At 40.7% G+C, this 144,179-nt stretch overlaps 1 protein-coding gene across 2 annotated transcripts; it reads left to right on the top strand.

Annotated features, from left to right (window-relative positions):
* The first annotated feature begins 40,948 nt into the window (after nucleotides 1-40,948).
* Nucleotides 40,949-82,400, top strand: LOC122795839 (cryptic protein-like). Of its 2 annotated transcripts, XM_044064214.1 has the most exons (6): nucleotides 40,949-41,313; nucleotides 41,585-41,634; nucleotides 41,727-41,903; nucleotides 42,990-43,104; nucleotides 51,294-51,403; nucleotides 80,661-82,400. In XM_044064214.1, exons 1-6 carry the CDS (start codon nucleotides 41,288-41,290, stop codon nucleotides 80,795-80,797), a joined length of 615 nt encoding a protein of 204 aa, XP_043920149.1. In that variant the 5' UTR covers nucleotides 40,949-41,287; the 3' UTR covers nucleotides 80,798-82,400. The 2 variants fall into 2 exon arrangements, with proteins under 2 accessions (XP_043920149.1, XP_043920148.1); XM_044064213.1 differs by lacking the exon at nucleotides 40,949-41,313 and having other exon boundaries at nucleotides 41,464-41,634.
* Nucleotides 82,401-144,179: the final 61,779 nt, after the last annotated feature.

The raw sequence follows: 144,179 nt of genomic DNA, 5'->3' as shown, positions 1-144,179 counted from the left end.
CAAATGAAATCCAGCAGCAGAGAGACAAACGTTATTCTCTAAAAACATGCTTGGCTTGATCATTATTGCATATCAGACATAAGCAGCCCAAGTCAGGCACCCAGCAGGGGTCAGGGCAGTCTCAGCATTATCTGCACAAAGGGCTGAGGAAGCTATACCACTTAGGTAATACTACTGTACTATTACTGCTATAACTATGACCACTGACTAATAACACTATTGAAGTTAAACAGACTAAAATAAACTGAAAATTATTACATATTCTCATGAAAATATGCATTTGACTAAACAGACATTATCTGGCCACTTGTGTATCAGACATAGGGAACCCTAAATCTCAGAACTGTCCAAAGGTCAGATCACAGTCATCATCACTTATACAGAGAGTGTGTGTGTGTGTGTGTGTGTGTGTGTGTGTGTGTGTGTGTGTGTGTGTGTGTGTGTGTGTGTGTGTGTATTGGGGGGAAGCCTAACGCAAAAAGTGTGTTGTGGGAGATGAGGTCAGAGCAGGTATGCACTGTCAGGAACAGTATCCCCAGATGTGAAGAAGTCAGTTTTGAAGAATATAATGATCGTGTGTGAGGTGTCATGGTCAATGTGAATTGTACTGTGTGTGTGTGGGTCTACAGGAACATGGCCACAGCACTTATGCTAGCACTATGCCTTGGCATGTTGGACAGGTGTAAGTCATGCCTGGCAGAGGAACAAGTTCATCACTGATGCCTCTGACTATGTGAACTACCTCTGCCAGGAGTTGTACTTCTAGTTCCATGACCTTAGCTAGACATCAGGGTGCTACTGAACATTAATGATGTCTGCTAGATGAGTTGTCATCGTGACTATGTTCATGACCATGACCACATGGCTGACCACAAATGGGTGTGGACACATCCATCACTGACAGATCAGTGAAAGTAGTACCACTATGTGAGTGGGATCTGGTAAATTCATAGCCACATCAACTAACATCTGATGATGTATCAGCTATTGGGCCTTGTGGATGCTGCTCCTCCCCCAGCAGATGTTCCATAACAGACACTGCATGATCTGGTGTGTAATTCATCTGGTTCAAGAAGTCACACACACACACACACACACACACACACACACACACACACACACACACACACACACACACACACACACACACACACATGCACACACACAGTTCATTTAGTCTCATACATCAGAATGTACATATGTTGGGTGGCAGATACTGACTCACCAACATCAGAGGCAGGGCGGTAAGCTTGCCTCCTCTAAGCACCTCTAGCAACACCCCATGTGTGGTACTTCACCCTCACAGATGATAGGGGGAGATTTTTGCCATGTCTGCATCTGGCATAACCACTTTACCATGATCAACAATGTCCCCATCAACCTGTCCACTCTCAGATGGTTTTATGTCATGGGTATGTGTAGGCATAATGACTGTCTCCAGACTGTGGGGAGGGGGTGTTGGAGCCATACCATCCATGTCTGCAACTTCAGACTGTACCTGTTCATTACTGCCATCTTCGTCAGTGGCTATTGAACTCCAAAATCATGCAGATGGAACCCCACAATGCTGGTACCAGCCTCACCTGTGACTATAACAAGATTATAGAAAAACAGAAGAAATTAAAAAAAAATGATTACAGTATACTACCCACATCTAAATAAAGTGACAACACATGCAAATGCAAACAATCTTTATAGTAATACATATATGTACTAAAGATAAAAAAGAAACTTATGCTCAAGTCATGTACAGGTGGTAATTGTACCTCAATGCCAGATGCCCCTAGAGACACAATGCAAGCTGATAGAGGTTTTATCATCATAAAACGTAAGACAACTTAAGAGAAACCTTAAACTTAAGTATTTTAAATATATTTGAATAGCATACCTGGAGCATCACTAGTTGAAATCTTCTGGTTGTCCTTCACGTCTTCCCCAGCATTCCTAACAGCACTATGAACCTCTTCTGAGCTGCCCAGATCCCTTACAGTCAGTCATCAGAAACACCTCTGTCTCAATGAGTGGTGGTTCAGTAAAAGACTCACGCCCAGTAACTTTTGTTCCTGTGCCACAGCCTTGGCTATTGCATTGGCTTTCATGATCATATCACTTGTAGTCATGTCCCTGGCCACCCACAGCATTCACATCATTGACCACCTACTGCCAGACACTGCTATAGAAGGGCTTGTCAGCTAAATGAGGATCTAGGAGCCATGGCCATTGAGACAGAGGGCCTGAACTATGACCTCATTCTCAACATAACACAAGAATGGAGGTTTCTGTGCGACTTAACCTTTTTTATTTTAGTGACATATCCCTGTTTTGATGGGAAAAAACAAAGTATGTCAGACCCAACCAACATAACAAGGGGTGGGAGGTTACAGGCTGATCTAATTCCAGGAAGAAAATTACTCAATATACATGCATCACCATTTAAAATGTAAAAATGAATTTCTAAAGTATATTAGTTCAAGTCCTGTAAAATCCCAGTATGCCCTCCCCAAAAAAATCAATAAAACATATGACTACAGAAATGAACAAAAACTGATGTTATGGATATAGAAGAATAGTCAAATATACAACTACTAAGCAGATAGAACAGAATGAGCAGAGAACAGTTTATTTATTTATTTATTTGCAGTTTGTTTTCCAGAATAGTCCATTGGGCTACAAGGAGCCCATTTTCAATGGAGTCCTGGGGAGAAAAGCTCCAGAAAAATACAAATACATAGTACAGAAAAAGCACAAATCCATAGTATACATTTCAAATAAATGTTATATACGTAGTTCAGAAAGTACAAATCCATATCACACATTTCAAATAAATGTTACATAATACAGAAAAAAAAACAGATTTTCATTTGCAAAATCACATCAGGTTAATTCAGTAAATAGTAATGTTTTTTTTTTAGGCAATTACAATGATGTAACTTTTTAGTCGTTGGTCAAATACATCACAAGGGATATAGAACTTTAGGAGGCAGTGATAGGCAACAAATTAGTTTGGAAAGTTAGGAAGAAAGTGTGGTCAGAATTAGGTTGGATGGGAGCAAGAGCATTTCCATTGAAAAGTAAGGTGTGAGTGCAGTGAGGTTTAAACAAGGAGAGTTTCTTAATGTAACAGTAATCCCACCTAAGCTGCTACAAGTTAGACATATGTTCATAGGTGTGCACTAGGCTAATGGCCCTGGTGCCTTTTACAAGCCTAGCCCATAGGATTACCCTGGCATCGTGCCATCCGGCTTTAGTTCCTAGTGCCTCTGTTGAGTAGAGCCACTGGAGTGATCACCAGGGTGAATTTTCTATTTCCCATCCACTCATCAAGATTTCTATTGAAGAGGGCCAGTGAGGTGCTCTGTTTGACATGTATGGGAAGTCTATTCCATAGCATGGCAGTCTCTGGGTTATGAACCTGTCCCTCTAGCATGTTCTGTTGATTGTGGTAATGAGGTTGAGGTCTCTGGAGCGTGTGATGCGGAGGGATTGGGATTTCTTTTGTAGAATATGAACGGCCAAAGCATGTGTTTAAGGAAATTGAGTACGTGACAATCTGCTTGCATTAAAATGGACTTTGTACTGTGAACTCTGAGTAAACTGTGAATAGTGGAAAAGGACTTAAAAACAAGAGCCTGCTTGAAAGCAGGAAATGTGCCTTATATGGAAGTGCATCCGATTTTCCTTTTCTGTCTAGAGATGTAGTAATGTGAACTGATTTAAGACTAGGGGTAAACCACTGATTGGTTAATTGTCTTTTGTACTGATCTAATTGGTCCAGTCTATATTTTTGTATTAATAAAAATAGAGACAATATAGTGGAAACCAGGTGGTAAGTGCCATGTCCACCCAGATAACCACAAAAAATATAAATGTAACAATAAAAATAAAGACAAAATAGTGGAAACCAGGTCCGTTGCTAGTGTTCATTTTCTTGGTATATTTTTGTATTGTCAACAAGTATTACCAGTATATAAGCTTATGCATTCCTTTGTTCTGGGAGTCTCCCTGGTACTTTCCATGAGGCTCCCACACGTGTGTAACAAATACCACTGAAAGAGAGGAAAATCTGTCTTATCTTTATTTAAGGTAAAAGTTAACACAACACTTTAGATGTAGCATTTCTAGTAGAGCTGGGTCAGACACGGCTTTGTAAGTCAAGCAGAGATTGCCTCTAAGTAGGTGATATGCGACTGAGAACAGTTGGAGTTTTTTTTAGTCTGTCCGTATAGAACAAATATTTAAGGCCTAGGATCCTCTATGTGAGGTACTTTTGCGGCCTCTCCAGTTGTTGCATGTGTCTAGTGAGGTACATGCCAAATGGGAATTGTACTCAATGATTGGCCTAATAAGGGAAGAATAGAGGGAGACAATGACCTCTTTCTTCCTGGATGCAAAACCCTTAGTAATGAGATGTGACACACAAAAGGACTTTCTGACCACAGTGTCAATGTGGTGGTCAAAAGAGAGGTTGCTGTCAACCTGTGTTCCTAAATCTCTTATAATGCCTTCTGTGTTCAGTGGATTACCATCGATGTGGTAATTCAAGGGAACCGGGTTTTTCCCAAGGGTGATGACAACACATTTTTTGGCATTGAGCTTAAGGCCATGGTTCTGACACCAGTCGTTGGTCTCATTGAGGCCTTTTTATAGGATGTCAACATCACTTGGGGAGTTAATAATAGCTCCCAACTTGCAATCGTCTGCAAACTTTGTCAGCCAGACTCCCTTCGTGTTGGCCAGTACTTCAGAGGAGTAGATACCAAATGGGAGAGAACCCAGGATTGAACTCTGTGGGACTCCACTCATGACTGGTCGACAGTCTGACTTGGAGTCACCTACTTTCACACTGTGGGTTCTATCTGTGAGCCAGTTTGCAACCCACCTAATGATATAGGGGTTGATGCCTAGCTTAGTGAGTTTTTCTATTATTCTTGAGTAGGGAATGGTATCAAAGGCCTTAGCCAGATCAAGATAGGCTGTATTAACCACCTTGCCTTCATCCACAGCTCTGGTGATTGACTCAGAGAAGTCAACCAAGTTGAGCAGGCATGCTCTACCCTTCACAAAACCAAATTGTGTAGGATCCAGAGTTTGGATATTCCCTATATCCTTGTTTATTAGGTCCATGATGATGCATTCCATAGCTTTGCATATCAGACTCGTCAGGCTAATGGGGCGATAGTTCCAGGAGTCTGTAGTCACTCCTCCCTTGTGAAGAGGGATGACTGTAGCAGTGTGCCATTCAGTAGGGACAAAGCCTGAGGTGAGGCTGTGATTGAACAGGGTACAGAGGTGAGGTGCCAGTTAACTCTGTAGATCATGTAGAACACAGTCGGGGATATTGTCAGGTCCCATAGAAGCTGTATTCTTGGCCCTGGACAGTGCTGTTTTAACCTGTGCAGCAGTAATACCGGGTGCCTGGCAATCTACTGGTATTGTGATTGATCCTTTCGAGGGGGGAGTAAAGTTGGTATTGAATCTGTCAGCCAGTAAATTGGCAATATCTGTTGGCTCGGTATAGGAGGTACCATTGTGCAGTAGCTCACAGCAAATTTGGGTATTGCCGTGGAGATTCTTTACATAACTATAGAAGGCCTTGTGGTTGTCTTTACTATCTGCTGCAATTCTGTTTTCATAGCTTGCTTTAGAGGATTTGATGAGGGATCTCAACCTTTTGTTGAAGCTGATAAGGGAGTTTTTCCAGTCTTGGGACTTCACCTTATTCCCCATCAGTTTCTTTCTCCTGTTGTAGAGTTTGTTTATGGCAGGGGACCACCAGATTGGCTTCCTTTTTTTTGAGGAGAGCATCTTGGTTCTATTGGGTATGGCGAGATCCATGCATTTGTGTACGTGCTCGTACAGTGCATTGGTGTATGATTCGGCGGTCATGTAGCTATTCTCCATTTGCATGGGTGCCGTGAAGTTAGCCACCTCTGTTTTTAGGAGCTCAAAGTTAGCTTTGGAGAAGTTTTTCATGGTGGTTACCTTTGTGTGGGGTGTGGGAGGGATGTGGATTTCCAAGGTGATTAGTTTATGGTCGGATCTAACAAGGGAGGAGTTGACTATTGGTGTAGAGCAATGGTCACCCATGTTAGTAATTACCAGGTCAAGGATGTTGCTACCTCTAGTGGGGGTAAGAATGACCTGGTCCAGGGTATTGGAATTAATGAATTCCAGAAAGCATCAGGCAAGTGTATTGGTACATGAGTAGTTTTCCCAGTTAATGGAGGGGTAGTTGAAGTCACCCAGTATGAGAGTGTTAGGTTGGACCCTAATATTCTCCAGGGTGCTTAGGCATGTGGAGTGTAAGCCTTGGGACATGGTTGGGGACCTATAGCAGGCTATGACCCGAATCACTGTCTTACCCAATGTTAGCTGCACCTGAAGTATCTCAGATGCGTTATGTTGGGCTACCAGTCTGGAGGTGTGCACATCCTTTATGAATATGGAAACACCACCACCTTTGGAGCTTTGGTCCAAGTTCTGGGGCCAAAAGGTGTGGAATGAGTTATAGCCTGGTAGTGCAGGGGTGCTTTCTGCTGCCTTGAACCAGGTCTCTGTTACAGCACAAATGTTGATGTTCTCCATTTTAAGGAGTGCTTTGAGCAAGTTCATTTTGAGATTTAGACTTCTAGCGTTGAGCAGCATGACCCTCAGATTGCATTTGTTTGCAACTATTATGGTGGTAATTTGGTCTTTGGAACACCACCTAATAAAGGCACTATAGGGGTGGGAAAAGCCTTGGCCAGTATCTGGAAGCCCAGGGGTGACAGATGCAGGCCATCTCTGGCAAAGCATCAAGGTCTGTCAATCATGTCATCCCAGCAGACAGATACTGGATCCCCTTAGAATGACACCAGAAACTTAGCCAATTATTGAAATAAATCATTATTTTCTGCTTGTACTGTGGTATCATTCTGGGTGATGGTAGGATGCTGCTCAGGGCTAGGGTCATAACCACCTGGGCTACATAATCCAAGAGCTCCTCCATGTCTCTTTTCATGTAGTCCAGGGAGGTATGTCTTAGGTCATTCACACACACATGTACAATGACAAAGTCATATTTGTACCTGTTGTTGAGGGACCTGAGTGCATGCATTATGTGGTGGATCCTGGCGCCCGACAGGCAGATTACTGTTACTTTCTCCTTATTCAACCTAGTGAGTGGGACATCAGTGTGCCTCACTATCAAGTCACCTATGACATTGGGCATGCTGTTTTGCCTTAGGGGCTTTGGTTGAGTGGCACACTGTTTAGGAGAGTTAGTGTCTCGTGATTAGTGTTGTGTTGTGGTGGTCGAGTGCATTTCTACCTTGGAGATTTCTGCTGTTTAGCTAGATTTTTACTGAGTGTCAGCGAAGGTGGGTGTGTGGTTTGTGTTTTTATGTGAAGACAGCGCTGGTGTGTGTTCTGGAAGGCTATGTGTTTCAAATGATGTGGTGCAAGTGTTGACCTTCTCCTTTTGACCAGTTACTCCAGTCTTGGCTGGAGACTGTGTGGCTTCCAATTTGGACATATAAGTGCATCTCTCACAAGTCTGAGTGTTGGGAGGTAAGAGGAGAGGGTTGTCAGTGTACATGAGACAGTAGCTACATTGCCGCAGGATGCCTAAGTTCACCAGGTTAATAGGAGACAGTACAGGGAACTGATCTTTAGACATGCCTGGAGGGGTGGGCATTAATAATAAGTACTGGAGCTGTTTCCTTGTAGAACATTTAGTGCTGGTAGCACTTTTTTCTGCTAAAATAATTGCTACGAGAAGTCTGGTAGAGTGTTAAACTAATAAGCTAGTAAAAGTGTAGAAGAGGAGGGAACTAGCAGATCTAAGGGAAAAATTGAAGAGCAGACTTTGGCACCACTCAGAAGCTTACAAACAGTCCTGGATACAGCAAATCTGTATCTGGACTAGACTAGTCACAGGAAAGGTGGGAAAAGCGCAAACGTGGGCTTTTAAACCAGAAAGTTGCCCAAACTGCCAATAAACTACAATTTCTGGGCCAAACACCACTCCTCTTGTGGTAGATAGGCTATCTAGTGCTTACCACTCACACTGACAAGCTAGAAGGCTTCCCTCCAACACAGAAAAGCTTGGGGGGGGGGCTCAGAAGCTTACAAACAGTCCTGGATACAGCAAATCTGTATCTGGACTAGACAAGTTGCAGGAAATGTGGGAAACAAGCGCAAATGTGGGCTTTTACATCAGAAAGTTGAAAGAGATAGAAAAACTGCCCAAACAGCCAATAAACTACACTTTCTGGGCCAGAAACCACTCCTCTTGTGGTAGATAGGCTACCTAGTACTTGCCACTCCCACTGATAAGCTAGAAGGCTTCCCTCCAACACAGAAAGGCTTGGGGGGGGGGCTCTGAAGCTTACAAACAGTCCTGGATACAGCAAATCTGTATCTGGACTAGACTAGTTACAGAAAAGGTGGGAAACAAGCACAAATATGTCTGAACAGCCTCAGAATACTGCCAGGAACCCATGAAATAGAAGTAAAGGATAACTGCAATTAACAATGGTTGATATGTTCACTAAAAACCACAACTTTAAAAAGTTAGACATCAGTCACAGCAACTAAAAGGATTCAAGAAAGTAAACTTGTAAGCAGTACTTGTAAATGACATTACATACAGTTCTCCAAAACGTATTGCAAATCCCAAGAGTTTTGTAGTCAGCAACAGTTTTGTCTGGCAGCACTTGGGAAACCAAGCAGTCTTTCCTAGCACAATGAAAGTTCCATAACCATAGGTTCTGCTTCTGCCATGCAGATTAAACCATCCAGGCATTTTGAATGTCTTAATTAGTTCGTTATCATTCTTGAATCACTCCATATGCTCAATATACTGGGCAGGTGTTAGTACCTACACAATGAAGTGAACACACCTGGGCAGTATAAGAGTGAGTATTAAGACCCTGGGCTAGCTATTGCCTTGCAAGTGTGACTTGTTAGCAGTTCTGCATATCCAGCTACTTGCTTAGCACTCCTGCTAATAAGAAGTTCACTTATAGAGGATGTGTCATAAAGAAAAGCCTTACTGAGAAGGTTTCAGTTAAATTTACTGATTTAGGACTGAATCATGATACATGCTCTAGTTAAAATTTTATAAGAAGATTGTGTGCATATAATGAGATGTCTGTTACTCATAAAATAAATACAACATATAAATAAAAAAATCATACTCATGACAAAATGTAATATACTCACGTTGCAAAGGGATAACAATGAAGTAATGCACACAAAAAGAAATCAGAACACTCTTCACCTGCAGACATCTGTTTGTAACCCCCACAGGACAAATGACAACTGTGTGATAACTTGACTATATGGCAGTCTAAATTAAAATGTTAGATTGATCAGAAACAAATTGTGCCTTACATTTAAGTCACTAACTAATGATGTCTTGAGGAATGACACTGGTTTGACTTAGGTCACTAATTTCCCAATGTTAAGAGAGAGGGCTCTGAATTATATAGTAAACAAAAAAGAGATAGATATATTTGTGACACAAATGTTGCCATGATTGTGGAAAAAATTCCAGTAGAGGCTACAAAATCTAGTTCATTAGGAGTTTTCAGAAAAAGGCTAGATGAGTATATAGGTGATGGCAAATATAAATCTGAACTATCAGAGACTGCAAAATTAAAGGTCAATGGTATACAGCATATAGTTATGTTACTAAACTATGAAAATAAGGCACAGCTAGGATAGACTAGGCTAGGGCCACACAAGCATATAACATAGACAAGACTGTGAACTGAGGTAGTGACACAATCAAGGATGTGGAAGGCAATGGAGAAGAGGGCATCACACATACAGAGGAAAGACAGTGGTATTGCCGGAGGTGAGTGCATCAGCTAGGGACATCACTGGCTATAATACTGCTGGCAGTGATACACTAGCAACTGATGGTACTGCAGCAGGCCTGGATGGCAACAGGGATCTGGTCTGAATGTGTTTCATATAGATATCAAATAACGAAAGAGAAGAAATGTAAATATGTGGCTGGGAGAGATAAAAGTAGAAATGTTATTAACCAAATGCAGGTACAACATCTGAAAAGTCTAACCATTTTACATAAACTATAATGCAGTTGTCAGGAAACAACCACCATGCTTAAACAATGACATGTCTATATGCAATCTCAATGGGACTTGAACCCACAACCTTCATCACTTATATTGTGCAAAGCACTGCATTTACCAACTGACATACAGCAGTAGTAAGGTAAAAACATTCTTCAGGGAAACACATAGTAATTGTGGGTGATAGACTTGTAGAATAAAAAAAAAAAAGAGACAAAAGCATACACTCCTGAGGGAACTTGAGCCCACAGCCTTTATCACTACATAAATAAATATCAATACATAGTGCATGACAGTGGTTGGATGTATGACAAACAGCAGACTAGCTCCTTGCTCTATGGTGAGCAGTGCCAGTGCTCAAGAGTTGTACACGGGCACTGATGTTGCTCTTTGCAAACCACTGCACACAGTATGAACACAAAAAATAACTGATCTAGAAGTCCTGCATGGGTATGTGTGAGGGGAGTTTTTCTATTTTTTGACTAGATCAAAGGGTGGAAATGGAAGTATAGGAAAGAGACAAAAACTCTAATATCCCACTCAAATATCACCCACCCCATCCAACCACTACCTTTCTTTCCACCCCACTAACTACCTTCATTATAGCAAGCTCAGATGCTCATAAGCCTAATACTTATTATACAGCAGGAACTTCTTATTGTAACATTGGTTAATGTCTGTTATGTACTTCGCAGATAAAGATACTAGTTGTCTACTGATGTACTATGTTCTTCATCTGTAAAATATGTTTGTAATTAATTATGTTAAATTGCTAATCATTATGTAATCCAATGTAACTACAGTCTGCTTATTTTAACTGTGGAGCATTTCTCCCCAGGTCTCCGCTGAAAATGGACCTACGTCCAGTCGGACACTCCCGGTCAACAAATGTAAGTAAGTAAATAAATAAATAAAAAGAAGAAGCAAGCAGAGCATAGAACAGAATTTAAGCAACTAAGAAATTAGCAGGATGGAGTTGGGGAAAGTAGGGTAATTTTTTTTTTTTTTGTGGGATAAGTGCCCATTTTTCATACATAAAAAGAGTTAAGTTAGGGAAGTAAGGAAAGTCAAAGGAAGGGATGATGGTTAGGTTAGGTAACAACAGGGAAACAGATACAGTTGAAGATTTGTGGTAACACAATGAGGGAGGGAGAACACAACTGTGAAAGAGACATCAGACAAGCAAAGAGAAAACAATGGTTAAGCAAGGATAAAACAACAAATGGGGGGGCACTGACACAAAATGGAGATGAATACTAGGATAGAGACAGGATGTGGTGTCCAAAGCTGCAGTCCCGACCAGCTGCAACCCATTGGGAGATTACTAGCTACCCTAGGCACTGTCAGCACTGGGTTCTGTCTCAGATGGTGGAGGCAATGTTGGACAGGCATGCAACTCATTGAGTTGCCAGAGAAGGTTCTCAATCTGGCTGATTTGAGCATCCAACCTCCTGTCAATAATCTCTCCCTGCAATGTCTGTCAACAACAGTGCCAATGAGTGACAAAGATGGCAATTCCATTGGCACTGTTACTGGTGGATACAACAGTCCCAGCATCTGGTGCAGGGCTACACGTAGCAGGATGGTGTAAGTAGGACATGATGTGTGGAGGTGACTGTGGCAGGCTGGGACCCAGATGTGCTGGGTGCTTCTGCTGGTGCTGGTGGTGCTGCTGTTGCCATCTGTGTGTGTGTGTTGGGGGGGGGGGGGGTTGACAGGCCCTGCCAGAGAGATGGGTGCAGATCTTGATGCTGCTGCAGTTAATATTAATATAAATGGAGAGAAAAAATTAAACAAAACAAATGCCTGTAATAGAAAGGATAGTGACAAAGAGGGCGGGAAAAGAGAAATACAATGAAAACATACAGCTGATATGTACTTGTCATATGATTAAGCTACACCTAATATACATGTCTGTTAGAATTCCTGCATAGACAGTAATTGCAGTCAGGGATACTCTCATTCATTGATATCCTATTACTGCCTATTTAAGTGGTAGATTTTGGAATATTTTCTGCTAAAACCCTAAGCTTTGGCCAGCTAAGATATAGCTGTATTCTACTGGACGTATAACAGAAATTTAAGTACCTGTTATCTGCACTTTTTTAAATAATACAGCATTTTAATGGATTTATTTGTGTTGCATTGAATGCTAACTGAACTGAAAGTTTTGTCTCTGTTTTTTCATTTAGTTCCCCATCCACCCTTCCTGGTTTTGTTTTGGTGTTAATCTTGGTGGCTTTGAAACTGTCTGCCCCTCTTGTAAATTTGTGCTTTGATACTTCTTCTGGGCCCATCTCATTTGCTCACTCAACTGAGTGCAGTGAGATCATATTCTGAATTCAGGCACTCCGACTGTATACAAAGAGAGCATCTGGGAAAGAAAAAAATAAATAAACTTGTTTCCTGTCTTTCCTGTAAGTGGTCTAGACTGCTTGTAGGCTTCTGAGTTCCCAAGCCTTTCTGTGTTGGAGGGAAGCCTTCTAGCTTAATTTTGTTTCTTAGAGCTAGTCAGTTTTCTAGTTTCAGCACTCAAATCTGTTTCTTTGAACTCAGCACTTGTTCAGAACTCATATTGTAAGCACTACATAAGCTGCAAATTACTACAACACTCAACTTTCCTCACTTGTCTAGAGGAAAGCAGTTTTTAGTACTTAATAAATAAGCACCTATCCAGGCATGTCTAAGGGTCAGCTCCCAGTGATTTCTCCTGTCTACCTGATGAATCTGGGCATCTTGGGGCAATGCAGCAATTGCCTCATGTACACAGACAACCCTCTCCTCCTACCACCCAACACTACAACCTGTGAGAGATGCACTTATATAGCCAAACTGGAAGCAAAGCTCTCTTCACCCAAGACTGGACTAGACAATCAAGAGGAGAAGGTAAACACTTGCACCACACCACACTCATCACATAGTCCCTCAAAACCTACACAACCAAAACACACACATAGAAACACAAAACGCCCACCTAGATTCACAGAGGTTCTCAATAAAAACCTGCCCAAGCATCAGGGACCTCCAAAGCAGAAACGCAAGCAAACTCCACCCCCTCAACACAACCAAATGACACATAGCCCACAAACTCAGTGTGCAACTCAACCACAGCCCATAAGGCATAACGTACCCAAAACTAGTCATAGGTGACTCTATAGTCAGGCACACTGATGTTCCACTCACCAGGCTAAACAAGGAGAAAGTTACTGTCAGCTGCCTGTCAGGTGCCAGGATCCACCACATAACGCATGCACTCAGGTCATTCCACAACAAGTACAAATATGACACTGTCATTGTCCATGTTGGTGTGAATGACCTGAGACGTACCTCCCTGGACTACATGAAAAGAGACATGGAGGAGCTCTCCAATCTTGTAGCCCAAGCAGGTATGACCCTAGCCCTGAGTAGCATCCTGCCATCACCCAGAATGATACCACAGTACAAGGACAAAATGACTGACTTCAACAATTGGCTAAGCTTCTGGTGTAATTCTAAGGGGGTCCAGTATTTGTCTGCTTGGGACAACATGATCGACAGACCATGATGCTTTGCCAGAGATGGCTTGCACCTGTCGCCCCTGGGATTCTGGATACTGGCTAAGGCTCTTGCCTCCCCTATAGTGCCTTTTTTAGGCAAGGTTCAAATGACAAATTCACCACTGTAACAGGTACAAGCAATCAAAATCTGAGGATAATGCTACTCAATGCTAGAAGTCTAAACCTCAAAATGCACTCACTCGAGGCACTCCTTAAAATGGAGAACATCGACATCTGTGCAGTGACAGAGACGTGGTTCAAAGCTCCAGAGAGCACCCCTGCATTACCAGACTATAATTCATACCACACCTTTCGGCCACCTAACCCAGAACGAAGCATTAAAGGTGGAGGCGTGTCCATATTCATTAAGGATATCCACACCTCCTGGCTAGTTGCACAACATAATGCATCCGAGATTATCCAAGTGCAGCTAACTCTGGCCAAGACCACAATCCAAATTGTAGCTTGCTACAGACCCCCCACCAAGCCCCAGGATTTCCACTCCTCATTTCTTGATACACAGGAAAGTATTAGGGTACAACCCAACACCCTAATAATGGGCAATTTCAACTACCCCACCATTAACTGGGAAAACTACTCGTACCATCTCTTTTGCTCAACGTTTTCTGGAATTCCTAAATTCCAATGCCTTGGATCAACTTATTCACACCCCCATCAGAGGCAGCAATATCCTAGACCTGGTCATTACCAACATGGGCAACAGGTGTTCCACACCAGAGGTCAATTCCTCGTTGGTCAGATCCGACCACAAGCTAATCAGCCTAGACATCCACATCACGCCCCCACCCCCAATTAGGGAAACCACCGTAAAAAACTTCTCCAAAGCCAACTTCACACTTCTTAAAACAGAAGTGGCAAACTTCATGGCAGCCATGCAGATGGACAATAGAGGTACGACTGCTGAATCCTACATAAATGCACTTTATAAGCACTTACACGAGTGCATGGATCATGCTATCCCTAATAAAACCAAGATGCTATCCTCCAAAAAAGTAAGCCAATCTGGTGGTCCTCTGCCATAAACAAACTCTACAACAGAAGAAAGAAACTGTTGCAAAAAAAGAGTAAAATCCCATGACTGGAGCAACTCCCTGGTCAACATCAGTAAGAAGCTGAGATCCCTCATAAAATCCTCCAAAGCTAGTTACGAAAACAAAATTGCCACTGACTCTAAAGACAACCACAAAGCATTCTATAGCTATGTCAAGAATCTCAATGGAAACACTCAGATCTGCTCTGACTTACAGCACAATGGCACTAAATATACAGAAGCAACTGATATTGCCAACATCCTGGCAGACAGGTTCAGTGCTAACTTTACCCCCCCCTTACCCCCTAAAGGGCCCATCTCTATACCGGAAGAATGCAAAGTTCCTGTAGTCATGGCTGCACAGGTAAAAAACACACTCTCCAAAGCCAAGAACACAGCATCCATGGGATCTGACAATATCCCAGGCTGCGTTCTACACAAACTACAGAATGAACTGGCACCCTACCTAAGTACCATGTTCAGTCATAGCCTCACCTCAGGCTTTGTGCCCACTGAATGGCATACCACGACAGTTATCCCACTCGACAAAGGAGGAGCCATGACAGACCCCAGGAACTACCGCCCCATTAGCCTGACAAGCCTGGTGTGCAAGGCCATGGAACGTATCATCATGGAACTCATAAACAAAGACATTAGTAATCTCCAAACTCTGGACCCTACCCAGTTTGGGTTTGTAAAAGGCAGATAATGTCTCCTAAACCTGACTGACTTCTTTGAAGCAGTCACCAAAGCCACAGATGAGGGTAAGGTGGTTCACACAGCTTATCTAGATCTCACCACGGCTTTCTACACCATCCCCCACTCCGGAATTATAGATAAGCTCACTAAACTAGGTATAAATCCCTATGTCACAAGATGGATTGCCAACTGGCTCACAGACAGAACCGACACTGTGAAAGTAGCAGACTCCAAATCCTACTTCAGACCAGTGACAAGTGGTGTACCACAGGGTTCAGTCCTGGGTCCTCGCCTGTTTGGTATCTACCTCTCTGAAGTACAGGCTAACACAGAAGGTCTTTGGCTAACAAAGTTTACAGATGACTGCAAACTAGGAGCCATAATTAAAACTCCTAATGATGTGGACATACTACAAAAGGGCCTCACTGAGACAGATGCCTGGTGTCAAAGCCATGGCCTCAAGCTCAATGCCAAAAAGTGTATTGTCATCTCCTTTAGTAAAAACTCTGTACCCATGAATTACCACATAAGTGGTAGTCTACTTAACACTGAAAGTGTGATAAAGAGACCTTGGGACACAGGTGGACAGTAGTCTTTCCTTTGATAATCACATTGCCACAGTAGTCAGGAAAACCTTCTACATGACTCACCTCATCACAAAAGGTTTCTCATCCAGAAAAAAGAGGTCATTGTTCCTCTCTACTCATCACTCATTAGACCCCATTATAGAGCACAATGCCCCTTTTGGTATGTACCTCTCAAGACATCTACAACAACTGAAAAGGCCACAGAAATACTTCACAAAGAGGATTACTGGCCTCAAACAGATGCACTATGCAGACCGTCTCAAAATACTCCAGCTTTACTCCATCGCATATCGCCTACTCAGAGGCGATCTCTGCCTAACATACAAAGCTATGTCAAACCCAGAGCTGTTGGACATTATCCACTTAAAGAAATCCCAATCTCTCCGAGCTACACGCTTTAAGGACCTAAACCTTGTCACCACAATAAACAGAACATGCTGGAGGGATAGATTCCTGTCCCAGAGACTTCCCATATTCTGGAACAGACTACCTATCTATGTCAAACAGAGCTCCTCATTAGCACTCTTCAAGAAAAATCTTGATGATTGGATGGGAAATAGGAAATTCACCCCAGGGATCACTTCTGTGGCTCTGCTCGACAGGGGCACAGGAAAATAATTGTCTTGGGTGGCGAAAGCCAGGGTACCTTTTTGGCTAGGCTTATATAGGCTTTAGGGCTGATAGCCTAGTACTACCTATGAACCTAAGAACAACAAGCATACCTCTCAAATAATCAGTGCTGTTGTCATACAGAAGTGAGATAGTGATCTGATCCCACCTCCCAAGTGAACAATGCTGTTTACCATACACAGGTGAGAGGAGGACCTGAACTCACAGCCATCTTCATCTGCATTTCAAAAGGCAAATGATTAGTGAGATGGGCTACCTGGACTAAGTAATGGGGTCTGTAGTCCAAGATGCAGTAACAGGATATCTGAGACATTTCTATATATACAATGAAAAATTGATAATCAGACATACCTTTCACAAACAGGTTATAAGCAAAGGAATCAAATATGTTGACAAATATTGTCTGTAATACAGATGTCTATCCACCCAGAAATGTTGCTCATACATATTTCCCCATGCCTATTTTGTTGTTACTATAATGAGACAGAAACCTCAATTGAAATACTATGATAACACAAATTGGGGACTTGAACTCATAGGCAGCCTGGGAGAGATTCTGACATCTGTCTTCTAGGAGTCAGCACACATCCCTAATTGATTGTGTCCCCACTAATCTGTTCTCCCTGTGAGGTGTAGGTAGCCTCAATATCCACAGACATAGAGGCTGTGTTCATGGTCTGTGCTGGGGATGCAGAGGTTACATTTCCTGTGTCCAACATATATGCTGTACTTCCTGACTGAGCCAGCTCATCCCCGTTATGATTATCAGAGGCGGCAGATCTTCCAACATCAGGCCAGAGTGCTGGTACCTAATAAAGAATCACTTGTGCATACATCATCACAGGAAATATCCTCTGTAAATATGACCCAGCAGCAGAAGTATGGATGCAACTGAGTTTTACAAATAGCAACATAACAATAAATACCTTAATTGCATACCTTGTGCAAATGGTTGTGGAGAGTGAACCCTGATGTACCTGTATACCATAAATCAGACATTGTGAATTATTTGGACAGTGACTAACGGGTGCAGAAGATTTATAAGTATTCTTACACAGAAATAGGTCTGCATGCCTATGGATTCTCCAGTCAATGGTCTTTATGGCTGGGTCAGCTCTGACCCAACATCCAGCACCTCACTAACTGTGTTGAGGTGTCACTGTCTTGTCTCTAACACATGCCAGGAACTCCTCGATCTCCATGACAGGTAGTACAATCAATGGCCCCTCACCCAATGACATAACTTCCCATGCCAGAATTTTAGCTTTTTTTGATGGGCATCATGTGTGATGTCACTGGCTCTGTGGCACACCATAACTGTTTTTGTGGCTACTGACCACATTGATGTCTGCTACATCATCTTTCCAGGCATGGTCCATGTAAGCCTGGTCAGCTGCATGCAAACATGCAGCCAGGTATGCTCTTTGTACTCTATAGAGTACAATTGTTTTTCTGAGCATCAGAAACACTGGGGCTTTGTTGAGCCATATTATGTATATAATCATTTAAATGAATGCCTCGAACAACATGCATATAGGTTGTTTGCAGAAAGGATTGCAAATTAAAACAATATCTCTTAATAGTTTTGACTGAACAGCAAAAAATGTTATATACACTAAGTGTGGGGGCAGCAACAGCTTGAGAGATGTGCCCAATTTTTAAATACTAGGTGGGTTGGGAGCACCAATAAGAGTGTGCATGTACAAAATGGAATTCGCTGACTATGATCCTGGCCGTATGCAGGCCCAAGAGCAGTCATCCATAGAGACAGGGCCCTGGAGTGGGACCTCATTCTCTGCATTGGGAACTTAGTGTAACAGGTGGATTTCTTGGCAGACGTCCCAGAGTCAGCAGGGTACTTTTGTTTTCCCTGTTTTTTAAGCATTGCTGTGTAGGTATGGAAAACAGTAGAATTATCACCCTTATTCCTGGGTGTCCTTGCAAAATTATTTTATGAGTAGTCTCTTCTGCAATTATATAGTATGTTGTAGTTTGCCTGTCAGCTGTATATCTGCACCCACACTCTTTAATTAAAGTCAGACACATAACTTACTGAGCATAAGTCCATCACAAAATATTACCCATAGTATTGTAACTGACCACAGTGACATTTCTGTTTTTCTCAGGGATAAAAATAGGTTTGCAAATAACATATGTGCATTGTGTTCCACAGTCATATTTGTTTACTGAAAATGATTATGATGATTTGAGGTATTGCCAGCTATGCCAGGAGAAGTAAGGCAGTGGATGTGTAGCATATGCCAGCATAGTTAGCTGGAGTATTGTAAAGTATTATATGGCATTTGTATGTCAAACTGATTTGTACAGATGCTTGTGTTGAAAAATGTATTTGTAAAGCTGCTTGTGTTAAAAATGTACCAACAGTAGGTCCTGCAGGACAGAAAAGAAATTCACCTGTATGTCAGACTGTACTGTAACTGTTGAAATGAATATATTGTAACAGAGGATACTAGAAGAGAAGATGTTAGTCTCAGTTCAGCTAACTTGAAAAATAGTCTGAAATAAAATTACCTGGTTTAAGCCATAAAGATTGCATATTACAGTTCTGACTGCAGCCAGAGATAACATGTCTGTGAAAACCAGGGCTAGGAATCCTACTGTATTATCCTTAGGGATGAACTAATTGCTACCCTGGAAGGGTGGAAGTTTTTGAAATGGTTGTATAGCTTCCAGATGCTATAACACATCTTAGCAAAGCTCTATGTGTGTATTATGACACATATGTGCTAGATTAAGGTTCAGTTTCTAGTAAGGGGGGTTGTGTGGCAACCAGAGTCAAATGACCAGATGTATGTGATGTCACTCTGTAATCCAGCACTGAAATGATATTTTAATACTAAATGAGACAAATGTCTTGGGGCAGTCTGTTTGTGAAACCTGACAAAGAAGGACCGCTCACCCACTTCATCTTGCCTTGTTCTAGTAAGCAAACTATGGGACAGTAATTCTTTAGATCAGTCAGGAAAATATAGTGAGATTAGAGAGATTAGTTAAGTATTGTTTTTGCATCTGTGTGAACCTTTCCATCTGTGTTATTTTTAATATTTCCTGTGATTGAAACTCTGGTGTTTATTGTAAATAGACACTTAGTATTTTTATATTCTTTTATTATTTATTATTAAATATATTTAAACTTTTCATTGTGGCTGTTTTTTTAGAGACTATTTTAACCTTTGAGAGAACTTATATTTTTTTGGCGACACTGTGGCCGCTCCTGAAAGCCTTGCTGCATTAGTCAAACACTACCATTTGTAGTAGTATTACTTTTACTAAGTATAATTGGATACCTTCGTAAGAGCCTTAGGGTAGCTGGCTTTGGAGTGTTCTGGTGGCAGTATCTACCTTATAGTCAGGTGTGTGTGTGTGTGTGTGTGTGTTTCTGTGTGAAAATCAAATCTCAAAGAATCAGCTACTTGGAACAGGACACAGAGCACTGGCCACACTGAGAGGGTGGTGGAGGACTTGGCTTGGAACATTTGGCTGAGGACTCACATCTACAGCTGTGTTAGTGGGGAGTCTTATTTGGGGCCTGGAGAGAGAGGGAAACCCGATGCTAGGACGAAGTGTGTGCTTTATGTGCTCTTAAGGGAAATTGTGCTTGGTGCAGAGAGCTGCATCTGGCGATACTGTATCCATCTTTGTTTCAAGTGAACATCCCTCATTGGTGTCAGTGCTGAGGATTGAGGCTGCTTGATTACTGACTCAGAGCAGGGACATCACAGAGGTATTAGAAGCCCAGTAAGACTTTGTTGAACTGTTCTCTGAGTATGTGTTGATAGGTGTGTCTTCCATTCTGTTTAACAATCTTTCATCTTAATAAGAGCTTTATCTTTGCAATAGCGCTCTAAGTACAGCTTCCAGTACAGTTAGAGGTACCGACAAATCTATTTCTTACTATCTCAACAGGATCAATTGCAGTAAGAAAGCATCCATGCTTGAAAAGATGGACTTATAAAATGTAGCACTTACATTATAGGTTTGCTTGACTACTACTTCTGTATCTCATCAGGTATTTTGTACTTTTCAAACCTAGCTGTTCGACAGGTCCTTCCTTAGCTTGAAGAGGCTCTGTTCCTCCTGTCATGTTTATATTGTGCAGATTCATCTTGCTGTGTATTGTGATTAAATATGCTAATAAGGGTTTAAATCAGTATTGTTTTTAAATCACTCAATCTGCATTATGAGCACACCTGCTCACCATCACACAGAAGTCTCCTCAATGCTGTGCACATGCCTGGGTCACTGCGTGCAGCATTGCTCATGCATGGTCCATGCCATGCCTAAAGGGGGGATCTGTAATTCCATATCTAACCATTGTAAATAGAGACATCGTAGTGCCTGATTTCTTAGCAACATACACAGGGATACATGATTTCCATTCACACCTTAAAGTGCCATTGTGAACCCTAATAATACAGTACATTTATTATCTGAGTTCAGTGTGCATCACGTAAATAAGGTAAATAAGTGTGCGGCAGATGGGACACATGAGATCCTCTTTGGGTGCCAATTTTCTGCCTATTTTCACTCAGATTATTTCAAGGTGAGACACTATGGGTGAAGAAGGAGAAGGCAGTGCTACTTTTTGAAGATAGAGGTAGTGAGTGGAACAGTAAAAAATATTTCTCAACCTCTTCCATAAGGATTACAGCCAGAGAGCTATCAAGGGACTCAGTATAAATCCGAAGACTGGAATAGCTTAGCCCAGTCACTCATGCCACTGGCATCCCATGCATGGGGAAACAGTGCCATCACCATTACAGTGACATTAGGTGTTGTAATCCTGACCTAGACTAATGGGATGATGAAGTAAAAGGCACCGTCTATGTACTGTAAGCAGAACTTATTTTATTTACACATAACACATATAACCTGTGACTGTGTTTCATTCACAGATATTACACAGTGCTTTTTTTCTCTCCAGAGCCCCTGAAAACATTGAAGTGAATAGGCAGCTGGTTAGAAGGAGACTGGAGCACCTAAGAGAGCACCATGGTGAATATACTTGCTTCAGAATGTAAAGTTTTTTAATGCTAACAGCACAGAGGTTAATTCCCAAACAGTACAGCTTTCATACACCACTGCTAGTTATGTGATAACTGCCATAGGTCAAAAGTAGCAGTATGACTGTTGAATGTTATTAGTGTGAATATATGCATGCATCCTGTCATATACTTGGAAAAGAGGGTCTGGCTGTTGTGCTGGGGACTTCTGCTTCTGAAAGTGCCCACCCCAATGTATATGCTTCTCAGGTATTGTATTGTATAACACTGCACACACTGACACTGTTTTTGCACATGTTCCAGGGTCATACTTTAGGACACTACTTGGTAAATTCAGACAGTGAAAGCATGCCTTTAGCATCCCGCATGCTCAATGATGTTTCTTTTTTGCCATTGGGCATCATTGCAATCATGGTCTGTTTGATTTTGAAGATTTCCTATGGGTGTCATGAGCCAGGTTTTCACAGCATACCTAGCATCACCAACAAGATGACATGGAGGAGGTCACCTCTCGGACACTGTTGGCACAGGTCATGGGAGTGCCATTTGTGAAACCTGCCTGGGAGGTCTGCACATACATAGTAGATGATACTCTGTGCATTAAAGACCATCCTACAGTTGATGGAATGATATTTTTGCAGTTAACGTGCCTCTTTCCCAGTTCATCAGGTAAGCCTTTTTTCAATGTGGATATAATGTATGTCCCCCAGTATCATAGGAAAATAGGCCATGTTGTAGAAATTCTGCATGACATTAGCTCTTTCCTCTGGGGTACATGAGAACAACACATGCTGAAGCATGGCACTGAGAAATTGTTACAGTATTCTCGAGAAAGATGCTAGAGATACCACCACCATGTCCCCATTAGCTCACTGAGAGGGCCCCTGTAACTAATATATGTAAAGTCACGCATATCTTTGTATCCATTGGAGCAGGTACTCCAAGACACTCATGGAGCTACAGAAGAGGTTGACACATGTCCACAGTTTCTTAGATGGTGTCCCTGTCTAAATAGTATCAGTTTGCAATGTCTTCATTATGGAGTCCATGAAATGTTGTACTCGGTCGGATAACCTGGTGCCTCTGGGGAGGATGTTGCACACAGGTGGGTACAGCAGCGGCAATAAGAGCCTCTTGTAGATGCACATTTACTAATGTGTCGGCAAACCCTAATATTCTTTAGCAATTTCCTTAATCTGAACACAAGCATTCATTTGAGTTTCTGGTTTTGTTAAAAAGCATATTCCTAGAGGACAGTTTATAAGAGCTTCTAGGATGATTACTAGGACCTTGATTTTAAAAGAGAAGTGGAATTTATTATTTCTATATTTGCTCAAAGAGGTTATAATAGACAATATTTATGAATATTGCAGAAAAAGTAAATTCTAAAAGGAACACATGTTTTGTTCTTATTTTGATAAAGGCTTTGAAAAAGGGCAATAGTACTAGGCAGTACACAAATAACATGCCAGTTTGTTCCTAAGATATGTCTATAGACAATATTCACATAACTAAGGTAATTTACATCAACCGGAATATTATTCAGGAGAACAGTGAGTTATTTAATGTTGTTGGCGAGTGGCTATTATTTGTATGGAAACAAAAAGTTTTAAATTTTTATTACAAAATGATGATACCAAAATAGTACTTTATTTACTAATAAAATTAAGGGAGGTTACAAGTGTGGAGGATATGCAGTTAGTAGATTAATTTATGAAGGACTATGTATTATTTTAGAAAATTTAGACCAAACTATTGGTATTAATGGGCAGCTGACATGTAATACAAAAAAGGGGTTGGCTATATTAGCATGTGTTCTGGATGTCAAGCTTTTTATATAAAAAAAATACCAGAATGCTAAAAAAAGGATAAATGAATACTTCTATTAAATTAAAACCAAAGAAACAAATAATGCAATGTTCGTACTAAATACAAAAAATATACATATTTTTTGTATTTGAACGGTTTTCTGAAGATTTAAGAGGAGAAAGTTACAAAAATAGATTAAAGATGAAATGAACAGAATGGCAGTTAAATTTTAGAGCAGATTATAAACAATATTATAAACATTAAATGTTTTTAAAAGCTATGAGGTTAAAAGTTAATAAATTATGTTTAAATGCATTTATTGTTTGTAGATACTGTGTTTTTAAGATCAATTAGTTTTAAATTAGTTAATTAGGCAATTTATATTTTAAAATGTGATTGGTGGAGTTGTGTATAATTAGTTTGATTTTCAAACAGAAGTTGTGTTTTTGATGATCTGTTCCAGACAAAAGTGGTAAATAAAACTTTTGCATGCTATGACAGTTGATTTGACCCTCTGCACTTTTCTTGTAGTTATTAGTGTTTAGTGTTTTCGATTTATCACAGTTTGAAACCTTCTTCTCAATTGGTGAGTTCAAATATGCCATGAGCACAGATGTGTTTTATGGCATTTATACATTTATGAGTTGTTCCACCATTTTTTGTGCAATTTGCGTACATAAAAAAGCTCATTTTAATAATGTCACTGATTACTATGTCATTATATGGCCATTAGCTTATACGGCACCCAGCTGTGCTCCCTGGCCTGCCCACATCACAGAACCTGTTTTTCTAATTCACACACATTGTGCACATAGGATCATAAGAGGTTAATAAGCTAACAGTCCCCAGGGCCCTTACAAGCCTGGCTAAGTTCAACCCATGTCCCCAAGGGTGTCTAGTTCAAGCAGACACTAAAATTAGCACCTATTGACCCTGTTCAAGGGGGACACAGGTGGAACCCCTAGGGTGAATTTCGGGTTATCCATCCAACCGTCCAAATTACGCTTAAATAGGGCCAATGAGGGGCTTTGTTTAACATGAATAAGAAGCTTGTTCCAAAGGTGGGGCAACCTCTGTGAGAAAAATCTGTCTCTCCAGCAAGTTCTTTTGATGTCACATATCAGGTTAAGGTCCTATGAGCAAGTGACCTGTGTGCCATCTGACTTGCGAATGTGCAGCATTTCCATTAAAGCTGGGTTAGAGATTGCTCTATATGCATGGCACAGGTCACCTCTGAGCAGTCTGTGTGACACAGATTAAAGTGACATTGATTTCAGTCTGTCCACATAAGACAGATCTTGAAGACCTTGAATTTTCTCTGTAAGGGACTTTTGTGGTCTCTCCATTGCTAGAGGTCTTTGGAAAGGAACATACCAAAGGGAGCATTGTACTCTATTATTGGCCTAATGAGGGAAGAGCACAGGGGGGTTATAACCTTTTTTTTTCTGGAGGCAATACCCTTACGTATGAGATGAGCAATATAAAATGCCCTTCTTACCACTGTGGAAATATGGTGACCGAAGTTAAGGTTGCTGTCAACCTGTGTTCTCAGATCTCTCACCACTGACTGTGTGTAGAGCATTGCTATTGATGTGGTAGTTTGCAGGAACATCACCCTTGTCGAAGGAGATAATAATGCATTTTTTTACATTACATTATATTTAAGACCATGACTTTGGTACCAGTCATCAGTCTGTGTAAGACCTTCTTGCAGGATGTTGATATTCCTAGCGGTTTCAATGATCACTCTCAGTTTGCAGTCATCAGCAAACTTTGTCAGTCACAGTCCTTTAATTTTAGCCTGTAGTTTGGAGAAGTAGATTCTGAACAGTAGGGGTCCGAGAACCAATCTATGTGGAACAGCACTGGGTACAGGTCTGCTGGAGGAGGTGGAGTCCCCTATTTTGACCATATGAGTTCTATCACTGAGCCAGTTTGCAACCCACCTGACAATATATGGGTTGATAGCCAGCTTGGTGAGTTCATCAATGATGCCTGAGTGAGGGATTATGTCAAAGGCCTTGGCTAAGTGTAGGTAGGCTGTATGCACAGATTTGCACTTGTCTAGGGCTTTGGTGACTGTCTCGAAGAGGTCCACCAAGTTTAACAGGCATGATCTGCCCTTGACATAGCCAAACTTGGCGGGGTCGAGCATTTGGAGATTTCCTATATCTTTGTTAATAGGGTCCATGAGGATTCATTCCATGGCCTTACAGATAAGGCTGGTCAGGCTAATGGGTCTATAGTCCCAGGGGTCTGTGGATGTACCCCCTTTGTGCAAAGGGATAATGGTAGCTGTTTTCCATTTTGCTGTGATGAAGCCAGTGCTTAGGCTATGATTGAAAAGCATGCTCAATGCTGACACTAATTCCTGTTTTAACCCATGTAGAACACAGCCCGGGATGTTGTCTGTTCACATAGAGGCTGTGTTTATGGCCTTGGAGAGGGCATTTACGACCTGCTCCTCAAAGATACTAGGTGGGGGACAGGTATTAGGGATTGTTTGGGGTATATGTGGCGGGAATAGGGAAGTGAAGTTTTCACTGAACCTGTCAGCCAGCAGGTTTGCTATATCCACAGGTTCTGTATATGTAGTACCATTAATTACGGGTTCAGTGCAAATCTGCACCTTACTTTTGAGGTTACGGATGTAACTAAAGAACACCTTGTGGTTATCCTTAGTTAGGGAAGCTAATTTGTATTCGTAGTTAGCTTTGGAGGACTTGACTAGGAGTCTTATTTGCTGCTCATTGTGTAACTTCATATATTATGCTGCAGCAAAGATTTCAAACCCAGCCTTACATCTTCTATTAAAACAGAAACTTACCAATGGCAGAAATTCATGGTTTAACAATAACACTTACTATGAATTAAACAGACTAATATACTAATATATAAAATACTTTACTTGTTTAAACAGTATTGAGAATGCACATTCTCAATACTATTTAAACAAGTAAAGTATTTTAATTTAATGTATCGCTCTGAAGAAGTTTGTAGTAATAAAACCGAATGAAAGCACTCAGCAATCAGCTCCTGTCTCCAGTGTTTGTTTCCTGTAGCACCCCCCTTGGGGATGATTTTATTTTTGAAGTTTTTTCTGCATTTTAATAGTGTTTCTTTGAGTTTCTACTAGTCGGTTTTGTCGTATTAGTTTGGATCCTCCGACACTATGGGAGACGCACAAGACATGGAGCAAGGCATCAACAGCCAACAACTTTCGAGTAACAGAATGCACACTCCAGACTACGAAGTCTTGATCCAAGAGTATCACGCAACTATGGCAAAGGCTCAATCGATACTTGACAGATGCGGCAGTCAACTACCCGACTCAAGGGGTTTCTCCTTTTTCCACACAAGATATGGATAGCTCCACAAATGGCCAGCAAAATAACAATGCCTACAGCAACCTGGACAACATCCCTGCTAACAACGCCACCCGCCGAGCAGGAGAATTCCCGGCTACTAACCATAATGGTTACCCCAGCCAACCGCAACTGCCATTACAGAATGCAGGAACTATCCTACAACTCATTACAGGATTAAGGGAATGAAACCCTTTCCTATACAACGAAGGCAACGCAACAGCACAACAGGATGCCAATGAAGGTAACGCACCATTTCAGAGGTATGACCATTGTAAAACATTGATCCACAACCTAGAAAGGAAAATGGTATTGTACAAAAATATCAAATACGACATTTACTACCTGCGCTCCTGTGTACACCACAAGATTGTGCCACAAGGCCTCAGGTTCTACAAGTTTCCCAACAGAATAACCAGTGACTCCAAAATCTTCAACGACCTGGTGAAACTCTACAATGAAGCAGGATTAGTATCACTCAACCTGCTTATAGAATTCAACCTTGAGAGGCTAAACATCGTCAAGAATGAGATCCTCGACTTACAAAATCTCATCCTCCAACAGCAAGACTTTAGCCTCTGGAAACACCTACACGACGGTGTCTCCCCAAGAATCTCCAGACACGAGGCCACTCTTACGGCCAAGAAACAAAGGAAACTTAATCGGGATCTCAAACAATATAGGGACAACGACACAATTTGAATTGTGTGTATTCTCAATACTATTTAAACAAGTAAAGTATTTTAATTTAATGTATCGCTCTGAAGAAGTTTGTAGTAATAAAACCGAACAAAAGCGCTTAGCAATCAGCTCCTGTCTCCAGTGTTTGTTTCCTGTAGCACCCCCCTTGGAAATGATTTTGTTTTTGAAGTTTTTTCTGCATATACATAGATATATATATATATATATATATAGATATATATATATATATATATATGTGTGTGTGTGTGGGTGTATGTGTATATCAAACAGCACAATACTAACATACCTACACCTAGTGAAATAACTATATGCAATTCAAAAACAATTCTAAGAGTTCAAGCAAAAATGCAATCACTGTATGATTCACTTGAACACATCATGGGCACAAATATGCAGATATAACTTAAATAACTGCATACTTGAAAGAAAAAGAATAAAACATGGGAATGGGATATAATACAATGCTATCCCTCCATTCATTGTCCCAGTTTGGATTAAATTACATCACAACAAAACATATATTTATTTAAAATTTTGATTTGTGACCGAGCAACAATGATTCCTTTTCTTTCTGAACTAGTAGCTCCAAAGGGAAGAATAGATTTAATCTTTGAACAGGACACTAACACAGCTACTACTGCAATGTACTGTGATGGCACCTTTCACTTAAGGAGATATTTATTGATTGATTGATTGATTTTTATTTGTTTTCCGGTGTAGAGGAGTGATCTCCATGTACCTTTTTCACACTCAGCCTAGGAGTGGTATCTGGTTAAGTGACTTGCTCAGAGTCACTCAAAAAAATGCATTACCTCATGGTGAGGTTATACACTTATTTCTTTGTGTGTCAGATGTTGTCAGGGTACATGGCATTACTGGATCACTATCAGATTATGTATTTATTTTAGCCTCACGTATTTCTTTGTGTGCAAAATGTTGTCAGAGGAAATTAAACTATTTCACCATTGTGAGGTTGTTGTGTCTTTCGGCTTTTCCCGGTTAGGGGTCGCCACAGTGGAACTCCGGTCCGCTAATGATTGGTAGTTGATTTTTACGTGCCGAGTTACCAGCCCTGATGCACAACCTTCAACGAAGGTACGCCCATTCACGCATGTCTCCACACAGAAGACGCTGTAGCTGTAATCCAATTTTTTTTTTTTTTTTATGTATAGCATGCTCTCAGGCTAAGTGGTAGCATTACCTGTGTTTGTATTCTGCCAAATATTAATTCTACCTCCTGACCACAATAAGCATCAACATGGGAACCGGGTCTCTCTGCTTTTGTGAATCTGTTATGTGGGGGGCAGGGTCTTCATCCATTTAAAAGCAAGAAAGTACTGCAAATTACCCTACTGAACTATTTACTATTTAATAATCTGCAAATAAACCATGTAGCACGGGAAAAAACTTTAAATTATATACCAGATCTAAAATGCGTCATATTAAAGACTGCATTAAGAATGTTAGTAAGGAGCTAAAAGCTGATGGGGCTAGTAAATTAAATCTTCAACTTAAATTAGCTTCTGCAGTCAAGGATAACAACACCTTCTTTAGTTATATTAGGAAACTAAGAAATAACACCTGACAGTGTTCTGAAATTATCCAAAATGGCACTATCCACTCAAGAACAGTAGACATAGTGAATATATTTGTAAACAAATTTAATGCAAACTTTACCCTGAATTAAACATCTTGATTCCCTAAATTTCCAGATCCTTACTCCTCCTAATATCACAAAGGAACACATACTGAAGGTGCTATCTAAAACTAAAAATACTGCTTCCATAGGGCCTGATAATTTACCTGGATACCTAATAAATAGCATCAAAGATGCGATTGTTGAGCCCCTCCTTTAATTGTTTAACCTGAGCTTAGCTATAGGATTTGTTCCAGAAATACCCAAACACACTTAGATTGGGGATTGGTATAATGATTATGGTGTTTACCTCACAGACGAAGGGTACAGGACTTAATTCTCACCAAGAGAACATGGCTAGGCTTAAAATGGACCATAAGGGCAGCTTAAGCTACTACCTACCTATGAATCTAAGTATGCTGAACTGCAGTGATGATGCCCCTAAACAAGGGTGGACCTACCACTGATCCAAAATTATAGACCCATTAGCCGTGGAACGCATTATATCTGACCTCATAAACAAGATATTAAAACCCTAATCAGTCTAGACCAACATCAGTTAGACTTTGCTGAGGGAGACCCTGCCTACTAAATTTAGTTAACTTATTCAGAAAGGTTGCACAGACTGCTGACAGTGTTCATTATGTTCACACAGCTTATTTTGATCTGGCCAAAGCATTTGACACTCTGCTACATGCTGGCATTGTACATACGCTAAGTATCTTAAAAGATCCACACATGGTGAAGTGGATAGCCAACTAATTGAAATATGGAACCCATATAGTTAAAGTGACACGTATCCCTTCAGAAAGTATGATGGGATCAGTACTGGGACCGCTCCTTATTGGCATCTACTTCATTGACCTCTAGACCAGGAATCAGGGCTTTTAGTTAACTAAGTTTGGAGATAACTACAAACTGGGCATTATTGTCATATCACCCTCTGATACCCATTAATTACAGCAGGAATGAACCATCATAAACTAGCATGCATGGAAAAAAGAGCTAAAATTAAATGCAAAAAAGTGTAGCATTATCATAAATGGCATGCAACTCTCTGTAACAACACGGAGTATAGCTAATACCACAATCCAGCATGATACTGCAGTCAGAGATCTTAAAACATGGGTTGAAAATTCCCTCGCCGTCAGCCACCCTGTATCAGCAGTAGTCAGAAAATCCTTCTATTTAGCACACCTAATACATAAAGACATCTCATTCAAGTCAAAAAATGGTATCATCCCTTTTTATGCATCCTTAATTTAACCAATTACTGAGTATGGTGTCTTCTTCAGGATGTACCTTTCTAGATATATTAAGTAACTAGAAAGGACCCAGAGGTTGCAAACCAAGAAGATTGTTTACCTAAAGTCCCAGTGCTACCAAGAAAGGCTTGAACTGCTGTCTCTTTACTTGGTTTCTTACAGGCTGTTTGGTGATCCATGTTTTGCTTTCTGTACTATTATGAACCCCATTCTCTTTGATCCCCTGTATCTTGCAAGTCAAATAGCTTGACTAATTGTCTGACCTAGGGACTTAAATCCTCACCAGCACATACAGGAAACATGCTGGAGAGACAGATTTATTACCCAGTGGCTAACCCCATCTCTGGAACAATCTTCCTTTGCAAGTTAAACAGAACAACACCATAGAGCCTTCAAACTAAATCTAGAAGACTGGACAGGTGCCTATAAAGTTATTCTATGGTGGTGCTTTACCTTTTTTGAGAAGAGGGATACTGCATTAGGGTGGGTACTGGGAAGCTTTAAGTGGTCTTGGGACTCAGTTACCTTGTACTTCATATGACCTAGAGTATTTTATTATTTATTTATTTTAAAGAACATTATTTCAGACATTACTTCAAAACACACTACCACCCTACTCCATTAATAGACAACTTAGATCCAACAACAAATCCCTCTTACTCATTACTAAATCAAAAAATAAGACAAGTGACTCCTTCTACCTTCTGTTTAAACTATGTTGGTAAACTCTGGGACTCCATTCCTTTCAACATCTATTCCTGGTTAGGTCCAGCCAATTTCTTTGTCCCTCCTTTCGTATATCATTCCATTTCTCATTTCTCCCCTATCAATCATTTCCTTCTCACTACTCATGTCTCCTGATCTACCATTTTTTCTATTTTCACCCTTTATTTATCCTCTCCCCTACTATTATCTCTTTCTCTGTCTCTCTCCTACCCTACTTTTTCTCCTCACTTATTAGCAGCTCATTGGGCTCACTGCCTGTTCAAAACTAATATCTCCATACTTAAATATATTCTTCTCCTCGCAATGCTGTAAAGCACAACATTATATGCTACTGTAAGACAAATGCTAAACTAAACAGAAAATGCTCATATTTCTAGCCTACAACTAATGTGAAAAGTTAAGAAAGTTAATTTTTTGGTAATTTATTGTCTTTTTTCACATTAATCCCATGCATAATTTTGGGCGGCCATGGTGGTGCAGCGGTTAGTGTTGCCACCTCACAGCAAGAGGTTCTCTGGTTCGATCCTCGGCTGGGGTGCCTTCTGTGCGGAGTCTGCATGTCCTCCCTGTGGTCGTGTGGGTTTCCTCCGGGTGCTCCGGTTTCATCCCACATCCCAAAGACATGCTGTAGGTGGATTGGACACTCTAAATTGGCCCTAGACATGAGTGTGTGCATGTGTGTGCCTTCTGTGGAAGGTTGGGCACTGGGCTGGCAACTCGACACCATAAAACTCCACTGCCAATCATGAGCGGACAGGTGATCCACTGTGGTGACCCCTAACCGGGAAAAGCCGAAAGAAGAAGAAGAATCCCATGAATAATGTTATGCATTAAGCACTGTTTTGCCAGATTGCCTACAATCAAAAATGTCTTTGAATGCAATATAAAAACCTACCTTTTGCTGTATTTTTTCTGTATGTAAAACTATAAATGGAACTTTACTGGAGCTTTTCTTCCTGGGCCTCCACTGAAGATGGGCTCTTGCCCAGTTGGACTTCCCAGGTAATCAAAGACAAATAAATAAATTATTACAAAACAGAAACCAAGAAATAAAATGCAATAAATAAATATGTAAATAAACAAACAAAGCAAAAACCATGGTATAACCATAGAATAATACTAACAATATAGTGTGTTTGGATACATATTATTTTCAGATTTACTAATTCGTGGCTTTGAAGTAGATTTCTCCTTGCAATCAAATTATTTCAGGTGCAATTATATACCAGCATGATCCACATCCAAACAAGGTATAACATTACATTACTGATGGTTGTTTTTATAACTGCAGCAGATCACAGCACTAAACAGAGTTTGTAAAGTTGTAGTACATCCCCCCAGACCTGAAGATCATTGTCTTGCACTATGGAAGATGAACGTGCTACCATCTCCATGGTGTAGAGGAATAATGCCTTGATGATGGCCCAAGTGACCCATATGTCTGAGGTGCTGGTGTAGGAAGATGGGCACATCCATCCTGAATGGTGCTTGCTGATGCACACTTCATGTTAAATTTTCTTCAGGGATGGAGATTGGGATGTGCAGGGGGTGTATTCTGAAGAAGGAAAGGGCATTGGCTGAGTCACCATAGAGGAGGGCAATATACCAGTGCCATCCCCCAATAGATGTCCTTCTAGGACATCGTAGAGTGTGAAGATATCAGCAGTATGATGTTGCACCAGAATCCTCAAACTCCTTACTGGACCCAGCAGTGCATGATGGTTAGCTCAGCAGAGGCTAAGGCGGGTCCAGCAACCAACCTAAGTAAATGAGGACCTTGGGGCAAAGCTGATGATGTTCAACTGTGACAGCCAAAACGTATGGCATAGCAAAAAAAGTCCAACATACTACCAGCTGGTAGTTTTCTACCCCTGTTCTGTAAAATGCTTAATCTCAAACACTGTTCCACCCTCAGCTCCCTGTTAAAATTAATTACACATTGCATGTAAAACAGTCCTTCAGCCTTCACAGGCAGACACACCCAAATGGGGTTGTGAAAGTCAAGCCCTCAGGCTAAAGAGAGTTTTTAAGGTGATAAACTACACACACACACACACACACATATATATATATATATATATATATATATATATATATATACATCTGTGTGTGTGTGTGTGTGTGTGTGTGTGTGTGTATTTATTTCTCCCTTACCTTTTTTGACTGGGTAGAGCACTGATCTTTCTGGATCATTTTCAGGCTTGACACAAGGATACAAGAGAAAAAAAATAATTATGCTAACAAAAAAAAAAAAAAAAACCCTCAGATTAGCAGGCAGCTGAAAAGTTTTGAGTAAATTCAAGGGAAAAATCTTTAGTTCCAGATGAAATCAACCTGTATACTAAAGAATAAAAGATGTGAGAAACAAACATACAAATGAATAAAAAATAATGACTGATACAGCAGTGGCACAAACTACAAACCCATTCCCTCCTCGAGTACATAAAACTAAGCTCATTCTCGCTATATAGAGAGGATGTCTCTGCTTTCTGATATGTAAGGAGACATCAGTCAAATGAAACGAGGACTACTGTACAATGGACTTATTTAATAAAGGCAAGAAGTATACATTTTTTTTCTCATTGTTCTGATATATGATACTAATTATCATTGTCCACCTATAGCTGAAGTAGGATTTACCCACTCATAGGTTCATAGGTAGGTACTAGGCTATCGGCCCGAGGGCCTACGTAAGCATAGCCAACAAGGTTCCATGGCTTACGCCACCCAAGGAAGTTATTTTCCACTGCCACTGTCGAACAGAGACACAGAAGTGATCCCCGGGGTGTATTTCCTATTTCCCATCCACTCATCAAGATTTTTCTAGAAGAGTGCTAATGAAGAACTTGGCTTGACATAGATGGGTAGCCTGTTCCAGAGTACGGGAAGTCTCTGGGACAGGAATCTATCCCTCCAGCATGTCCTGTTTATTGTGGTGACAAGGTTTAGGTCCCTAGAGCGTGTAGCTCGGAGGGATTGGGATTTCTTTAGGTGTAGCATGTCCAACAGCTCTGGGTTTGACATTGCTTTATATGTTAGGCAGAGATCACCTCAGAGTAGATGATATGCTATGGAGTAAAGCTGGAGTTTTTTGAGATGGTCAGTGTAGGGCATCTGTTTGAGGCCAGTAATCCTCTTTGTGAGGTACTTCTATGGCCTTTCCAGCTGCTGCAGATGTCTTGTGAGGTACAGCCCAAAAGGGGCATTGTACTCTATAATGGGTCTAATGAGTGTCGAGTAGAGGGGAACAATGACCTCTTTTTTCCTGGATGAGAACCCTTTTATGATGAGGTGTGCCACGTAGAAGGACTTCCTGACTACTGTGGTGATGTGACTATCAAAGAACAGATTACTGTCCACCTGGGTCCCAAGGTCTCTTATCACACATTCAGTGTTAAGTAGACTGCTGTCTATGTAGTAGTTCATGGGTACAGAGTTTTTACCAAAGGGGATGACAATGCACTTTTTGGCACTGAGCTTGAGGCCATGGCTTCTGTAGGATTTCCACATCATTTGGGGACTCGACTATGGCTCCTAGTTTGCAGTCATCTGCGAACTTCATTAGCCAGAGGCCTTCTGTGTTAGCCTGTACTTCAGAGAAGTAGATACCAAACAGGAGAGGTCCCAGGACGGAACCCTGTGGTACTCCACTTGTCACTGGTTTGAGGTCAGATTTGGAGTGTGCAACTTTTACAGTGTGGGTTCTGTCAGTGAGCCAGTTGGCAACCCATCTTGTGACATATGGATTTATACCTAGTTTAGTGAGTTTAGCTATAATTCCAGAATGGGGGATGGTGTCAAAAGCCTTGACGAGGTCAAGATAGGCTGTGTGAACCACCTTACCCTCATCTACGGCTTTGGTGACTGCCTCAAAGAAGTCAATCAGGTTCAGGAGGCATGATCTACCTTTCACAAACCCGAACTGGGTGGGATCCAAAGTTTGGAGGTTACCAATGTCTTTGTTTATGAGTTCCATGATGATACGTTCCATGGCCTTGCAGACCAGGCTCGTCGGGCTAATACGGCTATAGTTCCCAGGATCAGTGGTGGCTCCCCCTTTGTGGAGTGGGATAACTGCTGCTGTACACCATTCAGTGGGCACAAAGCCTGATGTGAGATTATGATTGAACATGGTGCTTAGGTGTGGAGCCAGTTCGTTCTGAAGTTTGTGTATAATGCAGCCTGGTATGTTGTCCAGTCCCATGGATGCTGTGTTTTTGGCTTTAGAGAGTGCAGCTTTTACAAGCGTAGTTGTGATTACAGGGACTCTGCATTCTTCCTGTATAGATATGTGCCCTTTAGGGGGTGGGGTAAATTAGCACTGAACCTATCTGCCAGGATGTTGGCAATATCAGTTGGTTCTGTAATTTTTGTGCCATTGTGCCGTAACTCAGAGCAGATCTGGGTGTTGCCATTGAGATTCTTGACATAGCTATATAATACTTTGTGGTTGTCCTTAGAATCAGTGGCGATTTTGTTTTCATAGCTAGCTTTGGAGGATCTTATAAGGGAATCTCAGTTTCTTACTAAGGCTGACAAGGGAGATCCTCCACTCATGGGATTTTACTCTCTTTTGCAACAATTTCTTTCTTCTGTTGTACAGTTTGTTTATGGCAGGGGACCACCAGAGGTTAACAGTTCTTCATTATCCTTTAAAGGAAATGATTAGTAGTCTGTTGTACAGTTTGTTTATGGCAGGGGACCACCAGATTGGCTTCCTTTTTTTGGAGGATAGCGTCTTGGTTATGTTTGGGATAGCATGATCCATGCACTAGTGCATTTGTGTAGGATTCAGCAGTCGTAACTGTATTGTCCATCTGCATGGGTATCGTGAAGTTCACCACTTCTGTCTTAAGAAGCATGAACTTGGCTTTGGAGAAATTTTTTACCGTGGTTTCCTTAATGGGTGGTGGGGGCGGAATGTGGATATCAAGGGTGATTAGCTTATAGTCGGTTCGGACCAATGAGGAGCTGACTTCAGGTGTGGAACACCGGTCACTCATGCTGGTAATGACTAGGTCTAGTATATTGTTGCCCCTGGTGGGGGTGTGGATAAGTTGATCCAGGGCATTGGAGTTTATAAATTCCAGAAAGCATTGCATGAAGGAGTTGGTACACGAGTAGTTTTCCCAGTTAATGGTGGGGTAGTTGAAATCGCCCATTATTAGGGTGTTTGGTTGAACCCTAATATTTTCCAGTACATCAAGAAAAGAGGAGTGGGAATCCTGGGGCATGGTGGGGGATCTGTAGCAAGCTACAATTTGGATTGCAGTTTTGCCCAGAGTTAGTTGCACTTCGATAACCTCGGATGCATTATGCTGAGCAACTAGCCTGGAGGTGTGGATATCCTTAATGAATATGGACACACATCCGCCTTTGGTGTTCCAGTCCAGGTTACATGGCCAAAAAGTATGGTAAGAGTTATAGCCTGCTAGTGCAGGGGTGCTCTCTGGAGCTTTGAACCAGGTCTCAGTCACTGCACAGATATCGATGTTCTCCATTTTAAGGAGTGCTTCGAGTGAGTACATTGAGGTTTAGACTTCTAGCATTGAGTAGCATTACCCAAAGTTTTTGTTTGCCTGCTCCTGTTACGGTGGTGAATGTAATTTGAACCTTGCCTAAAAAAGGCACTATAGGGACGGCATGAGCCTTAGCCAGTATCTGGAATCCCAAGGGTGACAGGTGCAGGCCATCTCTGGCAAAGCATCGTGGTCTGTCGACCATGTCATACCAAGCAGACAGATACTGGATCCCCTTAGAATGACACCAGAAGCTTAGCCAATTGTTGAAGTCAATCATTTTGTTCTTGTACTGCAGTATCATTCTGGGTGATGGCAGAATGCTACTCAGGGCTAGGGTCATACCTCCCTGGGCTACAAGATTAGAGAGCTCTTCCATGTCTCTTTTCATGTAGTCCAGGGAAGTACATCTCAGGTCGTTCACACCAACATGGACAATGACAGAGCCATATTTGTACTTGTTGTGGAGTGACCTGAGTGCGTGGGTTAGGTGGCAGATCCTGGCACCTGACAGGCAGCTGACAGTAACCTTCTCCTTGTTTAGTTTGGTGAATGGGACATCAGTGTGCCTGACTATAGAGTCACCTATGACTAGTGTGTTGGATACATTGTTTTGCCTTATTGGCTGTGGTTGAGTGACACACTGAGTCTGTGGGTTATGTGTCATTTGGGTTGTGTTGGGGGGTGTAAGTTGCTTGCGTTTATGCTTTGGAGGTCTCTGTTGCTTGGGCAGATTATTATTGAGAGCCTCAGCGAATGTTTTTGTGTTTCTGTGTGGATTTTGGTGGTGTAGATTTAGTGAGACTATGTGATAAGTGCGGTGTGGTGCAAGTGTTTACCTTCTCCTCTTGACTGTCAAGTTCAGTCTTTGTTGGAGAGAGCTTTACCTCCAGTTTGGCTAGATAAGTGCATCTCTCACAGGTTGTAGTGTTGGCTGGTAGAAGGAGAGGGTTGTCTGTGTACAAGGCAATTTCTACATTGCTCCAAGATGCCCAGATTCATCAGATAGACAGGAGAGAACACTGAGAGCTTACCCTTGGACATGCCTGAATAAAAAACTATTTTTCTCTAGATAAGTGAGGAAAGTGAGTACAAGAGTTGGTTTTCTCTAAGCAAGTGAGGAAAGTAAGTGCAAAAACTGTTTTCCTCCAGGTAATGAGGAAGGTTGAGTGCTATAGTAATTTCTAGCTTATTTAGTGCTTCCAACAAGTTCTGAACAAGTGCTGAGCATGAATAAGCAAATTCTAGTGCTAAAACTAAGAATCTGTATCTGCACTAGACTAGTTACAGGAAAGAGACAAGTGCAAATGCTTTTTCCAATCAGAAAGTTGAGAGATATGGAAAAAGTTTGCCCAGATGGCCAATAACTACAATTTCTGGGCCAGAACCACTCCTTATGTGGTAGACAGGTTACCTAGTGCTTACCACTCCCACTGAGAAGCTAGAAGGCTTCACTCCAACACCGAAAGGCTTGGGGGGGCTCAGAAGCTTACATACAGTCCTGGATACAGCAAATCTGTATCTAGACTATACTAGTTACAGGAAAGGTAGGAAACAGGCTTACAGTTTTTTTTACAGAAAAGTAGCTAAAACAGGAGTAAGAACAATTCAAATGCAGTGCAAGCTAGCACACTTGAGTATGTAGCAATATTAGACCACACACAGTTTAAAAAATGCAATTAAATTACAAATTACTAAAAACAAGTGCAGAAGGAGTGTATTAGGTAGAATGTGGTAAAGAGATGGGACTGGGGGGAGTGTCCCAGATCAAATCTACAGTGGGGCAGGCAACTGCAAAAGCCACCAATTAAGCAATAACCCACACCTGGGTGTGGATAATGCTAGATTTACCCACGGTTGGCGTGGTTTGGTCACGACGGCGAAGCCCGAGTGGCCAAACAAAGACAACCGTGGGTAAATCCAGCACTACCCACACCCAGAAGTGGATTATTGTTATTATACAATGACATTATTTAAGAAAAAAATACTTAGTTTTCTTAAATAATGGCATTGTATAATGCCTCCTTGCTGCCCTTCCACAGTTGTCCGGTATTCTGCGGCAGTTCTGATGTACTGCGCATGCTTACGCAGTACATCAGAGCTGTAGGTGGAAGTAACGGAGAAAGCAAGATCTCCGTTGCTTTAAACTCCTTTAACATAGCAAGACACTTTCTAAAAAGCAACAGAGATCTTGCTTTCTCAGTTGCTTTAGAAAGTGTCTCGCTATGTTAAAGGAGTTTAACATAGCGAGACAGCTTTAAAAAAAGCAACGGAGATCTTCCTTTCTCCATTGCTTTTTTTAAAGATGTCTTGCTATGTTAAACTCCTTTAACATAGCGAGACACTTTCTAAAAAGCAACGGAGATCTTGCTTTCTCCATTGCTGTAAGAAAAAAAAAAAGACTTATATTAATGGAAAAAGTCCGGGCGACCGGACCTTTTCCCATTAGTTGTTTGTCTTTTCAGCTTTTCCCGGTTAGGGGTCGCCACAGTGGAACTCCGGTCCGCTAATGATTGGCAGTAGATTTTTTATGGTGCCGAGTTGCCAGCCTGACGCCCAACCTTCAGCGAAGGCGCGCCCATTCCCACATGTCTTTCGGAGGCCACTCGACCGTGGGGAGGACATGCAAACACCACACAGAAGGCACTCCAGCCATGAATCAAACAGGAGAACCTCTTGCTGTCAGGCAACAACGCTACCGCTGTACCACCGCGGCTTTCAGGACCTTTGTAAATCACACTTATACTAATGGGACCTTTTCCCATTAGTATAAGTCTGATTTACAACGTGCACGCTGACCAATCAGTGTGCACGTTTTGTTGTTGTATAAATTTAAACAACAAACCAGAAATACGGAGGGTGGGTGGGACAAAACACTTTGAGCAGAGATCTGAAAAGCTATACAGTGAATCAAAAATAACAGGGCACATCTCTGAATAAAATTAGTCCAGCAACAATTTACAGTACACAGTTCTGAAGAACCAAAAAATATACTTAGCTCTGTATATTTCCAGATAGTTTGAAAAGAGCTCTGTTAGACACAGGTTCCAGCAATGATATGCAGGCTAACACTCCCGGTTACATTTATCCACTTGGGCTTCATCCTTATTGCTAATGGTCATTTGGTTATAGGTAAATGCTGCCTGATCCAGGGCCCGACATTACCAGTTACCTATCACTTGCAATCTACATAAATCTGTGCGTCTATCTCATTTCCACATTATTCATTATTAGAATGTTTTACTAGGGTCTTCTCATTGGGGGCACCTAAAATCTGGAACACAGTATGATTTGTAATGAAAAACTCGCCACTTATCTCTCTCTTCACAATTAACATCATCAACTATTCCCCCTTTTTTCTTCCTTCCTTTTCTTAAAACGCTGTCCGGTTCGATTCTCAGTTAGAGCGTCTTCTGCGTCGAGACATGAATGGACGTACCTTCGTTGAAGGTTGTGCGTCAGGGCTGGTAACTCGGCACGTAAAAATCAACTATCAATCATTGGTGGACCAGAGTTCCGCTGTGGTGACCATGACCACTAACCGGGAAAAGCCGAAAGACACAACAACAACAACCAAGTAAGCCAAGTGAACACAAGTGTCCCTTTTCAGGGGTGATCTGGGAGTGTTGCCTAGTTTAGTGACTTGCTGAAGAGTCACAGAGTAGGCAAACCCAGAGTACAGGAAGCAACAGCTGAACAAACTCACATATTTAATCCCCTGTGCTAACTGCCAGGCAACTGAGTCTAAGGTACAACTGCTTTAGTAATATCTATGTGTTAAAAGAGCAGTCGTGTAGTAAAATGTCTAGGCTTACATTATTTGGCTGGTTATGCAGGTAACTGACCGCTATACCATAATGTAGAGCAATGTCTGTTTTCTACATGTCACTGATAGTATAACAGGCCACAGCTGAAAAAGGGGCTCCTGAATCCAGTCTACTTGCTTTCAATAAATAAACAAGTGAATGAATAACTACCTTAATGAATAAACGACCTTAGTATGTGAGTGGCCCTAAATAAAATGCAGGAGAGATACGGCTGTTTATTGTGTGCTTCACAACCTCAAGCATAAACAAATGCGTTCTCAAGGAAAGAAGAAAATTCACCCAAAAGTATCAGGCACTATTTTCCCCAAATAACTTGCTATTAGATTTATCTCCCTACCTACCACAACTTGTGAAAATGTTTAGTTTTATAAAAAACATAACAAATAGGTCCAAGCTTTGGCACCGATGGCATATTTCACTTCCACCCAGTAGATGGATTATTTCCAGACGCATTCCTAAAATAAAGAGAATGGATTAACTCCTGCTGGTGACGTGTGAAATGTCTTATTTTGTTATGGGGGTGGTGCAGCGAAGGTGATAATAGAGTGTAAAGAAGCCGTCTTTTGCTTGGTGTGTGGGAAGACTCTGGAGTAGATGGAAAATGAGTCAGCAGCTGAAGGCAAAAAGTGAAACTGTAAATTTATTTTACAGGAAGAGAACATAGGTTATCAGACAACATATAGTGACATAGTAGCGGGATTTTTTTAGCCCGGGGTGACTGCAGCCCTAGGCATCAGAAAGTGTATAAGAAAAAGTCGTAAAGTCCCGGCACGTGCGGAGAAAGTGCCCAGCTCGTTCGCTACCCCCCCCCCCCCTACTTTGGGACAACATGGGACAAGTTCGGGGGTTATCTAGGTGAGTTGATTGTGAGATTGGCTACGGTAATGTGTTTTTACATTAAAGTGAAGCTGTCGGGTGAAACAAGCAAATACGTAGGTAATGATGTGCCCTGCACAGGTGTGTTTTATAATTGGGGTCCGCTACTGGGGTCTTTTAATTGGTTGAGTTTTTTTTTCTTTCTATGCATGAGTTCAGTTTACTTTAACAACTGCTGGGGTTGTTAGTAATATTCGTAAATGTGTGATCTATGTATATTTATTATTTTGCGCTGTTCTTTCCATACCAGATTTCTCCTTGTAAGTGTGGCGGTACTACGGATGGTCTATCTTGGAATTGGTAAGTACTATTTCTTTTGAGTTGTATCTTTTCTTGTGGGTACAAATGCCCTGTTTTGTTGCCGATGAAGTAATCTTGTCTTTTCTATGTAGCATGTGAAGGGGAAGGTTGTGAGGATGAGTACCGTTTCTTACCGACAGAAGGTCGAAGACCGAAAAGTAACCACAGCAGTTCCTTGAAGCAGTTCACAGATATGAACAATCGTTCTGAGAGCCGAAGATACCGGGATTCGCCTGGTGCCCACATACCTTTTATTGGCCTTACACACAGTAAGACAAATTAATATGTTGTGGATGTAATTGGAGAACATAAATGTGTACTTTGGACGTGTGTTGAGAGACGTTGTCACTTACTCTTTACATTGCTCTTGATTTAAGAAGAGTGTTTACTGTACCTGTGAACATATGACTTAAGTTAACACTGGGGTGCCTCTGGTGTACCCTTTGTGTACCGAAACTTCCGTGATAACTTTTGACCTTATGGCGCTCTGTTGGCAACCTGGTTTGTGCTTCTATATTTTAATTCGCCTCTTGCTCTCAAATGTGACTGCGTGTGTAACTTGTTGCAGATGGCCTTAAACTGTATCCTCGGCTATACCCGCAGGGTTATTTTCTGTAACCCACACGACCATCATTCTTGTAGTACCCACTCAATATGAGATGTACGCTCACCTCCCTCCCAGCATAACCCAAAGTTGTGAAAACAACCATAAGGGCCACGGTGCAAACTCGCAACCGACCCTGATGTGCCTGCCTGATATTTTGCCATGTTTCGCCATTAACCTGTATTTTTTTTTTTTGTTCTAATAAATGTGAAGTCTGGTCACTTATTACAGACTTTAGTTTAATGGAAATGCATGATTCAAAGCCTGTTAGATTTTTAAGCGTACTCAAGGTGTTGAGTCGGACCATTGTGCCCCCCAAGAAGTTTTGAGTATAAGTGCATTAAGTCTGATAAGAGATACATGACTATACATACGAAGTATAGCTAATGTTGCCAAAAAATGTTTGGTGAAGATTTTCTCAAGTGTTTCTGCATTTGTTTGTCAGGGGGTAACTAATGGTGAATCTTTTTATGAAGTTGGTCCTCACATAGAACAGAGGTTATAAACTTGACCCCAAAAGTCATTTTATTTTAAATTACTTCTAAGGTCACAGTGTGACAAAGATAAAAGTGACTGCTCATTTGCTTGTAATCCTTATCAAAACAAACATGGCTTAGCTGTGTAAACACTTCAGGCAGCTGAATTTATTATCCTCCTTTCAAGATCTTGCTTCCATGTTGAGGGTGGCCAAGTTTTTTAGGGATAGTCTAAATATTGTAGCACTAAATTATATTGTTGTTTTCCCCCACAGGTAGTAAACTGAACAGGAATTGTTGTAAAAATGGAGGTACCTGTATCCTGGGAAGTTTTTGTGCATGTCCAAAATACTTCACTGGAAGATACTGCGAGTATGATGAACGTCTTCGGTAAGTTGCATGATATTGTGCCATGAGCAGATTTATGGCAGAAAGGGAAAAATGTGTCTCTGCTTGTTGCTAAGCTTTCAGCTGTCCATTTATCTTGAAATCTTGTGTAAGCAGCAACTTAAGTCTTTCCTTCACTGGGTGTAAATATTTCCTTAGTTTTCTTGTAAGTGTAATATCTTCAGCATTTTTGAGGAAAATCGTTGGTGTTGATATTTTTTCCTTGACTGCAACTTGCGCTAATGTCGTAAGTGTGCAAAATGTGTGCTTGACTTTATTCATTTGTTCATTCCTGTGGTGTATTTTTGGAGAGTAATACTTGTGCATTGCAGAAGTAGAAAATGCTTATGGCATAAAAATGCTTATGGTATAGTACTGCTGTTCCACCACAATGCCTTGTGGACAAGAGACAGTGCAACAAGGGATGCACTACAGTGTAGAAGTTTATTTTGAGATGTTCTCAGAAAGGTCTGGCAAATTCAGAAAAAATATTAATAAACTGTGGAGAGAGAGGGGCACAATTCTCCACTAGAGTACATAAAATGTTGAAGCTGTGTGCTGCTTGCTTGACTAAATCATGATGTAGCACGTTAGTTGTAGACTCGTCTGAGGGCTGTATGTACCCACCTATAGCTTAAGGGTTTTATAGGTTTATAGGAGAGTAGTAGGTGGCCTTGGTGGTGCAGCTGTTAGTCTTGCCTTACAGCAAGAGGTTCTCTGGTTTGATTCTTGGCTGGGGTGACTTCTGTGCGGAGTCTGCATGTCCTCCCTGCAGTCACATGGTTTCTTCCCATATTCCGAAGATGTGCAGTAGGTGGATTGGACACTTGTTAATTGCTCTTTGTAGTATGAGTGCATGCAAGTGAGTGGTGCGAATGAACTGCGGCAGGGCTGGCCATCCAGCAGTGTAAATCTTTGCTTGAGATTGGCACTGTGGAAGTGACACCCAGACCCCATGTGCAAAATGGGAAAAGGGGTTGTGGATGGAGGAGAGTACTAGGTTAACAATGTAAGGGCCCTTACAAGCCTAGCCACTATAACCTGATTTTACTCATATATGTCCCCCAGGCAAGATGCTGGCATGGATTTCAGTGTGCATAAGGCACACTGGTACTACCCGTGATGGTGAAGTTGTGATTTCCCCATCCATTGATCCAAATTGCATTTGAAGAGTGTCAAGGAAGGGCTCTGCTTAATGTGAATATGTGCTGTTTACCATCCATGGCCTTGGTGACTTAAATCATCCAGTTTCAGTAGCCTTGACCTGCCCCTGACAAAGCCAAATTGGGTTGGGTTCGGTGTTTAGAGATTTCCTTTGTCATTATTTATAAGGTCTGATTATTCTTTCCATGATCATGTATGTGCCTAGTCAAATTTATGGGTCTCTAATTTCTTGGGTAAGTGGTCCCTTTTATGCAGAGGAATGACTTGCTGTCCCCACTTTGTCAGGACAAAGCCAGTCTGGAGGCTGGGGTTAGATATCCTAATGGGCCTAAAGTCCTGATTTTAAGCTGTTTGTTGGAGGAAACTTGATGTATTCGGCTGTTTGAAGCGGTGTTTTTAGGTTTAGAGGGTGCAGCAGCAACCAGTTTGGTGGTGGTTGGAAGGGGTGGATGTCATTTCTTGGGGGGGGGATTGGGGATGATGGTGGAATTTGAGCTGAATTTGTCGACCAGCAAATTTGCTATATCTTCCAGTTCGAATGTAGGTGATGCCTTCTGTAACTCATTCTGCACATTGTTAGGTGTTGCTTTTAAGATTGTCTTTGCAGGCAATTTTTCTCAAGTCTGCTTTCAGGGACATATTTCCCTGATTTGCTTGTTTAGAGTGAGGGACTTTCTGTGGGCATTCTCTCTTGACAAATGTGTTTTTTTTTACCCAGTAATATCAAGAGTCCACAAAGGTGGCATGTCTTGTGGTTTGACCTGGGTTTTTCTGTCTGGTATCATTTCTGTACAGTTGTATATATGGTCAAAACTGCTTTTGCGTACATCTCTGCATAGGTTTGTGCATTCTGGGTTTGGGAGAGCTTGGAAACTTGCTATGATGTCCCTTTAATAGGGGGGTAACTTACATTAGATAGGTTCTTGTTTTTGGAGTTGGGTAGGGGGAGTAGTTAACCTTCTATTTCAAGGGAGACCACTTTGTGATTGAGGACATTGCATGGGGGGGGGGGTTGCAGCACATTCCTATATTTCTGAAAACCAGAGATAGGACATTACCCTAGTGGGGGTGCAGATTAGGTAGCAAAAAAATGATAATGGATTTTTCTCATAGTTCATGGAGTAACTCAAGCATGTCTGTTTGACCAGCATTGAGGTGTGTTTATCCTTTGAGATACCTCCACTTTTTGCTCTCCATGGTTTGAATGTATGTGAAAGGTATTGTAGCCATGCACTGCTGGAGTGCTTTCTGTAGCTTTGAACCATATTTCATTAACTGCTGGACATCCACATTCCTTAGAGTGAGGGGGGCTTCTAGGGTGTGCAGCCCCCCCACCCCCCAAGAATATTAGCAAGTGAGCAGGAATACCTTTAGCTTGTCCTGAGTAGCTGGAAGGTTTGTTTGACAGTGCTTGAAAAAGGCAGTAAAGGGGTGGATAATGTTTTTGCCAATTATCCAAAAGCTTAGAGTCGACAGTAAGACAGTCCCTGGTAAAGCAAAGTGGTCAGTTGGCCACGTTCTCACAGGCCATCAAATATTGTACCCTGTGGATTGGCATCGGAAGTTAGGCCTAACATTTTCTATTGGTAATGTGGCATCTTACTTGGAGATGGTAGTATGCTGTTCAGTGCTGGCCTCATACCTGCCTGTGACGCATTTGAGAGCTCAGTCGTGTTTCATCATATAGTCCAAGGAGGTATGTCTCTGGTCATTTGTGCCAACATGCAGTATAACTGAGTTGTAGTGATAACTTAGGAGTAAGTGACCTGAATGCTTGTGTGATCTGGTGAATTCTGACCCCCTGACGGGCAACTAACTAACCTTCCCCTTAACCAGCCTGGTAAGCAGGACATTGGTGTGCGTCTCAAAGGAGTTTCTATTACCAGAATATTGGGTTGTGGAGTGTTTTGCCTTATGGGCTTGGTAGTTTTAGGCACACGTAGCTTTGTACTGTGATCGGAATTGTCTTGTTGGTGTGCATGTGGAGTTTGAGGACTGTGCTTTAGAGGTCTTTTTATGTTTTGAGTAAGTTGCGTGTGTGTACCTCTGCATGTGGGTGGTTCTTTGCCAGTGCGGTGAGTGATGGTCCTTGTGATCTGCAACTAATCTAACCAGTGATGCTGTCCAGCACCAAATCAGATGTGTGTGCATTGTATTTAGGTCAACCTATAACACACGAGTGAGTAATGTAACATTACTCTTTGACTTGTGCAGCAAGACTTGTTTCTCTACCTGTTTTTTGCTGGGGGGTGGCTAAATCATTTGGGATATTTAGTCTCTGCTCCTAGCTTGCAGCAATCTGCAAACCTAGTCAGCCAGAGCCCTTTGTTATTGACTTTACTTCAAATTAGATGCCCAGTGAGATTCCAGTATGGAACTCTGGGGGGCTCCACTGATGGGACTGTTCTCTTTGTGGCGGGCTTCAAAAAGTCCTCCAGGTTGGATAAGCTTTACCTACCCATGACAAATCTATATTGAGACTGGTCCAGGACCAATGTCCTTAACCGATTAGTTCCATGGCAAGGGGTTTTCCATGGGTTTTGCACATGAGGCTGGTCAGACTTGGTCTCTGGGAGGTCCTCCCTTCAGGGGATCTCAGCTGTTTTCCATTTACTTAGTTCAAAACCTGTAATGGAGGTTGAAATTTAATACTGCAGTTGTGGGGGTGGTTAACATATGCTTCATGTTGGATACACCCAGGGATTTTGCCAAGGACCATTGATGCAGTTATGTTTAGTTTTTGATGGTGCTTTTAGGGCTTGTGTGGTAGGTGGCACTGATATTTCAGATATGGGGCAGACTGAGGGGGGAATTTATTGGCTGTATCTTCAGCTTCATTGTAAGTGACATCAAAATTAGCTCAGTGCATTTCTGTGTTATGCTTTTGAGGTTACAAACAACTGAAAAGGTTGTATGTTTTTGGATTGGGTAACTGTGTTAACCTCAAACTTGGATTTGATGGATTTAAGCTTTGTTTTTTTCCTCCATGATGAGGGTCTTTGGCATTTTGGAAATTGCTCTTCCTTTGGGTCAGTTCTCTTCCTTTTTGTTGTAAAGCTGCTTGTAGTTCTATGTGGGCCTGATTCCGGGGTTGCCCTGCATTTGTTCTACAGGATACAGCTGCATCTGTGCAGCTGTTTGCATGCAGTTGTAGTATTGTAGTTGACTGAGAGAGCATGAGTTCAAGGAATTACTAAGGACTCTATTATCTGACCATTAACTCCCCATTTTCTCCTCTTCCTGATGGGACAGAGTATGGTGGCTTGGGCACGTGCAGAAAAGCAGAAGACAATCTGGTGAACATTGAGGGCAGAGGTAGGCAAGAGGAAATGAGGGCATCCAGCAAAGAGATGAACGGATTATTTGAGATCTATAACTGGCATGACTGCCCGACCTCCTGTAGAAAATGCAGGGGTAAAGGGGTTTTGTTAATTGAGTCAGATTAGTATGACATGCTAATGGGAGTCGGTTTGCATGTAAAAGATTTCAGTAAAAGATTTCACTTATTCAGTTTGTCCTGTCTCTATGTAACAGTAAATTGAAAATGACCTTAGCTGGACTTGGCTGTGGGGCTAATTCCAGCTCTTAACTTGAATGATTGGACTCTGTTGTCCTGGGAAGTTAGTTGTCCTGGGAAGTTAGTACTTGATAGCATAACCTTTCTATGTCCAAACTGTGACTGGATTAATAAGGTAGTGTACAAACAAGACAAGGGAGTCCACTGATGGTCTCAAAATGGATTAACTGATTACTTGACATAAGCTTATTGCAAACAGTTAAGGTTTACTGTGATCTGCTAAATGTTTCAACTTTATTCCTGTCTTTCATTCTGGCTGTCTCAATTTTCATTCTGTTAGTAGTAGCCAGTTGCACTTGGCCCAATGAATTCTCCCAGTAAAATTTCCTGTGATGCAGTTTGGAGATGTATCCCTAAATACAACATGCATTGAGTTAAGTGGAGGGTGGTAAAGTTGAAGGCTTTCGGTAGAATGAATGGCCTTTGATCCATTTCAAATTGTAGTTTCTCTGGAATAACTCCCAGACAAAGTGTGAAGGGGGTTTATAAGTTGTCGATTTTAAGACTGCCTGTAGCAAGTCGTCTTTTGTCCCATTTTTCTGTGGTATTAATTTTAAGGATATTTAAAATGGCAAGATTGAACCAGTAGGTAATTTAGCCATGATCTTATTACTTTAGCAAAAATGGGCAATGAGAAATTGAATAATGAAGGTTTAACTTGATTTGTGGAAGTTACTCCAAACTGGGTCCACAGTGCAAGAGAGCACTTAAGCAGTCCAAAGACTCTCGGTAGAGAATGCAGTTTGCTTCATTAGATCATTGCTTCATTAGATCATTGGCTGCCAGTAGAAATTTTGAATATGAAGTGGGAGCCAGTGGACGGGCAGTGGTCATGAGGTATTGGAAACTTTTGATGGATAGTAGCTCGGAAAAGATGTGCTGTTTTACATGACAACTGCATCATGAATCTACAATTTGATTTTGTTCTTCCCATAGCCAACGGCTAACATCAGTTCCACTCATTCACTAATTTTTTTGTTCCCATAGTCAACAGCTGGCATCAGTTCCACTCCTCATGGTCTAATCTGCTTTAAAATGTCCTATGATTAATTGCAAACCAGACGTATTCCATAAGGTATGTTATGAAGGTGAAATGACTGAGGTGAAAATTCTACAGTATAAAATGCAAAATGGAATGGAGAGGAATCCTGAAAGCATTTGGGCCAAGAATGGAAACCTGATCACAAAAATTGGTTCCTATGAGAATGCAGGTTCACTAGCACTCTCAAGGCTGCTGTACTGATACAGTTGATGACATTGTGCAGAATGGCAAGTTGTATTTTGCAAACCAGTGCTTATGTGACCAAGGTATACCAACCTGACGAGAGAGTAAGCAGGAATGGATAAAGGATATCAAAGGCTTTTATGAGGTTTGGAGCAAGCCCGTTTGACAGTTTTTTTTTTTTTTTTTTACAGTTCAGTTTCTGAAAGTGCAACTTGGAGGGTGGAGTAGGTAAATAGTCTGCACAAGTTGAATTGCTATGGGAATATCTGTTGGGACTAGAAAAGCAATTGTAGCGAGAAAGGCTTTTTATCTTGTCCCAGTAAATTTGTCTTTAGGTGCCGCAGGAGTTCATGGACTGTCAAATTATATGCTTCTAAGTAGATTTTGGATTGTTTTCCTGATATTTATATAATTGTGTTAGGAAAGAATGGCAGACTCTAGACAGAAGTCCACCTTTACTCTGTTCCAACAAGGTGTTGGTTTATCGTTTATACATCTGGCAAGTCTAGCATTATGTACTTCCATCATAATTGTCAAAAAAATTCCTAGAATTTTAAGTTTGGCAGAGCTGGTCCTTCATTGCTATTGCTGATTTATGCCGTTTGTTTCACAGTAAATACAGTACTTTAGTCACCACTGTTAAATGTTAGAAAATTGCTATACATATGCATATATTTGAGCTGTCTGCTGTTTTTCTCTGTATGCAAGGCTTGTTTTGAATCTTTTATATATAAAGATTAACCTTTGAAAGTAGAGGTAACGTCTGGCTATAATTACTGGGAGTTGATAAACTGTGTCGTCTAGAATAGTCAGTTTTGAAGTCTGTGTAGTTGCAAGTTTTTTAGTTTGGGAAATACCTTGGAAGAAAATCTCAATTTAAGCTGCAGCTGTTTACCTTGGAAAGTAAGGATCACTGGGTGGTCAGGGGTATAGCAAATGATTTATCTGTGGGATACAAAAATACTTGATTCATATTTGAGGATGACCTTATTAAAATGCTATGTAATGGTGGAGGGAGTTAATCCTATGGTGAGAGGTGGTTGTAAAACAATGGTGGTTAGGCCACATGTTGAGGCATCCAGATAGTTCTCCCCCATTATCAATGATTTAATGTTGGTCTGAAATCCATAACAGCATTTTAGCAAGCTGTATTTTTGCATTGTGCTCATAATTTCTTTGGTAACCTTGGTCATGTTCCATAAAATTCCTGAACATAGCACTTTAACTCAGAGCACCAGTATTCCCTTGTGCGTTATTTTCATTGGTATGGTGCTTCAGGCCAGGATAACTGTATACATGCCTTTATTTCAGCCAGTTCACATGAACGTGAAAGGTCTCGGGCATGGGTTATATTTGGCTATAGGCCAAAATGTGTTTTACATTAAATGGTTTATTTTATTGGATATGTGTGCATATATCTTGTCTGTGTAAATGCATAACCTTCAATTTTGGATAAACTATGGAAGAGTGTGTAGTGTTTAATGGGGTGTTTTGTGCAAACGCTTCTTAAAATGGCTTTGAAGACCACTTGATGGAACAAAAGCATTGACTGGTTGATTTAATGGTTGCTGTACAATAAATGTTATACCTGTTCATTCAGAAGGCAGAGTAAACCTACACTTGGACAAGTGGGTCCATTTGCAGCAAGGGTCTGTTTAATAGCTTTACAATTTGTGAATTAATGCATGCGTTTTGTCTATGTAACTAGGCAAGTCCTTCAGCTAACATTGCAGTGGTGGCATCATGTCAGGTTTATCTTTGTCTGGGTTTTGGTACAAGAAAATTAATCCTGAGCTGTGTAAACACACTTCTGTGGTTTAGAGTATGCTTTCATCATTTTCCATTTTTGTATTGAGTGACTCTGAGCAGGCCATTTAATCAGACTGCTCAGGTGTGCATGCATAGTAACCACCTATGATTCTGTTTGTATTATGCATTTGTATGTCCACTAAAATGTGTTTGATCATGTTTTAAAGAATCCTTAATATTACCCAGCTGACAACTTGGAGGCCATCCAGGTCACGAGGCAAGCTTTCCATAGAAAAGTTTTTAGGTAACTTTTTACCATGTGACTGGATTGTGAATGAGAAATTGCTTAATTTGACTTTAGATGGAATGGTACTTATTGAGCAGGGTATTTGGTAGGAAAAAAATAACCATATTTACTTTTTGAAATGTACGAGGTCACAAGTAAATAGAAACAATGCCCTGCTTTTTTTCTTCTAGGTATTGCGGCATTATTCCTCATGGAGAGTGGGTGAGGAGAGGTTGCTCCTTGTGTAGATGTGGTTATGGGATGCTTCACTGCTTTCCGAAGGTGTTTCTTGAAAACTGTGGTAAGAACCATTTGCCTTTTCCAAAAATTTTTCTCACTGTTGCAGTACCTGTGCAGATGTTTCATGCTTAGTGCAGTTTAAATGAGTAACATGCTTTTCATGATCCAAGTTAACTGGCATATTTAATAAAGCCAGGATTCCATGTCAGAAGGAAGTTGTGCAAATTTTTTACATTCTTGACACTATTTTTGATTTGCTGCCTATTAACTGTCTCTTCTGTTGGGGAAAAATCTGGTTAGAGTTTGGTGAGGGTGAAATGTGGGCTTCTGGACTAGCTTCATTAAGGTGGTGGAGGGTCTTTGCTGTGGGTGTCATATTTACAAGTATGACCTTTGTAAATGGAAGCAAAAGCGACTGTGCATTGAATTTAGTTTTAGCTTTGGCAAACTGGTTGACTTTGTATAGGGTGCTGTATATCCCAGTCCTAGCACTTTTTTTGAAATGTAAAATGAGTTTTAGCATTACATGGAAACGCAAGTAACTGTTCTTGTAAAGCAAAACGTCACTACAAATTCTGTAATTGCTAGTATTTTGTTTTTTAACAGGCACCTTTAATCCTGCAGTAATTCAAATTTGGACTCTTTGTGATTTTACACGAATAGTTGAACACATCTCCTACCTTATGTAGGTTACATAATAAAACCTAAAGAGTTAGTAAAAGCTTTAGATGACTTTGCACAGTTGTAATTTTCACTTTTATAATGCGAGTTGACTCTAGATTTAAAGCTGGTAAAACTCGTAAGCAAACCCAGCCAAAAATCTGAAGAGCTAGTTGGCATAAAGTGGGAATACCAAATAGCACAACTTCCTGCTTCCGGTAGGAATGTGGGATGCTACGTTGACAAAAGTGTGACGATGGAAAAAAGTGTAAGCACATTACAGGCAGTGAATTATGTTGCAAGATTCTTACACGTAAGAATTTAATTTTGCTTCTGAAAAACAAAACTCGCAAGATGTTATTTTGTTTTGAAGACTGGTAGTATATTAACATACATATCATGAGTGACGTTTAAAGACATGTAGGTGGGTGAATGGGTGTGCCACCTTTGAAGGTTGGGCATCAGGCTGGCACATTGGCACCATAAAAATCCACTGCCAATCAGCGGATCTGAGTTCCGCTCTGGCAACCCCTAACCGGGAAAAGCTGAAAGACATTACTTTTACATGTGATGAGGGGGGGTTCAGAAAATTGAGAAACTGGTTCTGAGTCATTGACACTGCAAGCTACTTTTTAAACTGGTACAACCCCCCTTTTTTTTACAGCCTCACTAAATCTGATTGTGGCATGTATCCACAGCTAGACATAACTTTTGCGCCATTTTTTAATGCACATTTTAGTTTAGACGTTTTCTTCACATGTACAAGTGATTTTACATAGCAATGGAAGCACCTTTTGAATTTAATTGTGCCTGTGTGTGCAATGCATGTGAACTGACCATGCAAATGTATAGGGAAGGTGATGGCATCCTCAAATTGTTTTGAAAAATGCTTGTAAGGAGGCCAATAAATAAGGTTCTGTTTTGTCCTGTTCTAATAATGCATGTGGTTGTGGAAAGTGTAATCTGGATTTATGTACTTGGTTTTCTTGACCTCCTGCACATCATTCAGAATATGGCTGGAATGCCCTGATAGTGTGTGTTGTCCCTATGCCTCACCAAAGATTTCTCCATATTAGATTTAGCCCATTTGTTCCCCTGAATAAGGTGCGATACCTAGTAATGAATAGGGGGTGGTGGCTGTACAGGGAAGATGGGATCCATGCAGCTCTGAAAGCGTAACTTCTCCATGTTGCTGTGGAAATAGGTTGCCAAATCAGTGTGGCGACCTATTTAATGTCACCTTGTCTGACCAACCTTAGTTTGCCTTGCCGTTAACATATTGGCTGTTTGTATGATGCCCTGGTCCTTGCCAGAACCCTTCCTTATCCCTCTACTTGCTTCCTATGTTCAGAGTTCCAGCTTACTGAATCAGAAGCCTTGTGGGTGTCGGGGGGCGGGGTTGCAGCTTTCCCCCCTTTCTTCCCCGTCAGAGCAACTTTTGTCTCCAATATCTGTAGCTAACCTACTGTAGTACATAGCCCACATTTGACTCCCCCCACTAACCTAGCTAAATTTTTTATCCATTCTAGCATCATACTGTAGCTAGAAGTTTCACGTTTCTTGCATAAAGAAATTTGTCTAATTTGCAGGGTCTTCTACCTCTTCACTTTGTTTAATGGTACATTGACTCTGGGATGTCTCCTGTAAAACTTGAATAGATTAGCTATATACTCTCCTGCATTTCCCCCAAGTTTTTTAGTAATTTGTTGGGAATCCGTCTGGATGTTGGTATAATGGTTAAGGCATTTACCTTACAGACACAAGGTGCAGGTTTGATTCTTACATGGGGTAATTGTCTAGGCTTAAAATGGCCTACGAGGGCAGTTAGCAAAAGTACTAACCTATGGATCTACTGCATTACATTTCACGTGCCTAATCACAATCATCAATCCCACGCTTCCTTTTTGTGGCCCTTCCCACATCTCAAACTTCTATCTGACTGTCTTGCATGTAAATTCTCAGTTTCATAAATTCCTGTTATCTTCTCTGCCTTGTGCATCTCTACTCCAACCACCAGTGCTGTTTAATCCTTGATCTTGTACACCAACAGCTTCACATCTATTTCCCCTCTTATTCCCCTTCATACACTTGTTTCAGCTCTTTCTGCCTGTGATATGTCCAGCTTAGTCTCTCCCTCTTTGCTTCATACCGGTTTGCTACTGCATTTCCTACTTGTATTCTCTCTAATCCAGTCCTGATGCCATCTATTCTGATGTCCTCTGTATACCTTTTAGTGGTTTTGTTGCCATCACACTCATTTCCCTACTCCCATTTCTGCTTTCTTTGAATAGCTCCATAGCCATTTCTGTTGCCACTCAACTTGATCTTCATCTTTCACCTAACCTGGATTGCATTTTCCACCTCTCCAGTCCTTCGTGGCCATAATTATAAAAAATGGTTTCCACCTTGCATAAAGCTTCTCTACTAATATACTAACCTACTTGCCACTAATATACTAACCTACTTGCCCTCCTGTCTGTTAAATATGATGGGCTTCACCCTCCCTTCCTCATCTGCATGCATTTAGCACTGCTGCCTGAACTTTGTCCTATGTAATCCAAGCTTTGCTCTAGAACTGTAATAAAATTGTATGTTGCTGCTTTCCTTTTCACTGCATAACCTGTAGTGTCCCTTACTTCATTTCTGTTTGGACTGTAATAGGATCCCACTATAAATGTCATTCATTATCTCAAGATTCCAGTCACTTATACTAGTGATGTACACTACTCCCATCACCAGCCTCCTCCCTCTTAAAGGTCACGGTGATTACTAGATTATTGGCCCAAGTGCTATTTTAGGCTCGCCCAAGCTTACCCCAGATTTACCAAAGTATTGCTTAGTGCGTCTATACACGAAGGAATTTTACAGTTACTGTATAGGCTTGTACACCGGCTGCCTCTATTAGGGACAGGGGATAGGGCTGAGCTTTGCTTTGCTTCACATTGGTGGGAAGTCTATCTAGAGAGGAGGGGACACCTCTCCCTTCAATGTCCTATTTGTCGCAAACTAAATTTAGGCATGTGACTCCTATATTTTTCTGAGATTTGGGATGGTCCACATAGGACTTGTTTACTCCTGTATTTGAAAAACCTCCTGTATTTGAAAAACCACTGTGGTCTGTAGTTGCAAGTGCCTGGTCAGGTACATGCCAAAGGGTGTGTTCTACTCCTGATCTGAGAGCAGAGTATAATGGAACAATTAACTCCTTGTATTTGGAAGCTGTTCCCTTATAATTTGTGCAATGTAGAATGACAGTACCCTGATCTTTGACCACCATGTGTCTAATGTGATGAGAATCGATATGCATTCCCAGATATCTGATAAGTGGGTTTGGAGGTAGTTCTGAAGCAAGAATGTCATTTTTGCTGGCTTGTCTGGTAATTCATCCATTGCCTCCACTAGAAGTGGCTCTTGGTTTGTTCTATCAGCGAGACAGTTGGCTATCCACTGGTTGTGATTTACCTTGGCCAGGTTAAGTTGAGTAATGTGCATTGTTTAGCCTACTCTTTTTTTTTTTTTTTTTTCCATTTAACTCCCAATTCCGTCTTCTCCACCTCTCTATGCATACTGTGTGCAAGCTTTATGCTTATGTATTCTCCATTGATCTGGGTTGTTCTGTGTAACTCCTACTGCACTATGAGCTTCCAAATGTCACTGTTGAATGTCTCCACGCTACCAAGGTGATCAAGGACTAGTGTCTGCCTTTCCTGCTGAGTAAACTGGATTTCTATGTTTTTATTGACATTTGATTACAGGCAAAGTCAGACTGGGTAGAAGCCCATTTTCAGTGATGGCCTGAGAATAGCTCCAAATAAATTTGCAAAACATTTTAATTTTATTGCGAAACATTAAGAACAGTAATTTTATAAACTATTTAAATTTAGATACTATATAAAAACATACACCATATCGTAGGGAGTTACTAGGCCAATACCACTAGAGACCTTATTTCCACAATCGGCACCTATTGCCCCTGCCCAAGAGGGACACAGGTGGAACCCCCAGGGTGAAATTTAATCACCCATCCAATCATCCAGATCACATTTGAAGAGGGCCAGTGAGGTGCTCTGTTTGACATTAAGTGGGAGTCTGTTTGCTAGGTGTGGTAACCTCTGGGAGACATATCTGTCCCTCCAGTTTTTATTTGTCATATACCAGGTTAAGGTCTTTAGAGCGAGTGACCCATGTACCATTTGACTTGTGGATATGCCACATTACCAATTAAGCAGGGTCAGAGATTGGCTTGTATGCAAGGCGGAGATCACCTCTGAGTAGTCTGTCTGAAACAGAATAAAGTGATAGTGATTTCAGATGCATCCCCATAAGATAGATGCTGAAGACCTTCAATTTTCCTTGAGGAGCCTTTGTGGTTTCTCAAATTGCTGCAGGTGCTTAAGGTACATAATGCCCTTACGAGATGAGCAATATAGAATGCCCTTACCACTGTGGAAGCTTTGTAGTCAAAGGTAAGGTTGCTGTCAACCTGTGGCCAGGTCTGTCACCAATGAGTGCATGCCTAAGGTGTTGCTGTTATGGTAGTTGGCATGAACATTGCTGGCATGAACATTGCTTTTACCAAAAGGAATGCTAATTTTTTTTTGCATTAAGGCTTTGGCACCAATCATTTAAGACCCTCTTGTAGTATGTTGACATCATGTGGAGATTCTATGACCATTCCGTTTGCAGTCATCAGCAAACTGACAGCCACAGACCTTTAGTTTTTGCTTGTACTTCAGAGAGATTCTAGACTGTAGAGGTCCCAGGACTGATCTTGGTGGAACACCACTGATTACAGATCTGCTGTTGGAGCTGGTTCCCTTCTTTGACAGTTATCAGTGAGCTAGTTGGTGACTTATCTTACAAGGGTTGATGCCTAGTTGGGTGTGTTTGCCTAGTTGGATGTGTTTGTCCATCTCTCCTGAGTTTGGGGATGGTGTCAAAACACCTTGGCTAAGTCTGGGTAGGCTGTATGCACAGATTTCCCCTCATCCAGGGCGTCAAGCCTTCCAGGTTTTAACAGGAGTGATCTCCCTTTGACAAATCCAAACTGAGTAGGGTAAAGTGTTTGTAGATTACAGATATCTTTTTAAGGTCCAAGCAATTTCTTCCTCCTATTGTACTGCCCATTAATGGCTTGTCCACCCGGGAAGTTTGCTCTTCCTTGAGCTTGTTTTTGTCATGTCCGGTACGGCAGAGTAAATCCGATTATACAGGTGTTTTGTATAAAGCATTTGTGTAAGAGCTCTGCATAGTTGCCAGTTTCATCTGAGGAAAGAGGTGAAGTGCAGTGAAGCTAGCTATACTAACCCGTAAGGGGTTATAATCTGCTTTGGAGAAGCTTTTAGTTGCTGAGGGGGGGGGGGTGATTCAAATGAGACTATTTGTGGTCAGATCTCACCATGGAGGACCTCACTGTGGGGGGGTGCTACATTGGTCTCCCATATTGTTAAACACCAGATCCAGGATGTTGGCACCTCTTGTGGGGGGGTGTCCAAGGTGTTGGTGTTAATGAAGCCAAGGAATCTTTGGGCAAGTGAGTTTTGAGCACTAGTAACTTACCCAGTCATTGGCTGGCTAGGCACCCCCAAAACTATGGTGTTGGATGTCTTGATTCTAGTAGATAGGCAAAGTGGGTGTCCTGATGCATGGAGGCCTGTAGCTGGCAATGACTTGAATAGATGTCCTGCCAACAGTTAATTGCACCTAAAGTGTCTCCAGGGAATCTGGAGGTGTTTAATGAATTTTGATATACTGCCTCCTTTAGTTTTTCATGTAGTCCGTTGTGGAAGGAGGTGTAATCCAGTATGGCTGGGGTGCTCTCCACAGCCTTGAACCAGGTCTCCGTGACTGCACTAATCTGCATCTTCCAAGATGAAGGACCGCTTCCAGTGAGTGCAGTTTCATGTTGAGACGTTTAGCAGCTTAAGCTTGAGGTTTTTTTAGATAGTTTTTACTTTGGAGAATTTTGTCTGAGACACTGCCTAAAAAAGCCACTATGGGGAGGGTGGCAAGAGCCATTTAATATTTGGAGAAATTTTAAGACCATTCGTAGATAAATTTTAGTCTGGTACAAATAAGAATTGCAATATAAAGTGAGGGAGAAACATGTTATGTAAGACTACTTTTTTAAGCATCCGAGCCACCACATAACTGCAATTGTGGCTTTATTGATTCGTCTGGTACTTTTTACATTCAGATGCAGGGACTACTTACCTTTAGGGTAAGTGCAGACTGCAACTCAACAGACATAGTATTTCTAGCGGTATGTCAGTTGTGTTCTAGTTTCTGTGTGGGCAAAGCTAATACTGTTCAGAACATTAAATATGACATTCTAGGTGTTTGAAAATGCCCTAGCAAAACACATCATCCAACATGGCAAAGACCCATAATTTTAAATATATGGTCATACAGAATTTTTTTTTTAAATGAGAGAAGAGGTGATATTGAGAACCTTACTGAGGCTAATGAAGTTAGATGGATAACGAGACTCGAGAGCTAATATGGGCAGGGGTCTTACTTTTTCTAAAATCTAGATATTTTATATAGGTGAATTAACATGCAAGTTTTTTTTATACTTTTTTGCACTTTAATCAGTTTTTCAGTATGTTGCTTATGTATTTTTCCAACTTATTTATACAAGTTTGCACATTCATATGTATATTAAGTATAGTGTCTTTTTATAAGATGTGTTTTAAGAAGCATTTGGTTCCTTCTAGTCACTGTTCTTATTTAACCATTCTTAGATTGCATTGTCTGAAGAAGCGGCACTAGATCACAATGAGTAGGAACATAGTTGTGCAGAATGTTTTTAGTGCTGGACAGGACAGATGAATGCTGGATAATTTTGTAGGTGTTTGTTGATATCGCTTTTCAGTGCTATACAGTGGTGGCTTCTGAAAGAGTATGTGTTGCAAATTTTAGCACCTTTTGTTATAGCATTGTTCAATGTTTTAAGTTTTGTGAATCCTGGAGTTTAGTAATGGTGGGGAGTGCCTTGAAGAGTGGGGAGGAGATGTAGTGGCAAGTGTAGTTTGTTGCGTTTGTGACAGTTTTTGACTAAGTATATATTTTTTATTTTTTTATGCAGTTTATATATACAGCGGCTCTACTAAGATTAATGCATTAAGTGAATGAAGCACTGGGAGGTGAATGAAGGCAGTAAGCAGTTTGCTTAGGTTCATTACAAGAATTTCTTTTGCTTTCTTCTGACCACCACTAACTGGTAGGCCTATACCAAGCCCTATTTGTCTATGCACACATTGTGCCATTGCAGGATGTAGTCAGTTGGCTGTGTCCCCCCACTGAGTACTTCTGTGTCCACTAGGGTTTCTAACTGTTAGTAAGCTTAAGCCTAATTTCTCCCTATATTGCTGAACTGCTAGTAGACCCACCTTGGTCATAGACCTCTACATTATAACAAGGAAATGTACAAAAGTTTTGCAGGTCCTATACAAATTGATGCGGACTTTTCATAAATGATGATGGAATGTGCGTGTGTAATTCATTTGCATGAGGGAAGTGTGCTTGTTAAATCAGACAGCTTATTTAACATTGATATATGCATTGGAAACTCATACTTTAACGCTAATAGTAGCAACTGCAGATGGAAACAAAAGATGTTTTAGATGAAAATTATCTGAGGATGAATGGATAAAGTCTGTGGATAAAGTGGAAGCAAATGAGAAGTTGCATTCAAATGCAGGGGGTGGGAGGGGCACAGTAGAACAGTTTTTAAACTGGTTTGGTGGTATTTTTAAATTGGGTTTCTTTACTGTTTGTAGAAGCTTTAAAGGGAAAGGGAGCAAACTGGAGTTGGGTGAGAGGTTTTGACTAGCAAATGTGGGTGGTGTAAAGGCCTAAAAACACTTGTAGAAACTGTTAGGATCTTATATTTACCTTCACCACAGCTCTTCCTCATCCCAGAGTTTGTACTATTTCTGTCTCTAGAAAATTGCTCCTGTGATACTTATTTTGTTTGCATGAAATCTGATTACTTCATGTTTTCACCTCTTGGCTCTTGCATTGAAGTAACCATATTTAAAGGACCACTGTAGTTGGACTTTATCTTGATGTATTACCACACTTTAGTGGCTTAATTTGTTCTGGGCCAAGATGGTCTGTATTTGGGTTACGATTAATGTGATGGATGGTATGCTGTAAAGGCCAAATGGGCAAATTAACGTGTACGTTGTGTGGTATTTTATCTGAAAGCAAGTGAGCAGAGGGTAGTGAAAGTGCCACAGTCATATATGTGGCAGTATAGTGAACACTCAAATGAACTGAAGGGAAAGATGCTGGAGTGTATAGCATTTTCCATTTGGTGTGCAGGAAAAGCTACATAGCAAGTTGTAGCCCTGCCACTGTTTGAGGATTCATATCTTCAACTTTGTGCTGTTTCAGTTTCACAGGGCACTTCAGAATAGTATTTGCTAACATGCCACCAAAGACTGAAATCGATTGAATAGTATACCATACATCTAAACTCACCCTTTGCCCCAAAGTAATCTAGACTTAGTGGTGCAGTGGTTATTGAGAAAAAGCAGGGGTATATGTGGGGTGAGAGGTTTGGTGGTTGAAGAGAGCTTGGTGGGTCAGTCTTCAGTGAAGGTAGAAGTAATGCAAGGATACAAAATCCTCCAAAGCTAATTACGGAAACAAAATTGCCACCGACTAAAGACCACCACAAAGCATTCTATAGCTATGTCAAGAATCTCAATGGCAGCACTCATCTGCTTTGAGTTACAGCACAATGGCACTAAATATACAGAACCAACTGATATTGCCAACATCCTAGCAGATAGGTTCAGTGCTAACTTTACCCCCCTCACCCCCTAGAGGGCCCATCTTTATACTGGAAGAATGCAAAGTTCCATCATGGTTGTACAGGTAAACACACACCAAAGCCATGAACAAAGCATCCATGGGACCTGACAATACCTCAGGCTGCATTCTACACTAACTACAGAATGAACTGGCACCCCCACCTAAAGTACCATGTTCAATCATAGTCTAACCTCAGGCTTTGTGCCCACTGAATGGCACACCATGATGGTTATCCCACTCCACAAAGGAGGCGCCACCATGATGGACCCCAGGAACTACCACCCATTAGCCTGATGAGCCTGGTCGAACTCGTAAGCAAAGACATTGGTAATCTCCAACTTCAATCCCACCCAGTCTGGGCTCTGTAAAAAGACAGATCACGTTTTCTAAACCTGATGGACATCCTACAAAAGGGCCTCACTGAGCCAGATGCCTGGTGTCAAAGCCATGGCCTGAAGCTCCATGCCAAAATAAGTGCATTGTTATTCCCTTTGGTAAAAACTCTGTACCCATGAACTACCACATAGGTGGTAGTCTACTCGACACCGAAAGTGTGATAAGAGACCTTGGGACACAGGTGGACGGTAGTCTCTCCTTTGATCACATCACCACAGTGATCATGAAATTCTATGTGGCACACCATCACAATTCTCATCCAGAAAAAAAGGTCATTGTTCCCCTCTACTCATCACTCAGACCCATTACAGCGCGCCTTTTGGTATGTACCTCAAGACATCAACAACTGGAGAGGCCACAAATACCTCGCTGATTACTGGCTTGAACCAGATGCCCAACGCAGACTGTCTCAAAACTCCAGCTTTACTCCATCGCATATCGCCTACTCGGAGGTGATCTCTGCCTAACATACAAAGCTATGTCAACCCAGAGATGTTGGACATGCTGCACTTAAAGAAATCCCAATCCCTCCGAGCTAAACGCTGTAGGGACCTAAACCTTGTCACCACAATAAACAGAACATGCTGGAGAGAGATTCCTGTCCTAGAGACTTCCCATACTCATACTCTGGAACAGACTACCTATCTATGTCAGACAGAGCTCCCCATTGGCACTCTTCAAGAAAAATATTGATTCAATGGGAAATTCACCCGCAGCAGGGTGCCTTTTGGCTAGGCTTATATAGGCCCTAGTACCTATATAGCGGGAATTTTTGGTTGGCAAGTTGCTGCGGAAGTATGGGCAGGTGGTTAATGGTACACATTTGCAATGGCTGATGCATCCAGCTCTCCCCCTCTTGTACTCCTATAAACTTTAACTCTGCAACATTTTCCACATTTTCCTCTAAATCCTATGGTGGGAACACATCTACCGCATTTTCTTGAATAGCTAAATTTATTAGAGTGCTTGAACACATCTGCATTTTCTTGAATGGCTTCTGTCATACTTGGTAGCACTTTCCACATTCCTTTTATTTTTCTCTCAAGCTACACACCTGTTCTGTTAAGTTCCTGCTGTACATGTAGCATTACTGCATGTATTAGCTCACTTCTCTGTAACATGTCCACACTTAACTGGGATCTGCTCTACTGTTACACTTCCAAGTTCTTAGTCTTACTTCCCAACTGGCTTTGCATATACTTTATCTTGGGGCAACTCTCTCCAAGTTTTTACAAACTCATGCAAACACTCCTAGGAGAGCAGTCTTGAGTAAAGCGATGCAGCTATGAGTAAAACTTGATTACTACCACTCGGCCCTCTCAGTTTGCCTGTACTTGAAAGTATATGACAAAACAGTAGCTTGTGCTCCTCCAAGCCTGGCAAGACAATTCACTTGTACTCTTTTAATACTCTTGATGGTCTGTGCTATTCTTACTGTGCGAAGTTCTGTCTGTAAGCTAGTTGGCAAACGATTCTTGTGGACATAAGGGTTTATGCAGAGGCTGTGAATTTTTTCCCACTACTGGGAAAGGCGAGTCTTGGCTTAGGTCAAGGTGTCTACTGTGTGCCTGGGTTCCTTTATTATATGGTTCGGTGACCATCTTGAAGTTAAATCCAGGTTATAGGCATGATCTATTTCGCAACAAAGCATGGATGGGTCGGGTTTTTTGGCATAAGGACCAGTCTTTGTTAACCCAGGCCCTGATGCTACAGGTAGCCTTGCAGACCAGGCTATCAGGCTTATGGGGTATAGAGCTCCAAGGCCAGTTGTGGCAGAAAGCGAGTCGTCCTGTGTTTCGTCCTGTTGTGCTATTGTATGGGACCAAAGTATGGCTGAGGCTGAGGCTGGAATATGTGTTTAGGTGGGGACCACTCAAGAGTCAGCTAGCCTGGGACTGGTCTGGTCCCATCTTTGCTTGTGTTTTCTGGCTTTGAAAGGGGGCTGTTTTCTGTGACAGCATAAGGGTTAAGCACAGGGCTGGTATTTTTTTTCCTTTTGATGATTGATTCAGTGCTTACTTCTACCCCCATCTGCCAGGGCTGTGGCAAAACTTCAGTAGGTTCATGGCCTTTTGTGCTATTTTTAACCAGGTCAGTTAGTAGGCATGATCTACCCTCAACAAAATGACTAGATTGGGTTGTTTGGAGACACGATAATAGTGGGACAGGTAACAAGGACGAATCCAGGAAGCATGGGGGATGAGTTAACTTCAGCGTCAGTTGGCCCCCCTCAGCATGGAAGAGGAATAACTGTTGCTGTGTGCTATTCTATGGAGCCGTAACCTGTGAGTAAGGGCTGAGGTTGAACAGTGTGTTTAGGTGGGGGGTTAGTTCATGCAAGACACAGCCTGGGACACATCTGGTCCCATTGACGCTGTGTTTTTGGCTTTTGAAAGGGCTGTTTTCACCTGTGCGTTGGGACACTACACTTTTCTGGTATTGTGGGCCCTTTTGGATGTGAGATTCAGTGCAAACTTCACCCCCCTCTATCTGCCAGGATGTTGGCAAAATCAGTAGGTTCAATATATTTTGTGCTATTTTGCACAAGCTCAGTGCATATCTGTGAGTTGCCACTTAGTCTTTAACTTAAAGAAGGCTTTGTGGTCCTTGGTTATTTTTCTTTCGAAGTTGGCCTTGCATGATTTCATGAGGGACCTTAGTTTCTTACTGATACTGATCAGGAATGTCTTTCATTCATGTATTTTTCTTTCTTCGAAGTTATTGCATGATTTCATGAGGGACCTTAGTTTCTTACTGATACTGATCAGGAATGTCTTTCATTCATGGGATTTGCTTTTTTTCTGAACTACTTTCCTCCTATTGTATAGCCTGTTTATGACGGGGGTCCACCAAACTGGTCTTTGTTTTGCTAGGGATGGCACGATTCATGCATCCGAGTGCGTTTGTAAAGGTTTCTGCACTTTGGGCAGCAATTATCCTTTAGCGTGGGGGCTGTGAAACTTACCACCTCTGTCTTAAGTAAAGTTTGCTTTAGAAAAGTTTTACTGTGGTTTCCTTAGTTGGGGCTGGTGGTGTGGACATCAGAGTGATTAGTTTATGGTCTGATCTAATCGGTGACTGACCGGTGTAGAACACCTGTTGCCCATGTTGGTAATGACCAGGTCCAATATGTTTTCACCTCTGGTAGGGGATGTTTACCAGCTGATCCAGGGTGTTTGATGAATTCCAGGAAGCGCTGGGCCTAAGTTTGTACTACAGTAGTTTTCTCAGTGAATGGTAGGGTAATTAAAATCACCCAATATCAGGGTGTTTGGTAGGACCTTCATGTTTTACAGTGTCTCCAGAAAGGTGGAGTGGTGGTCCTGGGTCATGGAGGGTGATCTGTAGCGGGCCACAATTTGCATTGCAGATTTGCCCAATGTTAGTTGCACATGGATGATCTCAGAGGTGGTATGCTGCGCCACTAACCTGGAGGTGTAGGTATCCTTGACGAATATGGATACACCCTCCTCTTGTGTTTCAGTCCATGTTCTGTGGTCGAAATGTGTACGAGTTGTAGGCCGGTAGAGCTGGGGTGCTCTCTGGAGCCTTGAACCAGGTTTCAGTTACTACACAAACGTTCTCCATACTGAGGAGTGCTTCGAGCGTGTGCATTTTGAGATTTAAACTCCTGGCATTGAGTAGCATAATCCTCAGTTTTTTGTTAATTGTGTGGGTTTGACTTGAGCCTTGCCTAAAAAATGCACAATGGGGGCAGCAAGAGCCTCGGGCAGTATTTAAAAGCCTAGGGGTGACTGGTGCAAGCCATCTCTTGTGAAGCAACGCGGCTTGTCGAGCATGTCGTCACAGGCTGACAGACATTGGATCCTCTTTGACACCAGAAGCTTAGCCAATTGTTGAAATTGATCATTTGTTTTCTTTATACTGAGGTATCCTTCTTGGTGAGGGCAGGATGCTACTTGGTCAGGGTCATACCAGCCTGGGCTACATGATCAGAGAGCTCTTCCACATCTCTCCATGTAGTCCAGGGAGGTACATCTCTGGTCATTCACACAAACATGGACAGTGGTAGTCATATTTGTACTTGTTCTGGAGTGACCTGAGTGCTTGTGTTGTGGTGGATTCTGGCTCCCGACAGGCACCTTAACAGTAACCTGCTTGTCCAGCCTAGTGAGTGGGACGTCAGTGTGCCTGACTATAGTCTCCTATTACTAGTGTGTTAAGTATGTTATTTCTCAAGGGCTGTGATTGTGTGGCACACTGGTTTTGTGTTTTATGTGTTGTCTGGTTTGTGTGGTTTGTGACGGGAGGCGCAGTTTTTTGGGCGTCTGCTTTGGAGGTCTATGATGCTTTTGCAGGTTTTTATTTAGAGCCTCAGACTATGATTTTGTGTATTTGTGAATTTTTTGCCAGTGCTGTTTTAGTAGGTCTGTGTGCAGCTGGAGGTGTGGTGCAAGTGAACCTTCTCTTGACTGTCTGTTCCATTTTTGGGTGGAGACTGCTTAGCTTCCAGTTTAGCTATATAATTGCATCTCTTGCATATGTTGGTGTTTTGTGGTAAGAGGAGAGGGTTGTCTGTACATAAGGCAGTTGTAATATTGCCTCAGGATACCCAGATTCACCAGCTGGACTGGAGAGAGCACCTGAAATTGCCCTTTGGTCATGCCTGAATAGTAGGGTGAGCTTCTTAGTCGCTTGGTGAGGAGTGAATAAAGAGCCTTGCCCTACTGGGCAGTCCACTGTCCGGGTATATTGGTGCTTGCTATTGGGTCTGAGCAAGTGCTGGGCTGTAAGAGGAGTGCTTAGGTTGAGAGTTAGACTAGTTTTCAAGGGAAAAAAGGAGACTTGGTAGAGCCGGGAATAATTTAACCATAGCTAACCAGTGCTGCCTGGTACGCAAAACCCTGCAAATGTGTGTTTTATAGGGCTGGAACCACTCCTCCAGGGACAGATATGTTGCTCAAAGCTCCCCTCTCTCACGGGTGAAACGGAGAAACTTCCTTCTATCCAAGTAAGGTATGGACAACTCGGAAACTAGTATCACAGCCCTGAAATCACAGTAAATGCTGGAAAATCTGCGTTTAGGCAGAAAACTGTTAAGTACAGAAAACTGATACTTTATCACTCCAAAGTCTCTCTTCTAAGTTAGAAGGCTTTTTATCAGTTTAAGGCTTTCTAGTGCTACCCAGTAAGTTAGTTGCAGGAAAGATGGGAAAAACAAGTGCAGATGTGGTCTCAAACCAGAAAGTTGAAAGACTGACAAATTGTCCAAATGGTCAAACTACAATTTCTGGGCCAAGAACCTCTCCTCTCGTGGTAGACAGGCTACCTAGTGCTTAACAGAAGGCTTCCCTCCAACACAGAAAGGCTTGGGGGGGGCTCAGGTCTCTACCTGGACTAGACTAGTTACAGGAAAGGTGGTTGAAAAGTACAAATGCAGGCTTTTAAGCCAGAAAAGTTGAAAGAGATGGAAAACTGCCCAAACGGCCAAATAAACTACAATTTCTGGGCCAAAACTCTTCCCGTGGAGGATAGGCTACCTAGTGCTTACCAACTCCCACTGATGAGCTAGAAGGCTTCCCTCCAACACAGGCTTGGGGGGCTCAGAAGCTTACTAACAATCCTGGATACAGCAATTCTCTGTAACCGGATTAGGCTAGTTATAGGAAAGGTGGGAAACTGGCATAAGTGTGGCTTTCAAACCAGAAGGTTAAAAGAGATGGAACAGCCAATAGCTACACCTGCTGGGCCAGGGACCACTCCTCTTGTTATTACTGTCCTTTTTAGGAAAGTTACTTTCCAAGTTAGTTTTAAGGACACTCACAAGACATTCGCACCTTTTTCCTGTCTCTTTAAAAGTTTAAATCAGAACCATATTTCTGTAGATAAGTTTGTCTTACTTTAAGCATGGGGGCATGCTTCTACAACTTTGAGAATTTTGAATGGTCAGGCTTGTGTAACTAAACAGTACAAGGGATGTTTTGTCCACATATTATTGTGAGGAAGAATTGGCTTTAAATTTAGTTTTGCATTCTCAGAACCTACTGGATCTTAAAAATAAGACCAAGTTCTTTTGATACACGTTTAGTTTTTGGCTCTGGAGAGCTTCTCCAAGTGTAATGAGAGGCAAGTTGGTACATGGAATATTCAGTACATTTCAGCTTGCTTTTTCCAAATTGTGGAAGGGATTCTCTACGCCATTCAATTTTCAATTTTTTTTTGGGGGGGGTGGGCAGTCTCAAGTATAGGCAAACATTTTAGAAGTTGTAGGGTGTTCCAAAAATTCACCCCTAAAACCAATGATGGTACAAGTCAGAATAACTAAGGGACCTTGCCCCCCTTTTCCCTTCCAGAAATCTGAACCTCCCCTTTAAATGAGTTCTGAAGATCATTCATCAAGGTTACAAATGGCAGTGGGAAGAAAACCCCTCCTTTCCGTGGAGTAACTCCTGATCCACCAGACTCCTTTATTTCCCATTGTCCATTACTTGCTGTCAAAGGGAGTGATAGGGTATCTTCCCCCTTCCCAATATGGGAAAGGTTTGTTCAAGAATGTTTAGTGCCAAAGAATGCTCTGAGATGGTTTTGCATTGGTCTTTCTATAAACTTGTTTGATATCGCCCAAGTTTACAATGTCACTTTACAGTCTGTTCACTTCTTCCTCATTTAAAATTCCTGGCAGCAATAGATTTAAAAGATGCTTTTCTTTTCATCCAGACTAGGTGTTTCTTAAGGTTTGTGTCTGGCTCACCATTATCAGTTCTGCACTGTACCCTTTGGGCTGTCCACTGTGCCAGGAGTTTTCAGTGTCTCCCGTCTCTCATTGCAGGCTCCCGGGTATCTACTTTGGAAAAAAAACTGCAAAGTTAAGAAAGCAGTTTAGTGTCCGGAATCTCACTTGTTTGAGTGAGCTCTTGCACAAGCTGGGGTTCTGAGAGAGTAACTTACCCCAGGAGAGCCCAATCATGTGTGATTTACCTACTAGACACCTCAGTTCAAAGAGCTTTTCCACAAGAGAAATAGATTTGTATCTAGATGTTTGTAATGTTTTCCTCTCATGCATCCATCACTGTTGGGGTGTAAATCAGAATTTTTGGTCTTGTAGCATCTCTGATTCTCATGATACCCTTGGCACAACTCCACATGAGAGAGACAATGATATGTGAATTCTTTGGTCCCAGGACCAACATCCTTTAAGTCCAAGTGCTTGGGTTTGTTAGAGCAGTTGGTTGAGATCTCTGATATCCTTAATCCAGGTCTCTCCTTCCCTCCTTGCTCCAAAGCAGTCTGTCACAGATGCCACTTTTCTTGGGGAACAGTTTCAGGAGGGATAATGGCACCGCAAGGTGTGGGACACCAAGGATATATGCAAGGACATAAATATAAAAAAGGCTTGCCCTGATCAAGGCAGTCGAGACGGAATCACCTTTGGTCCCCAGGACCACTTCAAGTTGTTGGACAGTACCACAGTCATGTGGTACTTTCACGCAAATGGATGCAGGTTTTACCCCCTTTGCAGGCTAGCCTTGTTAGCTTGGGATATAGCTTCACAACACAATCTCTCTACATGCATCTTACATTTTGTCATAGGAAAATGGTCAGACTAGGTCAGACCCTGATGGATGGAAACTAGATTATGGGGTTTTCAAGATTTGATCAATCTGTGGGGAGTTAAACTAGACCTGTCAAAATTCTGCTCCAGAACTCCATGCAAGAATGCCTGAAAGACTGATACAGGAATATTCCTGCCAAGCAAAGGAAAAGGTATGCTTTTTCTGCCTTTTCGACTAATCTGGAGACTTCAGAAGATTCTCATTGGAAGGGAGTTCACAGATCATTGTAGCGACTCCCTTCTGGTCCAGACAGCAGTGATTCTCCCTTTTGGAAATGGACAGGGACAATTGCCATAAGAATCTTCACAGAATAGATGGATCTGTTTTCACACAAGATCATGAGTGTTTAATGTACCCAGACAACATTCCATGCACTTTACTGAGGATGTGCAGCAGGTACTAATGAAGAAAAGTAAGCCCGCTACTAGAAAGTCATATTAGTAAACGGAAAATACTTTCTATTTGGTGTCAACATCCTTTCAGATCTAATGTTTCTCTGGTTTTATAGTATTTGTGAGCTGAACTATGGCTTGTCCTTTACCTTCTGTTAAGGTTCATTTTTTGCAGCAACAAACAGGACTAGAGAAGTAGGAAATCTAAAATCAAGAACAAAAAGCTCCATCCTCTGGAAATGCGGAGCAGATCTGTTGTAGTTTGTGTGTGTGTGTGTGTGTGTGTGTGTGTGTGTGTGTGTGTGTGTGTGTGTGTATGTGTGTAGTGTGTATGTGTGTAGTGTGTATGTGTGTATATCTATATATGTATATATATGTATACACACAAAGCATTCAGGCTTATAGCCCTTCAGTGTGCGAGTAACCTTGCAAACGCTTTGCGGTTGTTTAAGCAAATTGAAGGTCATGCTGCTCAATGCTAGGAGCCGTAACCTGAAAATACACTCGCTGAAGGCTCTCTCTCACTGGATGATGCCGATGTCTGTGCAGTCACGGAAAATTGGTTCAGGGCTGCAGAGTGCACCCCTTCCTTACCAGGCTATACCTCCATTCCACACTTTCTGACCCCAAAATGAGGTTGGAAAGACTAAGGGTAGTGGAGTCTATATTTTCATTAAAGACAGGCACACCTCCAAACTGGTTTACCAGCATGACGCACTGGAATTACTGCAGGTGCAACTGACAGTTGGAAAGACACCCATCCAAGTTATAGCCAGCCTTAGACCCCCCTGCCCTCATGTCTCAGGACACCACCACTCCTACCTCGACCTACTTGACTCCATCAAGGTATACTCTGACTTCCAACTACCCCACCATAGACTAATGCACTTGCCCAACGATTCCTTGACTTCATTAACACTAACTCACTAGACCAGTTGGTCTCCTCCCCCACAACGGGAGATAACCTATTGGACTTGGTTCTTGGTTCTTACCAACATCGGTGACCACTGCACCACTCTTGTAGTATGTTCTTCCCTGGTGAGATCAGATTCAGTCTCTCCGTTTCTATCTCACTCAACCCTTCCCCAGCCATAACCAGGCTAAACACTTCTCAAAAGCGGACTACACCATCCTAGGGGAGGGTTATCAGCAGCTTCACACCACCCCCCCCCCCTCAGTAGATGCAGACAACTATGCTGAACAGTATGCCAGTGCAGTATACAAGCACCTGTACAACTGCATGGACTCAGCCATGCCAGACAACTGAAATCTGCTCCTCAAGGAAACCCAAACCTGTCTGGTGGACATCCTCTATCAGCAGGCTTTTTAACAAAAGGAAGAAACTGTTGTCCAAGGGTAAAAAGGAACAAATCTCAGACCAGAAAATCTCTCTCCTCCACCTCAAGCGAATTGGATCACTAGTGGAAAAACTCCAAATCCAGTTAAAACCTGGGGAAACAACACGTCCTTCAGTTATATTGGGAACCTCCATGGCAAAGGCCAAGTTTGTTCCGAATTGGTATTTAATGGTACCACTTACACTGATCCTACTAACTTGGCCAACCTGCTGGCTGATGGGTTCAGTGCAAACTTCACCCCTTTATTGCCTCCAAAGGCCCAGTTGACCTCGATACTTTTTCCATACCTCACATCACCGTAGATGGTGTTAAAGGCTCTGCCAAAGGCAAAGAACACTGCTTCCATGGGACCCAATATCCCAGGCTGTATTCTTCACCATTGAGCACCCTAGTCAACCACAGCCTAATTACAAGTTTCATTCCAGCAGAGTGGAGAACTGCCATTGTTATCCCTTTGCACAAAGGTGGTGCCACTACTGACCCGGGAAACTTTCGCCCCATTAGCTTAAGTCTGATCTGTAAAGCCATGGAGTGTGCTTATGTCCTTGTTTATGGATAATCTCCAAACACTCAACCCCACACAATTGCAGTTTGTCAATGGTAGAACTTTCCTATTTTACCTAGTTAACATCTTTGAGACTGCCACCAACGCCCTGGATGAGGGAAAAGTGGTACATACAGCTTACCTTGACCTGGCCAAGGCCTTTGACATGATCCCCCACTCTGGCATCATCTAACAGCTACCACAACTTGGTGTTGATCCCTGTCTCATCAGATGGGTGTCCAACTGGCTCAGGACCCACAAGGTCAAAATAGGTGCCACCACCTCCGATAGACTTGTCACTAGTAGTGTTCCCCAGGGATCTGTCCTCTGATCCCTACTGTTTGGCATCTACTTTTCATAGGTCCCGGCAAAGACAAAGGACCTGTGACTGACCAAGTTTGCAGATGACTAAGCTGGGTGCTGTCACTGACTCCCCAAAGGATCTTAAAATACTGTAAGAGGGTCTCGCTGCTACATGTAACTGGTGTCAGTCATGTCTGTAATTTAAATGCAAAAAAAGTATTGTACCATTCGGCAAAAACATAGCCCCTACTTGCCTGCACACCACATCATCATCCTAAACCTAAACACACAATCTGTGGTGAGAGACCTACCGGTGGGACTACAGTCTAGCATTCGACCATTCATCTAGTAAAGGGATTGCATCCAGAAAGGTTATTGCCCCTGTATGCCCCCATTACATCCATAATTGAATATAACCTGTTTATGTACCTCTCCAAACACCTGCACCAACTGGAAAGGCCACAGAAATGCCTCGCATAGAATCCATGGCCTCCAACACTTGTCCTATGTGGACAGGCTCAAATCGCTATCACTTTACTTGGTATCGTGCAGATTGCTCAGAGATGATCTGTTTCTCGCCTACAAGGTAATATCAGAACCTGCCCTATTAGAGATGCTCCATATCCGTAAGTCTTAACTCCTCAATCATTTCCCGCTCAATAGGCCTAAATCTAATTGGTGATTTCAACAAAACCTGCTGGAGAGACTGGTTTGTGTCTTGGAGGCTGTTGACTTCCCATACATGTCAGAGTACCTCGCTGACCCTCTTAAATAACCTTGAGTGGATGGGAAACCACAAATTTGTCCCAGGGGTTCCACCTTTGTCCCTCATTGACGGGTGACAGGTGCTGACTGAAGTTTCTTTTTTGGGGATAACTCTTGACTAGGCTTGTAAGGGCCCCAGGGCCACTAGCCTAGTTGCCTCCTAGGATCTGCTTAGCATTTCCAGTGGCTGGAGATTTATCTGCTATCTCAGCGTGTCTGCTCGTGGATGTTCCTCAATAGTCACATTTCATCATTTTTGAAAGGGTTTTGCGTAAGGTACCTTTTATATAAAAAAAAAAAAAAAAAAGGCTCCTCCTTGTGATTAATTTTGCGTTGGAGAAGCCAACGCTTAATTTGAATCAGCTAGTCTGGCTGACTTGGGAAATTCTTAAAGGGACAATTCCAGTGTCTAAAATTCTGACCAAAAGAAACTTGTTCTGATACCTCCCAGTTGTCACCACCCACTAAACCACATCATCCTTGACCCTACTCCTGGTTTCAGTTTACTTTTTGCAGCCCTGTTTTCATTCTGTCTGGTGAACAATTTAACTATTTAGTTCCTGTCAAAAGCTTTTGTCTGTTATCACTGGGAAACTAAGGTTATTATTTTTGTGTGGATTTTTGTGTGGTGGTTAAGTAAAACGAGTTAAGCTTTTTGCAAGTTCATAAAAAGTAATCTTAATCATGCAGCTTCATTTCCTTTTCTGCGCAGTGTAGTCAAGTGTGCAACTAAATTTTAGCAGTCTCTTGATGTATTCCTCTTGTTCTGTAGTAAAGCAGTTTCAATTAGTATAGGTTGCCATACTATACAGCCCCCATTGTGACTAGTTCAGGGCTTCGTTGTTCAAAACTGAATTTATTGCTCGCGTCACGCATGTTTACAGCAGGTCAAAAAGCCATTGCACTTGGGTAGTATTCGGAGATCAAAAAACAAAATGAGACTGCTTCTGCTCGGAGCTTGCTTCTGCTACTGTTCGAAGCCGAAGCTTGCGTCATTATGCTTTTTGCAGAGCAAGTAACTGTCATGCACGACATTGTAACACTTGGCTAGCATTCATAAATGTGCACAATTTGAAATGAAGAAAACTCTATGCTAATGTTTTAGCTTTGCACTCCTCCTATTGCTTTCCTGCAAATAGTCATAAAATTCCTGAAAGGCCACTTTTCCTCATAGGATAAACACAGGTGATGAATGATTCAGTGGGAGCAATTTAAGACCATGCGTCTCCAAGACCAGTGAAGCTTCCTGTAAGCACCCAAAGCTGCTCAAAAGCCATTGAAAATCTGTGGGACTGCCCCTTTTAACAGAGCGCTTACAGATTGTTCTGATCTCTGGTTGCAAGCTATGGTAAGTCAAACTTCTCATTTTCCACAGACAGGTTTTCTTGGAGAACTAATTATTTTATGCCTGAAGTGGTATCTTAAATTACTGTAAACCAAACTATGCCATCTCCCTATTTTCCTTCCTGATCCTAAGAATGAGGGGGTAGTGATACTCCATACATTGGATGCCCACAGGCAGCTCTAGCTAGACAGCTAAATATTTCAGATTGTTTTATCAGTTCATTCTTGTGAAGGTAGGAAGGGACAACCTGTGTCAAAACACTTTACAAATGTTTGCCTAATGTAACCTTTTGCCATTATATGTACTTGTCTAATTGGCTCAGCTTGAGCTGATTGGTGTATGGAAGATGCCAAGCTTTGGAAGCTGGCTCTTTTCTATCTTTGGCAGATAGCTATAGCTAAGGCTATTACAGCAGTTCTAACCTCTACTGTTATGGTGTTTACTTGACAGAACTATTTTATACTTCACGCATGCTTTACATCATTAAATACCAAAACCCTCTGTCTTGCCTCACTACTTCTTAATTTAGAAGTGAGAGGTACAGTATCGTCCTTGAATTTTCCCACTTGATGCAAGTATGTTGACAGAAATAAGGCACCTACTATTCACTGTTTTACCTTTTAGCTTCTACGACTACAAAATTTCATGACACCTAGAGAGAATTCCTTTTGTACGTACTGCTTGTCACATTATGGTTTTGGGAGTAGGAGGGTTTTAGCACTGAGTGGGTCATTGGAAGGGAGCATTGTGCAAAATGCCCTCTGTGTCCAAATGTCTGAGCAATGTCACAATTTAATACAAAGAAATGTGAAGTTAAAATAAAAATACAGAACCAAATTATTTAGGGAGCATATGCATTTGATACAAAGATAAGTTGAGTGCGACAGAAAAGGGAAGTTCAATGAAGGAAGATCTTGAAATGGGCAGTAAGTGGAATTAAGCAAAGAAAGGAGGTTCAAATATGGAGGAGTTGGGGAGTAGTTTTATACTAAGGGGAGCTATGACTTGTTTTGAGAAGAGTGGAAATGGGTGAGGATAGAACTGTTTAGGTGAAAGTTGGTAGGAGAGTGGAACCTGCATGTTTTCTAGTAGACTAAAGATCAACTCTCTACAGCCGACCTAGCTTTTGATAAATGTTGGATGTGGAGATCACATTTTCAGTTCTGAGACTCCGGTATTTGCCATGGGATGCAGTAGTGCCATTAGCAGATGTAACACAAATGCACTGTGGTCATGGTAATTTGGGGATAAATGGCATGAGTTTTTCATTGGTAGCTAGATTTAATTTTTTTAGCCAAGTTTGAACTGAAAAAAAATGATAGGGTAGAATGACATATTTTGGTTCAAAGGGTTAAAGAGGAGTTCTGCATATTGGATAATGGAGATCATTGATAAAATGCTTTAAATAAAGGGCCCAAGGTAGACCCCCTGTTGTACCCCAGTGGAAGTTTGGCAGAAAGTTGGATGCACTATGACCATTTGGCACTTTCCATTCTGCTTGAGAGGTACAAAGTGAACGCTTGAGAGGTACAAAGTGAACCATTGAGAGGTACAAAGTGAACCAGGAGAGAATGAGAGTGGAAGTAAAGTCCCGAGTAGTAGTAGGTGCTTGTGGTGTTTTTTTAACCGTATCCAAGGCTTTTGATCAAGGGAGACTGCTAAAACTAAACTTTTCTTAGCCTGATTGTGTTGCAGAATAGAGCAGTGTCAGTGGTGCAATGTTCAGTTGGCCATAGCAGGTTGATATCAATGAGGGGGTAATCTGTAAATGTTATCTTTGTGGTGTGGGAGAATGTGTTTCCAGCAGTGAGGGAAGTGAGGTTATTGAATGTCTGCTAATATGGAAACTGGGTAGATGGAATTTGCAGCTAGTTGATGTATTCATTGGGGAGTGATAGTTTGAATTGGCTGAAATACATTTTCTTTATTACGGGACTAATGCTAGCAAACGTCAAAGATCATTATGAAATGAAAGATTTTACAAATTTGATGAATGAAGTGGTGGTTAAATGTGTGGTTTGTATCCTAATCTGGAGTTGGGTTGCAAAGGTTTGAACAGTTTTAGGAGCTGTTTGGCGATCATATTTGAAGTAAGATTGGGGGAGGGTATTTGAACTCTAGGTATTTAGACCTTCTGTTCTGTCATGGCTGTTTTGACTGTACGGGTAGTTGTGGGGCAGGGTTGGACTTTACACCCCCCCCATAGTATAGATAAGATTATTGGGCTGAGTGGGGTAAGTAGAGGACTTAGAAGTGTTGGCCATTTAAGCAGTCTGCTGAAACTCTTAGTTCTGTAATATTTTGGGAGTTTTGTGGGAAGTTGCTTAATGGTGGTTTGAGGACTTTGAGTGTAGCAGGTGTGCATGAGTGGGGATAGGAAGTAGAGGAACTATACATTTCAGTAAAATATGAAGGTTAACTGCTGTTGGATCTTTTTGCATTTACTGCAGACATTTAGGTTGTGTAGATTGAAATGGTTTGAAGATGAGTGAAGACTTAAAGTAATAGTGCTGCTGGAGTGCGAGTTGAAGGTGTTGGAAGTGCTTTTAGGAGACCTTTAAGGAATTGTAGACAAATTGCTGTTCATCTAATACTTCATAGCCAGAAATACAGAAACTTTGAGCAAGGATGATGAAAACAAACCTTAAAGGAGTCAACGTGAGCACAAGAGTAGAACATCTGTTCACTAAAATTTACTGTATAAGCAAAGAACAAGACTTTAATTTTGTAAAGCACCTTGGAAATGGAAATTGGCCCTTTACAATGCTGAATATTACCTGCAACATCACCCATTCATATCTGGAAGATGTAACTTACATATTGCTCATAACTTCATCTCAAGCTTTCCCTCTTGCCAAAAAATCCCTGTCACACGCACACATCTGTCATCTTTGAATAGATAATTGTTTTCTGAGACCATTACTGCAGTTCTGAAGCCAAATAACATAAGGGGCATCTGAATAGTCTGAGGTAGTCTATGTACCTGTTTAACCACAACATTTTTAAGCAAAAATAATCGGGCATCTTTAATTTGAGCTATACAGTCCACCTTGGTATTTTGTTTCTTAGAATCCTAAGGCAACTTCTTTCTAGCTTACAGACCCTTGAAGCATCCAGTCCTATGTGCCAACCTGCACATCTGCAAAACTAGTAACATCCTCAACACCAGCTCAAAAAAATCTTCCAACAAAGACCCTGTGTAAATTTAACCTGGATGAATGGATGGGCATTTTGTAAATGAATCCCAGGTCTGGCTCCTTTAAGGAGTAGAAGGGCAAATTGTCAGTGGGTGCCTACAGTTTTTTGGTGGTGTGGCTGCTAGTAGTCCTCCAGATCTTCGGCTTGATATTGACTTAATATATCCAGTGTATAGGCTATATAGCTTTCATAGTGAAAGCTACACCCCCTATACTAGATCATAGCAGAAGCAACAGCCAGTGAAACCAGAATAGCTTTAGTAGTTTCTGCTATGGACCCTGGCAGCCATAGACCCTTCAGCCTCAAAAGCATCACGTGCAAGGAGTGTGCATCATAATGGACCTCAGAGGGACATGAACAATCCCTACACCCTAACCAATTTGGGCCTTTAAAGGTAGAGCATGCTTGTTAAACCTTGCTGATGACTTTGAAATGTCAAAGAAACACTCGATAACACACAGCTTACCTCACTTTGGCTAAGGCCTTTAGCAGTGTACTCCATGTTGCTGCCGTTGACACTGGCCAGGAATATAAAACCTGCGCCTATGGGATTGCCAACTGGCTCACTGTAACATATTAATGTCACATTACCCTCCCAAGAGATTTCACTGGTGTACCCTAGGGCTCTTCTAGGGGTAGTGTTTACAAAAGACACTTGGAGATCCAGGCAGCTTTGTGGATAATTAACTTGACAACAGTATGTCCACTTTAATTAGGAAATCCTCCTACCTTGCACAGCTGATTACCATGGGCATCTTTCTAGGATCATCTTGCATCTGTATGTGTAACTTATTGGGCCTATGCTAGGATGCAGTGCACCATTTATGTACCCATCTAAACATCTAACCCAATTTGAAAAACCTCAGTGCAACCTTACTAAAAAGTCTGGGCTCTTTGTGTTGTCTAGTGAAAGTAGTTTTTTCAGTCTTGACACTCTTCCATGTCTGTTTTACAAAGCTGTAAATGACCCAATCCTGTTTGTGTATGCACAAGACTGGTAGTAACAGATGAGCTTAATGGAAGTGTGTTGCAACATAATTGGGACTTCTAGCATGGTTATCTCTTCCAAATTCCACACCTCTGGAACAAACTCTCAGGTTCATATGTTGATACTAGAGTTTGTTCCAATCTGCCCTAGGGCATTTATAAGCCTAGCCAGTGTGTTTGGCTTTTGCGACCCTTTTTTAGATTAGTTGACTGTGCCTCTGTATAGTAGGTCACAGAAGATAGCCCGTTAGTTTACTGTGCCTCTGTCTAGTAGGTACACGAGAGATCCCAGGAGTAAACCTACGATCTCCCATCCACTCAAGATTTCTCTTGAGTGTCATTGAGGGGCTCTGCCTAACATGGATTGGGATTTTGTTCCAGAGTGAGGGGAGCCTCTGGGATATGAATCTGTCCCTCCAGCATGTCTTATTTATTTCTGTGCAGAGGTTTAAGTCCCTGGAGTGTGTCACTCTTAAGGGATCTGGGTTTCCTGAGGTGGAGAGGTGGAGCATGTCCATTTAATTCTGGGTTGGACATGGCTTTATACGTCGGGCACCGATCGCCTCTGAGGCGGTAAGCAATTGAGTAGAGCTGGAGTTTCTTTAGCCTAACTGTGTAGGCATCTGTTTGATCCTGTTGGTGAGGTACTTTTGGAGTCTTTCCAGTTGCTGCAGGTGTCTGATAAGGTACATCCCAAATGGGGCGTTGTATTCAATTATGGGCCTGATGAGCGAGTAGAGGGGCACAATGACCTCTGTTGTGAACCCTTTCGTGATAAGGTGGGCTATATAGAAGGTCTTTCTAAACACTATGGCAATGTGATTGTCAAAGGGGAGATTGCTGTCTACTTGGGTCCCCAAATCCCTAATTACTACTTCTGTACTTAATGGATTACCACCTATGTGGTAATTTCTGGGCACTTTGTTTTTCCCAAAGGGGATGACTATGCACTTTTTGGCGTTTAGCTTTAGGCCATGGCTCTGGCACCAGTTATCCATCTCTGCAAGACCCTTTTGGAGGATGCTTGTGTCAGTCGGTGAGTCGATTATGGCACCCAGTTTGCAGTTATCTGTGAACTTGGTCAGCCATAGTCCTCCGTGTTAGCCTGTACCTCAGAGAAATGTATACCGAACAAGAGAGGTCCAAGGACCAAGTCTTGTGGGATGCAACTTGAGTCTGACATGGCACCTGCAATTTTGACCATGTGGGTTCTATCCCTGAGCCAGTTTGCAACCCATCTTGTGATATAGGGGTTGATATTTATTTATGATGCCAGAGTGGGGTATTGTGTCATTCATCTATGGCCTTGGTGACTGTTTCAAAGAAGTCTACCAGGTTCAAGAGGCAAGATCTGCCAAGGATCCAGTGTTTGGGTTTCCAATGTCTTTGAGTTTCCATTTCACACTCTTTCCAGTATAAGTTTCCAATGTCTTTCCACTCTCTTCCAGTATAACTTGTACAACAAAGGGATGGGAAACTTAAATTTACCCCAAGCCTTGCCTCCCCAGCTCTTACAGATGGAGGTAGTAACTAGTTTGTGTCAGTGTGACTAGGCTTCAAAAGATTTCAGGAGTTCATAGATTTTTATACAAGGCTGATGACTACTGGGGCCTTTAAGCCTAGCTATGCAACCCAAGTGTACCCCACAAGTTATTGTGCCATAGAGGCATTTTTAAGGGTTGTATGTTGGGGCATGATTTATGGCTGCCTCCATCCATCAGAAACATAGGTGTCAGACAAAGGATGAATTTTGATTTCCCATCCGTTGGTCAGGTAGCACTTTGAATAGTGTTAAAGGGCTCTCTTGCACATGGATGGGAAGCCTATGCCAGAGAATGGGAACTGAGATGTGCAATTCTGTCCAACATAGCCTATTAAATCACAAAGTTTGTCTTTAGATCTAGTAGTTCTGGTGCTGTTCATTTTGTGGACATGCAAAAGAGCCCAGCCGAGCATGATCCAAGGAAGCCTTTTATGCCAGGCATAAATCGCCTCTCAGCAGTGTGTAGGAAATTAATATAGAGGGCTTTGAGGCGATATGCTACACCCTGTATTTTTGACAAACATTTGTGGATGTCCAGTTGTACATTTCTTATCCGGTACATATGGAAGGCGGCATATACTCAGTGATTGGTCTGAGGGCTGAGTGTGGTGGCACGATTTCCCAAAGTGCCATGCCCTCAAGTTGTGATGGTAGTCAAGTTGCCTAGATGTAGTCTGTAAACTTAGTGCGTGTGAAAACAAGGTGGCTGTTGCAAAAACCATTCATTAGTGGAGCAATATGATTAACTTAAATCTTTCTTTGACAACTTTTTTCAAAATCGTTCTCACTGCTAAGTTTATAAACATCATAAACATTTGGGTTAGTAGTTTTTTAATGATACTAGAATATTGTTTGGGGGGGGGGGGGCTGGTCAGTGCTAGGATGAAAACATGACTAGGAGCTTTCATTCTGTAGTTTCTTTTCCATAGAGTCAAAACTCACTTTCTGTGAAAACTCACTTTCTGTGTTGTGTAGTGAGTATAAGGGACTATTAAAAGAAAATATGTTTTGAGATGAGTGAGGTGGGGTCCTCATGGCTGTTGACATTCCTGTTAGATTGTCCCAGGTTTCAAGCTGAGCTTAAGTCTTGTTCCTGTGGGCATGAATACAGTGTTTTCAAACCGTTCTGACTGGTTTGTCTCCTTAATTGTAAGTTAATTTGCATTGCAAAGAGTGCTGTTTTCTACCATTGTGTAACTTGATTTGCCAGTTGTAAAGGTGCAGAGAGGGGGAAGGGACTTAATGGGGTAAATCTTTATCATCTCCTGATTACCATTAACTTGCCTAGGATGCCATCACAGCTGATATTTCAATTTTGATATGCAAGCATTTCAAGTAAAGTACTTGTATGAACACATGCTGAGCTGTTCCTGGTTGCAGAACAGCTGCAAAGCAAATGGTTAACATTTCCTTTATTTTGTTTTGTTTAGATGACGTTCAGGATGAAGAAGAATGGTACCTGAGGCTAGCTTCTGGGGGAGCTAGTGAGAAATCACAGTTGCACTATTTACATCTTTTGCTTGTAGGATATGTTCTTAGGATTATCTCTGAATATGGACTTGTATGATTTAAGAAAAATGAAGCCTGTGGTTAGTCTCATTTTATTCCTGGCCTGTTACCGAGCAATTGTGGGACAAGAATTGGAACACTGCTGTTTGCATTTTGCATACAGTGCTTGCCGATGTCCTATTTTGTGCCTGGTGACAGCTTTTTTAGGACCTGTCTCACATTTTCTTCCAGTGGAAGAATGTACATTTTCTGTTTAACTGGAAAATGTAAACTGCTGTAAATATTTCTTATTGTACATACCAGTGTTAAGTAAATCTTCAAATGTTTGATTTTACTGTAAAGTGGATTTAGCTGAAAGCTTTGAAATGTTGCTAATTTTTTCCACTTCTTGCCATCTCTAGCTTAAATTGCCAAATCATAATGATTCAACTTTCTGAAAAGTATTTATTTGTTAAACTGTTTTAAGAAATTTTCCTTGAGGGCTCTATAATCATTTATTTTTCCATGACAATAAATGGTGTACAGTGCAGTGTTTTGCTTTTAGTATTGTTGAAGCAGGAGGTTAGGAAACATTTGGCTCGTTTAGAACAGGTGTCTAAATGACCATGAAGACAGATGAGGACTTGCACATGAGTTGAAGGCTACACAAGTAGTCTGTCCATGTACGAATACAGTGTAATAACTTCTCTTACTTAAAATGCTGCTTTGAGGGCCCCAAGTTTGAGATTGTATTTTAAAGCCTCTTTCCCCAAGTTTGAGATTGTGTTTTAAAGCCTCTTTCCCCAAGTGTAGCAAATGTAACTTTAGTCCTTCTCCCTGAACTACAAAACGGAGTAATGTAATTGTTACTGTGGAAAATTGTGCATATTGAAACTGCTTACATTTGCAGGGCTTGCAGTACGTACATGGCAGTTCACCCTTAGCCACATTTACCCAAGGTATCTTCTCAGATATTTGGTGTTTGAAGTTGACACACTGATGCAGCTATATTGACATTGTTTGCACTTGTCACTGTAGTATTCCTTCCCAAGTCTGCATCTTAAGTTTGTTAGGAAAAGACTATCCTTGTGATGAGCTTTGATAGTGAAATATTTGTTGCATAAACTGTTTGGAGAAGGGTTGCTGGACACATTTAAGTAATGCAGCCATTGCCATACCTTTAGTTAAGAAACAAGTCTGTAATTTGCATTTGAAAGGCATGCTTTTTAATAGACATTTAGATATTTGCATTAATGTGTACAGGACTAATTTTTATGGGGTACTCCAGGTTCACTGCAGATTGACAGTTATGTATTCAGGTATGGTGAATTTGGAAGGTAATGTGGTAAGAATTTTGCCTCTGCTGGTTGCAGTATTTTTTGACTCGTCAGTCAAATGATTGTACATCATTAATATGCGCGTATGTAATTTAAAAATTAAAGTGGCCAAGTCTAAGACCAACCAAAGAATGTTAATCTCGGAGAGACTCCACCATTTAACATTTCCTACATGTTCTGTATGTATAGAGTCCCTGTTTATTTTTGCACTTTACCTGGGCTGTATGTTGGTACTGATTTTCACGTTGAGCTGCTTTTCTGTTGGTTGCCAAGCAATAAAGTACATGGATCACATCTGGCCAAGTTACAAATTCCTTGAAATAAACATTCTGTCATTATGCAAGACAGTCTTGTGTGATTTTTGCAGTACTCTTGAAGACTTGCACAAAGAGATGGTGTTATACTGTGGAAGTCTCTGTTCACAGATGCATGTCTGACACATTCTGATTTGCAGAGGCTTTCTTGATTAATGTGCCTTTGTGTAGAAAAAAATGCAGCTGAAGGTACTGGTTTACTTAAGATTTGGAATGCAAGCCTATCGTAGCTGTCTACCTCTTGGCACAAAAAAATCTGAACAAAGCCAAAAATAATGGGGGAGGGGGTTGAAAAGGCACCACAATTTTTAAATATTGCTCTTTTATATTCAAGTTGCTATAATAAAAGTCTTGTACTACCATGCATTTTTCTGAAGGATATGAAGTCTGAAATTCATGCTTGTCATTTGGTAAATTCAGTCCTCACTGAATTGCCACAAAAATCCAGAAAAAATACAAATTTATAAGGAATGCAAAAATGTAGACACTGAAAATCTAGACAGTTGTATGAAGTCTAAGCAGATCTGTGAGGCAGGAGTTGTATTGCCTGGTGGTGCAGTTTAATTTCACAAACTGCCATTTAACATTCCATGTATTGGTTGCAGTCACAAAGTAGCACCTGTTGTGACTTTTTAGTTTTTCCGATTGAGGTAATTACAGCATTTATTCTTGCTAACCGGACCTTTTTGCATGCGTGCCAGGATGCTCCTTGATTGCTAGCTAAGAAATAAGAATTCCTTGGTGTGCAGGATTTGCAAGTTTTCCTTCCATTTTAGTATGTGATAACTGTTTTGTATTTACAGTAAAATGAAGTAGAAATAGCTTATGAATGCATTGTATGTGACTAAATATAGGTCCTTCCTGGTCAGTGCCCGTACTAACAATCATCTAGATGTGTAAAATATCACCCAATAAATGTTGGCAATTATAAGATTTTTTTTAAGTGGCATCTGTTTGGCTTTGTTTCACCACCCATCCCCACACAGATAGTTAGGGCTCTTGCAACAAAGTGCAACATGATTAATTGCATACCATGTTCAAAAGTGCAAAACGCTACCTGTTGAAAGGTGGATCTAATGGGCATAAAGTGGAACACTTTCTAACAACTTGGATCACATTTCTACTTATGGTTTACTGTTGACCATGGATATCTTTATACTGGTGCAACAGATTGTGTGGAACATAGAATTTTTAAGACTTGAAATGAGGAGTTTTCTCTAGGTACATTACAGAGGTATGCTAGTTTGTGAAACGTGTGTGCAGGGTATCTATGCATAAGCTATTACAAAGATTTTGGTTCCTGTGGTCTTTAGTCATGCAATATTCACTATGACAGGGAAAATGTGAGCTTTTATTTTCTTGGAATAATTGCCTGTTTTTAGTTGCTTGGGTCTCAGTATTGATGCCATTGTGTGCAGCATCATCCTAATGTCTTGTTACTATGCAGTGTTGCATTTTGTTGAGCCCTGAAAAAGTGTCATCAGTAGGCTTCTTACTGCTAGGACACCACACCAACTGTCTGAATGCAAGGTGTGTAAGAAATGGATATTGCCCTGTGCATTACATTTCTTTTAAACTCTGAATAAACCAGTATGTCCTAAATATCCAGTATTCATCTTTGACTTTCCACTATGGTAATGTCGTTTGTGGCTTTAAGCATGTACTTCACACACTTCTTCAGAGTACAGGCTCATGGCTGTTTGCCCTTCAGTAAAAATCTTAGTGAAATTAATCGTCAATAGCTAAACTGTTTATTTTCATTTTTCTTTGTCATGAATGGCTTCTTGACAGTGATGCAGTGGATAGTGTCACAACACAGCAAGATGTTCCCTGGTTCGATTATCTGCCGGGGTGCCTTCTGTGCGGACTAAGTCAGTTGATTTCTATGTTCCCTGAAAAAGTACTTTTTGTCATCTCTGGAACTAGTTTGTAACTAGTACTCCAACTGTAATACTGCTATAAATGCTTTATAGGTTATTTGCTTGCTATGACTTGGTAATTACCAAGATGTGATTGTGTTGAAGTTTGGTTACTGCATATAAATATTAAATGATGGATTGATAAATACCTTTCCATCCATTGCCATTCTGAAACTATAACTGGGTTCTAAGAGAACTCGAGCACGTTCATAAACTCCTCAGCCCCCCCCCCCCCCCCCATAAAAGACACTTAATACATTCAGTGATTTGTTAATTCCCCGACTGGAACGTACACTGCCAATCTAGTTCCTTCCCTTGGGCATATCTCCTGCAATTGGAAAAAAAATGGGTGGCCTCCAGTAATAGCTGCAAGCAAGTACTTAAATTCAATAAACTTGTTGACTAGGGGAATATATTGGTTGATATGCTTCTTACTCCGAAGCAGTTATGTTCCCTCAAATGATCGGCAAGCTCTCAAAAATCGCTCCTGTATGCTAGAATTGTCTCCAACATTAAATTGAGAGAGTAACTAACTCAATGTGGTATCCCTGTTACTACATGCACTACTATGACCCATGATAAACTGCTTCCCCCATTTTACAAGCTTTCTTCTACTTGTAGCCTAAATTCCCTGCATAATTGCATAGGCTATATTTACTTGGCCATACTGTGATTTTCATAGCTGGCTATATTTGAACAATGTGTTGCAGGTAGAACATTGCTTTCCTTTAGACTTTAAAATCTTGATTGTTTTGAATTGTGCAATATCTCTGCCTCTGGCAAAGCATCTTTATTTTCCTATTTTGTGCACATTCTTCATGTAATGCTGTAATAACTTTAGTCAAACTGAATGTGCCTTGACCCTTTTTTAATGAAAAGGGTCCTTGGACCACTCTACCTACTTAAATGTCAAAAGTGAACGTTTTTGGTGTAGCATACAGATTCATGGAATGAAAGTCTCTCATAGAAACTGTTTAACATCTTGGAAGAAAGCTGATTTAAAGGGAGAAACAAATCTGGCAGTATGGATAAGGTGGCTGTAGCATAGTGACAATTTTAAAATGTCCCAGTGGGTGGTCTTGGCTAGCAGAGACTGCTTTCACAACTGTATTGGATGATAGTGGTGGTTCAATATATTTTAATTCTGTGGGGAGTTTGCATGTTCTCCCTGCACTTGCGTGGGTTTCCTCCAGGTACTCTGGTTTCCTCCCACATTCTAAAGACGTGCATCTGGAGCATTTCTCCATGGGCCTCTGCTGAAAACGGGCTTTGTAGAGCTTGGTCGGAATTTCCTGGTCAACAAATGTAAAAATAAAATTAAATAAATTCTAGGTGTGTTTGTATCTGTAGTAAAAGAGAAGTGCCACCTACAAGAATGCTGTTCCATGAATAGTGTGGCACCTGAGTAAGCCAACTGTGTGGGTTAAAGGGCTTTCTGGAGGATGCCAGAAAAAACCCTTTAATCTGTAGGCTCTGGGTTTAAGCAGTTAACTTCTGTCATGTCTGCTGGTACCAGTGTCTCAAGTTTATCACATTAGTCTATTTGCAGGAAAGGTGAGGGGCCCTTGTGACTTCAAAAACTTTTACTGGGGTAACTTGCCAGTACTGTAGAGGAATGATAGGAAGGGTGGATTACATCATTTCTCAGTGTAAGTTCATTCACTGGTTTCAAGCAAAAGCCTACTATTTTCTGATCTGCTTCTCAACAGTGCAATATGCCACTTGGACATCATAAGGCCTGCTATAAAATTTATGTACTTCCACTAATCATGCTTAAATGGTGGAGTAGAAGGTGCCAATTAGCTATGCTGATTTTTTTCAGGAAATTGCTGAGGCCCCCTGTTTAAGCATGGTGGGTACAACATGCAGTGTGCAACTTTAAAAATGTTGGGTAAACCTGTGACCTTCTTCCACTGACTCTTCTGTGCAACACCTGTTATTTTTTGATTCATGAAAACCTCACCACAAATGTGTAACATCACACAGAGGCCTTTAACTTTTCATAGGTTACTAGTCTGCCTCAGTGGGGCCTATACGCATAATCATGCATTCCAAATGTATCTGACTTGATGGCCCTTAAAATAAACTTGGGGCATTTATAGACTGCTTCTGTTTGGTCCACGTTTGTGCATCGAATATGAATTACAGCAAACGCCTTGTAATCCAACATTAAACAACAAAACTTTAAACTGCTGAAAATGCTTAACAGTAAAAATTCCCTTATATAAAAAAAAAAAATGCTTCACTTGTGCATTTCGGTACTTCTTGGTTGTTGGCCAACATATTAATTATTTTTATGGTAGTATTTTCAGTAGCTTAAATTTTGCTGTTTCATTGGATTATGAAGGTATTCACTAATTCGTTTTCTATGCATGATGGAGCCACCTCTGTCTAATAAAGGTAAATTTTCAATTTCTTGTCCAAAGTTGTGCTTTAACTGGATTAGGGGAAAAACTCTTCACATGGATGTGAAGTCTGTTGTCTGTTCCAGAGAAGGGGCACATGCCTATTTGTCTCTATGTTGGAGGTAAGGTTTAGGGCCCTAGATTTGATTGTTCTGAGGAAACTGCTAAAACCCCCCTTATGCTTTAAATAATTGTTTTTTAAGTTCCAACTTCTCTCTGACACATCTCAAAAGAATTCCAGCAAATACGGTCCAGGCGATATAGGAAGATGTTAATAAAACTGTCTTTATTCAAAATTCACCACAAGCGCTTTCACCCTGCCTCAATTCAATTGAATTGAGTCAGGGTGAAAGCGCTTGTGGTGAATTTTGAATAAAGACAGTTTTATTAACATCTTCCTGTGTCGCCTGGACCGTATTTGTTGGAATTTATTTGGTACTGTTCATATGGTTATTCCACATTCCACTGGTTTCAGTACATCACAAAAGAAGACATGGGTCCATTCTGGATAGATGGACATGATTCCATCTCAGCTGGAATAAGTGTGAACGATGGAAATTTAAAAAAAAAAAACTTTCAGTGTACATCTCTAGCTAATGTAATGTCTTCAGTTTGACTGTAAAACTGTCAACATGAGTTGAGTGGGAGTAGTTGCAAAAATGTCTAATACTCCTTTAACACGTACCTTCCTCGGCACAACTCACAATAGCAGCATCTGCAAGCCTGAATAAGGTAGGAAGCAAACTTTTTATTTAAAGTTTCCTTGGTGTCTCCTTGGTGTCTTGTCTACAGCAAGTGAAATGGTACATGTTGCTGTAGCACTGGTTAGGTTGGTTTAAAACGACTCCGCTGTTCTGCTGTCCTGTTTTGTAATAGTTATGCAGTGCAAAGTGCTCAGTGCCTTCAAAAAATTGACAGCTGTCTCATTGTGATATTATAGTTTAATCAAACACTTGTATTACATGATCACTTGACATTGCATACATTTTTCTTTTAACATTCATTCCAATGTTACATTGTTCAGTTCCTGCTTTCTCTAAAACCTTACTGCTCAACATTGTTCTGCATGTATTGTTTCCACTAATTACATTATTTCTATGTAATTTGCTCTTTCCTTTTTCTGAAGATCACTTATCTCCTTTAAATTATTTACTGCTTCAATTAAAGTTGTTTTTTTGCAATTGCTTTTTAGCTCAAAAGGAGCATTTCCTTAGTTACAGCCATTTGCTCCATTTCTGACGGTGAGCTCTCTCAGAATTTTATTAAATCTCCTTAGTTACCCCCCACAATACACCTTTAGCATTTACTGTCTACCTGAAGAATAATTCTATCTGCTTGGGAATACATATGTAACCACTTCCAAGAAAATATTCTATACCTTTTGGGTTGCTGCATACTTGGGAGCCATACAGATGCCCTCCCATTGTTTCTTTGTAAATTATATTATCTGCCTCTATCATTTCCAACATCTTGATGGACATGTCATTCAATATTTTATATGCCCTACTTATCCATTTTCAGTTTCTGTTCTGAACTCCACTAGAAGAGCACTTCTTGTGTCTCTGCCTGTATTTATATCAATACCTGATGGAAAAGGCAGTCTCTTAACCTGTAGTCCAAACTTGTTTGACCTCTTATCTTTACCTGAGGTATTTGCTCCCAATCCCTTATTTCTTTTGCTACTTTTCTCTAGTAAATTCCAGCTCTTGCCTGTTTTGCATAACTCCTCTTGCAGTCATCCCTACTGGAAAAATCTCCTTAATTCAGGTGTTTAGCTTTTATATTTTGTATGGTTTATTCTATTTAAGGGTCTGCATATAAAAATTCTACACTCCTTATTTCTCTCATTTCATAGTTACCCCTTTTCATTTATACCCTAGAGCTATGAGGCAAGAAGGTTCTGATCAGGTAATTCTAAGCTACCTTGTTCTCACGGGAGGATCAACTTGTCCCACTTAGCTCTTGACCTCTTCCCTTCCCAAATTCCTTCACCTCTTCATTGTCCAACTGTCTTGTTAAAAATATTCCTGACTTGTATATGAAAGTGAGGGAACTAATACTGTTTATGGATACTAAGGTGCAAAACGGTGAACATGCATCTTCCAATTGGATTAACTTTAGTCTCTTCTTTGCTGCCGTAATAGAATCGTATTCCTTTTTAATCCCTATATCTAAATGCTTAATCTTGTACCCTTATAAATATGGGTGTTGCTGAAATAATTTTGAGGGTACCCAAGCTATAGAGGAACTGTTTCATTAATTTTATATCCTGAAAAGGTTCACCATTTTCTGGACCTGTCAAGTAAAAAAAATTAAATACAACTGGTATAGTAATCAAATTGTATCATTGAGTTTGAGTGTCTTATTCTCTTTGTAAATGGCTTCAAATATAAAACAAATTGAAGGAGAAATAGGACATCCCTGGCTCTTTCCTCTGTTCAAGCACAGTTGTATGAGGACCCCCACTCGCCCTTAATTCCTGCCTCACACCCTTCTTATCCTACTAATAAACCTGCCATTAAGCTGCTGCATCAAAATCTACCAGCATTAGCATTATTTTCTTACATTCTGCATCTTTGTGGAGCATCCTTTTATTATGTCAAATGATTGTTTCTCTGCAAAACTGCATTGATCCATATGTATATCCGTTTTGAATATCTTTGCATTCTTAGCTGGCATAGGGTGATGCAACCCACCAGTGTTTGTTTCCCAGAATGCCTGTGCATGCCTCCCTATTAAAATATTAAATCCTTTCAAACCCCCCTCAATCATCTTCCATACTTCTACCATATGTTCCCAGAGACTTCCCTGTTTTATACATTAGTCTTTCTCTTCTCATCTCTTCCTAACTTGGCTGTTAATCGAGCCTCATCTTTCTCTAAACTTGGTATAATTATGTCTTCCATAAATGTTCCTGTCTGTGCCTTTTGTTGGTCACCACATTTCTCTACATCCCATATGAGACTTTGTTGTCACAGGCTCCCAGCGTTTGGCAACAACCCTTTCTACTTTTGTACTCGGGAGTTTAAAAAAAGTTGCTCAACAGCAACCTTTCTAAACTTGTGTGTTATCCAGTAGTCGCTTATTTTCCCTTCAGCACCCCGCATTTGCTTCTCCAGATTACTCTTATTCTTAAATATTAACATTTGTCAGCTTTACAATTTTATTTTCCCATATTGTATCTTGTCTCAAGCATGCCCTATGTGCTGTTTACTCTCCGTATTGCTCTTCTGTGGTCTCTTCTGTGTCATATACATTTACCCAGTATATTATGGTTAAATAGAAGCAAACTGTTTCAACAATTTTAATGCTTACCTTGGATTCTTTACATTTGTAGAGTGAAATATAACCTTTTCTCCAAGCATCTGAACACTTTTCTTGCAGTCTGCATCTGATCTGTGTAAAGCCCTTGTATTTGTGTTACGTACGCTGTTTTTGTCCCACAATACATGATTGGACTGGCCTAAAATATGCATTTTTGCATAAAAGTAACATTCTTTTGGTATGTTGGGACATAAATTTTTTTCAAAATTCAAGGCTTGGTTTCTTTAGTCTAGGAGCATGATTTATGCATATTTGTGAATTATACCAGATGTTCTTTGAAAATTTCCTTTATGTATATCAAACTATTTGAAGGTGCAGACATACATGTCCTAATGTAACGAGACAGAATAGCTGCCAATGAAAGCTTGCAGATGTATAAAAATATAACATATTTTGTGTAACTTGAATGATTACTGAAGCATTGTTTAAAAAAAATGTAATATTGGCCATTCGTTGTGCAATTATTCAAAGTTAGAATACAGATCTCCAGAGCTTCACTGGAGCCCAATGTAGAAGTTGGTTTTAACTATGGTAACTAGGAAGGATATTGGTGGAACTCCTCATCTGCCACACCAAAAGCACTAGTTGCATCTGTCCATCCTTTTGCAGCTTTAAAGAAGATATTAAGTAGATTGAAGTGAAATTACTAAACCACTCTCGAAGCACAGACATTTTGCCATATTGTCTGAATCTTCATATGTTCTGTAATAAATAACTTTCATAATCATAGATCAGTAAAAGGGTTTGCAGTGACTGATATTTAAAATCAGAATTCCGTTCTTTGAGAATAATTTGGTTATGGTTACTGTGACAGACTTTGTTATCCATGAACTGCAAATATTTTGGGTGTCAAGAATAATACATGTTCATATATTTCCTATACTTCTAATAGGAACCCATTTAGGCTGGTGGGGTTTCCTTAAAGGTTTTTAATGGGGTAGATTAATTCTGGCTCCCATTTTTCTTAAGCAGGTTTTAACAGGCTTAGGGGGTACCCTTTATTGATTCTTGTAATCTAGTATGCAGTTTCCATTCTTGGTTATTGCATTAAGCACTGTACCAGGTGATTTTATATGGATACATACAGCAATCAACTAATCCTCATTTTTAATTGACCTGTTTATTCTTTGTGCATAAAATAGTATTTGAGGGAAATTAATTTCAGTGAGGCCCTTGCCATATGCATTTGTTGTTTTCCATTTTGTTTCTGATTGGTATTAAACTTACTGTCTTTCTTCCATTACTGTATATAGATCATGTGACTGGAGATGTTTAACACTGAAACGTTAAGCTGAACTACAAAGGTGTTATCTGACAAACTGTTAAGTCATCTGTACCCATTGTAGTTCAGCACTTCACTCAATGCATTTCTCTTCTACCTCATGCTGGGCTGTCCATTCTTTTAGTAACCATAAATATTCAGGAGAGTTGAGAGGTCCAGGCTTTCCAATCTGGTTGCAGGCTTTAAAGTGAGATTTATGTTCCTTTTTTTTTTCCTGACAAAAGTAATCTATTGCCTTTTCACCTCCCTCTTTCTAGATCCACACATGGCAGATCACCTTTCAATATCTTACAAATCTGTATTTACCTGTCTGGATTAGTCCCACTCTGCATAGCCTATACGGAGAGAAACCCAGTGTGGAATTTAAACTAACAAGGTGAAAGTTAGCCAGAAGCGAAATCCCTTGTATCTGGGATTTCCAAGTTCCATCCTCATTACTTGGATGACTAAGAGCAGAATCTCAACTCTGACACCATTTACCCATGATGCTTTGCAAATTAGGACCCTTCCCCAAATTTTTTTCTTTCTGCACATAAGTTGTTAAAAATTCAGTAAGGCCCCATTTTAAGTGCTTTTCATCTAATTCTCAAATCTCCCTTTTTCAGAAATATTAGCTGAATATTCTTGCCTGTTTTTGCTTGAGCGGTCATGGTGATATACAGTTTATTTTGATTTTGTAGGTTCATAGGTATATATTAAGCTTACCACCAGGGCCTTTAAGCCTAGCTTCACAAACTAACCCATCTGTGTCCCTATGTATCATGGGCATTAGGAAGTTTCTAAAGGTTATGTGAGGGATATGTTCGGGCATAGTTACTGTCTGCATTTGGCTATTAGATACGAGGGCCAGACAAGGGGTACATTTCCACTTTCCTATCCACATGTCAAAGTTAAATAGGATTAGTAATGAACTCTGCTCCATATGGATGGTGAACCTGTTCCAGGGTACAGGGATTCTGAGAGACGTCTGTCTTGCCAACATGTTCTGTTTATGTTACAAGCAAAATGTTCTATATCACTGTTGCAGTATGTTAAACGGAAGGGATTTTCTGCCCAGAGCAGCATGTCTCTTGGCCAGTATAGCCAAAACTAAATGATCTTGTATGTGCTGTACTCATGCTTATGCTCCCTGGGCAGAATATTAGGCATAAAAGGGATGCATGGACGCAGCTGCCCAGAACTACTTTGCTGCCAGTTTGAAAGTCATTGTTAGCTGGTCTAAACACCTTGCTGCTATGTTGAATGTCTAGCTCCTAGATAAGTACCTGTTTGATGTGGTGTTTTCTTTTCTTGTATTTTATTTTGCCATCTAGAGTTCATCATCCAAGAAGGGAAAATCAGTGTGGGAAGCGGATTCCTGATGAGGATTGTCACGAGGATTCTTTGTTGGGTGCTTCCCATGATCATATCTTGATATGTTAAGGCATTTGTACCCAAAGACACAGCAGTTTGTCTTCCCTGGCCATTTATCTTTAAAACCAGTGGCTTAAACAGTTATCCCAGTGTACCATGGCAGACTTCTTTAACCACAAGATAGTCCCACTAGGTAAAATGGCCAAGGAGTCTTGGATCCAACCTCCACTGGATGTCCCTTAAGCAGGTAATAGCTCTTTGGGTAGTTTTGCATGTACATCAAATGACTGCTGCAACCCTGTCAGAGGAAGGCATTGATCTCTACGCACATATTCTGAGGTTTTGCTGGCATCTGGTCTGGAAGTAAAGGGGGAATATTGACTTTCTGAAGGTCCTCTAGGGATTCCACAGATATTGGTCAGGGAGGAGGTTCTGAGTTCTCTCTCCGAATCTTGCCAATGGTCTGAACCTCTTGTGTGTGCTGGGGCTGATGTCCCTTCCAAGAAAAGACAAAGCATGTTTGTCCATCCTAAGGATCCTCAAGTGGCAAGAGTTTATACTCGGAGCCTGTTTTTTATTGATGGCCCTGAAGTCTCCACAGGGAGTTTTGGTACCTGCTCCTCCTTGGACCGCTGCTCTTCTAAATGGCTCAGATAACCAGTTTCCTCCGATGAGGATTCAGTGTCTGAGAATTTGTCTTGCTCTTCACAGATGCCTTCACCTTTGGCTTGTGGTTCTTAGGAGGAGTTTGTTAGCCCAGAATCTCCTTTTGAGGAATTGTCCTTTGGGGGGCACAATTGCTAGGATGAATCCTTTAAGTGTGATTCTTCTCAAAATATCTTCTTCAGAGAAGAGACAAGTTGCTTCAGGTGGACACTTCTAAACCATCGGCTTTTCCTCCTGTTTGCCTTGTTAAGATGCTTTAATTTGCTGCTTCCAAGTCTCGATTTCTCAGGCTCCTACTCCTAAAAAGCCTAATACATTTCCGAGGATTCCCAGTTTTTATTTAAACATCCTTCTGATCCTGCTATGGTATCAGTCTCTTCTAACAAACCTTTTAAGCTCTTGCCCTCTTCCAAACTTTTGCCTTAGGATAAGGGTAGTAGGGCAATGGAGAGGGTTAGTAAAGTTTGCACAGCTGCCACATTTGGCCTTTTAGGATGGTTAATTACCTGACCCACATGACCAGGTATGCTCTGGCTTGTTAGGTGATTTCTAATCTCCCTGATTCTGAAGGCAAATCCTCTACCTTATCTATTTAAGGTTCTGCTTAAGTGTAGCTATGATGCTGCTGATGCCTGTTCTAAGGCTGTGGTTTTTGGGCCTGTTATGAGGTATTATTCTTGGCTTTGTCATCTGAGGGCATTAAGGCCAAATTGTTGGGTGCTCCTTTTGATAAACATTTTGGGACTGCTGCTGACCTGTTTGCCTCTTCAAGAGAGGCAGAACATTGCAGAAACTTAAACATATTTTTCTTTGTATTCCCAAGTTCCAGAAGAATTATCCTTCTAGGTCTGCTTTTATTCAGCCAAGTAAAATGTTACCATAGCAATAGATGTCCTCTTCACTGTTGCAGTATTCAGTTCCTACCTCCCATCCCCTCTTGTTTGTTCTGGTTTTTGAGTCCCTTCTGGCTGAGGGTTTCCTCTCTCTCTCTCTTTCCTGCATTTTTCCTTCTGGATGTACCTGGACTCCTTTATACTATGGAGAAATCCGTTTTGGGTAGCTGTTGCCCATGTGTCCCTTTTATTCCCTATGTTCTGTGTGGGGAGCATAATCGTGACATATGGCACACACATCATTAGGCTTTGGTATATTGGCAGTGTGTCAGGCTGCCCTGGCCGGGAATACTGCAACAGTGAAGAAGGGACGTCTACTGTTAGATTTTACACACCTGTACCTTTCAAAAGTAGTCAGTTGGCTTTTCCCTTCTCCCTTCCTAGCATTGTTGTACTTTTTCACATCTGATTACTTCAGCTCTCATGCCATTGTTTTTCAACTGTTTGCTGTGCTAGAATAGCCTGTGCTGTGTATTTTATAACTGGTTTTAGTGACATAAGGTACTTGCATAGTGCTGTTTCTTGATAGGTACTTGATTTTGCTGTGTTGCATCCATGGAACAAAAATAGACCCAGAAATTTGCTGCATTCATGGAAAAGAGCAGGAAATTTAGGAAGAGTAAAATGTGTGGCCAAATCATCCCCCAAAACTAACATCAAATGTTTAGGCGAGATTTTTTTTGGAACATTGTAATAGTTTTGAGCCATCTATCATTAAGCACAGAAGAAAGTAAGAAGAGACTTCTGCTGACAGCTATGCTAGCCGTGCTGCTCCTCATGTTTCTTCTCTGTCCTATTCTTGTATCTTAGACTTACCAAGACTAAATTTCTACAAGTTACAAAGCTCAAAATGCTCTTTGCAGGCCCTATTACCACTCATCTACCTTTAAGGCTGTATGATTACCATAGACCTGAAAACTTGCCTACCTCCACATACCTATAGCCAAAAGACAGTTTTTCTCCTTGTCCTTTGGTTTATCTTCTATGTTTAAGGTATTTACAAAATGCCCAACTCTAGTAATTGGCATACTGTAAAACCAGGGGCTTTCCCATCATTTCCTATCTGGTTAGCCACTTTAAGGACCTACCTGAGAGGAGATGCAGACTGCTCTGCAGCTCACTCTGACTTACTGGGGCACTTTCTGACATGGTGAATTTCCTGTCCAACTCTAGGAGCCTTAACATAATCAGACAACGTTCTGTTTTTTGATGCTGTATATCATTTTCTTAAGAGCAAAATTAGATTACAGCCTGAGAATACCTCTGGACTTTTTGGTATACGACATACTCTGTCCTAATGGCCCTTGTGCAAGATGTCTTATGAGGAAACTGCAGTGGTACTTGCAGAAAAAAATGGTGCTTAACATGCCCACTTCTTGCAGTGTCCCATGCCTCTTGTTCTTCCATATCACTATTGCAGTATTCTTTACTTAAGGGATCTCCTGCCAAGGAAAGCCCAACCTTCTGTCAGTATCCATAAGCCTTTAGGTCTTCTAGGTGCTATGTGTTGCATGTACTACCTACACAAGGTGTAGGACATAAAGGTGACATACAGATGTTAACACTCTACATCTGTCACCAGTCTGTCATTATTGAAGGTCTGTCCAAATGCCCTTCTGCTGTGCTGGTTGCTAGGCTGCATTCAGATATGTGCCCCATTGGGGGGTTTTCTCTCTCTTCTATTTTGTCTGCTATCTGTGTTCATATCATCCAGGAAGGGAAAATGTCAGTATGGGAAGCAGATTCCACAAATGCCATCACAACCACTGTCTGTCTTGCTTGGGTATTTCCCACGACCATACATGTTCTCTATCAGCCAAGCATTTGTCTAAGACCCTATGTAGTCCTCTCTCCTTGTCCATATATCTTGAGAACCAGCAACTTAAGCTGTTGGCTAAGGGTGCTGTGACAGAATTCCCCCATCCCAAGGGCCAGCAGTCTGCCAATTAGGCCCAATCTGTTTGCTGTCCAACCTCCCCTGGACATCTCTGAGGCTATTGAGATCCCTGAAGATCATCTGGTGCTTGCCATGGGTTCCTCTGCTGTAACCCCATCAGAGGCCAGCATGGATCCAAATTCACATGTCTTCATAGACTTTTACATCTATACCCAAAGTTGGGGTGGGGAGCCCCAACTGATATCTGAGAGACTGGGGGGGGGGGATTCCTCCACTCCTGTCAAAAGGCCTAGGGACTTGAATTCTGAACTAGACTCTCTGGCTTATTCTTACCACATTTCTTTCCCTCTGGGCTATGGCTCAGAGGATTCTTTTGAGTCCAGACACCCTTTGGAAGAGTTGTACTTTTGGGGATACTATTGCCATCATGATGGGATATTTTAAGTGGGACTGTTCCCAGATCTCCGAGATTTAAAAAAGTACGTGCTCCTACAAATACCAAACCATCAGCTGTCCATTCTGTTTTGGCCGCTCCTTTGGACACCTTCTCTTCTGCCTGTGGTAGCTACTGATAGTAGTCTACACCATAGAAACCTGATCTGTATGCCAGAAGACTGCAAGTTTTTGTAAGAGTGTCTTTGTGCCGATCATTCAGTGATCTGTTCTGACAAACCCTGTAGGTTCTTGCCATCTACTAAGTCCCTTGCTTCAGTATAGCTGAGCCATGGAAAAGGTTTAGCAAGAAAAGTTATACTGCTTGCTACCCTCTGTTTTAGGGCCATTAATTACCAGACTCCTATGACAAGTATGTTTTAGCTCTCCTTTCCCAGGTATCCAAGGACCTTCCTTATTCTAAGAAGGTTTCTGCTCTTTTCCCTGATGGGGATCCACTACTCAGGTTACCCAACACCTGATAAAGTACAGCTATAATTCTACTGCTTTTGGTTTAGTGATGTATTATTCTTGACGTCTTCAGGCTTTACCTGATAATTACAGCCAAGCTTTTGGATACCCCTCTGGATAACAAAAATCTTTTGGGACAGCTGCTGCTAACTTAAATTCCTCCCAGGGTAAGAGTAAGGCCTTGCAGAAACTTAAACATGTCTCCCCATCCCCAATTTCAAGAGGGATTATCCTGAGCCTACAGTTGTTCAGAGATGTAAAAATTGAGATTACTGTACCATAATTAGCTGGAAACACTGTATGCAGCCAGACTGAGAAAAAATTCTTAATTACCCAATCTTATGTTGAACAGGTGCCAGTCTCTCAATCTCATGTTGAACAGGTGCCAGTCTCTCCTTTATGGACCAAGTCTTGTGCACTTTTCAGAATGAATTCTCCAAACACTGTAGTTCATTTAATAAGGTTTTAGATGTTTATAGGTTCATACTAGGCTATCTGCCCTAGGGCATTTATAAGCCTAGCCAGAATGTGTTTGGCTTTCGCCACCCATTTTAAATTTATTTTGCTATGCCCTTACAATATGCGAATACTGTTTTCATTAACAATACTGATAATTCAAGTTGCTGCACATCATATTCTGATTGTCCTAAACAGTGTAAACTGACAGTCTCTAGATGAATTGCTTTCTGCAGTCAGGCTTGAGTGTTTGACTTCTCTGAAGTAACAGGTCGAATGAACTTACTAACCTTAACTGAACTGCTATCCTGAAAACAACATATATTGCTACAGTCCAGTAATTTATTTACTTTTTCTAACCTTGGTCTCGGGCTTTGTCTTGTATGTGCAAAGAACATTCTGTAGCTGACAAGATTGCATCTTTCCCCAGAAAAGAGAACATTGTCTGCTTATCTTTTCTTTTTAATAAACTGGCTTCCATGCTTGGTCAGCATGGTTATTGGCCTTTCTCCTTAACTGTCTTTTATGTGTAAATGAAACTCAATTTAGTTTACTCTTTAGCCTATCTGTCTAATAACTACTTTAAAATGGAAATCCCTAATCTAACAGTTGCCTCTGAGGTCCCTGACAAAAGTATACTGGGACCTACTTCTGTAGTTACATTACATTTATATTGCTAACAATATGCTTTATGCTACTTGACTGATCTGAAAAAAAAAGGTAAATCTGCAATTTTAATTTTTACCACTAGGTGTCACTTGAGCATTTATGCCCTCTTTGGATTGAAGTCTCAACTTTTTTAGCTGATTATTTTAAAACTTGTACCTTATAAGCCAAATTTTCTGAAAACCTACATAACCTAGTAGCTGCTGGTTGTAATTTATTAGCTGCTTGCAACCTTACTCCCGGGACTGGTAAATTTACATTGTGCCCTTTATTCACACCCCTGTGTGTCTTGGATTTTTGCTAGATTTGCCTCAACTGTTGGGCCCACTTGGCTCACCTCAGTTATACCTTTTACCTTAATTTTCTTTTATTGAATTGGATATAGAGGAATCCCCTCCTTGGCAGTTTTTCTGCCACATATTGTATAGCCTATCAAACATGATGGCGATTTAGCTGAAATCTGCACTAAAAAGAACTTTATAAGTGGTCTTGAAGCATAATTACCATATTCTGTGTTAACTTGTCTATACATTTTATTTAATGCTACTTTTTTTTTTTAACTTTTATGAATATGAGCTATAATTTACTAAAACACATACTTTCTGTATTTTAAGTCTATACCTTTGCATAGTCTTCTGACTAATATATAATAAAGTGCACTGTAATTTGTAAACGGTTTGCCCTGTGTGCTTTAAATAACTATTACTACCTATTCTTTAGATAACTTATTTTAATAAGCCTGTAAAAAATAATTGTTACTTTACCCTCAACTAATGACTAAATGTGAAGTATTTTGAGATTTGACAAATGTACTATACTGAACATATAACTGAAACTTGACTGATATTAGCATATATTAAACATTTAAAAATAGCTTTGCATATTTTGAAACTGATACTAAAAGAATATCTTTTGCCAGTGTTAAACACTGATACAAGCATAACTGAAACTGGTACATGTTATATTCTGAAAACCAAACCATCTTTTCTTTGAGCATAGATGTACTGAAACTAATACTATTGTACAATTGTCTGAAAACATGAGAACATTTTGACAGTTATACCTGAACACAAACTGGAATCTATCTAGACTGAAAGCTAGCACTGCTGTACAATTACCATGAACCTGAAAACATACATAAACTGAATCCTAGTATTATCATTATATAATTGTCTGAAAAGATACATACTTGTTTTAACTGTAAACAAACATTGAAGAAATAACTGAAAAGTCCATTTCTGCCAAATTTTGCTCTGCATTGTTTGTCACTGATAAGGAAGGCCTGCTTTAATGCTGAAGTGTCCTCTTTGTAGTTTGGCCTTTTTAACCCTCTTCATTTCTTGTGCAAGGCTGGGTAGCTAAAGTTGCTGATTTGCATTTAGAATCAGGTCCAACATGTGCATCTTTAACAATTATAATCTGATAGCATTGCTTATTGCCCTGACCTTATTTACATTTTTCCGCATGAAATACAGCTTTAACAACTACAAACTGGCAGTATTGCTTACTGTGCTGACTTTATTTAAAATGTTCTGCATGAAATAAACATTTGCTGGTAAACTCTTGCAAGTCTGTTTTTCAATATCTTATTAAAATTTAATGCCCAATTTTGATATAATGTCCATTTCCGAAATGGTATTGTCACACCTGGAATTTAACCAGAATTTTGCTGTTTTCTTTTCAGGCTGATTGGCTTCATTTAAAAACTAATCTCCAGAGGCTTGCTGCTGACTGCAGCTACATTTGACCCTTTAAACCCTGATGGGGTAAAAACTGTACTAGAGTCCTCTGGAAGAGGTCTGTTTAACTGAAGCCCCTGTATTAAGTAACACATTTCTTTTCCACGAGTAATTAAATGTATGGTCTGCCACCCTTTTCAACCTGGAATAAAGTCAAATACACCAACTGATTTGATGCTGGATTATTATAGCCTTTATACATATTCTGAAAATCTGGTACGTCACTGGCAACATTAACTTGAGCTGCAGTATACTTTTATCTGTTGGGCTTGAACTTTAACTGTTTTCTTACATGCCCAAGTTTTTACAAAAAAAAAGTAAATGTTAGGACTGGTGAAGTCTGTTTTACTGCTATATCAGTATTTACAGGAAAAAATCGTATTACTGGCATCTGTTGCTTGGAAAATCTGTTTGTCTCACTATTAAATGGATAGTGTTTTCTAAGGTCTTGGCAAACTGCAATCTGATGATCCTCATTCATTTCTTATGCATGGGTATCTGTTCCGACCTTGGAACCGAGCCGACCATTTTCCAAGCTCGCATCAGCCACAAACTCTCGAGTTAAACTCTTACCCATAATCCCATCTCCCTGTTACCCCAGATTTCGTTTGCCGCATCGCAGTTGGATCATGTCAGGCTACTTTTCTTGAGCTAAATACACATTTTTGATCTTTTCAAAAATTTCACTAAACTTTTTGAGGAAAAAAAGTAGTTATTTCATTCACTTACCTTATTGTACCAAACAACTACTCCTTGTGCTCTTGTTTTTTGCTTTCTCTCGCCAATGAGGTATTTCTTCCCTTTACCATCGTTGGTAAATCTTTCTGGGCCTTACCTTTGGGTAATTCCTTTTTGGTAACCCTTCTTTCCCTTTCTTTGCTATGACAGATAAAAAAGGCAGTCCAGGTTTGGTTTTAAAAGACGTGTGGAATGTGGCCACAAATTGCCTGTCTCTGATGCACATTCTTTGTGTTTATTGTTTGGGTGTGCCTCATTTAACAGTTGACCCACCTTGCGGGATTTGTAAGAATTTCGCTAATAGGACTGCCATTGAAAGAAAGAAGTTGATTTTAAAGGAACTACTTAAATCTTCCTTTTCAGAGGCTATTTCTGGGACAGAGGTCTCATCCCCTCCAAGCTCCCACAAGAAAAGGAGTGCTGATTATAAAAAAAAAATCTAAGTCTCTTCCATCCTCTCAGGCTGGTGGCCCTATGGAACAGAGACCTAAAAAACCTAAGCTTTCCACTATGGATGGTTCAGAGTCCATCAGCGCCATCTACTTTTTTTTAACACCTAGTAGTGTGCTTCATACAGCGTCGGAACCGAGGGGCTCCTTGGTTCAGAATCCTTCATTGGCACCGACAGTACAGTCAATACAATTTTTGTTGCCGATAGGTGTGTCCGTGCCAGTCTCCCTCTCGGTTCAGACCATCGATTCGGCACAGACCATTCCCTTTCTGTTGCAGACTCTCTCCACACCACCAGCTACCACTTTGGTACCGACCTCGTTGGTGTAGACATTACCTTCAGCACCAATGGTTCTCTCGGGGCACACTACTGTTGCTCAGGCCATGCCAACTCTTCTTTTTGTGGTACTAACTCCCACCGTTGTGGGCACCGAACTTGTTCCAACTTTGGATAGACCTGATTCTCCTTCAGCTATGTCTGTGAGATCCACTAGAAGCCTCTCTGGACATGATGTGCTGCGTCTTGTGGATCAATTGCTTCTGGCTAGAGGTATTCTTCCTCCCAGGACCTGTACTTCCTCGGGAGGTGACCATTCTTCATCAGAGCCCCTGTCACGGTCTTGGAAGCCCCTTACTATAGCACAGTTTTCACCTGCGGTTCTCCTTTTGGATCTCACTAAGTTAGCCTCAGTTGCCTTTGTGGCAGGATTCTCTTGCCACTACCCTGGACACTAACTGTGGTGCCCCTTCAGCTTTCCGCAGCCGCCCAGGGATACAGAGTCGCGAGAAGACTATTGCATCAGATGACATTTCTGTACCATCAGTGCCTCTGCTTTTTACACAAGAACACTGGGCACGAGAGCCTCAGGACTTAGTCCCGCAGGAGGCCCCTATTGAGCTGTCTTCCCCAGCTCCTCCCTCTGAAGAAGTTCATTGAAAGTCTTCATGTAAGAGGAAACACATGGACTCCACTGAGGAGTCCCTCACCAAAGACACAGGCTTGAATGATGAAGGGCCCTCTAGGTCACCCTCTGAGGTATCCTAGAAATCCTGAAACAGAGAGGTGATTGGCAGCCCTCTAACCCAACCTCTGAAGACTGTGTTCCTACAGGCCTTTCGTGCCCGGCCCCCTACCTCCTGGGTTACTCCACCTGCCGACGAACTGGTCCAGCTCATCGTGCAGCATGCATGGAAGTCTCCTGACACAGTTGAGGCCATTGCCCGGAGGCCAGATAAAATTTTGTCCCCTCCTGAGAGTGACCCCCATTGGTCCAAAGGTCTACCGGTAGATGCCTTGGTGGTGGTGGTCACAACTAAAAAGGACCTGGCGGACAAAGAAAGCCAGACTGTTCATCCACCCAACAGAGAGTCTCGGGCTCTGGACAAAAGTGGGAAGTGTGCCTTTGTGATCAGGGCTCTGAACTATATGGCACTTTTTACCAGGCTTCAGAGACTTAATCTCTGAGCTCTCTGAAACTTTGGCTGGTGCTGTGTCTGATGAGGTCCGTGACAAAGTGGCCTCTCAGCCACCATTGAATCTATTTTTAACTCATCCATGCATCTCATTTCTCACGCATCAGAAGGAGCAGCGGGTGCAGACGTTGTTCTGAGACGACTTGCCTGGATGTGCTTGTGTGATTTCGCGGAACTCTCAAGGCTTCCTTTATCAACGCTCCAATTGACTCCTCTTCGTTGTTTGGTCCCAAAGTTAAAAGCACACTGTCTAGATGTGAACAGGACGGTAAGACACTTTCTGCCATGGGTGTCTGTTATTCTTCCCCTCAACGTGCTTTCTCCAGAAACCAAAAGAGTGGGAAGATATGGCACAAAAAATCTCAGGGCTCCTTCTGTGACACACAGGCTGATTTTTTTTTCCCCTAGAGGTAGAGGGAGAAATTCTCAGGGAAGACGCCCCTTTCAGGGAAGAAGAGGTCTGTGTAACCAGGGATTCTTTCACTGGTCAACCCTACCAGCGCTCCTGAGGATCGGCCCAACTGCTTTCCTCTGGAAGTGGTTGGGGGTCATTTCTTTTTGTACCCTTCTGCCTGGCTAACCATCACCACCGATTCTTGGGTACAAAAGATAACCAGAGGTTGCCATATCCCGTTCGATCTTTATCCTGCCAACTTAAGGAAATTACCTGACGTGCCACCCAGTCAAAGGGTACAGGCAGCATTAGAGATTGCAAAGCTGCTAAGCAAAAGAGTCATCCAAACAGTCCCACCAGACCAGATAGGATCTGGATTCTACTCAAGACTATTTTTGGTGCCAAAAAAGACCGGAGACTAGAGACCAATTTTGGATCTCAGTGTGTTAAACAAATTTGTAAAGGTACAGAAATTCCGGATGGTTATTATACAGTCTCCTCCCACTTTTAGAAAAAGACAATTGGGTGTGCTGTATAGATCTTCAAGATGCGTACTATGACATAAAAGTGGACAAACAGTCAAGGAGATTCCTTCGCTTCCGTGCGAGAACTAGTCATTATCAGTTCCGAGTACTGCCCTTTGGACTCTCTATAGCCTCCAGAGTGTTCATAAAGTGCATGGCAGTCGTCACAGCATTCCTAAGACTACAGGGATTCTGGGTTTTTCTATACTTAGTCGACTGGCTCATCACTGCCTCCACCAGTCATCTATTAGAAAAAGCCCTGGCTTTCTCTCTTCACACCGCAGAAAAGCTAGGCATAACCATAAATTGGCAAAAATCCAATCTCACCCCACAGAGTTCATAGGAGTGCTTCTGAACACACAGAACTGCAGAGATTGAGACAACAATTGATTCCAATCCTCAGTTGTTTGGTTCCATGGCAGTCTCCATTACAATTGTTCCCCTGGCCAGGTTTCACATGAGCCTTCTACAGTGGTTACTACTCACTCAGTGGTACTCCTTTCAGCTCCCTCCTTCAGCCGAGATTCGGATAACTCTCGGGTGCAAGCAGGACTTAAATTGGTGGTGGTCTTGGAATCCACTTCAGTGGTCCTGTACCTTCTCCCCCAACAGCCGATGGCCACGGTGACCACGGACACCTCCCTGATGGGCTGGGGGGCCTATTTCAGGGAAATATTCTCCAAGGTACGTGGTCTGAAATGGAGGCCCATTTGCATATAAATGTTCTGGAGTTGAGGGCTGTGCTTCTGGCGTTGCAAGCATTTCATCCCCTGTTGCCATCTGGGACCATTGTGATTCAATCAGACAACATGGCCATCTGGTACCATTGCGATTCAATCAGACACCATGGCGGCGGTCTGGTACATCAACAAGCAAGGTGGAATGAAGTCTTATCCTCTGTGCTGAGAGTCCATGAAATTATGGCAATGGGCGATGGCTACCAACCATTTTCTTCTAGCAATGCACATTCCCGGGAGTTCCAACGTGATAGAAGACAAACTCACCAGGTGCATTCTTCAACCTCATGAGTGATCCCTAAATCCCTTGATAGTGGCGGAGATTTTCAACCGCTGGGGTCTTCCTTGCTGCAACCTCTGCTTCCCCAACCAACTACAAATGCAGCAATTTTTTTGCTCTGATTCCCCCTTTGGGACAGTCACACAGGGACGCTCTAGTCCACGATTGGCCCTCGAGTCAACTTTATGCATTTCTTCCTCTTCCCCAGGTCCTGAAGAAGGCCCGCTGGTTGAAGAGTAAATTAATCCTCATAGGGCCATTTTGGCCTTGTCAGATTTGATTCCCCTTCCTGTGGCCTCACCTGCTAAATCAACTGTGGACTCTCGATCCAACCCCAGACTTGATCTCCCATCGACATAACCTGATTCACCCCAACCTAAACAGCCTAAAGCTCACAGCTTGGCTCTTCCACTTCCAGTGATTGCCAGGCAGAATGATCTATCCTTACCTGTGCGTGACATCCTCATTGCATCTCATAAGCCATCTACCAAAGATACATACCTCAGCAAGTGGAAGAGGTTTACTATCTGGCTAAAAGAAAAACAGATCCTTTCTCAGCACCAATGCCTGTAGTGCTAGAATATTTGATTTATTCCAGTCTGGTCTTTCTGCTTCCACGATCAGAGTTCACTTGGCTGCCATTTCTAATTTCCACAGTGGGGTCCAGAATTCTTCTCTCAAATTATGCAGGACCTTCATAAAATGTGTTTTTCATCTAAAACATCCCTTTCGAGAACCCACTCAACTATGGGATTTGGCTTTAGTCGTACAAGCTTTGACAACATCACCCTTCGAACCAGCTTCTTCTTGCAACTTCAAATACTTGTCCTGGAAGACTTTATTCTTAGTTGCCATTACTTCTGCCCAGACGTATCTCCAGACTTCAAGCCTTGTGCATCAAGAAGCCATATCTGACCTTTCATAAGGACAAAGTGTCCATGAGAACTAATCCTACCTTTTTGCCCAAAGTGATTTCTGACATGTCCATTAACCAAACCATTGAATTGCCAGTTTTCTTTCCCGATCATTCAAACAAAGGAGAGTATTGCCTACATACTCTAGACATTCACAGACCACTTTGTTTCTACTTGGACAGAACTAAAGCTTTTTGCAGGTCAGATCAGCTTTTTTTTGCTGGACCTAGATTAAGATGTGCTGTTTCCAAGGTCACATTGGCCAAGTGGTTGAAAGACTGCATGACCTTTATTTACAGCAGGCATAATGTTCAATTAACTACCACTGTCAAGGCTCATTCTACTTGGTCAGTAGCAGCCTCAGCTGCTTTCCATGCTAGAGCTTCTTTACATGACATTTGTGTAGCTGGTACTTGGGCTAGACCACATACCTTCATCAGCCATTACAAATTAGATCTGGCTTCCAGGGGAAGAGCATCATTTGGCTCTATGGTGCTCAGGAACGTCCTTCCATGAGGACCTCCCAAGTGATAAGGTAGCTGGGGACTCTGTAAGGAATGAACGAGGATTAACATCATCAGATAAAGAAGTTATGTCTTACCATAATGTTCCATCTGTGATGTTGATCCTCGTTCAGTCATTACGACCCTCCCTCCATCCCCCTGCTGAGGCTTATAGTGGATCTCACCTTCTGATTCAGGTCAGTTGACGAGAGATGGCCTCTAACTTTTTTTGACTTGCAAACTCAATCTGAGATAACAGGGAGAGGGGAATTATGGGTAAGAGTTTAGCTCGAGAGTTTGTGGCTGACGCGAGCTTGAAAAATGGCCACCTCGGTTCCAAGGTCGGAACTGATACCCATGCGTAATGACTGAACGAGGATCAACATCACAGATGGAAGGTTATGGTAAGACACAAACTTCTTTTTTCTGCATCTATATAAAATCAGTTTTCACTGTTGAACTTTTTACATTTGGTTTAGTCACTCTTGGATTTTAACGTACTGTTTTGTGAGTGAAACTCCACCCACTTTTTACCATAATCATTTCTTTAGCTGACTTCATTTAACTTTTCAGTAGTACTGAATGTTGTAGCAATTTATTATTACTGCCTACAATTTTCTTGGATAAATTGTAAAACTGTAATGCTTCAAAATGGATACTGTCGTTAATTCAGCTTGCTAGGCTGACTGTAATCTGAGCTGATGTGCTTGGCAAACTCATTTCCATATGAAACATCTGAAACTGATTACATAATGTACTCTTTTATACACAGGATCTGAATTTGTAACTGTGTTGTTACTTTTACAATGTAGTATTGACTTTAAATTTACATTAGGTAAACTACCAAACATTTTGTCTCTGTTACGATATTGTTTATGCATTGCAGCACTTTAATACAAAGCTCTTAACTAATGACCGCTAAACAAAACAATAATACAAAAAGTTCATTTGCCATCTGTAACTGAAAGCCCTTTATTCTGCTAACTAATTTGACTGTTAGTTCTAATATAGCTCAAAACATAGAGGCATACGGTTACACTTTTTTCCTAACTGACCACACCCAATATGTTTTTCTGAGCACTTCAGCAGTGTCAGCTGAACTGGAATCTTTAACCTATAAATCTGTATGTTTCTGCCTTAACCAATTCTTTAAAATCTGTACATTTGCACATATCTCTCTACTGAAGTCTAAACCAGTATACACAGAGCTGTTACACTTCAACCTGTTAGCTGCTGTAATTTTTGACAGTTTAAATTCTGACAAGACTGCACTTGTACCTTTCCTATGTGTAACTGAAATTGATTTGTCTGTAAACAATGAAATATGACATATTAATGCTCTGATCTTTACAGATAGTTATGGAATGTATTTTACTTAGTACTGAAGTATGTTCTTCAGTTACAAAATCTGCACCTTGATTTCTCTTATCTTCAGTGCAAACACTACTTGATTCTGAAAATAAAAAAACTGCATGAAATGTGAACTTGAGACTTTGCTTGCATGTTATGTATGTAGACATCTGTAATACTGCAACAAGCTTCTGTATTTTTAATTGTATGTATTTTATTATGAACATTTGTATGTGAAGCTATACTACAACTGAAATTATGTTGAATTGCATGTGCTGAAGCATGTACGTTCAAACTGGAGACCATACTGACTTCTGAGTCATTAGCTTGCTTCTGTGATTTAAACCTTTTGCATTTAGACATAGTTAAACTTTAAGAGAACATTTTTAAACTAAAATTACTGACATTTTAACTGTAGCAGTATTGACATGTTCACATGCAAATAACTTTGATTAATTTAAACTGTTAACTAAAAGGTGCATATAAAGTCTTACATAACTTTATGGTCTTGGAAAAAAAATGTGAGCAGTCATCAGTAGCTTAAGCTTTTCCTTGCTTCTTGACTATGTGATGTCACACTGGAAACATGAAAGTCTGTGAAAGATGACTGTTAACTGGATAATGTTCTGAAGGAACACTGCTTTGATTTAATACTAGTCTGCTGAAGTTATGTGAGGCTTCTCTGAAGTATGCTGTGTCCATTTTCTACATGAAGTAATGTCTTAATGAAACTTATCGTGCCATAATTTTTTTTTATCTTATTCTGTATAGAGTTCACAGCTTTATTTACCTAGATGATCTCATTCAACCTTCTCCCCGCAGTCTGTTGCTGGATCTCCAGTTTACTATTTGTCTTTTTTTACACATCTGGGGTTCACCATAAACCTCAAGAAATCAGTCCTGGCACCTTTCTGGGATCATGTTTTCCTTGGATGCAGACTTCAGACAGTTCCCAGGTTGGCATCTCTCCCTGCCCCCAAGGCTCTGTCCCTGACAACCTTATTCCAGTCTCCTGTTCCTCGGCCCTGGCATTTCTCAGGGTTCTGCAGTTTATGGCCCCCCTCCATTCCCATGCTCCCTCTCACCAGGCTCTATATGAGAACATTTCAGTGGTACCTCAAATTGATGTGGATCCAACATTGCCACCCCCTGGAGTTCTCTGTTCCTCTTTCTTGTCTCAAGCTCCAGTTCAGTGGTGGATTCACGAACTGTCTCAATCCAGTGCCTCCCTTTCAGGCTCCAATTCCCTCTCAGGAGCTATTTATGGTCACCTCAGATGTGGGATGGGGAGCTTTGTGGCCCATAAAGGTCCAGGGTCTCTGGTCTTATCATACATCAGACTCTCAACACAAGAGATGAGCTCTGCAAGCTTCATTTCCTCTCATTCTGAGCCCCTCCAAGTCTTCACAGACAATACCATAGTGATGTGTGGTATGTCAACAAGCAGGTGGGCAGCATGAGGTTCTATCTCCTTTGTAGGCTAGCTGTTCAAGTCTGGGATCTAGCTGTCCAGTATCAAGTGATGGTTCGGGCAGCTGACATTCCCTCAGAGCACAATCTTGTGGCAGACTCTCTGAGCAAGTCCGGAACACAGACTTATGAATGGATGCTTTACAGAGATGCATTCCTGGGCATTGTTCATCAGTGGGATGTTTCTCAGGTAGATCTTTTCTCCACCCCTATGAACAGGCAACTTCCACTATTCTATTCAAGAGTACCAAGCCTGTCTTGGAAAGTGGGTACACACTCTTTTCCTTGGAAGAGAATGTTTCTGTACCCCCCACTCCTGTTACCATGAATTCTGCAGAAGGCCAGTCAAGATTCTTCCAAAATGTTGCTGGTGACTCTCTTGGGCCGAGACACCATTGGTTCACCTCTCCTGCTCACTTGGCCAGGAGCAATAACCACAAGTTACCTCACCGGATGGATCTTCTTGCACAAGACAAGGGATCTATCTTATTCATTCTCACTTTAGGATACTCTTTTCTAAGGACATGCTCTGGTTTCTGCAGGAGGCCAGGAAACCCACTACCACCATAAAATCATACATGTCCAAATGGAAAAGATTTTTTGTCTGGTGCCTCTCTCTCAATCAGGATCCTCTGTCTGTGAAGGTTCATCTGGTTTTCTCTCATCTGTGTGATCTGCTTCATGCTGCATTGGTATATTCTTCAGTTAAAGCTCACCCATCAACAATTTCTCCTCTTCTGTCCTTGAATCCTCCTGTGGCCTGTAGGTTTGAGGTCAATTGACTTATTAAATGCTTCCTTCATATCAACCCTAAAAAGTCTATTCTGCCATCTTGGGACCTCAGTTTTGTACTTGAAAAATGTATTCAGACTCCTTTCAAGCCTGCTTCTTCAGATTACTTACAATATTATACTTGGAAGACTGTTCTTTGCCTCTTACCTCAGCCAAGAGAGTGAAATTCAGGCCCTCCTGGAGAGTCTTTTTTTTCTCTCAGACGGGGGGTGTCTTCCTTTTATGCCCAAGTTTTCAGAGTTGTCCCTAATCAGTCTGCCAGTGAGAAGCCTCCTCCTATCTTGGATTTGCATAGACAGCTCTGGTATTTCGATAAAACTAAAGTAATTCATAAATCTGAGCAGCTTATTGTATTATTTCATCCCAGGACTTTCCAAACATACCATTTTCTCCTGGATTAAAAGGCCATTTCCATTTATTGTTTTTGTGGTAAATGCCTCTCCTCATCTGGAGAGGCACATTCTACTAGTCCAATTGCCACTTGTGGTGCCTTTTTCAAAGGTTTGGCTACCAACTCCATCCTTGAGGCTGCTACTTGGACCCCTGTTTATATTTTTACTAAACACTACAAGTTGGATATTTCCTGGGCCAGGGCAGGCTTTGCCAAGACTATCCTGCATGGGTTTGTCGAGGGCACCTCTGTGCTTTCCTTCTCCCAGGCTTCCTGTGCACTCCCTTATGTAAAGAATACTGCAACTGTGACATGGAAGGATGTAATACAGTTGCATAAAATCTTACCATAACAGTAGATGTCCATAGCTTCATTGTTGCAGTATTTGGTCCCTCCCTCCTAAACCCACTCTGTTCTGGCTCATGCCCTGTGTTTTTTGTTGCTGTCCTGGTTGTGCGATCCTTATTCCCTTCCTTCTTTTTGGATGTACATGTTCTTTATCCCTGAGGTTATTCTGTTCCTCACAGGGCTTTTCTGTTTTGAGTGTCTGCTTCTGTATGTCACCTTTATGCCCTGCTCCTTGCATGGGGAGCTTGTATGTAACATATGGCACCTATAAGTCCTAAAGGCTGTAGTATATTGGATGGACATTGGACTATCCTTGGCAGGAGATCCATTATATAAATAATACTGCAACAGCAAAGAGAAGGACATTGGCTGTTATGGTAAGATTTTATGCTACACTTTCTTATGGTTTATATACAGGGAGCCCAGCAGACATGCCACCAGTCTCTGCATGTAAGCACAAAAGTGATGTGGTTAATCAACAAATGGGAGGGAACTCACCCTCATCTCTCATGTAGACTAGCCATGAAAATATAGTACTGGGCCCAAAATCAGGCAAAACACAGAGCAAATTTTTGCAACCGCATACTGAGCAGCAGGTGCCTTTTCCACCAGCACACCAAGCAAAGGGGCCCGTGCAGCAGATGCCTTCTCCATCAGCTGGAGTGTCTCTTATTTTTACACATTTCCTCCTATTCCTCCTCTCAGGTTGTCAGAAAAAGAGCAAAATTTACTCATTGCACCCTTTTGGCTGAGGCAACACTTGACCTCTCTCCTAGTGAGCACAGTAAGCATGGAGCTTTTCACTGCCTGTGTGCATCCCTTATCCATAAGCAAGGATTCACTCGTGCATCCCACTAAAACTGACAATATGGATGGTTTTGCATTCATCCCCATTAAACATTTACTGTGGATATGCTTACTATTACAAGTTTGTACATTTGGTGTGCAAGAGAGGCCCAGCACCTTAACTAGTCCTCATTGACCATGGTTCTCAAATGCCTGTCAAACCTTTAAATCAGGATTGTGTTATGCCTTAGTGCGTATATATATCTGCTATTTCTGCCTGCATACTCTGTGATCCTACTTTTTTCACTTGCCCCCTGTAAAACAGTTCCTAAAAGGGATACTGCTTCTAAGGCCAACCGGGACTGAAATCTCCCTTCCTGGAATTTAAACTGTGTTGGAAAAGTTAACATTACCATCAACTGATCTAGCATCTGAAGCAGTCCTTGCATACTTGACCTGGAAGTCTGCATTCCCAGTTGATGTAACTTCTGTGTAGAGAATGTCTGAATTACAGGCACTTGTGTACAAGCAACATTTCTCATCTTCCACAATGACAGTGTAACATTATATACCAAAACCACCTTCATGCCCAAAGTGGTGATAGAGATGTTTTTAAATCATGCTGTTAACATCCTGGTGTTCTACCATACCTCACAGAGCAAAGAAATGGCTCTTGTGTACCTTGGATGTGCATAGGAGGCTGAGATTTTAGCTAGAAAACATTAAGGTAAGAAAAACGGATTACTTATAGTCTATGCAAGAGAATGTGTAGGCCTGTCTTCAAACAAGCCAACTTCAAATGGCTAGATCACTGTAGATCCCTCTGTACTTTCCATGACAAAACTGTGCAAGTGCGTATAAAGACCCACTCCATAACAGCAATAGTAGGGATCACAGACTTAACAGGAGTCAGCAACCATACCATCTTGAATACTATATTGTCATCTATTCACACCTTTTCCAAGCATCACAACTTCATTATTACCTTCACAGTCAGAGCAGGGCTTGCAACAACTATATTACAAGGGTTCTTGGCATCTTGTATTTTCCCAAGGCTATTGCACTAAATTTGTGAAATAGTATTGCTGAAACATCACCTTTTCAAAACTCAAGGATGTACATTCTGAGGCATTTATAACCGTTGCTGTTGGCTCTGTACTTCATTTGGAGAGCATTGGGAATAATCTCAAGTTAGCACTACTGAAACAGTGAACAATATGGTTAGCATAGTACAGCTGTATAGGAATTTTCTATCATTCTAGATATTTGTATTCACTGTTAACAGTAATTTCCTTCTTTTGCCTCTCTCCTGCTTACCATTATGCAAGGGAAGAGGGTGCCAAGTCACTCCTCTGCACCATCCTGCACTCCTTGCCTGACAAGGCCACCCTTCCTTGAATTTGATTAGTGCACTGAGGGGAGATGTTATGATTCCAGTTGAGCTGGCATCCCTTGAGGGTATTTGTCACATGGGTTGCCAGTGCTCTGGCTCCTGACCGATATCTGTAGGGTTATAGGGGCAAGACAAAAAACATGATGTTGGTGTGCTGACCTCCCTTGTGGGATGGTGTCTTCTAGGACAGAAGGGCAAAGGGTAAAAACTCTGGAAATTGAGCTGGGTGGACATACGCTCCAGCAACTACAGTTACGGTTTCTGTAGTCAAGGGAAGTGTGTCATTAAGATTTCAGCAAAGCAGGTGCATTTTTAGGGATTGGGGTTTGTGGAGATGGGAAGCCTAACAAAGCAATGACACTGCATTTGATCTGGAAATCATTTCTTCACAACTGACTAAGTTTAACATTTTAATTCACATTTGTAAAAACATCAAGACAATATCTTATGGATGTAACCTATGCAAATTTATCTCAAAAGTTGATTTTAGAAAGAAAACCATTCATAATGATTGCAAATCCATCTTTTAGGATGTAATTGCAGAATGTCAAACTTTATGATGCAGATCTTTAAGAAGAGCAGTTGTGTCTCCAACTTGCAAGTTGAGCATCTATTAAATTTCACTTTTTATACCATATTTGGAAAATGCTACACCTCTTGGTGTAGACTCTCATAAGAGGAGAATTTTGAATCCTTGTCCCAAAATACTAACAACAATATTGAGTCTGTATTTCATTTAGTGAAGATTTCTTTGTATCTTCTAAGAGTCAGCATCCTTGCTCTAAGTCTGCAGAAAGCCAAATGTGTGAATTCAACTCAGTTTCTGTACCATAATGTTGTGCTGGTCATGGAACATAAGTTCACGTGTTCCAATGTTAGCATTTAACATTAAAGGCATACTATGACAACAGATTTCATGACCCTGGTGTTTAAACTGAATGTCTTTAAAACTTTATCCCAAAATACTCCTGATATTGGAGCTTTTTTTTCTCTCCAGGTCTCTACTTGTAAGATCCTATAGCTGATTGTTACTAAAATTTAATAAATTGTTTTCTAGTCCTGAGGAGCTTTTCTCCCCGGGTCTCTGCTGAAAATGAGCCAAAAGCTCAGCCAGACTAACCCGGTTAACAAATGTAAAATAAATAAATAAATAAAAAAATACCAGTTTTATCTACATTTAATTTGACAAAATATTTCCTTTTAATTGTACTTAAAGCTCTGCATTATTGCACTAAATTTGAGAAGTAGCGTCCCTAAGACCTCACCTTTTCAAAGCTCAAGATGTTTATTCTGAAACTATAACTGCCGAAGCTGACTCTGCAGTTCATTTGGACAACCTGTTCTTATAACTTTACAAAAATCAACTTTTTTATTACAAATTTGCAAACTATGGGACTTTTCCTTCATAAAAGCACTACTGTTCTTGCACCCAGTCCCACTTGCAAAAATTCATATTCAGTGCTTTTATGTCATGGGTCACCCCCCCCCCCCGAACGAGTTCAGTAATTGTCTGGGTCACTCTCCTAATTCAAATTCAGTACTTTTTATCTACATTAAGACAGCTTCTCACATTCCATGTGTAGTATGTGTGGTCGGAGTCATTTCATTCACTCTTTGAAATTACTATTTACTGCTTTGGGTCAAGGGTTTGTAGGTAATCTCTCTCTCATATTTCCATAGCTTTTCAGATGAGGTTCAGCAGACTTATGGGTCTATAATTTCCTGGGTCATTTGATGCCTTAGCCTTTTGCAGGCAAATGACTGTTGCTGTCCTCCATTTGTCTGGCACATGGCTTGTTTAAAGGTTGATATTGAGTAATTCCTGCAGGGGGTTTGACAAGTTCTGTTTCAGGCTGGCCAGTAGATATCCTGGTTTATTTGGCTCCATAGAAGCAGTGTTCTTAGTCTTGGATAGTGCCTTGAAGACTTGATTTGTGGGGCATAGATGTAGGTATGTGATCTGGAAATGCTGAAAAGAGGTGAAACATGGGCTAAATTTATCTGCAAATAGATTGGCTATGTCCTTTGTGTTTGAGTATGTGGTATCATTTACTATTAGCTCTGCACAGTGCTTATTTCAGATGTTTCCAGCACAGTTAAAGTGTTGTAGTTATTTTTATATTTATCTGTGCAGAAGAAACCCCTTACAACCTCCAGAATTCATCTTTATTGCTTGTTTTGGAAGGTCAGTCTCCACATCTGGATAAATGCCCAGTACACACACAAACTGTGCCATAGTGGTTCCCTTTGGTGTGCAACAACTTCATGGTTAGGGGATTATTCCTGATATTCTTCATGTTTCACCTTTGCAGTCATCACATTTGGGTTATCCCTGCCAGGGTAGCCCTTGGCCGGCCTGAATACCAGAGGTGCTTAGTATTTCTGCGTCACTTGCTGTCGCTTCAGGACTGAGATGAGGTCATCAGTAGTATAAAGTAAGGCAGCTGACACTATTATAGCAGTCTTTCTTGCCATGGTGCCTGAAGCAGAAGCAGTTTGCATGAGTGCCAGTTGGCTGCTACCCGAGTTTCGTCTACCAAACTGAAGTTGAAGTCTTCTAAAGCTAAGTACCCCATTGGGGATCCTTTTTTTTGCACTAACCAACGTCAGAAAAAAAGTTAACAATTGTCTTTCCTGTGGAAAGCAAATACCACACCAAGACTTTCATTCTTACTGCATCACTTGTTTAGGCCCAGACCACAATGTCTCCTGTTGTTGCTTCTGTGCTTTGTTCAACGCCAGAACTATCCATCGTCGGGCCCTTATTGTAGCTAGATATTTTCACTTACAATCCTCGAACTCTGATATGGCTTTGGTAAGCCATCCAACAGCAGATAATCTGAAAAAATGTAAAGACAGAGACAGACCACACAGGTCCAAACATACTGATGATGCTTTTGTTCAGCTAGTCATCAGTTCTCCGGTCCTCAGGTGCTTTCGCAGCCCCTGATGACTGCTTCTGGGAATTCGCAGGGCGCTACCGAGACCCTTTCGGAGTTTGGTAAGCCTCAAAACTCTTCTTCAACTAAGGATCCTGTGGTTTCTACCTCGGATTAGTTCAAAGCCGCTGAGCAGGCACTGGCTTCCAAGGAAGTCCTTCGCACTACCCATGCTTGACCCAAACCGACGTCTTCTTTTGCAACTACTGTTCTTTCAAAAACAACTGAGTTTCTTAGGCCCAGGGTATGAACCACACCCAAGAAACTAACGACCCAATCTCAGGCACCTGCTTCCTTGCCTCAGTCTCAAATGCTTAAAATGGCAGAAGACCTTATCATGCTGATCAGGGGAAGCCAAGCTACCCCCTCCAAAAGGCAAAGAGATCTGTGCCCTGTAGTTTTGTCTGAACAAGAGTAAGATGACTCTGATGCATCTGAATATGAAGACATGCAACCCCTCTCTACATATGAGGATTCTGATGCAGAGGATTCCATCCCTTCAGCCTCTCCCCCAGAGGATTTTTCCATTGGGGAAACCCTTCATACCTTAATGTTGGGGAAACCCTTCATACCTTAATGGAGCATTTCCAATGGGAGAGTCAAGACTATCCTCAGTTTAAAAAGAGACTCTGGGAATTCTTAGATCTTCTGCAGCACAGACCCTTGGCCATCCCCCCAGTTCGGGATGTTGTGGAGGATGTTTTCCTGGAATCCAGCTTGACTCCTGACACCCTCCCTCCTGCACCCAGAAAACCAGAGAGATAGAGTCCCTGACTCACACTAATTTCCTTTTTAAAAATCCTACTGCTGACCCTGAGGTAATTTCTCAAGGGTCTAAAGAGATTAAAGCAACCACTGTTAAGAATCCCACCCCCTCAGATAGAGATTCCCGAGCACTAGACAGATGGGGTAAAAAAGTATACATCTCGCTTACTCTTGCTATCAGGGCACTAAATTGTCAGTTCCGTATACTAAAATTTCAGCAACATACCCTGGAAATCCTCAAACAAAAAATGTCTTCCTTTCCTGCTTGTGCAGAATCTAAAGAGTTACAAGTGTTAATGCATTCTGCAAGTCAAGTAACTAAATGCACCTTGCACTGTGGTTTTGATGCCCTAGAAGCTTCTTGCAGGGCAGCAGTCACCGGATCTGTCATTAGAAGGCATGCTTGGCTTAAGGAACAGAGCTTGCCAGACCAAGTCAAATCTAAATTGTTGGATGCCCCCTTGCACAAAGGCAACTTATTTGGCACTAAGGCAGAAGAGGTCTTAAAAAGATGGAAGAAAAAGCAAAATCTATGCAGACAGTTAAGGATTTCTTACAGGTCCAGCCACCCAGGTTCAGCAGGCATTATCCCACCAAGCAATGGTCCTTTCCTGCTCCCACTAAGCCAGTCCAGCCCAGGCCCTGGGGAACCAGACCCCCCTGACAGCAGCCACAAGGAATGCAGAGATCTAAGCAGTGGACTACCTCCACTTGAAAACCAGGGAGTTCTAAGCCACCCCCATATGGTAAGAACTCTCAATGACTCACATCCCCCACCCCCTCCCTCTGCCCACCTTCACTTACCTCTAGGAGGAAAACTCTCCTTTCACGCAAGCACCTAGGCCACCATTACCAATGACAGCTGGGTTCTCAACATAGTGTCCCAGGGATACAAATTTTTTATCACACCCTTCCAACCACAAAAGGGTTCCCAGATCTACCTCCAAACCAGTGGGCAGAGGATCAAAAGTAAATCCTTTCCCTGCTTTCTATGAGGGCAGTAGAGCACGTTCCTGCAGAACAGATAGGCCGAGGTTTCTACTCCAGACTTTCTGGTGCCCAGAAAAGAGGGTACCCTCACATCCCATCCATGCTCTATCCATTCTAAACACCTTGGTGCCCCCAAAATTCAAAATGCTCACCCTCCAGTAGCTGCTACCTGTGCTTTCAAAGAATGCTTGGTTAGCCACCCTAGATCTAAAAGAACCTACTTTCACATTCCTATCAGGGAATCATGCAAGAAATATCTCCATTTCAGGGCAGGATCTCAGTACTTTCAGTTCTCTGCAGTTCCATTTGGCTTATCTACTGCTCCCAGAGTTTTCACAAAATGTCTGGCTCTGGCCATTGCCTTTTTTAGACAAAGGAATATCCAGATTTACCCATACTTAGATGACTACCTAATTCAGGCAGACAGCCAGGAAAAGCTGCTCAAGCACCTGGCCTTTGTAAAGTCCCTACTAACCTCCCTAGGGTACACAATCAATGAAAAAAAATCCAAGCAGGTGCCTGCCCAAAGGATTATTTTCCTGGGAGTAAGCCTGGACACAACATCCCAGATGGCATTCCTTACACCAGAAAAGACAGCCTACTTTTCTCAACTAGCCACCAGATCCCAGTTATCTGAAAGGAAGATCCTGCAAGCTCTGGGGTTAATGGCATCTTGCATACTACATATTCCATATGCCAGACTGAATATGAGGAAACTTCAATGGTACCTAAAAAGCCTTTGGTGTCAACAATCTCATGACCTGGAGACTCTCACACCTATAATTCCTTGTCTCAGAAAAGATTTTCTTTGGTGGGCAACAGTATGCTCCCACAACAAGGCACTACCTTTCTCACCACCCCCTGCTGCCCAGACCCTCACCACAGATGCATCAGACTATGCTTGGGAGGCACACCTGGATGGCAGGTGCATACAGGGCCAATGGAGCCTGCAGCAAATCCCTCTGCACATCAACCAAAAAGAGATGATGGCTGTCCAGCACACCTTGATAGCTTTCAAGCCCCTTCTCTCCCCAGGGGTTCTCCTGGTCAAAACAGACAACATCACTGTGATGTGTTACATCAACAAGCAGGAAGGGACTTACTCCTACCCTCTATGCATGCTGGCCATGGCCTTTGGCACACAGCCTCTGCCATGCAACTGCACCTGTTAGCAAAATTCCTACCAGGTTCTCTCAACTCTCTGCCAGACCAATTAAGCAGAAATCTTCTGGACCCACACGAGTGGCAGCTCAACAGAAGAACCTTCACCCTAATAACTCAGAAATTGGTCACCCCGAAGGTCGACCTCTTTGCCTCCCACACCAACCATCAGCTCTGCAAATTTTTCACCAGGGAGCATCACTGCATGGCTTGGAAAGTGGATGCCCTGTCCTTCCCCTGGGTCAGTCTATGCCTTTCCTCCACTACCTTTCATCCCCAGGGTACTGCTCAAAATAAAGGAGGAAAAACCAAGGACAATTCCTATAGTTCCAGACTGGCCTCACCAGCACAGTCTGTCCCCACTGCCACCATGGCATCTTCCTCAGATTCCAAACCTCCTGACCCAGACAGAAGGGAAATTCATGCATCCCCAATTTGGCAGCTTGGCTTATTCCCTAACCCCCGATCAATCTGCCAACCTCAGTAAGCAAGTTCTAGATATTATACGTGAGGCCAGATGCCCTAGCACTAAAAAGTCTTATGCTGACAAATGGAAAAGGTTCTGCACTTGGATACAGGCTAAGGAAGCCAATATGGCACAGCCCTCCCTCCCTCTCATCCCTCCTGCCCAAGGTGGTGTCCAGTGTGGCTCTCAACCAATCCATTCATTTGCCCACCTTTTCCCTAATCCCAGAACAAGGGGGAAAGGAATCCTGCACTCTCTAGATGTGCACAGACAGCTCAGATTCTATCTAGACAGGTCTAAATCCTTCAGAAAATCTGATCAATTGCTGGTTAGCTTTGCTACAGGGGCAGAAGGTAAAGCCATCTCCAAACAAACCATTTCCAAATGGATAGCATACTCCATCCATTTCTGCTACAAACAGCATGGGGGTCAGGACTCACTCCACCAGAGCAGCTTTCCTCAGAGGAGTCCCTACCAGGGACATTGTGGAGGATGCCACGTGGACATCTATTCACACTTTTACCAAACATTACCACCTGCCTCTCTTTTCCAAATCCAGGGCAGGGTTTGCCTCTGTAGTCTTGCAGGGCATCCTAGCCAGCCCCTAGTTTCCTTGACTGCCTCCATCAATTTCCTCAGCTTTGAGAATCAACCCAAATGTGATGACTGCAACAGTGAAACATGAAGAACATAGTACAGTTGTGTACACTTACCATAAATGTAGATGTTCGAGTGCATTCATTGTTGCAGTCCTGGTTTCCTCTCCCTACATCCACCTTTTCTTCTCTTTCCTTACAAGGGAGATATTGGTATTTACTTTCACTGGTGGGGTTCTTCCACCAGAACCTGGCTCCTACTTGAGGGCTCATGACAAGTTAGGGCAAGAAACCTGATGTAATGGCATCAGCTGCCTTACTTTCTACTACTGTTGACCTGATGTCAATCCTGAAGCAACAGTAACCGATGCAGAAACACTAAGCCTCTGGTATTTGGGCCAGCCAAGGACTACCCTGGTAGGGATAACCCAACTGTGATGACTGCAATAATGAATACACTTGAACATCTACATTTATGGAAGTGTACACAACTGTACTTTCTCCATCTACTGGCAGTTTTCAAGTTCTTCCATGGTCCATGTGGGTTACATTCAAGTAGGCTGGGTTCCTCTGATAGACCTGTTTTAAGATATAAATCATCTGTGTACATGGGCCTTACTGTGCCTGTGTTATGCCAAAGAATAATCTGATAGTCTACTTAGCAGCTTAACCACACAAACCATTGAGCAAAAGTCAAGCATATTAAAACCATGGTGCGTAGGGATTCCATGTTCTAGTTCTTCTGTAGTGAAGTAAAGTGGTTCCCTGTTCACCATTACATCAAGGAAGGTGATGTTTCTTTCTGAATGACTCATCTCAAATTTTAAAAAGGTAGTGCTCTCATTCAAGCTCTTGTGGAAACACATTAGCTCTGACTCTGTACCCTGCCATAACAAAAATAAGTCATCTGTAAAGCATCTATAGAATTTAATTTGTTGCCACTTCTCAAATACTATCCACTTCCTTTCCCAGTTGGCCATTACTATGTTTTCGTAACTATTCGCACTTGAAGTGCCCATAGCTACACCTTCTTTTTGTCTATAGGTCCTATTACTGAATATAATGATGCTGTTCTCTAGTACTTGTTCCATTAATAAGCATATAAGTTCTACTCTACTAGCTGTGTATGTTCCATCTAACGTTAAGTATTCAAGTAACATCTCTACACCCATGTCATTAGGGATAGAGGTGAATAGGGAGTTAACATCCAATGTTACCATTAACAGTGTTTCACAGGTCCTTGAAAAAACTTCAGTGTATCTAAATAACTCAGTTAACAATTGCTTGGTATCTGTTAGAATCACTTCATTTTTATTAACTATAGGCCTTAACATTTTCTCTATATAAATAGATATGAGTTCCATTATCCATCCCCTCTCTGAGACAATAGGCCTTGGGGGGGGGGGATGTATTGGATCCTTGTGGATTTTCGGAGTACCTTGTATTATAGGAATTAATGGCTTCTCTACCAAAAAATAGTCATATTGTTCTTTGGTAATTCGTTACTCTAATAAACAATCATATAAAAGTGTTTGAAATCCATACTTAACATTTTCTACTTCATCAGCGGTAACAAGTTCATAAACATTTTCATTTTGCAATAAACATCTGTGAGTCATAATATAGTCTGTCCATTATAACAGTAGGGCCTCCTTTGTCAGCTGCTCTTATCGCTATGAATGTATCATTCTTTAACAGTTGTAATTAATTCCTATAATACCTTCCTTGATGTAATGGTGAACAGGGACCCACAAGGGAGTTTCTCAACCCAAGTATATAGAAAGGAGTGCTATAAGAATACATATATACATAGAGGGAGTATGCACCCCCAACATATTTTTAAAAATGTTATGAAGGGGCAAGCATTAAGAATTTCAAGATTAACAGCTGAAGAGACAATATTTGAAAATGAGATAGAAGATTTGAGTGGTAAATTCTTAAAAAGAGGTTATAATCACAATGAAATACAAGATGTAATGACAGAAGTTAAGACTTTGAGGCCCACAAAGGGCAAACCTTATTTCTCGCAAGGAGAGACTCAGATAATGAGAAAAATAGATATATCCCACTCAGATAAAGTTAAAATAGCTACGGATTATACGTCTGATGTTAGGATTATGAAAGATATTGTGAGAAAACACTGGCCTGTACTTACAAGTGACCCGCATATAAGAGAGTTGGTTAGAGAAGAACCAGTATTTTGCTATAGAAATAAGAAGCCACTAAAAAGAACCTTTTATGCTAGTAGAGAGAAGAAAGCAAAAGAAAAAGAACATGTAGGAACAATTCCATGTGGTAAGTGCAACCAATGTAAATAGATCATAGTAATAAATTTGAACACCCTGATACAGGAATAGAGTTTACATTTAAAGTTACGGCCACTTGCAGTACTCAAAATATAGTCTATTTAGCTATCTGTAACGTGTGTTCATCTTACTATATAGGTAAGACGCATAGGGAATTTAAAATAAGGATAACAGAGCATTTACTAAGCATCAGGAACTTAGATAAAACTAATGCTTTGGCCAAACGTGTTGAAAATGGGTTCTACACATAATTTTAGATTTATGGCCATTGAAGTGGTTAGTGAAAATGATAGAGGGGGAGATATAATCAAAAAACAGAAACTTCAGAAGTAAGGTGGATAGACAGGTTAAGAGGCATTAGAGGTAAGGGACTAAATGACAGGATACCATTAAAGCCTATTCCAAAGAACAAGTCTCTATGTTAGTGAGACCCAGTATGAATAGGAATTATGTTAGCAGTAGTATTAACTATGTATGTTAAATCAAAGTTATGAAGTTTACAACAGAATGGTGCATATTTAGGATGAAATTGAAGCATGATATGGGAAATAGTTACAGGATTCATTTTATTATTTTTATGCATGTATTTTATATTTTTCATATACTTGTATATGTGATTTTATATTAGTAATGTTTGAATAGAAACAATGCAAGTGATTTAAGTACAGATGAATATCTCTTTAAAATGAATGGGTAATTACTATTTAATTGGTACTACCAATTTAACTTGCCTTATAAATAAATGGACAGTACTGCTATTGTAATGGTCTGATGAAGTGGGAGGTAGTCCCATGAAAGCGCTTACCTACTGCATTTTCGTAATAAAGCTGTGTTTTTATTCTACAAGACTTGCTCAAGGAGAATATTTTTCAAAGAATTATTTGGTATAGCAATTTTCTGCTTGGTATATGTTCCCAGGATTCTTGAACTGTACAGCAGTAGTTGAAGCTTTCCCATGGTGTTTGGTTCTTGGGTTGGATACAAGTCTGCATGTCCTCCGTGTTCTTTTTTTCAAAGGAACATTTGTCCCCCTGCTGCAATGGCATGGCAATAGGTGTGTTAGCCATTATATGAACTGCTTATAGGTATGCAGGAATTGTCCTCCAATGGACTTGGTCTCGTCCAGTAGTGGTTCTCTGCCTTATGCCTATTACTTAATCCTAAAAGAAGAAAATCAAAAAAATGAATATACGAACATCTGTTGCATAGAGCCCCTCCTTTACACATGTTACTCATTTGTTTATTATTGATGTGCAGTTTATTAGATTATCTTTTCTCTTCATTCCTTACCATACACATGCAAATAACCATTAAATCCCAGTTCCCTAATTTCTAGTACAATCGGGTTCCCCAATTTTCAATACATTAAAATAATTTATGCTTTAGGTGGTATGAGACTGCTTTATTTTTTTCTTGCTAACCCAGCTCCATTTCCTGCTGTAAAAAGTGAAGTTCTGATCAGTAAATCTGTTTAAAGTGGACTTTAGCATAGCAGACAAGCAATATACTCCATAGTTTAACCAATAATTAAAGAAAAGCCATTCAGTAGATTGACTATGGGTGATAGTCCATTGTATTTTGAACTATGGCAATAGGATGTGATTTTCTGCTCCGTGAAGAAGTTGAATATTATCAAACATCACTCTTTACAGCCTCAGAATGATAGCATTCAGGTTAGAGCTGGTCTTCTGTTAAGTTTCATCTCCTGTCACATTTCAGATAACTCTCTTTATTGTCTCTCTTATCAGAGTAGTAGTTGGCCCAACCACTGCAAATAATCTGGTTAATTGTTTGCTGACTGCTGCATAGTTCACTGATAGTATTCTCTGCCCACTATTGCTATGAAGGATGTTAATTTAGTCAAGGCTCTGCATAGTGATTGCTTACTGCAGATTTCAAAAATATGCAGTAGTCCCTGATTACTCAGTTCTACTGGCAGACATTTTGAAACGATCTCTTACTAGAAATGCCTTATAGGGCGCATCAAGGGAAAAGAGAGAATTTACTAAGTCACATTATGCATTACTGTGTGGCATTTAAGTGTGTATGTTTTTTGCCTATGTAGGCTGCCCACTGTTTTGTCCTTTTTTTTTTGTTCAGACCCTCACCTCATAAACAAAATCTGATTTTTGTTTAGCAAATGGTACAAATATATTCTAATAATGGTTTCATACATGACTATAAAATTACAAGTTTCATATACAACATCAGATTATAGGCATGTTTTGCTACAGATTAACCATAAACCCCCCAAGCATTGTATGAATAGGTAATCTAAGTGCTTGGCAAATAGGGGAAACTCTGCAGCTCTTGTCTTGTAAAATGGTTCTATAATCTCCCCCTAAGGTACTTCAATCCCCAGGTTTCTCTACAGCCCATGTACTCTCATACTTCAAACATTACACTATTGCATGTTTGATATGTCTGTCAATATAAAGGATAATGTCACTATGTTCCTATAAACTGATGCAATCTTGTAGAATAATATGTTTTCCTAAGAATATTTGCATGTTATACATAAATTTCTTTTTTCTCAAAACTGTAAACCTATGCAATATTTTAAAACTGTCATTTTTTCCTATTTCCTATGAAAACAAGCTTGTTTTGTATTAATTTTGTTCCTATGAAAATTTTGCTTGTTATGTACATATTTCTTATTAGTCTGTTATTTACCTGTGGAGCTTTTCTTCCTGGGCCTCCACTGAAAATGGACATGTATCCAGTCGGAATCTCCCAGTTAACAAATATAAAATAAAATAAATAAATAAATACATAAATAAAGCAATTGGAAACAACAATGTTTTTTTTTTCGGGGGGGGGGGGTGGATGTTGCAGAATGGCCCTTCCTAAAACAAAACTGAACATATTCTGTGAAACCTCCCTGTTTCTCTATTGTCACACACTTTTTCAAACGGGTAGCAGGTTTTAGGATAATAATTTGTAACAAGGCAGCAAGCCTCTAATGTGAAGTAGCTGTCCACTGCTATTACAAATCAGAGACAGTTTCAGTGTCCAGATTGTGAATTCCACATCCCTAACATGGTTAAAAGAATTTCACATTTTTGCTGTGGAGATGTTGCCATTGCAAATTAGTATTTTAAAACAAACTCTGTAAGGAAAGTAACTGAATAATCTGTATACGAAAATTAAACTACAGTGGGGGATATTGAAAAATTACAAAAATTAAGAGACATCATCTGGAATAACTATATTTGGCTATTTTTATGTTGTACCTTGTAGATCTTAGACAAAGATCTACAATTTAAGAATAAAGACAAGTATTTGTGTAGATCTTTAGTTAACTGCTGTGTAATATGATGTGGTAGTTACTGAAACAGAAACTTGTATGTGACCAAGAAAAGGATTGTCTGCAGTTCAGCATGTTAATGAAACAAAAATAAACCTGTTTAAAATTTTAGGGAAAAATGCATTTTAAAACCAGTTCTATGAACATGTGGCATTTAACTGGAAACTGAGTGGAGAAACTGCAATAAACTGTTCTTTCAAAGGAAAATGTGTGAGATTTCAAATTAAAATGTATAATTGTTTAACTGATAAAACAAGCTGCATTATATGTTCATCTTTTCAGTGAGTTATAGTGCATTGTGTAAAATGGTATGCAATTACACTGACCACTGTGAAAGTGTACTGTAGTTTACAGGTGAAACTAAGCATTGCTACTTAACTGTACATATATGTGTGTACTGTTGCAAAGTCAAATGCTGCTCAAAGGTTATGGCTAGGTCATATGATGACAATGCTTTAATTGAACAGTAGCTTGCTGAGACTTTTCTCCATATAAAGATGTAACTGCTGAAACTAAAGCCACGGAAAGTCCTTTTTTGAATGTTTGCGATTGTTAATTCAGGGCATTTACAGGAGTTGCTGCTTCACCTATTGAATACCTCTGGAGACAGGACTGTGACAGCATTACACTGCCTGCAAGGACTCACAATTCTGATCGTCTTAAAAGCTAAAATAAACTTTGCAGATAGAGTCTAGTTAAGACTTTAGATTTTTTAGCACCTGTTTTAATGTTTTGTTTTAAATAGCTTCTTTGAGGTTTGTACTGTTTGTGTATTTATTTAGAAATAATGTTTTAACTTCAAGTAAAGAACTGTATTGTTTAACTTAAATGCCTGTGGTCAATGAATGGTTTATTTATTAGCTTATATGATTATGCATTTAATGGGTGAATTTGCAACTGTATGGCATCTGCCTTTCAAAGGATGACTGCAGAGGTAATTGCTATTATTTAATTTTAAAGGTTGACTTATTTGAATGGTAAACAATAGTGTGTTCTTTTATTTGTTTTGACAAACTAGCAGCAGTCCACTGTAAACTTGGGAGAGGAAGGCATTTGTCCAGAAAAGTTGCAATCTGACTCCTGTTTTAGAAAATGTTGCATGAGTCTACAAAATAATTTTGGTCAGGCTTCAGTTACTACCCTGAAAAGTACTGAGCTCAGTTTGGGGTGAGTGAAATCCTGGACAGTCAGTGATGACATGGTTGGGTGTTGGCATAATGGTTGAAGTGTTTACCTCATAAACACAACATACAGGGTTTGATTCTTATCTTTGGGATGAGAAATTTGGCTAAGCTTAAAATGGCCCACAAGGGTATACTGTCGCTAGTACTAACCTATGAACCATTATTAGTCTAACAGTTGGTGCACAGGCTTAAGACTGTGAGCAGTAGCTCTTATGATACAGGGTTTGAGTCCCTCATTTGCCTGCTGTGCAACATTGAGCAATTCACTTAACTAGACAGTACTTTGGGGAAACTGGGAATTTAGGCTAGGTTCTTCAATGGTCCCATGGACTGCAAGCCTAGCAACTATGTGTGTCACAGTAACCTTTTTTGAATTCTGTCCGTTGTGCTTTCAGATTGTTTCTGTTGGGGGTCGGTGTAATGGTTAAGGTATTTAACTCACAGACAATTCACAGACAATATATAGGGCTTAATTCACATATTTGAGAAACTGGCTTAAAATGGTCCACAAGGACAGCTAGCATAGTTACCTATGAACCTGTAGCTGTATAGCTTGAAATTTATTTGGGTGTGGCAAGTGTTGGATATTGACCAAGACTGTATTGTGCATTTTCCTTGTAGCCTTAATACGTTACTATGTATTTTGTCTAGAACAATTTATGAGATTTAAATCTCATATTGTAAGTTGTGTTATAGAAACAGTGTAGGAGTTATAGTCAGATACTATTTGTAAAGTGTAAATAGATAACATTTTTTAGCATACAGTTATAAGGAGTACAGATCTACGAAACTTTAAAAATAGTCAAGTAAATAACAGGGCAGATGGTCTTCAGATGCTAATGCTGCCAAAGTGCTTTATGCAACACTGCATTGCTGATTAGGCATTTTAGTAATAAGCACAGAGAAAATTATTCTGCCTAGAATAACTCTTGCTGATAGCACAAGTTTATAAATTTAAGGAAACTAGTTATGAAAAACAGGAAAATGTAACTGATAACGATTCATGATTGCCTAACCTAAACATTCATACATGGCATGAGCAAAAGAAAAATAGAGGGATGTAACAGATGCAACAATTACATGAAAAATTAGTTTTAAATAGAATTCCTAAAAAAAAGGTAAGAATATAATAAAATCACCCACATTTATCATATTGAGAGCACACATGCAATCATCCTAAAGATCATCAATGCAAGAGTAATGATGATTTTGCACTTAGTGATGTGTACAAGGGAATAGCTGTACTACTGAGGGAAAAGATATGAAGTTTAGGACTCACAATTTCTTAGACCTAATGAGAAACACAAAAATAAATCAACAAGAAGCTAAAACTGCATTTCCACTAAAAGGAAGAAGAAGGGGGAGTATAGGTTCATAGGTTGATACTAGGCTATCTGCCCTAGGGCATTTATAAGCCTAGCCATAGTGTGTTTGGCTTTTACCACCCTTTTAGATTAGTTGACTGTGCCTCTGTAAAGTAGGTCACAGAAGGTAGCCCTATTAAGGTTAGTTTACTGTACCTCTGTCTAGCAGGGACAGAGAAGAGATCCCAGGGGTAAACTTACGATATCCCATCCACCCGTCAAGATTTCTCTTGAATAGGGTCAGTGAGGGGCTCTGCCTAACATGGACTGGGATTTTGTTCCAGAGTGAGGTGAGCCTTTGGGATATGAATCTGTCCCTCCAGCATGTCCTATTTATTTTTGTGCTGAGGTTCAAGTCCCTGGAGTATGTAGCTCTAAGGGATTTGGATTTCCTGAGGTGGAGCATGTCCATTAATTCTGGGTTGGACATGGCTTTATATGTCAGACATAGATGGCCTCTGAGTAGGCGGTACGCAACTGAGTAGAGCTGGAGTTTCTTTAGCTGAACTGCATAGGGCATCTGTTTGAGTCCCTTGATCCTCTTGGTGAGGTACTTTTGAGGTCTTTCCAGTTGCTGTAGGTGTCAGGTAAGGTACATCCCAAATGGGGCATTGTATTCAATTATGGGCCTGATAAGTGATGAGTAGAGGGACACAATGACCTCTCTTGATCTAGATGTGAACCCTTTTATGATAAGGTGGGCTGTATAGAAGGTCTTTCTAACCACTTTGGCAATGTGATTGTCAAAGGAGAGATTACTATCTACTTGGGTCCCCAAGTCCCTAATTACTTCTTCCGTACTTAATGGATTACCACCTATGTGGTAATTTGTGGGCACTTTGTTTTTCCCAAAGGGGATGACTATGCACTTTTTGGCATTTAGCTTTAGGCCATGGCTCTGGCAACAGTTATCCATCTCTGTGAGACCCTTTTGGAGGATGCTTGTGTCAGCCGAAGAGTCGATTATGGCACCCAGTTTGCAGTCATCCGCGAACTTTATCAGCCATAGTCCACCCTTATTAGCCTGTACCTCAGAGAAATATATACCGAACAAGAGAGGTCCCAGGACTGAGCCTTGTGGGATGCCTCTTGTAACTGGTTTAGAGTCTGACATGGCACCTGCAATTCTGACCATGTGGGTTCTATCCCTCAGCCAGTTTGCATCCCATCTTGTGACATAGGGGTTGATATTTAAGCTGGTGAGCTTATTTATGATGCCCGAGTGGGGTATTGTGTCGAAGGCTTTTGCGAGGTCCAGATAGGCTGTGTGGACTACCTTCCCTTCATCTATGGCTTTGGTAACTGTTTCAAAGAAGTCGACCAGGTTCAAGAGGCATGATCTGCCCTTAACAAAGGGTTGCTGTATGCCATTCCTTGGGTACATATCCTGTAGTAAGGCTGAGACTGAACAGTGACTTTATGTGAGGGTTTAGTTTTCTGAGCTCATGTAAGACACAGCCTGGGACACCATCTGGTCCCATTGATGCTGTGTTTTTTGCTTTGGAGAGGGCAGCTCTCACCTGTGCATCTGTGATCTCAGGGAGGCTACACTCTGTTGGGATGGACATTTGCTCTTTTGTGGGGGAAGGGAGGGAGAAGTTTGCATTGAACCTTTCTGCCAGGATGTTGGCAATGTCTGTGGGTTCAGTGTATTTTTTGTCATTTTGCACTAATTCAGAGCATATCTGGGAATTGCCTCCCAGGTTCCTGACATAACTAAAGAAGGCCTTGTGATTATCTTTAGTGTCTTGTGCAATTTTTCTTTTGAAGCTGGCCTTAGATGATTTTAAGAGGGATCGTAGTTTCTTGCTAGTACTGATCAGAGATGCCTTCCCTTTTTGGGATTTTGCTCTATCATGTAGTAGCTTCCGCCTTCTGTTGTATAGCTTATTTATGGCCAGGGTCCACCAGACAGGTCTCCTGCCTTTGGAGGAGTGAGTCTTGGTTTTATTTGGGATAGCATTCTCCATGCATTCCTGTAGGTGTCCATAGAATGCTTTTATAAAGGATTCTGCATTTTGGGCCATATTTTCCACTGACCCGGGGGCTTTGAAGGATTCCACCTCAGTTTGAGAAGTGTGAAGTTTGCTTTTGAGAAGTTCTTCACCGTGGTTTCCTTGGCTGGGGGTGGGGATGGAATATGGATGTCCAGTGAGATTAATATATGGTTCAAAATCTAGTTTGTGATTTGGAGAAGAGTGTGTATTGTAATGGGAGAATAAGTGGATGAAGATACTCACAGATGCTGCCCCAAATAAACAACTAAGAGACATCAGTGCAACAAAACTGAAGTTCTGTCTATAAACAAGCCACTGATATTCCTCATAAAGGGATTAATGTCTACATACTGTACTCATTAACTCAGAAATAACTGCAGATTGGAATTAGAGAACTAACCTTTTTCAAGTGCAACAGCTAGTCTTTCCTATTCAAAAGCCAACTTTAACAAAAAAAAACATTGTCAAAATAACAGTCAATAAATGCCATTATGACGGTGTCAGTTTCCACCATCCTTAGCATCCTGGTATGACTTCTAGGTAGCAGATGCAAGACATTAGACATGATATAGTATTTTATAGGTTTCTGAAACCTGACTTTTTTTTGTAAAGGAAATGCATGGACTTGGAGTTCAGTAGAGAATTTAGAAGTGCTGTTGATGCAGTCAGACTTCAGTGAAGGGTCAAATTAAGCATGGACAGGAAAAAATGCAATTTGATAGACACAGGGTTTAGAGATGGGTCACTATGAAACATAAATTACAGTAATCTATGTCTGAATGTATAATGTCTCCTGTGAGACCATTGTAAACATGCACATGTTTTATTTATGATATTTATAATTGTTTTAACTAAACAACTTCTGTATTATCTTCATGAGCACTGTAATTTGTAGAGATTAAAAAATGGTTCTGGCAAAGAATTTAATTTAGGCATAATCTCATAGGGGAAACTTAATATTAGAATGGATCTTTTCCAAAATATAATTATTTTTGGTATATTACTTTAGAATTCTTTTTAGCTGGAATAATGTTCTGTCATGTTAAAATAAAAAATAAAATTTACTTTGTGATTAGTCTTACTATATGTAAATATATAAACACTAAAAAAGAATAATAAGGTGATATTGGCGTAGAACAAGAATACAAACCAAATATTACCACTGCTCACAAAAGCCTACCACAGGGAATCACTGCTCACCAAACCAAGATGCCAGATGAAATGGCCACCAATATTTATTAAAATACACAAAAAAGTTAAGAGCTTTCATCCTATATTTAAAGGACAACTTCTGAACTAAAACACAAAGTGCAACCTACAATTTTATATATAGTACTATCAATTAAAATACAATAAATATAGAGTTATTTAAAGGTGCATAGCTCTCATAAAAACAAAATACAAAATAAAGAACAGTGACCCTACCAGCAACCAATATGCTGACATACATTAAATATTCTTCCACTCAGCAAATATCTTATCTCTAAAGTGCTTTAACAGAAAGATCATAAGTACTAATAAAAAATTATGACAATAGTAAAGACTGTGTAACTATTGACATAATGATGTTACAATTTAGCTGATCTGAATTTTAGCACAGGTGCTATAGAAATGATTTCATTCAACCCAGGGGACCTATTCGCTTGTAGAGATAGTTGCCAAAATAATTCTCTGTACTCGAGTAAGTCTTCCAACTGGCCACCTCTAGGGCCTTTTTGCAGTTCTAGAACATAAAATTTGAAATGGCTAGTGGCACAAGATCTAGCTTGCTTGGCTAAAGAGTTGGTATCAACATTATGTGATATATCATAGACATGTTCATACATGCTTGTTTTCAAGGCTCTTTTGGTTTTGCCAGTGTAAAAGGTACCACACCCACAGATATTAATATACAACACCTCAGTACTATTATAATTGAAATAACTCTGAGCCCTGAGTTGTCATCTGTGATATCCGTGTCACCTATGTAAGAACATTGTTTACAGTTACCACATTTGTAAGTTCCTAGTTTACTGATAATTTTATTACCTTTAGTGACAGCATACAACATTTTTAAACTCATACCTTTATTTGAAAAACTTGGGGGGGGGGTTCTAAAAATATTTCCAGCGAACCAGGCAGCTGACTAAATATCTTCCAGTATTTACAAGTGATATTTTTTATGTAATTATAGTCATGTATACCTCTCAACTGTACAGATGTTTCCCCTCATATTTTTGGTCTGTTCATAAAATTTGTAGTTTTCTGGCAAATCACTGGAGATTACAGTAAATAAATAATGCTATGCACTTGAGTTTTAGACTTTATTCTTCAGAAAAAGCATGCTAATACAAAGTCGAGCATCTTTCCAAGTTCATAACAACAACATTTAAACTTTGCCCCCCCCCCATTATTTTGGCTTTATCCAGATTTCTTCTGGCCATAGTTTGAGAGGTATGCTATTGTATTCCAAATAGATTGCAGAAGAAAACCCCTTTTCAGTCTGTGATCCTAAAATGTGTTATCAGTGGATACTGTAGAATACATTATTCTCTCATCCATCAAGAATAGGAACATAATTTGAACCCTACCCAGTAGTTACTTCTGTAACAATATTCGTTAAAAACTCGTTAGAGTAACTTCTTTGAAGAAACATATTTTTTAACCTTTCACAATTAGAGACAAAATCAGTAGTAGTAGTAGAGGTCATACAAGCCGCCCATACTAATTGACCTTTTACAATACTTTTTTGAGCTATAGGATGCTTGCTATTAAAATGAAGAAAATAATTACTATAAATATGTTTATGGTATATCATAGACGTATATCTTCCCAACTCCCTATTCTTAGGCAGAGAACTATACAAATAATTAAATTAAATCTTAGAAACATGGGAAGCAAAATTGAGGACATTTTTAGTAGTTTGTAAATAGTTCATGAATTAAGTCAGATAGTTAAGAATTCCTGACCAAACCACATTGATGTCATCCTGGAAGCTAGTATAAAGGTAACAAAATTAACAACAAATTTTCATTCCCATTCAAACAACACTAAATTCACAAAAATAGGGGCAGAACTAGTTTCCACTGCCACACCACTGTTCTGTTGGAAAAGTTCCCTTCAAAAAACACATAATTGTATTTTAAAACTAGTTCCATAAATTAACAAATGAGAAGGCATTCTGTGAGAGACAAAAAATTTACACCCATTAATGGCCTCCTCAAACCATTTTAACCCTGTGTCATGGGGGATAACCTTAAACAAATCTGCTACATCAATGGTTGGAAAAAGTACATCCTGTTTATAGACTACTATATTCACGTTAGCTAAAAAAATCCCAGGTATCCCTGAGTATTTGTGTTTTTATATCATATAACAGTTTTAACTTCTGATCAATATAAACTGCTAGTAGATAGGTTTTTGGAACCACTAGCTGTCACAATAAGATGCAAAAGGGAATTTTCAAAATTCATATGGACTTTAGAGATGCCAAAAATAGAGGGGGTGTGTGGACACCTGTTAGTAAGAAAATCATATAAGAGAAAATCAATTGCTTTTTGCATCAATAGATAAGTTCGTAGGTTCATAGGTGTTTACTGGGCTAATGACCACAAGGACCTTTTTAAGCATAGCCATGCATCCCAAATCTCTGATAAGTTCTGATACCCTTGATAAGTGCAAGCATGGGCCTGGGAGATGAACCATTTACAGGTTACCTGTTTGCGTTAGAGACATAGGTGCCAAACCAGGGATGAATTTCTGGTTTCCCATCCAATTGTCCAAGTTGCACTTGAAATTGGTTAGGGAGGAACTCTGCTTCACATAGATGGGGAGCCTGTTCCATAGACGGTGTAGTCTCTGAGATACATACCTATCTCTCCAGCAGGTTTTATTTATATCACAGGCAAGGTTTATGTCTTTAGAACAGGTAATTATGCTACTGTTTGTTTTGTGGATATGCAGGAGGTCCATCAGAGTGGGATCTGACAATGCCTTGTATGCCAGGCATAGATCTCCCCTCAAAAGTCTGTAGGAGACAGAATACATGGATTGAGCCTTGAGGTGGTTTGCATAGGACATATTACTTATGCCCTGTATTCTTTTAGTGAGGAACCTCTGTGGACGTTCCAGTTGTTAGATATGCTTGGTTAGGTGCGTACAAAAGGGATGCATTCTACTCAATGATAGGTCTGATGAATGCTGCATACAGTGGAACCATGACTTCCTTGGACTTAGATGCCATACCTTTGTGTACAGGTTGTGCATTATACAATGATTTCCTCACCACTGTAGACATGTGATGATCAAAGGCTAAATTACTATCTATGTGTGTCCTTAAGTCCCTGACTACTGGGGCAGCTTTAAAGGGTGTGATGTCAATATGATAGTTACCAGGGATGAATGACTTCCAAAAGGATAATATTATGGATTTCTTGGCATTTAGTTTTAGTCTATGGCTCTGACACCAGTTATTTGTCTGTGTCAGCCCCCCAGAGAACATTTGTGTCAGTGTAAGATTCAGTGACCGCTCCTAATTTGCAATCATCTGCAAATTTCGTCAGCCAGAGACCACTGACATTGGCCTTGACTTCTGAGAAGTAAATGCCAAAAAGAAGCAGTCCAAGGACTGATCCCTGAGGTACTCCACTTGTGACTGGCCTCTTTGTAGAGATGGACTCCCCAGTTCTAACTTCCTGGGTCCTGTCTGTGAGCCAGTTGGCTATACACTGGGTGACATATGGGTTTGCACCTAACCTCTTGAGTTTGTCAACAATACCAGAGTGGGGTATTGTGTTAAATGCCTTGGTCAGGTCAAGGTAGGCAGTGTGAATGATGTTGCCCTCATCCATTGCTTTGGTAACCTTCTCAAAGAAGTCCACCAGGTTGATTAGGCATGATCTGCCCTTGACAAAACCAAACTGGGTTGGGTCCAGTGTCTGGAGGTTTACTATATCTCTATTGATCATTTCTATGATAATTCTTTCCGTGGCTTTAGATATAAAACTAGTGACACTTATGGGTCTGTAGTTTCTAGGGTCTGTAGATGGCCCACCTTTGAGCAGAAGAATGACTGTTGCCTTTCTCCATTGATGAGGCACGAAGTCTGTTTGGAGTCTACAATTAAATAGTAATTCCAGAGGCCTTCATAGGTCATGTTTCATTCTATTTAGAAGGCATCTTGGGATATTGTTTGAGCCCATTGATGCAGTGTTTTTTGTCTTAGAGAGAGTATTAAGGACTTGTTCCCTAGTGATAGTAGGAGGCGTTATATTTGATGATATTTCCTGAGGGAAGGTTGAGGGGAGAGAGGAGTAAAGTTGGAGCTGAATTTATCAGCCAGGAGGTTTGCTATATCTTCTGGCTCAGTATAGGTGGTTCCATTTACAATGAGCTCTGCACACAATTGTGTATTGGCTTTGAGGTTGTGGACATAGCTAAAGAATGCTTTGTAGTTGTCCTTGGCCTAGGTGGCCAAACTTACCTGAAATTTGATTTTGGTAGACTTTATTTGTCCTCTGAGTTATTTGTTTAGTTCGATGAGAGTGCTTTTATCCTTCTGGGTGCTGCACCTCCTAATTTTTGCCATGATTTTCTTCTTCCTGTTATACATCTTGTTGATTTTGTAATTCCATTAGGGTAGCTTGTTTTCTGAATTAGTTCTGTAGTTCCAGGAGGGTACAGCTGCTTCTATGCAGCTATTAACATGCTTGTACAGGGTTCCTGTGAGCAGTTCTGCATAGGCAGAAGTGTTCTCAGGGTTTATAGGGGAAATAGGCATACAATGTTAAATTTATCCTCTGATATGAAATGCTCACTTCATTTCTAGACACATTCAAATATGTATCCCCTTGATATTACACATTCAGCATCCTACCTAAATCCATAATTACCAGCCTACCCCCTTATCAGGTTTCATAATATGTAAGTCAGGGTTATGAACTAAACTGTCTAAAGTGACTTCAGCTTTAGACAGATTGAGACAGCTTATTAAGTTCCAGCTTGATAAAACATTCAAAATTTTATAACACTGGATGTAATGGAGGGTTAAAATGCTCTTTTTCCATATAACAACATGATTCAACTCATTCAGTGAATTAAACAAAATGTCAAAATTAAGTTTCATTAAAACAGTTTAAAATCAATTAAAGCTCTACTTAAAAATCAAACCATTTTTGAAAATAGAAAAATGTGTCTTATTCAAGATAATATTACTGTAATTGTAAACTTTGAAACTATCTTGTTCAAAAATCAGTCCATCTTGTGTAATCACATTGTTAGTCTTTTGCCCATTGAAATTGTATAATTTTTTCCCTCTTCCTCTGGCCCTTCTCCCCTATTTGTATTGTGTTTGGAAGTTGGATTGATGATGGAGTTGTAAGTCCCTGAAATGTTCTTCCCTCTGGTGCAGCGATCAGAGCATCGTAATGGAGGGAACTCTAAAGGGTCACAATTATCCAAGTTGTAATATGAGTTGTCATTATAGTAATGTAAAATCACTTAAGGGTGTGTAGAAGGACCAAAATTAACCATGGGATTGGTGGTGGTTGAAAAGTTTGGTTCATTCTCCCTAAAGGCAGTATCATTTTTTCCACTCATGTTGAAATGTTTAGGTAGGGGTACGGTTTATTATTTATTATACTCCTTTTTATCCCTTCCCATCTTGGCTATTTTACAATTCTTAAAACTAAAACATGTTTTGTCAATTTCATCAAAAATTTGATGGAAATGTTTATATTCATCCACAGTGCATAATAAATAATTTTGTATCTTATTAATGAACTCATTGTCTGACCTCCCCTTGAAAAAAACAAACTGTGTGGGATTGAATGTTTGGAGGTTGCCAATGTCCTTGTTTATGAGGTCCATTATAATCTGCTCCATGGCCTTGCAGATCAGGCTAGTTAGGCTGATGGGTCAATAATGTTCTGGATCAGCGGACACTCCACCTTTGTGCAAAGGGATGACAGTGGCTGTCCTCAAATCAACTGGTATAAAACTAGTATTCAGGCTTTGTTTGAATAGGGGGCCTAATAGTGCTGCAAGTTTCTGCCACAGTTCATGTAGGATGCAGCCTGGGATGTTATCGGGTCCCATGGAGGCTGTATTTTTTTACTTTGAGAGGGCAGTGATGACTTGTTCCCTAGAGATAAGAGTAGGGGGGGAGGTGCTGGAGATGTCCTGATTTACTGATGGGGGCGCAGAAAGGTGAAGTTTTACTGAACCTGTCTGCCAGGAGGGTGACTATATCTACGGAATTTGTATATTTGATTTCCTTGATCACCAGTTCTGAGAAGATCTGGGTGCTTTCCTTGAGATTGCAGACATATATGAAGAAAGTCTTGTGATTGTCTTTAGTAGATGTGGCCAGTTTGGACTCAAAGTTGGCTTTGGAGGATTTCACTATTGCTTTTATTTGCTTCTTCAGGCTAAAATAATATTGTTTCCAATTAGGCACCTGCTCCTTCTTGGTCCTGGAAAGCATTTTTTTTCCTTTTGTTATAGAGTTTATTTATTACAGATGTCCACCAGAAAGGTTTACTGTTTCTTGAGGAGGAGGATTTTGCCCTATTGGGTATGCCTGATTCCATGCATCTATAAAAATGCTTGTATAGTAAGTTGGTGTAGGTTTGGATATATGTGCCAGTTCCTGTGTAGGGGTTGGGGGCTGTAAAGGTGTTTTTACCTTCCGTCAGGAGGTTGTAATCAGCTTTGGAGAAGTTTTTTTGTTTGACCCTAGCTGGGGGGGGGGGTTCCGAGGAGATGGTGACTTTGAAAGTGACCACTTTATGGTTGGATCTTAACAGAGAGGATGACACTGTAGGGATGCTGCAGTGGTTATTCATGTTAGTTAATACTAAGTCTTAAGACATTTTCAACTCTTGTGGGGGTGTTGACCAGCTGGTCCAAGGCATTTGCATTGATGAAATCAAGGAATCTCTGGGCATTTGTGTTTTGGCATGAGTAGTTCTTCAAGTCTATGGTTGGATAGTTAAAGTCACCCAGGATCAGGGTAATGGGTTGAATCTTGATAGATTTGAAGAAGTCCAGATAGGTGGAGCGGGCATCTTGAGTCAAAGCTGTGGGCCTGTAGCTAGCTATGATATGAATAGGGGTCCTGTCAATGGTTAACTGCACCTGGAGTGTCTCCTGTGTGTCATACTGTCTGACCAGCCTGGAGGTGTGTATGTCTTTTATATATATTGCAACTCCATCTCCTTTTGCTTTGCTGCCCAAGGTTTGGGGGTTTGAATTTATGATAGGGTGAGTAAACTGGTATGGCTGGTGTGCTCTCCATAGCTTTGAACCAGGTTTCTGTTGCTGCATAAATGCCAGCATTTTCCAGGGTTAAGAATGTTTGCAATGAGTACAGTTTCATGTTTAGACTCCTAGTGTTTAGCAGCATGAGCTTTAATTTGCATTTTGATCTCATGGCATTGCCTTAAAAAGGCACTGTGAGGGAGGGAAGAGCCTTTGTCAGGGGCCTAAATCCCAAGGGAGACAGATGCAGGCTATCTCTGGCAAAGCATTGTGGTTTGTCAATCGTGTCTTTCCAGGCTGTCAGATACTTGATCCCCTTGGAATGATACCAGAAACTAAGCCAATTGTTAAAGTCAATCATTTTCTGTTTGCATTGAGGCATCATTCTGGGTGATGGTAGAATACTGCTTAAGGCTAGGAACATGCCTGCTTGGGACACATATTCAGCAAGCTCGATCATGTCTTTCCTTCATATAGTCCAGGGAGGTACATCTCAAGTCATTCACGCCAACATGGACTATGACACAGTCATAACAGTACCTGTTGTTGAGAGTTGAGTGCATGGGTGATATTATGGATTCAGGCACCTGACAAACAACTAACCATGACTTTCTCCTTATTCAGCCTGGTGAGGAGCACATCTATGTCTCACAGTGGAGTCTCCAGTGACTAAAATTTTAGGTTTATGTTTAGGCCTTAGTGGCTGTGAGGCACAGGTGTGTGGACTATGTGTGGTGTGGTGGGCAATGGAGTTCATGTGTGTTTTTACCTTGTAGGTCTCTTTTGTTTGGGTATGTTTTTATTGAGGACCTCCACATATACGGGTGTGTGTTGTGTAGGGGTGGGTGGTGTTTGAGGTGTGGTGTTTGTGTTGACAGCCTTCTCAGTACCAGATATACTGGCTTGCAAGGGAGACAGCATTGACTCTAGGTTCATAATGTAATTGCATCTCTCACAAATTGTGTTCGAAGGTGGTAGCAGTAGAGGGTTGTCCATGTGCATGAGGCAGTTGCTACACCGTCTCAGGATGTCCATATCAACCAGACTGGCAGGAGAAAGAATAGAAAATTGTCCATCCATACTTGTCAGAAACTAAGGGAGAGAGGCTAGAGAGAGCTAAGAGGGTAAAGGGTGGAAGGTCTAAGAGTAGTACTACTAGGTGATCACACAAGTGCTATTAAGGGAAACTTTGTAGCTGGAATACCTCACAAAGGGTTAAAAACAGTGCAGCTGCAGCTCTGGATGCAACAAGCCTATATTAGACTATGCTACTCAATTTAAGGGTTAAGAACACAGTAAAACTCATAAAAAAACACAGATTATCCGCTTACATACAAAAACAGAACTCACAGTATAAAAATACAGTTAAACAGTAATGAAATTCAATAAAATGCAATTAAACAGTACAGTAATGAATTGCAGTAAATACCAATGAAATACAGTTAAACATTAATGAAATGCAGTTAATCAGTAAAACACTTTAAAACAGTGCAAATGTGATAACTTTACAATCACAACAGTAAAAAACAGCTCAAGTAAAGTATAAGGCTACTGACAAGCAGGAACAAATGTGACAATTAAATGCAGTTAACCACCTAAGCAGAAGCAAAATGAAGTAGGAAGAGGCATTTTTTTATGTAGAAAGTGATGAGACAGAAGATAATTCAAGATTAAGAAGCTAAAGAGTTGGGCCTTCACAAATTACCTTACTGTACTCAGTAGAATGAGCTGATGTAATAGAACTGGTGGAAGTGTCCAATATCAAATTTATAGTAGATGCAGCAACTCAAAAGCCACCAATCTTTAAAACCACAACAGTTGAGCAGGTGGGTGAGATACAAGATCAGACAGAGGTAAGGAATGAATTCACTAAGCCTAAAAAAACAGTTGCACAATTTAAACAGATATGCAACAAATATTGTTGTAGTTAATCAGAAGTGCAGAAAGTTGAAAATAAGCACTTATCTTTTGTAGTCTCACAGCAGGTTTTTGTAAAACAGCAGAGCAAGGGCAGAAGGCCTAACTCACTGCAGCTTTGAGCAAACAAGTACAAACTGATTTAAACACTGGCTATTTAAGGCATAGAAACAGGAACCAGTCAAATTATCCAATCAAAAAAAACAAATCCCTGTGTAGTAACTCCAGCCAGATCAGCCCACACTGAATTCCCCTCCCATGAAGAAACAGCTAGGTGTCTCTAGACAAAAGGTTGTACTACAAGATCCAAAGGCCACAAACAGTAATAGATATTTAGCTCTGTGCTAATGTTTTTCAAGTAGAGCAACAAGTAGCATGCACAGAACAAACAGAGAAACAAAAGAGAGACAAAGATCAGAACAGAGGTAAGGAATGAATTCACTAGGCCTAAAAAACAGTTGCACAGTTTAAACAGATATGCAGCAAATATTGTTTTAGTTAATCAAAAGTGTAGAAAACAGTTGAAAATAAGCACTCATCTTTTGTAGTCTCACAGCAGTTTTTGTAAAACAGTAGAGCAATGGCAGAAGGCCTAACACTCTGCAGCTTTACATTAGACTTTTGTTGATATAGTTGTAAGATCTGATTTAGGCCCTGCCTTATGGACAGGAAAATTGTTTTAGCCTGTTTCCAGTTCAGTTAAAATAACAGTAAATATCAACATTATCAAAGGGATTCACATTGATTCCTCCTGAAAGGGGTAATGTAAATTTACTAAGCAGTATAAACCTTTGAGGAAGTGCTAAATCTGAAACTGTTAGCAATGAATTGCAAACATTTAGCAGATTTTGTTTAAAACACATTTTTATATCACAACCAGATTCTGTTCTTGCAGTGTGTGGAAAAATATATGAAATAAAAATAAGGACATTGTTTGCATGGAAACTAGAGCAAAGATTTTGTAGCCTGACTACAACAGAAAGAAATGTTTTGAGAGTTTTGATACTAGATATAACATAATATTGTATTTCAAAAGCTGATTAGGTTATATTCTGTTAGATTATAAAATGTATATAAAAAAGTAACAGATACAACAGTATACAAGTGTGGTGAATAATATGAAAGTATATGGGGAAAATTATGAAGGTTTACTGACTGAATACATTAGCGAAAATGTATGCTAGTATTTCTGTACAGAATTCCCATTTTATTTGGCAAACTAAAAATACAAAAACTTGCTAAACCAGCAATCTAACCCACTAGGGTTAGTAGAGTAGATGACTGAGGCTACAATCATCTGATAAGTCTGAAAACCTTTTGTATATGGTTTGAGATAGTATATCAAAGACATGGGGTTTTCCTTTAAAATTAAAAGAGAATGCAGTGGATCTAGACTGTTGTAACCATTTCTGTAACACATTTTATTTACAAATCGTGATAACTCTAGTTGGCCAGAGTTATCCTCTTCAACTTCTGTGATATGCACAGCTGGTTTGGTCAGCTCAGTAAGAGAAAAAAAAAGAATCAGTTTCTATGACATGCCCAGTGCACAGCTGATTTTGTCAGCTCAGTAAAAAAAAAAAAAAAAAAAAACTTTTTCAGGCTCGTCCTCACATCTCTCTTGTGCTTATGCTTTTTCTGAAGATTTCTGAATATACTGCTGAGTTGCACACTACCAAAGTAGACTTTGAAATGATCCTCCATTAGACCTCTCCTAAAAATGAGAAGGAGTAAGTAGGGAGAGTATGTGGATTCAGACCATCCAGTTCCATCTTCAGTTTCAGTACTTACATTTCCTGTCTAATATAATCTGGTCCATCCCACCTATTAGGGTAGACTTCCCTGCACATTTATTTACATTAATAATAAAGATCTTTACATTAATATCACATTTGTTTAGTCTTCTATATATTAGACCAGTGCATCGTATTCTTAATGTAGTGTTTCATCAGAATGTTACATATTAGACCATTGTTGTATATTGTCTCTATTCTCAGTGTAACCATTTGCTTAGAAATCTTGTATAGTAGAAAACCACTGAATGTATTTTTGTTGTCATTGTTTACATTTTTTCTTTCCAGGCCTCCACTAAAATGTACTTTTTTCACCTAGTTGGACTATCATTTTGCAGCTGCAATGTGGACTTCTGTGCATATTTTCACAGTACACTAAAAACAGAACTTGTACTCTAGGGAAAGATTGTCCTTCAGGGCCAATATATTATGCTAGAATCTTATAGGTTCAAAAATAATAAAGATAGCTGCATGCACAAGACCCAGTATTAAAAAGTGCCCCATCCTGGTAGGTACACTGGTGCCAGGAGTAGAAAAAAATGACAGTGTAGAATCCTCAAGACATGTAAACATTCTTACAATGGGTTTGGCATACCGGAAAGAATTTTCAAAACTCTTAGGGGAGGGGGATTGGAAAGGGTCATTAGACTTAATGGAAATGAAGTGGCAACTTAAACTAAACGTTTCCGATGACCTTGGTTTAAATAAGAATATTTCTATACAACCTTATTTGAATTTTAGGGCAAGTGTTATATAATGTTCCAATTTTAATAGATTTATTACAAAAATTGCAAGTAACAGGTGGAAAAACAATTGCAAAATGTACTTTAACAAAATTTATTTTATCCTTTAATTGTTTACATCATGCACTTCTTTCTGTATTTGGTAAGGGTTAGTATGTTATACAAAGTCCCATTGAGTTTTCATGTGGTTACTGTTCTTCTAAGTTAGTTAATTAATTGCCTAACAATTGCCCAATGGCTCTTTTAGAAACATATTTTTGTATATAAGGGAGATGATTTTAACTGTTTGTAAATTCTGAAAAAGTCCTATTTGGAAGGACAAAAGTTTATTAATAAAAACATGTAAAGGATTTCTTATACATCCATGGTTAAGTATATTTAACGGCTGCATACTGTTTGTGTGTTTTCAGTCATTTTGTTTGGTTTTATGGTTTATTCCTACAATGGGGCTAGACCAGTCCCAAGGGAGAATGGCCCCCTGTTGTAGAAGGAAGTAGTATATCACAAAAATCGCAAAAATTGATTGGCTAAAAAATAGGCATAAAGATGGTAGAGTGGACTATTGAGGATAAGAAAAAATAGAATATTGTTACTATAGTGCAAAAAGCCCAGAATTTCCAGACAGAAGATATACAAAAAGACTGTGAGAAATTAGAGGAGATTAAAATATTTTCACCAGAAAAACTGTCAGAAGCTTCAAATAAAAGTTTGTGCTCATTAATACAACATATTTATGAAAAACATTATATAGACTAAGAAACCATAGGCCATTTGGAAAAGGAAATGACTGAGGAAGTGCAAAAATATAAAGAACAAAGTACAGAACTTTTTGAAACGTATAAAAAAGAAATATGATGTGGGAAAGAAAGAGAGATCTGATATGTTGTGATATTTATGCAAAGGAGGAAGCCACATTAATCAATTCAAAAAAAAGCAGCCCGAAAGATATTTGAAGAGAAATACAGGCAAAGGCATTGAGATATGGAAAATTTCATAATACAAAAAAATAAGATTCAAAGAAAATAGAACAGAAGATTAGTGAAGTAGAAGTTAAAAAATAGCAGTTGAAGTTACGGAATACCTCTGAAGTGAAGGATTTAGTGTAGAAAGTCTAATAAAGGTTATATCACAGCATGATGGAACAATAAGTCCCCCAGGTAAGGAGAAACAGGAGGAGCATGGGAAAGAAAGATTTAATATGGTGCAATGTTTATACAAAGGAGAAAACAAAACTAGTCGATAAAGAAAGATCAGCACTAAAGATATTTGAAGAGAAATACAGGCAAAGGCATCCAGATATGGAAAATTTTACAGTACAAAAAATAAGTAAACAGAGGAAAAGTAATAAAGAGAATTAATAATGGAGAAGTTAAAGAAATAGAAACTGAGGTTATGGATTACCTGTGAAGTGAAGTATTTAGTATAAAAAAATCTAACTCTGATAAGATCACAGCAGGGTAGAGCAGTGGATCCCCAAATTAAGGAGAAACCAGTGGAGCAGTAAACATCTGATCAGTTGCTATATGAAGATACTTTGGAGCCTTCCATAGGAAACCAGTACAAAAATTCAGTTGGAGTTGTACAGCTAGGGAAGTAACAGGAAACTGTGGCAACTCTGACACACTCACTGCTGTGGAGTGATAGACAATGAGTTTCCATATGAAAGAGCAATGGATGACACAAGATGAAACTTAACAGTTCAAGAAATAGATGCAAGAAAACCAGATATAGTAGTCCATGAAAACAAGACAAAATTAGCATTGATCATTGAAACTGCTGCATCCACTACAGTGTCTTGAGTACAGAGAGAAACAAAGTAATAAAATATCAGGAGTTGCAGGCAGAAACAAGGACAATTTGGAAGAAGGATACCCAGACAGTTCCTATAGTAGTAGGAGCAATGGGCCTTATAAAAAAAAAATTTACAATCTTACTTAGATATGTTACCGATACGTGTAATGCTGCATGAATTGCAGAAGGAGTTATTACTAGGCACAT

This window comes from Protopterus annectens, chromosome 2.part2 (assembly GCF_019279795.1).
Source record: "Protopterus annectens isolate FY-2018-M chromosome 2.part2, PAN1.0, whole genome shotgun sequence".
NCBI classification, from domain to species: Eukaryota; Metazoa; Chordata; order Ceratodontiformes; family Protopteridae; genus Protopterus; species Protopterus annectens.
The sequence above is the reverse complement of the archived record's forward strand: the minus strand, read 5'-3'. Positions and strand labels throughout refer to the sequence as shown.

Excerpts from the sequence above, each read along its gene's own strand:
- LOC122795839 (XM_044064213.1), top strand. The coding sequence starts at position 41,535 with ATGTGTGATCTATGTATATTTATTATTTTGCGCTGTTCTTTCCATACC. Across the intron at positions 43,105-51,293 it reads GAGTATGATGAACGTCTTCG|GTATTGCGGCATTATTCCTC; the intron begins GTAAGTTGCATG and ends TTTTTCTTCTAG. Across the intron at positions 51,404-80,660 it reads GGTGTTTCTTGAAAACTGTG|ATGACGTTCAGGATGAAGAA; the intron begins GTAAGAACCATT and ends TGTTTTGTTTAG.